Consider the following 142,757-nt stretch of genomic DNA (forward strand, 5'->3'; position numbering starts at 1 on the left):
AATGGTGATATGGTCATAGACAAGTGTGTGATTGTGTATGTGTGTGAATGTGTCTGAGTGTACATGAGTGAAGTGTGCTCCGGGGTCCCTCCCTTCTCTGACCTGCCCATCCCTGGTGGGTGGGGTTGGGGACAGCACCAGCAGAATCTAGTTCCTCGTGCTGCCCCTCGAAGTACAGCCAAGTCTCCCTTGGCGGCTCTCCCTGTGCACCACCAGCCCGAAGCCATCCTCAGCTTGCAAGCACACAGGCGCCTGCATCTCCATCTCTCACACCCAGCGACTAATTAGTGCATCTAATTAAATCCCCGCTGGAGAGAGGGGAGGGCTCGTTTTTTCTGATGCTCTGGAGACCAGGTAGTGCAGTCTTGGAAGGCACCTCCCCTTCTCTATATAGTTAGTGCTCCTGCTCGAAGTCTGGAAGGAAAGAGGGAAGGGGTGCTGAGGGATCCCACGGGCAGGACTCCTGCTCCCCAAATGCAACACACCTACTATGTGTGGCATAACGTGCAGGACTTCCCCAGGGGAGGTGGGGTGAGAATTGAGCAGGATAACAGGCTTCCCAGTCCCATGGTCACTCTGCTTCCAAACCTCCACTCCAACCTTCTCACTGTCCTTCCGGGCTCAGCTCGACTCTGGCTGCTTTGTCCCCTCTCCTGAAGGCACACAGAACCCTTCTCTTTGCCAGGCTGCCTCCTCAGACAGGCAGGCACCAGAAGACTAGGGAGATAGCTCAGCGGTTTAAGAGCACTCAAGGACCAGAGCTCGGCTTCAAGCACCCACATTGGGTGGTTCCAGGGGCTACCTTGGGCACTTGTGGGCACATGCACATACACACTGACACATCACACACACACACACACACACACACACTTAAATCTTTAAAAAGGGGGAAATCTTTTTATGCCAAATACTATGCTTCATGCCTGTGCTGAGCCCAGCACGTGGTCTGCTCAGTATGGGGAGCCACAGGAAGGTGATAGAGTCACCCATGGGAGCCTCAGGGAGGTAGAAGGGACACCCACATCCTGCCTCAGGCTCTCAGCATGTACAGTCCCTAGGTGCTATCTTGACACATTTTCCCTGACAGCAGAGTCAACATGGGAGTAACTGCTTGTTTGGATGGAAACAAAGAGAAGACAGGGTAGTCTCCAGGAAGGCTAGGCATGGCTAAGACTTGACCACAGGAAGCATGATTGGCAAAAGGCACGGGTCCTTGGAGGTCAGGGGACTGGCTTTTTTTTTTCACCCCTCCTTCACAGGAGCCAAGGACGGGGGCATGGGACAAGGTGGCTGAGTTCTCTAGAGCAGAGGCAGCTCAGGGTCCTTGTCATACTAGGTAGAACTTCTGAACCTGCCTAAGAAATGAGGAAAGGCAATGCTAGGGCTGCGAGAGGCCTCGTCTCAATTCTGCATTGAGCGCAGGTTATTCTAATGTGAGCATATTTGCTGTCTTAATCTGTTGAGTTACTAGAACAAAAGCCCTGCCAACACACAGATACACAAGAGAAACATGTCACCCACTGAAGCAGGGAAGGGCAAGAGCAAGCCACCAGCAAATCTAGGGTCTGGTGAGGATAGCTTCATCCTTCCTCCTCTGCCTTCCATGGCTGGATCCCAGGTGTGATCCCATGTCCAGCCATTGTGCCTTTTATTAAGAGCATAGACTCCACTTCTGGGTGAAGCCCTCACGATCCAGTCATAGCCTAAAGGCCTCATCTTGTAATTCCGGTCACACCAGGGACCAGGTTTTATCAGCGGTATCTCAGGGGACTCAGACCCTTAGTCCATAGCAACCTGGTTCAGGGCATGTTTATCCCGTGTGGCCACTGCCTGCCCTCTGTTGCCCTCCCTGGCATCATCCACTCCCAGCATCCGCCCCCACTGGCCTCTGCACTGGAGAAAGAGCTGCCCCCCCCCCCACCTCAGGACAGCACCCAAGCTGCCAGGGACCTGTGGGAATTCTGAGCTTGAACGAAGGGCACAGCAGAGGGCTTGCAGTGTGAGGGCTTTCCCTGAGGCAGCTGTCTGGGCACAAGAGAGAAGTGTGCAGAGGAGGAACCTGGAGGAGGCTGAAGAACAGCCATAGAGGAGGGGCACGGCTGTCCCAGAGGCCCTGAGCCACCTTAGCTGGGTGTCTGGATGCCTGGGGCTTCCTGTTGCAGGCATGGCCAGTCATGTACCTGATGGCAGACCCTCTCTTCCTCGGGCTCTTCTGAGAAAGAGACAGGAGTTGAAGGAAGTGGATAGACTCTCAGGCCCCGGGAAACCAAACATGCCTGGTCTAAGCTAGCCAGAGAAATGCTGTCTATCTTGACTAGAGATCGGTTCACCTAAACTGGTTTGACCCAGTTTAGGCCAAAGAGCTGCAGGGAAACATAGTGATTCCTGGAGAGTACATCCAGGATCGAAGCCTGCTCCTTCTTTCTGCCTGCAATACAGCGGCATGCAGGTGACGCACCCAGAGCTGTGCCGTTATCTTGTGACCAGAAAGCAACTACCCTGAAGGTTAAAAAAACCCATCACCCTGAGGGTAGTCACCAGAGCCACCACATGCCACGGGAACCTCCATTCTTTATAATCTAGTCTCTTACAGCAACAGAAAATGAACCAACACAGTCCCTGCCGACATCTATAGCCAACTTGGCTCCTCACAGATGAGCAAGCCTCACAACAGAAACGGTTTTAGAACGCTGTAGTAGCTGGCCCTCAGGCAAAGCCTGTGGATGATGGCCACAGGGTTGGGAGGGCACCCTTGCTCTTGGAAATTAATCTCATGCCTGCTGGGATTTCCCCCAGATGCTCTGGATTCTACACTTATTGTTGTAAAACACGCAGAACACACACTTGCCAGGCATGGTGGTGGTGTACTCCTGTAATCCTAATGTTTAGGAGGTGAAGCAGCAGAGGGGATCAGAGTTCAAAGCCATCCTCAGCTATGTAGTAAGGTCAGGCCCGTCTGAACTCCATGAAGCCCTGTATTAGTCAGCGTTTGCTATAGTAACAGGACTTACAGACCAAATCTCTCTATATAGAAAGGGATTCATTAGAATGACTTACGGGCTGTGGTCCAGCTCATCCAACAATGGCTGGCTGGGAACGGAAAGTCCAAGAATCCAGTAGTTCAGCCCATGAGGATGGATGTCTCAGCTGGTCTTCCGTATGCATGGGAATTCTGAAGAAGGAGGCTCTAATGCCAGCGACGGAATGGATGTGTTAGCAAGGCAAGGGCAAGCAGGCAAAGAGCAAAAGCTTCCTTCTTCCACGTCCTTATACAGACTTCCAGCAGAAGGCACGGTCCATGTCAGAAGTGGGTTTTCCCAGCTCAAGCGGTCTGGATTAAAGGCTTGTCTTCCAACCTCAAAGAACCAGATTAGAAGTGGATCTGCCCACTTCGAGTTAAGCAAAAGTCCCTCCCAGTGTGCCCCTCAATTGCTTTGGATTTTGGTTACTTCCAGGTGTAGTCAAGCTGACAACCGAGAATTGCCGTCACAGATCCCATGACAAGAAATAAAACCAGGGCCAGCAAGATGATGGCCAGTGTGCAAAGTGCTTGCCCTGATAGCCATACGACCAGAATTTGAACCTCACCCTCATAAAGGGAGAGAACCAACTCCACAGAGTTGTCCTCCGACCTCCTGTTGAGCATGCCTTATCCTTTGAGCCGAGCAACCACCATCTTGGGGAGTTCAGCTGTACCCCCTTGCAAAAGGATCATCCCAGCTGGGCTTTCTGGCCATTTAAACTCCTCATGACAGGGCAGGAGAGTCACGAGACCCTCACCTGAGCTGCTCCAACCATCTGTTATGTAACTGCCTTGATTGCACACGGCCTCTGGGAGTGTACAGGCCGGGAAGACTAGGCTCCATCTCTGCAGCTATTGGGGGGCCTTCATCCCACACCCCTGTGAGTAGCCCCTCCCCTGTGCTCTGTAAGGGAACCCAATAAACTCATTGGCTTATAAACTTTGGTGGGATCTTGTCACTGGGACCTTGGGAGGAGGGGTAGACATGGTTTAGGATCCTCCTGGGAAGGAATTTTAGCAATACCTCCACATGTGAGCTGTGTCAAGCACCCCCCCCCAGCCCCACTGCCACTTCATACACACTAATAATATATACAATTTGTTCTTTTAAAGAGAAAATAAGTCAAACCACATAGAAACACAAAAAGGAAACTATATATACATCCAGAATTGGTGTATGGATTAGAGATAGCAGCTTATAATAATGCCCGTCTAGTGAATAAAAGTTTTCCAGTTATCAATATCTATTTCAATATACCAATGGAAAAGCTTATGGCTTAGTGGGTACAGGTGCTTGCTGCATGGGCCTGAAGACCTGAGTTCAACCCCCAGAACCTAGACATATAAAGCGTAAAATGTCTAGCACTCAGTAAAAAAAAAAAAAGATAATAGAAACAGACCCACCGTGATCTAGATTTTAAGGATTTTAATTAACTATGATTTATATGTTCGAGAAACCAGAAAAAAATGGGTGAAAATACATGAATGCCATCTTCCATCAGAGAATTAGACTTTTTAAAAAGAATCAAATGGAAATTGTAAAACTGAAAATGAAAGTAACAAAATTAAGAATCTAACAAGCCCTGCACTGGGAGATGTAGCTTGATTGGCAGAGCGCTTCCTTTTCTGCAAAAGGCCCTGGCTTCTGTCCCCATCCTGCACACACTGGGCATGGATTCTCACACATGTAATCCCACTAGCACTGCACACACTGGACATGGTGGCACACACATGTAATCCCACATTTAAAGCATACACTGAGCATGGTGGTACACACATGTAATCCACCATTACTGTATACACTGGGCATGGTGGCACACACATGTAATCCCACCATTACTGCAGCATTGGGCATGGTGGCACACATGTAATCCCAGGTGGAGTAAACAGGATTTGGAGTTCCAGGTAATCTTCAACTACTTAGTAGTTGGAAACTAGTTTAGGTTACATGAAATCCCTGTCTCAAAGGTGTGAGGGAGTGGAGTTCAAAAAAGCTAGCCTGGGCTACTAGTTAACTAACTATATGGGTTTAAGAGACTATCAGGCCAACAGAAAAGAGGATCATGCTAAGTACATAGAAAATATCCAGCTTATAAATTTGTATCAATAAACAAGATCCTAATCAATTTTCGGAGGTCCTGTGACGGCTCCACGGGACCTTCGTTAGGAGTTCAAACGGAGAACGTGTTCTAGATGTCTTACTCCTGCTTTCAAGTACTCTGCCTTTTCATCCCCATGTTATTTGCTTCCGTTTTCATTCCCCTGATGTCTGCTGTTTGCAAGGCTAACACAGGAGGAAAATCAAGCCTTAAAAAAGAAAAGAAAAAAAATACCCAGCTTGAAGCAAAGACACAGTGTGTTGTATTGTCTCATCTATAAAAAAGGAAGGGGGACTGGAAAGATGGCTCGGCCATTAAGAGCGTGCACCGCTCTTACGAAGGCTATGAGTTCAGTTCCTAGCACCCACGTCAGGGGATCACAAACGCCTGAAGATCCAGATCCAGAGGAATCTGACTGTTGGGGTCTGCAGACCCCTGCACTCATGCGCACATACCAACACACACACACCAACACACACACAAATACCAACACACACACACATACAAATAATAGAAATAAATCTTTAAAGGGGAGGGTGTAGAAATGTGTTTGCATTTGCCTCTAGAAACTTTGGAAGTACTTAAAAAAAGTGTTCTCTTATGTGGAAATCAGACATGGAGGAGAAGCTTGAGCAGGGGACACAGCCTATCGCCACACACTCTTTTGTATGGTTTTGTATTTAAAGCTGTGGGATGTATCACAAATTCAAAATAAGCAAACAAAACCCAGGGTCTTTCACTTGTTTTTCAATAAACGTTAGCTGGTGTGATTCCTACCCCAGGCGGTCTATTTTGACAGCAGTCCACTCTGGTTCACTTTCCTAGGTGAAGGCTGAGCCCCGCCCCTCCCTTCCACGTGTGTCCTGGCTTGTCCCTGAAGAGCAGAGAACACATCCAGTTAGCCTTCCACGCGACAGCTATAATGGCCTCAGCTACTCGTGTTGTTCTCGTCTGACATAGCGCTCACGCTGTTAACGTTCCTCGCCAATCTCTCCTGAGCGTGGTGTCTTCATGCTGCCGAGAGCAGAACACAGTGAGGGAATCGGTTCTTTACCGATGGGGACTGTCGCCTCCCGTGATGCAGTGGTTTTGCTTTTTAGAAAAGTTTTTTTTTTAATTTTTTTTTAAACGTAGAGGTGTGTGCCAGTGTGTAGGTTTATGCACAAGAGTGCAGTGTTCTTCATGGCCAGCAGAGGGAGTCCAGTTCTCTGGGGTTGGAGTTACAGGTGGTTGCGAGCTACCTGATGTGGGTGCAGGGAACCCAACCTGGGTCTTCTGATGAGCCATCTCAATGGCCTCCTTCTAAAGTAGATACATGTTGATGACTAAGCCAGGTCTTTCTCCGCAAACTTCTCTTCCTTCTCAACCCCCCCCCCCCCCACTATCTTCTGAATGTTTGCAGATGGTAAAGACAAGATTTCTTCCAAGTTTTACCCTGGTTCTATACTTTGACCTGACAGGGTCTTTTCCAAACTGATTTCTGTAAACTGAGTCACCAGCAGGCGGGGCAAGATTAGACAAGACTTTCAAACAAGTGTGCCCATCCTTGCCTTCACGTGTGTTAGGTGAGGATTTGTTTTTTGTTGTTGTTGTTGTTGTTGGTTTTTTGTTTTGTTTTTTCGAGACAGGGTTTCTCTGTAGGTAAGGATTTGGTGTCGGATGATGTGAACTGTCAACTTTACAGAATCCAGGAGATGGGCCTCTGCCCGTGGTGGGGTTGCCTGGATTATGGTAATTGAGGTAGGCGGACTCACCTATTGTGGGTGGGACAGTTCCCTGGGTGGGATCCTGAACTGTGTAAGTGGAGAAAGCCTCCCCTCCCCTCCACTCCATACCCCTCCCCTCTCCTTTGCTCTTCCCCTCCTCCCGAACAGCAGGAACAGCAGGCATTCACCGCTCTTCCTGGTTGTGGATGTGACCAGCAGCCCCCCCCTCCCCCCATTGTCCTGACATAATGAACTGACTATACTTTGGATCTCAAGCTAAAACGAAGCCATCCACTAAGTTGCTCTTGTGAAGGTATTTTATTTCAGTGACAGGAACAGAAACTGAGACAGTATCCCCCGACCCAGCAGAAACAGAAGGTTGTGACTGTCTCCTGTTGTCTCAGAGAAGCCCTGCTGCTGTGGCCTCTCAAAGAATGCAGCGGCTTTGGACTTTACAGACCATAAATGTCACCGTCCTAAAGCACACTGTTGGGACCATTTGGAGTCCTGGCCTCCAGCTGCTCTTCCCTGCTAGAGATCTTTACTTTCCTTCTGATTTGAGTTACTAAAGTCTGTGTCAAAGTTGTTTACCAGCTCTGCTTCACGAGCACGTGTTGCCTTGGCCTTGAGGATCAGAGGATAAGGTTTTCACCTGTGGGCCCACCTGACTGTTGGGTATATAAGCCTCCATGGTGCTATTGAATAAGGGGCTTCTTACCAATGACTAGGGGTCCGTGTCTCTGTCTTTGTCTGTGAGTCTCTGTGTGTTTCAATCTCCAGCCCCTTGCCAGAAGCTCGCGAACTGTGTGGTAGCGCATAGAGCACAGTCGGATGTTGTGTGCTGTAGCACACTATCGGTTACTTTTAAAACTATATTTGGAGCAGTGGCAAACTCCACCACTATTAATTTTTGAACATTTTTATTACTTCCCCGAAGAAATCCTGTACCTATTAGTCTCTATTCCCCAACGCCCACGCCCACCCACTCCTAGGAGCTCTTAATTGATGCTCTGCCCTACAGACCTGCCCTCTTGCCACACTCAGTTGCTAATTTTAGTGGCTAAACTATTGCATCTATGATTGGCTCATGACGCCTGGTGGAAACCTGGGCTGTTTCCACTTTTGGCTGCTGGGAACAGAGCCTGTATGGGCAATCCTGCTACAGCTTGTCATGCGGACACCAATCTTCACTTCTTACCCCAGTCACGCGAGGGGTAGACATCTCAGCACACCTGTGGAGGGTTATCTTGGTTAGCTTAATTGAGATGGGAGACCTGCCCACCGTGGGCGGCACCATTCCCTGGGCTGGACTCCTTGACTGTATAAAAGGACAAAGTGAGCTGGGCATTCATCTCGCTCTGGTTTCTGACTGTGCAGGTGACGTGACTACCAGTGCCACGTGACCACCCATCTCAGGTATCTGCTGTCATGGCTTCTCCACCGTGATACATTGTATCCTAAACTGTGAGCCATGACAAATCCTTTCTCCCTTAAGTTGCTTTTGCTCCCCAAGAGTTTATCACAGCCACAGGAAAAGTAACTGACACAGATAGGTTCTCATGTAGCCCAGGCTGGCCTTGCCATCCTGATCCTGTGTCCACCTTCTGAGGGCTGAGATGCCAAGTGTGTGCTATGCTTGCTGGAGGTTTGTAGCTCTCCCCATCCTCACCCACTCATGTTACACCCGTCTCTTTCACCATGGTGTTTCTTGTAGGTAGAAGTCTGGGTCTGTGGGGTGGCTAGAGCTCTCTTTATCTATCTATCTATCTATCTATCTATCTATCTATCTATCTATCTATCTATCTATCTATCTAGCTCTCTTTAAAGCTTAAAGCGGTCTCCCCCTGCCTCAGCCCTCTGTGCCACTTTCCCCCTCCCTCTTTATATATCCTTGACTTAGTGGAGGGTGCCCTGAGTTCTCAAACCAGCTCAGGAACATTCCTGTGGAAAATTCCAGAAAAATGCAAGCCTACTGGACTTTCACCCCTGCTGAAAGTTAAGAACTCAGTTGGTACCTTGGTTATAATATCTCATGCACTGCTCGTTCATGGCAAGCCACTGAGGGTCCCTTCCTAGTCCCCCAGTTTCCTTTCAGACACACATAGGAGAGAAATAGCTGCAAGGCAGCCCTGTGTGGCTCAGGCTCACTAGCTGGAGCCCTTAGGAGGGCCCAAAGAGTCACGTCTCTCCAGCTAATAACCAAGGTCCCATGGGAGTCTGACAAAGTGGCCTTGCATCCTGGGTGTGACTGTACAATTTATACAAAAGTATAAATTACTGCACAAAGATCAGGAGTTCAAGGTCAACCTCAGCTACAAGTTAGGTGGCAAGTTCAAGGGAATTCTGGGACACATGGGACCCTGCCTCATAAACAAATCAATCAAGCAAAACCCAAACAATATAGAGTAGAATAGAACTGCAGTCCGGACTCTGTGGTTGGCTCTGCCACTAGCCACAGGGGACCCTGAGAGAGTGACAGCCTCTTTGTGCATCTGTGCTCACACTGATAAAGCGACAGGAGCGTTGGATGTCACAAGAGACCCCAATACCCATTCCCTGAGAGAAATGAAGATAAACCTATTCCTTGCTGCCGGGGTGTGGCCGAGTCCCCGTGAGTCCCTAGGCAGATACAGGGTGGAACAGGGGTGTGGACACAGGTGAGCTGAGCTTGGGGAGGGAGGGCGGATGGTCTTTACACCTCTAAGCACCTCCCTGTCCTCTCTTGGAGTTATTGCATCATTCAGTCTTGTAGGTGAGAAGAGGGCGTGGACTCAGGCCTGCCGGGCATCTTCTCCCCTCTTGCCCATCTTGTCTGTTTTCTGGGTTCATGTCTGGGTTCAGGGGAGCACATGCAGGGATTTGGAGAGGAAGGGGTTCCTGCATAAGCGGAGGGGCTCAGTAGGACCAAACCTCATCTAGGAGGTCCTCAGGTTCCCATGCAGCAATCTTCTTGCTGGCAGCCGCATTGGCGCATCTGTGCTTCATCATTTAAACTAGCCCTGTGTATGTGAACCCCGGCTTAGGGGTCAGCTAGTTCCAGTATGGGCTCTGGCCCAACTGCCCTGTGGCTCCATCTTCCAAGCCTTAGCTTTCTCAGCTTTGAATTTTCCTTCTAATTGGAAACAAAATTAGTTATTCTTTGAGAATATATAGATTGGAAATTAGCCCAGGTCAAAACTCTCAGCTAGCTATCAACGGATACAAAATCGGAGATTCAGTAGGGTGAGGTGGCTGAGCAGGTAAAGGCCCTTGCTGCAGAGTCTGAGTAGCTGAGTTCAATCCCTGGGACCCGTAAGAGTGAAAGAGAACAAACTCCCCAAAACTGTCCTCTGACCACCAACTATAGTCCACAGATCGGGCACGCCCCCCCCAAATAAAAAAATGTAACTTTAAACTTTAAAAAATTAAACAGCCTTCACAATCTTTTAAATTGAAAAAAAAAAAGACATGCAAATGAGCTGGGAACAGTAGAACATATTTGAAATTCTATAACTTGGGAGGTGGAGGCAGGAGAATCAGGAATTCAAAGTTATCCTTGCCTACATAGCAAGTTCCAGTCCAGTCTGAGCTACACCAGACTGATCCAAAACCAAACAAAACCAAACAGACAAACAAACAAAAACATAAGCAAACAGAATAGATAAAAGTAGTTGGGCATGGAGGCTCACTCCTGTGATCCTGGACTTCTGGATTCTGAGGCAGGAGGTCTGTGCTGCCAGCCTGAGGCTAGCCTAGGCTACAAAGTGAGACCTGTTTCAAAAAGAAAAGTAGCGGGGGCAGAGTTGGAAAGATGGCTAAGTAGTTAGGAGCACTGGCGGCTCTTGCAGAGGACCTGGGCTCAGTTTCCAGCACCTACATGGATCTGTAACTCCAGTTCCCAAGAATCCAACACTCCCTTCTGACCTCAGTGGGCACTGCATGTACGTGGTGCACAGACATGCAGGCAAGTAAAATATCTGTGCACACAAATTTACATACATACACACACACACGTGTGTGTGTGTGTGTGTGTGTGTGTGTGTGTGTGTGTGTAGAGACAGGGTTTCTATGTGTAGTTTTGGAGCCTGTCCCACAACTCTGCAGCTCTGTAAACCCTGCTGGCTTTGAACTCACAGAGATCCACCTGCCTCTGCCTCCCGAGTGCTGGGATTAAAGGCATTGGCCACCACTGTCTGGCAATAAAATTATTTTTTAAAGAAAGAAAGGAAGGCAAGAAAGGAGAGGGAAGGGAAAAAAGGAGAGGGGGAGGAGATAGAAAGGAGGAGGAAGGCAACACAACCTTGGGAGGAAACAAAACTACAGGCTCCAAAACTCTCCGCTGCCCCAGTGTTCCGGAGACCAGTCCGCAGCTCCTGCCAGAGAGAACGCCTCACACCCTTCAACCTGGCAGGTTGTCACACATTGGGAAATAAATCCCAACGAAATAGCACAAATGGAGAAAAGCAATTCTCACTAATATGGTTACCCGGAACGTGAAATAAATTGGAAAGGGTCCAAACCAGTCATTACAGCACAGAACCTACACGTGAGGAGGCAGCAGAGCCCCGTCAGCCAGCAGCCAGCAGCTGCCTCCCTAGGTCTCTCTCCCCTCCTTGGCAAAGGCACCAGCAGGGCACACGGCTGCCCAGAATATGCATTCTAATTCCCAGCCTTCCTTGCAACTAAGCGTGGCCTTGGGATGAAGTCCTGGCTCCAGGGGACAGTCCGGTTCACACATGACCTATGTCAGTAGCAGAGACAAAGCAGACTGTAATTGCTGATGCCTTCCTCCTCGGAGCTGGCCGGGATGCAGATGTCACGATCTGGGTCTTGGCAGCGATCTTGAGTCACTGGGAGGAAGTCATCTGTTGAAAATGACAGTCACCCACGAGAAGGTGGCTGAGTTCTGGATCATGGGATCACTACATTAGCTCCAGACTGCCTACTTCTGGATACCGGAGCACAAGAAACTGAAGTTACTCGGCTGTTGAAGTCTTTGTGAATTTGGATTATCTGACATTTGCAGCCACACCAAATGCTGACTGGTGCAATCACACAGGGAGACAAAAAATGATACAAGGAAGAGATAACACAAACATGGATATCCTGATTATTTAAGTTATAGCCTGGGAAAGGGATTGTTACTGTCAGTAACTGTCTTTCTCCTCCTCTGCGGGTTAGTTCCGCTGCTGAATCCATCAGACCAGGCTTTGTTGGCAAGGCCCACCCCAAACCCCGGAGACTTCAGGTCACCCAAGTGCGTCTCTTTTTATTTCTTTTTAATATTTATTTTTATTTTCTGTGTCTATGTGTGCAGGAGCTAGCAGAGGGTGATGGAGCCCCTGGAGCTGGAGTTATAGGCAGTTGTGAGACATCCATACAGGGGCTAGGAACTGAATCAGGGTCCTCTGCAAGAGCAGGGCTTGCTCCTAACTGTTGAGTCATCACCCCAGCCCCAGTCACGTGAGTTCTTTCTTACTCTTACCGTTTCTTATGAATGGGAAGGGGGGCCTCGGGACATTGCCTGACAGGCAGCCGTCTCTTCTCTGTCAGACAGGCTGTCTCTTCTGCTCGCAGTTCCAAGGCCAGAACCAGCGCTAAGACCCCGCGATGGAGGAGAGCAGGTGGGTGCCACTGCAGGCCCAGATGGCAAAACCTGGCCTTGGATTGCGCTAATGATGGTCACAGATGTGTGGTGTAATTTATTAGCGTAAGCACTTATGAAAGAATGTTCAGAAATTTCCTTTCCAGAAAGGAAAAGAACATTCTGCATTTCCACAGGCCTTCGCCCTCCTGTCACACTGTACAACTCCTTGGTAGGGGTGGGGTAGGCAGAGACCTTCACGACTTCAGGAATGTCGGTGAGCTTTCCCTAGGGCTGGTCCCAGGGCTGTGCGACCACAGGAATCAGCCATGGCATCCAAAGTGCTCACGTGGGTCAGGATCCCTGCATCCTAACAGAACCCTCCCAAGCACGCAGGGTCCTCCTGGTAGTTTACTAACTCATCTGATCAGCACAAGCAAGCTTCGAGGTCACTGCTCTTCCCAGTTCACAGAGCAAGGGACTGACTTGTGACTTCACGCCAGTTTGTGGAGGTAGCAGTAGGAGAATCCCCCACCCCTCCTCATAGCAGAAACTCCACGACCCCTTGTCTCAGCCATCTCCCTTCTCCCACAACTGTCATGTCTACTTAAGAGAGAGCCTGACAGAGGAAGGACAGGATGGAGAGAACGGTGCCATCCGGGTTATCCTGGGACCTGCAGAGCCGTGTGGCTCTCAGGGCAGGTGTCTTGCCCCAAATGACCCCCATCTACTTTCACTGTCACCTGGTAGAGTCCTTCTTCTGGGCCTGGATGAAGGGCCACTAAGATCTTGACAACGTCTGGGGAGATGGTTCAAGGGGCAAAGTGCCTGCTGCACAAATGTAGGGACTTGAATGTAATTCTTAGCACCTGCTAGCATGGTGGCTCTTCTCTGTCACCCCTGGGGGGGATGGGGCACAGGCGGGAGGATTCTGGGAGCTGACTGGCCAGCCAACCTACCTGAGATGGTGAACTCTGGGTTTTGTGAGAGATCTTGTCTCCAAAAAATGAGAGGGAAACCAATCAAGGTACACTGAATTCCGACTTCCGGCCTTCATGTGTACACGGCATGAGCATGCGAATACATTAAAGAAAATAAAAAGATCTCTTTGACACCCCCTAACTAGTTGCCAGATTTGACTCCCTAAGCTCCCCTCCTGGGCTGGTTACTGCCCCCATTCTAAGGCACACAAGGGGATGGAGACAGATGAGCTAACGAGGGTGGGGCAGGAGACAGATGCCCAGAGAAGCCAGCCTAGAGAAGTGACAAGAGACAGGAGGAAGAGACGAGGGACAGGCAGAGACATGAATGTCACCGGTCCAAAGTCCCTTGTTACAGAGCCCTTCCTGAGGGCCCTTTCCAGAACAGCTTCCCTCCATCCCTTCATGGCACCCTTACCCCCAAAGCAAGCATCCCTGCATTGTGTGTGTACACTGGGGTACCCACCACCATGCCCACAGTCCAGCATTGCCTCTATGCCTGGGAACCGATGCTCTGACTGCAGCAGGGTCTCCAGGTGGTTGAGCTTTTCCTCAGAAGCCCAGAGGCACCCAAAAGCTCCTCCCATGAAGCAGGGGACCCTCTCTGCCTGGACCCCATACCCAGAACCCTGTCCCTGTGGTTTTTTTTTTTTTTCCTGAGATAGAGACTTCCTGTAGCCTAGGCTGACCTCAGACTGGAAATCCTCCTGCCTCAGTGAATCTGGCTGGGAGGCATAGCCACTGCCCATTCTGGAGGCAAAGAGGTACAGGGAGGAGTCCTCTGTTCCTGGCTTGGTCACTGATTTGTTGGTACCTGATCCATCTTGGCCACTAGAGGATAGTTTTGGGGAGTTGGGACCTTATATTTTAAATTAACATACAGTAATCGATCTCATTTTTGTGTGATTTTATGAATTTTAATAGTCATCGATTCATGTCACCACCATGACAGACAAAAATATATTCGTCACCCAGGAAAGCTGCCTCCACCACCCCTTGGCCCAGGGTGGGGGCCTGGAGGGAGCCCTGTGCAAACAGGACCTTCGCAAAGATGTAGTGTTTGTACAGAAGGCTTGTGTGTCCTCCTGAGGGGGCAGTGTCCGCTGGCTGGAGAGGAGGACAGACTCCCTGGCCTCCTCCTCAGCCAGTCTTCTTGGACAGGTTCCAAGCCTGCTTTTTCAAACCGAACTCCCCCCACCCCGATTGTGGGGGGGGGGCGTTCTAAAAGCTTCCCTCTTTCTGTTCCTCGGGATCAATTTCTTTCTCACCTGAGGTGCATAGAGTTTTGCTTATTTTTTTTTTTGTGGGTTTTATCATTTACATTCTGAATGCCTGGACCCTGAGGAATTCGGATGGAGCGGTGCGAGAAATGAGGGAACCCCCAGATCAGAGATAAATGGGAGCTTTCAAGTATATTTTAGAAAAAAACAAAACGAAAGAAAATAAAAACCCAGCCCCAGGGTCGGTCCCTGGCTGAAGTGGCTCTTGTCAATTGTTTGGGGTGGAAGCTGCAGTGGTAACCCGCAGCCTGCCCCCCTTGCTTCTAGCAGCCTCATGCCCCTGGCCTGCTTGGTACGGGTCCCAGGCCAGGCCAAAGCCAAACACACCACCTTTCCCCTTGCTCAGACTGCAGGCCCCTTTGGGGATGCGGGGAGGGGATGATTCGCAACTTGGGCCCCCCGCGGGCTAGAACCAGGCTGCGCAGGCGGAGGGGAGGGGGCGGCTGCCCAACTCCACCTCCGCAAGGTTGGCGGGAAGGTTTCCATGGAAACAGCAGCTCCCAGCATCTCCAGAGATTTGGGGAAAAACTGGCTCTAAAGAAAAAAAAAAATCACCATCTTCGTTTCGGGGTGGGGAGAGACAGCCCAGCTTGAAGGAGAGGGTGAAGGGACGTGGAGGGGACAGCAGGCTAGAGCTTTGTGGCGCACTACGGCTGTCAGGTTCCACAAACCCTCAGGCCTGGAGTGAGGGCAGAGCGGAGGACTAAAGTCCTTTCTCTTCACCCACTCATAGCCGCGGTCCCCCCGCCCGGTGCTCCTCCCCGCTGCAGCGTCCCTGCCCATCCTCCCGCCGTCAGTGCACGGTCCCCGTTTGCTGCCTGGGGGGGGGGGGGAGATGAGAGGGAGACACAGGCGTGGGGACTCTTGCTGGGGAGTTAATCAAAGTGTCTGCAACTTCTCCTGCTCCTGTCCCCTCCCTGGGGAGAGTCGGAAGGGGGGTGGGGACCAATCTGCCTGAGACTGATGGAGGGGCACAGCAGACCTGCTAGCCCCGAGGCATGCGCAGACATGAAATCAACAGGAGCTCTCGCTTTTTAAAATGACTTTTCCAGCAGTTTCCTCTTTGGATGGGAGACCCCTGTTTCTACCAAGAATCCCCCTCAAATTCCCGGCCCTGAGTGAGCCCTGTTCAGGGGGGAAGGATCAGCCCTGATCTTCTCGCATTTGGAAGATTGCACATAAATAGCTCCTCATTCATTCATTCATTCATTCATTCATCCATTCTCTCGTTCATTCATTGATTTGACAATGATTAACTGCGTTTATTTTGCGCCAGGCACAGGTCTTATTGCTGGTGGCACATATGGGGATTGGAGGGAGAAGTGGGTAGTAGCGAGACGCACAGCAATTCCTAAACCTTGTGAACTCTATACTCTGGCAAGAGACACATAATAACAAGAGAGTAAAACACGGTTTTGAATATAACGAACTGTCGTGGAGGGTGGGGTGGGGAGGGACACTAGAAAGAGAAACTGGTGAAGGTTTACAATTTAAAAAAAAGACTCTCCGGAGTACATTCTGGAAAGGCGATGCTGGATCTCTACCTGCAGGGGGCGATGGAGTGACCAGAGTAGGCCGGAGCAGGTACCACACAGAAAGAGACCCTCTAGTGCAAAAGCCCCGAGGCCAAGGAGTGCCCGCATTGCTAAGGGGTAGCCAGAGAACCGGCGAGCTTAGGATAAGCAGAAGAGGGAGCAGATAGGCCTGAGATGAACGGCGGTGGGTGGGTGGGGTGGTGGGGCAGGTGGCCTGAGACACAGTATAGCGTATACTCAGAGATGCATACGTTCAGGAGAATTATGAGGACACCTCTAGCCTCACCCATGGTGTCCTATGACCCCATTTATTTCTCCCCTCCCCTTTCCCTGTTTGTAAATGGACTCTGAAAACCCCCGTATGAGTGTGTCCATGGAGCACGATCCAGAGGGACCAGAGTCAGGGCCACACAGTCAAGTCACAACCTTGCTCCCTCTTCCCACCCTCAGGGGCACGCGATGCCACCCAGCGTGGTGTGTGCGTGCATGAGTGTGTGTGTGGTGTGCGTGCATGCGTGCGTGTAATTAAGGTGCCAACTTAACATCAGGCTGCTTTTCTGTCTCCTATCACCTCCGGGTGCGAAATAAACCGTTCAATAATTAATTGGTAAAGATGAACTAGTCCTGAGCCCTGATGGGGCTAGGGGGTGGGGGTGGGGTGGACACAGCCTCCTGCTGTCCTGGGAGAGGAGGTAGGAGGTGTGGAGATCAGATGGCAAGGCCCCCTTCCAGGAGCCCATGGACTCTGGGTGACAATGTCTGAGATTCATGTGGCTAATAATTCATCAGTAAATGTTCCGGGTTGCTCCAAACTGGGACCGACAAGTGGGAAAATGAACATCCAGGCATCTGCAGGGTGAGTGCCAGGAGAGAGGACATAGCAGCGGGGAGCTCTGGGGACGGAGATGTCCAGGGGAGGCATACAACATAAACTAAAGGGTAAAGAGATATTGAGACAGAAGCCAGTCGCAGAAAGGCTGATACTGGATTTGGGGTCTATGACCTGATCTTCGGTGTGGCTGGGATGGTCCCTTCTTTCCCTGGGCCTCAGTTTGGGCACCCGTGAAGTGGTCTCCAGAATAACTTCAAGAGAAGCCTTAGATTCCAGTATTGAGAGACTGAGGCAGGAGGATCATGATAGGTTCTAGGCCAGCCTAGAACTACGTGGTAAACATCAGGCCAGCCTGGGCTACATAGCGATGCCGTGTCTCAATCAAACAAATGAACAACACTCTGGAATGACTGCTTTGTGTGTGTGTGTGTGTGTGTGTGTGTGTGTGTGTGTGTATTCATGTGCTTAAATGTGCACACGGGCTCCATTGTCACCATCTGTTCCAAGCTACACTGTCCCTTGCCTGAATGATTACATCTGTTTCTCCTCTGTCCCCTTTGTGGTCCCCTCCCCTGCCCATCCTAGACTCACAGCAGCCAGAGGGATCTTTGACAGTAAACCAGTGTGTGCCCCATTCTATGAACTCACTTACGTGGTTCAGTCTAGGAGGCAGAGATTCCAGGCAGGTCCTGAAGTCTCTCCCATGTGTCATCTTGCCCTCTCTGGCTAAATTGGTTCCTTGCTATTGCTGGAGAATGCCTGCCCCTCCTGTCTCAAGACCTTTTACACTCACGATTGTCTTGGCGTGGGAAGTTCTGTCCCCACATGCCCACATCCTTCTCTTTGTTCAGGTGCCCCTCCCAGACAGGCATTCCTGGATCACCTTACTGAACTCACCCACCCTCCTCTCCAGCTACCACGATGCCCATTCACCTGTGGGACAGACTCCTCTGTCTGTGTGTCTGCCTCTCTGTCCTTTCAGGAGCATCAGCTCCTTAGTTTATGACTGAATCCCCAGCATATGGCTCCCCAAATTTCATCCCAGTCCTAGAGGCTTCAAGACGGTAAATTCAGGGTATGATGGAGTGTGGTAAGGTCAGGGGATGGGCACAGTGGGAAAAGTGAGACGGTGGGCAGGGTGTGTAAGGTTGGTGTGTAAGGTCAGCAAGGGCGGGAGGGGGGTAAGGTGGGTGTGTAAGGTCAACAGTGGCAGGATGGGTAAGGTTGGTGTGTAAGGTCAGCGGGGGTAAGGTGGGTGTGTAAGGTCAACAGTGGCAGGATGGGTAAGGTTGGTGTGTAAGGTCAGCGGGGGTAGGGGGGTAAGGTGGGTGTGTAAGGTCAGTGAGGCAGGATGGGTAAGGTTGACCATGCTGGGTTAATATTCAGAAAGAAGCCAGAGCCTCTGCCTTGGAGAAGGATTGGAAGAGGGGAGGTGGGAGGAAGAGCATGGAAGCCAGAGCAGGGCAGGGAAAGTTAGCAGGGCTGGTCTCCAGAGCACTTCATCCGTCCCTGTCCCCTCCACAGCATCAACACAGACAGGCATGCTCATCCTCGGCAGAACAGGAGGGTGAGTGGGGACAGAGTGATGTCTACAGAGCCTCAAACCTGTCTCCGACCCTCCCCCAGCCGTCCAGGTGGTCCTGGTGACGGGGAAAGCCCTGTTTCTGGGGGAAACACCCACCCTGCCCCCGCAGAAGCCCAGGCCTGGCACCTGCTCTTCCCATCATTTAGAGCAACAAGAAGCCTTCCAATCGCTGCACGATGGGGGCCAGTTAAGTCCAATGGAGTCTGTCAATAGAGTGGAAAATGAGGCAGGCATTTAGCAGGCTGAGATGAGGAGTCTGTCGATACAGGAGAGCCGGGGATGAAATGTGGTTATGAGAGCCAAGGAGACTGCGGTGTCACATCCCAGGCACACGTGGGGTCTCTTCCCACGGGCGTTTGTGGAACCCCTGCTGAGGACACACATCCTGAGCTAGAGCCCTGTCAGGAGACAGCCAGGAGCTGGGCCAGGAGACAGCCGTGCACATCTGCCTGGCACTGTAATGGGGTGTCTTTTTCTAGGGGCTGAGCCCGGCCCTGCCTCTTTATGGTTAGGAGCTGGACCAGTCCCTGAGGATGTTGTGAGATTCTTCCTCTCTCTTGATGCTGTGGGGATCATCAGAGTCCAGAACTTGTAGTCGTTCATTCTGTGATACTATTGTTAGTTACTACTGATTATTAGAATATAATTATAAGACTATACAGGCTAGTGGTTAAGAACATGATCTCAGAGGACTGGGATGTGGCTCAGTTGGTAGAGTACTTGCCTAGCGTGCACGAAGCCCTGGGGTCCATCCCAAGCACCATATAACCTGGGCGTGGTCACATACACCTGTAGTTCTACCACCGGGGAGGGAGGTGGAGGCAGGAGGATCCGAAGAAGTTCAAGGGCATCCTCAGCTACAGAGCAAGTTGAAGGGCAACATTGACTACATTTGACCTTGTCTCAGAAAAAAAGAAAGGCGTGTGGGGGAGCGCTCTAGAGCAGTGACTTTTAACTTGTGGGTCTCCACTCCTTGTAAAGCATAGATATTCACATCACTTTTTATAACAGTAGCAAAATTACAGTTATGAAGTAGCAACAGAAATAATTTTATGGTTGGAGGAGGAACTGTATTAAAGGGTCACAGCATTAGGAAGGTTGAGGACCACTGGGCTAGAGGAAGCTTCTGCCCTTGAACCAGCTCTGGGACTCAGTTTCCCCTAGTGTAAATGTGGTAGCATGGAGTTCATGGCATCCTTGTGAGGAGTGATGCCCTAGCCTGCGCAGGTGGATGGCACAATGCTCACAGACGAAACGCCAGACTGGCTTAACGGCAAACCTCCTTCCAGCCCAGGATGGCTCAGGTGGGTGAGGTGAGGGGGTGGCAGGGCGGGACTTCTGTGGACTGTGGCAGGACAGCAGCTGCCGCTTCTCTCCTAGTGTCCGCTTTGCTGCCATCTTGGACATTTGTTTGCACACCAACTTCCCCTGAATGTCCTTCTCTTCCCACAGTCATCCTTTTCAAAGGCCCAGTCCACTCCTGCGTGACCTTTTCCTAAGTTACTGAGCACACAAACATCTTGCTTCCAGGAAGGCTGTTTCCTGAGGTGCAAGAGCTGGGAGGGGTGGTTAGAGAGGCAATGAGAGAATCCAAGGGGACAGAATTCAATCTGTGAGCCCGAGTGTCAGTGGTAGTTACCGAGGCGGGGTGTGGGAGGGTGTGAGGGGGGCGGGGCACAGCTCCGCTGTGAAGAGCTGGAGAGGACACCTAAAGAAGGGGTGCTTTGGTGGAGGATGGAGGGGGAGTGGGGTACTGTCCGTGCAGGGGTACACAGAGCCTCAGAACCCTGACAGGATCTAGCTACCGGGATTCAGATAAACCCGGCTGTTGTTAAAGTTTATTTAGTGCTGTGTAAAAATCCAGCGGACATTTGAGAAGCGTGGTGAGAGCTAGGGCAGTCAGTGCTCACCTATCTGAATTCCCTTCCTGCGGAGCAGAGTCTGCAGAGTCTGGCGGCTAACCGTGACCTTGAGGGCCTCCAGAGTGTCCAGGAGAAAGTCAAAGAGGTCAGAAAGGGTAGCCTGGGGCACGCTTCAGAGATGGGCAACAGGGTGCTGCAAACCCTGTCCACTCTCACACCCGCTCCCCTTCTGCAAGGCCCCTTCTGGGCCTGTGTGAAGCTGCTGTGGTTGCTGGGCCAGAGAAGTGGGGGTCAGCGTGGGTTTGGGGTGAGAGGTGAGGAGAAAGAGGATACGGAGGCTGTCTCTCCTTCCTGAGTAGCACTGAACTTGACCTCTGGGTTGGGGGGGGGCTGGAAAAACTGCCCCTGCCTGCCCTTCCCCTACTCCTTCCTTAATCCCTGACCAGAGAGGATTGTTCATATTCAAGGTGGGGGTCAGGAGACCTGGTGGCACCATGTCTCACCAGCTACTGTGCTGACTGAAGACGGTGAGTGCTCACTTAGTGTCTTGGGTGGCCCATTTACAGAGCCCTTGAACTAGGCAGGAGGGCAGGGCAAGCACGGAGTCCGCACCCCCCATGCCTTCAGTGACATCTTTTTCCTCCTTCCCTCTCCTGCTGGATTTTGGAGACTGGATATGCCTTTGAGGGGGTGGCAGGGTGGGGCTGAGGCAGAGGGAGGGCCTGAAGCTAAGTCTCTCACTTCCACCCATCTCACTAGGGGCTGACTTCCTTCAGCAACCCGTGTACTTCCCCTCCCCTGGAAAAAAAATCCAGGGCCCATGGTTCTGGGGAGGAGACAAACTGTGGCCACTTTCAGGTCCCACCCTTTGTTACAGACTCACACGAAGGAAGCCCCTGGCCTCTAGTCTGTGCACGCTCCCATCCTGGTCCAAGTCTCCCCTTTGTCCGGTGTAAGACTTCAGGGTGGCCCTGCCCCTGTCAGACCCTGTGGCCCATCTTAGAGAGGCAATCCACTCCTCAGCTGGACACATTCCCCCACTCTGACAACACAGGAAGACTGTCCGTCCTGCCCACCGCATGGTGGAATCAGAAAGGCCTGTGGCCTTCTGCAGAAAGCCCTTTCTCTTCTGGATCAGGTGGGACAGATCCCTCCAGCATTTATTGCATGCCTACTGTATGCATGCTCTTCTGTGCTTTTTCTTTTAAATATTTATTTATTTATTATGCATACAATATTCTGTCTGTGTATATGTCTACAGGCCAGAAGAGGGCACCAGACCTCATTTCAGATGGTTGTGAGCCACCATGTGGTTGCCGGGAATTGAACTCAGGACCTCTGGAAGAGCAGGCACTGCTCTTAACCACTGAGCCATCTCTTCAGCCCTTCTGTGCTTTTCTTTGAAAAAGCTGGATATTACCCAAACCTCAGGGCATGGAAGCATGTCCTTAGATTCTGTGAGGATTTTTCTCAGCAGCCGCCTTTCCCATTCTGATCTGTTGTTGTGTATGTTGTGTTGGCCAGATACCCATTGGTTGGGGAAGGATGCCCCACAGTGAAGCCGTGGCACTCCTGTGGATCCCTCTGTCCCAAGGAGGAAGGTGGCTTTGGTTGGGGCCTAATGCAGGCCCATTCCCTGAAGAAGTCTGCAACTGACTCCCCAGTCTACAGGGAGGTTGGCAACCCTCACATCCACTCTCTCACCCCCAGGAGAGAGGACCCATGCCCAAGGATGTTACCAGAGCTCTCTCAAAGGAAAGGTTCAAGCAAGGCAATATTGATTGTCGGGCACCTGGTTGCTGTAAGAGATGATGGCACAGCCGTCATGATGGAGTTCAGTACAGCAGGGACTGTACAAAAGCTCACGGGGGCCACCCTAAGAGAAGCCACAAGGGGCAGAGTAAGGGGGAGTGGCCTGAAGAGCAGGTAGCGTTTGCAATAAAATGGTCCGAGGGTGGTTTGGTGATGGGGCCCAACAGGTAGGGTACATGAAGCCCTGGACTTGAGCCCCCAGCACTGAGTAAACCAGGAGTCAGGGGCCTATAACTCCAAAGCGCTGGAGGCAGGAGCACGCAAGCTCGTCCTCAGCTACACAGAAAATTTGAGGCTAGCCTGGACTACACGAAAGTCTGTGCAAAATTTCAAAAGTGCGGGGCGGAGGTGCTAAGAACATCATGTCTTTTGTGCACGGATTAATTTCTCTTGGTAGGAGTCACGAGTGTTTGGGATCCATGAAGGTTTATCATTTGGGAAATGAGTGTCTGAGGGTTGGAGGAGACCATGCTACATCCTGGTGTCTTCTGAATATTGAAGCCGGCACTCAGGCCACTGAGATGGCTCAACAGGTAGACACTTGTAGACAAGCCTGATGCCCTGAGTCTGATCTCCAGGGCCCACATGGTGGAAGGAGAGAACTGACCGCTGCAAGGTGTCCTCTGACCTACATATGCAGACTGTGGCACAAGTGCCCACTCCATCAGCACATGCACACATAATAATAAATGGAAAAGGAGTTCAAGGCCAGCTTTAGCCATATGGTAGATATGAGGCCAACCTGGGCTACATGAGATTCTACCTCAAATATACATAGATACATATATCTGTCTGTCTGTCTGTCTGTCTATCTATCTATCTATCTATCTATCTATCTATCTATCTATCTATCCAACCAACCATCTATCTTCCATTGCTTTATTCATGATTATAATAATAATAATTATTATTATTATTTTATGGTCAGGGCCTGATAGCCCTGGAATTCTTTGGACATTTGTCTCTGTCATTTATGATCTCTGCTAGCTCTAACCCACTGTGCTCAACTTAAGTGCTTTTTTTTCAACTGCAATTATGAGGGTCTTTTTAAAAAAGATTTATCTTTATTTTAAAATTCTGTGTATGTGTGAAGGTATGATAGTGTGTGCACATGGATACAGCTGCCCAAAGAGATCAGAAGTTGTTGGGTTCCCTGGAGCTGGAGTTACAATTGTGAGCCACCTAACATGGTTCTGAGAACCAAATTGAATCCCTCTGCAAGGGCAGGATGTTCTCGTGACCACTGAGCCATCTCCCCAGCCCCGTGTTCATGGGTTTGTGTTCGAACTGTGCCTGAGAGGCTCCTCGGAGACAACAGTGGAACATTGTCCTCTAAAGAGGGCTTTCTTGGAAGGCAAGGGACACCGGTCATCTGAGTGCTTACAGGAATCTCAGGCGGGTTCTGTTTGCCCTACACAATCCCATTGATGTTAACGTGCTCTTTGGGGCTCTCAAAGAGTTCCCCACCTGCTCCCGAATCCCAGGTCATTAAGCATGGCTGGTTGAGGATTGGGTGTTAAGTAGAGAGAAGGCTCTTTGGAGTGACTGGCCCATCAGGTTCCATCCAGTATCAGCTGGGGCTAAGTGAGAGCTCCAGGCTCTGCTCCGGGGGTCAGAGAAGGGCTGCTGGCCACTAGTCCAGTTTTGTTTCAGTTGCTGTGTTAAAATGCTCTGACAACGTTGGAGAGAACGGGTTCTATTGCTGCTTACTACTGCAAGCTACAGCCCCCATGGGGAAGTCAAGGCAGGAGCTTCAAACGGCCACAGTAAAGAGCAGAGAGAAACCAATGAACGCGCAACCACTCAGTTGCCTGCTTGTGCGCACTTCTCCATTCTTACACAGTCCAAGGCCTAGGGAATGGTGCTGCCCACAGTGGGCCGGGCCTTCCCACATTGACTGATATTAGTAATCAAGACAATCTGCACAGATGCACACAGGCCAAACCAATGTAGACAACCCCACGGGGAATTTCTCTCCCCAGGTTTTGTTAAGTTGACAATGCTAAACATTACAGTTACAAAGGGACCATGTACTACATGAAGGGGAGACTCCTGCGATTGCCACAAAATGTCTCTGGATCATCAGCATCTTACCCCGTTCCCCCACACGCCTCACACACACTGTATGACCCGGTGCTGATGGTTTGAGTTCACGTGAAGAAACTCTGGGTTGCAGCCATCAAAGCCGCCTTCATGGAGGAAGCTGATGGCGATCAGGGTCTCACCAGAGCGTACAGAGGCAGAGACAAGGGTACGATACAGACAGCCCAGTTGATACAGAATGCAGAATCCTGCCAGCGGAGCAAGGCTCGAGAGTAGGGAGGGTCCAGATGGTGAAAGTCCCAGCCCTCTCAGTCTTTAGAACCACTTACAGCTCCCGGGGCAGGCACCGGCTCAGGAAACTGGGTGAGGCAGCGGGGAGCTGGATGAGCTGCGCTCCTGCCGCTTTTCACTTTCTAGGGGGAATAATTAACTCTATCATGCTGCTATTTTAATAGAGTTGTGCGGATTTTTTTTTCTTGAAAGAGGAACAGGGACTATCAAGCACTCAGATTTCTGGGCTGTCAACCCTGGGCCCGGGGGAACGGCGGAGTGAAAGACAGAGTGAAAGACGGACACATCTCCACAGGCCCCACCATCCACCCACTGAGGTTTCCTGCATTTTGTGTGTCTGGGCCCAGAGGGACCCAATGCGTTTTCTAAAGGAGAGCCTTCCACTGTTAAGGGTTGTGCATGTCTTAAAGCCCAAGTTCTTCGTCTAGGAAGATGACTGATTCAGAAAACTGCTTGCTGCCCAAGCAAGAGGACCTGAGTTTGGTCCCCAACACAGGTGTAGCCATGTGTGTCTGCGGACCCAGTACTGGTGGGGGTGGTGCAGCAGAATTCCTAAAGATCCCATAGAGACCCACGTCCTCATCCCCAGAAGCTGTGGCCTGACCCGCTTGGTCTCTCTCCTTTGCTAAGAGTGTATGAGAACCCCACCCCTGGCAACAGGCAACAACCTTCTTGTTGTTGTTCTTATAGAGGGAGGGGCAGAGCCAATGGCAGTCCTTGTTCATCCTAGCCTAGTGCCTGGCTTGGTGACCAAAGCTGTTTATGCGTATGGCACATAAAAAAAAAGCATGGGACCCGGCTATTGCTACTGCCCTTGATTGTCTCCAGAGGTACAAGGAAAGCCTTATCGCAGAGGCACCAAGTACTTCCTACACAAGGCCCAGAAGCCCCTGCACAGGAACCGACCTGATTGCCTTTTTCCTGAGGACTAGCTTTCACGGTACCAGAAGGTGTCATGCAAGCTCCCAAAGAAGGGAGAAACCGACAGTCCTACCCAGGTGGAATGACTGTGAACCGAGCCTCAACAGGGACCAGCATGGCTTGACAAGCCTACGGGCACAGCCGAGGCACACAGACCTCGACAGTAGCCAGCAGTTTTCTAACTGGACTGGACACAAGATCGACCAGAGGGAATTGACGCTTTGTTTATCCCAGCTTGATGCCTGGCTTGCTGGCTATAGCTGTTTGGAGCATGGGGCACACTGAAGGGAAAGAGGACTGGATGGGACCAGGCTACTGCTATTGCCCTGAGTTGGCACCAGCCCTGGAAACCCAACAACCAGCTAGAGCTTGTGAAGTTGTGGATCTTGGAGGAGAACCCACAGCCACCACCTAATAAACCAGTATTATGTATTTAGGGTTATATGTCTACATACATATTAATGAGACAGTAATTAATGAAAAAAAGAGGCCATCAATTTGAAAGAGACCAAGGAGGGGTAAGTAGGAGGTTTTGGAGGAAAGAAGGGGAGAAATTATATAATTATATTAAAATCTCAAAAATAAAAATTTAAAAAGCCCCCCTTTTTTTAAAGAGTGTATGGGACACGCCTGCCCCTTTCTCATTACTTCACAAGGGAAAGCTCACTGGGCCCGAGAGAGTGCCAGGATGCCCGCAGGGACAACACTGCCAGTTTTCTGTAGTTTGTGTATATGGGAAAATCCCCACAACTCATGAGGAAGAGATTTTTAAATTTAATTTATTTCATATTTTAAAAGTTATTTCATTCATCTATCTATCTATCTATCTATCTATCTATCTATCTATCTATCTATCTACCTACCTACCTACCTATCTACTTACCTACCTACCTATCTATTGTGTGTGTTCATGTGCACACACGCATGTGTCCCAAAGAGCTGTATGGAATTCAGAGGCCTTAAACCTGCCGTGGTCTTGTCTATAATCTCAGCACTCCGGGGAGGTGGAGGCTGGGGGATCAGAAGTTCAAAGGTCGTCTTTGGCTACATAGTGAATTGTAGACTAGCCTGGGCTATGCTACATGAGATTTTCACAGTATTTAGTGATCAAATCAGCCATAAAGGTCAGCCCAGGGAAGACAGGAGACACAGAGCCTCCTATCTCGAGTGAGGTCAATGGTTCTAGAATAACTTGTGAGATACTGTCACAATTGTATTTAAAAAAAAAATACAATGTACCCCGACCAGAGCATGAAACACCATGCATTTTTGAAGAGACTGTAGAAATAGGATCAGCTGGTTAATTTTATTATCAAAGAGGCTTTTTAAAACATTTATTGTCAGCCGGGCGATGGTGGCGCACGCCTTTAATCCCAGCACTCGGGAGGCAGAGGCAGGCAGATCTCTGTGAGTTCGAGACCAGCCTGGTCTACAAGAGCTAGTTCCAGGACAGGCTCCAAAGCCACAGAGAAACCCTGTCTCGAAAAACCAAAAAAAAAAAATTATTGTCAAATAAAAACAAATTAGGAGTAACTTAGGAAAAGGGAGATAGTTGAATCTATTTAGAAGAAAGAAACTTCTAGAAGGACCTATTTTTAGATGGCATTAGGTTTCCTCTGTGGTTTTTATCTTCTTGTTATTTTATGTTATCTAACTCCTGAGAAGAAAATGATTATTTTCATTTAATTAAGATTTACTTATAGTTTTAATTACATATATTTATATTTGTATGTGTGTGGGGGGGGCGTGGGTGGATTTGTTCACGAAGGACAGAAGATGGTGTCTGGTCCCTGGACCNGTGTGATGTAGTGCAGTGTAGTGTGGAGTGTGTGATGTGTGTATGTATGTGGTTTAGTGTGATTACATATATTTATATTTGTATGTGTGTGGGGGGGGCGTGGGTGGATTTGTTCACGAAGGACAGAAGATGGTGTCTGGTCCCTGGACCTGGAGTTACAGGTAATTGTAAAGTAGCCTGATGCAGGTGCTGGGAATTGAACTCAGGTCCTCTGCAGGAGCAGTGTGTGCTCTTGAGTTGTCTCTCTAGCTGGGATTACTTTTCTAACTTAAAATAAAAGTCAACTGTTTCTCTGCTGGAAAACAAATAACAGCCCAAAGAGTGCAATTAAGTGGAAAAAATGATACAAAACCAGAGCCCTAAATAGAAGGAAACATTTTCTTCTTTTGAGATAGGGTCTCACTTTGTAGCCAGGCTGACCTGGAACTAACTATGTAGCCCAGGTTAGCCTCTGGAACATAAAGTACTTCTCTTGCGTAGCCTCCTCAGACTGGGATTATAGGTGTGCATTGCCATATTCTCCTCTCTTTGAAAGTAAAGAGGATCACACTTTGTAGCTTAGGCTGGTCTTGAACTCTGGATCCTTCCACTTCCATTTTCTGGGTACTGTAGTCACAAGCATGAGCAACCCGCCCTCAGCTGGAAATGAAAGTCTTAACGACTGAACTTCCTAAAGCCTTGAGTGGAGCCTGAGAATTTGTGAGAGAATTTGGGCATAAATCATCCCCTGCTCTCCTATTGGGTTAAGAAGGAGCACAAATAGTGTGTGTGAGTGTGTGAGTGTGTATGTGTGTGCACGCATGCACATGAGGTGTGTGTAGTGTTGTGCACAAGGTATCTGCTTTCACGTGTCCTTGCTTACACCGTCGAGAACATGCCATGTCATCACGTCCCAGGGCACCCCCAATGCTCAGATATACTCTGGTAACATTGTTCCAGGCAGGAATGCTCTCGAGCTTGCTGAGACAAGGGCATCTTTACTGCAGTGGCCCTTCCCCCACTTCTACCTCTCCTCCATTTTCCTCTCTGTCTTCCCGCTTAATTGCAGCCCCCAGTCCCTCGCTCGTGCCAGAGGCAGGGGTGCCTGCCATCTCGTGCTATAAAGCCTCCTCCTGAAACCTGGCAAGTTGTTGGGATCTGGTGAGAATATGGAGGGAGAAAGGAGCTTAGCAGGTCAGGCAGAAGCTGGGGGGTGGGGTGGGGGAGGACACGAGACCATCAGGGAGGACGGGAGGAGCAAGAATAGCGCCCAAAATCCTTGCACATTTCTTGATGGCGTGAGGGCTCCACTGAGTTCATTTCATACATAGACAGGACCTGTGGGCACCTCACAGTTGTTACTCCTCTCCCTCCGAACCTCTGAAACACGCAAACACACACACCACAACTGTGGCCCCTTCGTGTGGGCCCTGACAGAGAAGTTTTTGAACACAGAAGGACCGGATAGCTCTCTATCTCCCCAGAGAAACTCAGACACCTTCACACCTAGAGACACTCACAGGAAGGTTCCTGCTAAGACTTTGTGATAAATGACAAGTCTGGGGACAAACGAATCTTTCACCATGAAGGATCAATAACCCACCGCAGTGGAGGGCCACACAGAGGTGAGAGTCTTGCAGGACACCGGTGAATCTCAGGACACACTCCTGCTGTTACTGACAAATCACTTGTACCACAGGCTGGCCTCTGTTAGCTACGTAACTAAGGATGACCTTGAACTTCTGACCCTCCTGCCTCCACCTCCCGATCACCTACCTGCCACCATACCCGGTTTTATAGATTAATCTAGGATGGACTAGAGATGTCACTGGAGATGGGCTCGAGGGCTTTGTCCAGGCTATGCCTGCCAACTGAGTTACATTGCCAGCCCGGGTGCAGTACAAACAGGATTGCCTACGGTGTGGATATTAATTATGTATGTTTTAAAAACCTGTAAAGACAGGCTGTAGTGTAGCTCAGAGACAAAATCCTTGCCAGCATGCACAAGCCCCTGGATCCAATCCCCAGCATTTTGAGTAAAAATGTAAATAAACACATAGAATAGCCAGGTATGGTGGCACACACCTTTAATCCCAGCATTTGGGTACCAGAATTAGGAAGACTCTGTGAGTTCATGATGAGATACTGTCTCAGAAAAGAAAGAAAGAGAAAGGGAGGAAGAAAGAACAAACACACACTACATTTGGGCCAGTGATTACCCCTGGGGAGTGTCGAGTGAATAGAGAGAGTGCCCAGGACATCAGCTGTGCTGGGTTCGTAATCCATCGCTGAGTATCAAACTGTCACACGGCCCAGCAGCTTACAGCAACACGTGCTTATTATCTCCGTTTGAGAGGAGAATGTGGGCTGTTAATGTGATGGATTACATTGATTGACTTTTGAATATTGAACCAGCCTGACATTCCCAGGACGAGCCCCACTCGGCGTGGTGTGTAATTCTTTCTGTGTATTGATGCAGTCACCTGCCTAGTGTTTTGCATAATATTTTAGTTGTTAGGCTCCTGAGGAATGGCGGTCTGCAGGTTTCTTCTCCTATTTAAAAATAAAGGCCATCTCAGCTCCTCAGACTGGTGGCAATGTATTCCCATCGCTCCTGTTTTTTAGGAAGAGATTGGAGGATAAGTATAACATATTCTTTTAATGTTCGGTAGGCTTCATCTGAGAAAACATATGGCCTAGGTACTTCAGTTTGTAAAATAATTTTAATTTACTTAAGAGATACAGGATTGGGTTGCTCTTTTTTTTTAATTTTGGCAATTACAGCATTGATTGTTTGATTGATTGATTGACTGAGACAGGGTATCACTATGTAGCCAAAAGAAACTTGGTATGTAGCCTAGGCTAGCCTTGAATTCACAGAGCTTCACCTGTCTCTGCCTCCCAACTGCTCGGATTAAAGGTGTGAGTCACCACGTCTGCCTGTGTTTTTTGTTTTGTTTTGTTTTTTATTTGTTTGGACTGGTTTTTTGAGACAGGATTTCTCTGTGTAACAGCTCTAGCTGTCTTAGAACTAGCTTTATAGACCAGGCTGGCCTCGAACTCACAGAGATCCACCTGCCTCTGCTTCCTGAGTGCTGGGATTAAAGGCGTGCGCCACTGTCCAGCACCTGTGTATTTCTTCTGAGATACATCTTATGTGTTCAAGCTAGTTTAAGCTACTGTACAGCCTGAACTTACAGGTGATAGTTGCCATGTGGGTGCTGGGAATTGAACCCAGGTCCTCTATAAAAGCAACAAGCAAACCTATATAGGGGCCATTCTCATTCAAACCACCATTGCCACCCACCTCCAGGCTTTGCTACTTGAAGAAAACATGTAAAGCTCCCCCTTTGACTTAATATTCCATTGTTTCTAGTAGAAGGCATCTTTCCTTGGAGAAACCCACACACGTATCATAACCACAAGGCCAAAGGCTTGCTGACCCCTCACCCACCTTGGAGTCTGGTGGTGAAGTGGGCAGAACAAGGGAGGTGTGCAAAGAGGATGCGCACAGGCATTTGCTCACCCCAAGGGCTCGTAAAGCTGAAGTCACCGACACTGCCTCTCCCTTACCCCCTCTCTGCAGGGCTGAGATCATTTCAGGTGAGGAAGTATGGCAGGTAAGTGAGAAAGGCCCCCATAGGCTCATGATTTGAATGCATGGCCCCCGTCAGCTGGTGAAACTATGGGAAGGATGGGATTAGGAGGTGTGATCTTGTGAGAGATGGTGTGTCACACTGGGCGTGGGCTCTGAGGTTTCAAAATCCCATGCCATTTCTGGTTAACTTTCTCTGCTTCCCGCTTTTGGACACGGATGTAAATTCTCAGCTACTGTTCCAGCACAGCTCTTACCTGCTGCCTGCCCACTGCTTGCCGGCTGCCGTAGAGACCATGGACTCACCCTCTGAAACTGTAAACCCCCAATAAAGTCTTCCATAAGTTGCCTTTGGCATGGTGTCTTGGTCACAGCAATAGAAGGTGACTCAGGGAGAAGTGGACCCCAGAATGAGACTCTGCACCTCCTCCCTGAGCTTGAGTACATCTCTGGACTGTTGGTTTGAGTTGACAAGCGGGGAGATTAACCCTGCTGTGGTTGGGTGCCAGGGTCCACACAATGAAGGGAAGGTTCCTAACGTCCTTCATCTCAGAGCCTCTTACCCAGGAAGGGGATGTTGTTCATATCTAGTTAAGAAGGACATGGAGACTCTCGGAATCAACTTGCATGTGATTTCATTCAGATCTATCCAACCCAAAAGCTCTGTTTCCCTGGAGAGAGGGGGAAGGGAAGGGTAAGGCAAAAGAGGAGGAGAGCTCAAAGGAACAGACTTTGGAAGCAGAGGAGCAAGTGTCAGAGAACTGGGGTTGATGCAATATTGTGTGTATAAAACAGGACTCTGGGGGCAGTACCCAAGCTTCAGACCCACGCTGCTGAGATACCCCCCACCTCAGCAATTTCTCCTTTGTAAGACTCAGGACCAATCCCTTCACTTCTCTAGGCTCCAGTTCTCTCCTCTGCAAAGCACTTCGTGGGCTTGTGCTCAGGATGAAACGAATCCTGGCTGTAACTGAGTCTGGTCCAAAAGTCTCTTGAGATCATCCAGGATCCAAGTGAGGCCCCTGAACGTCGAGACAGGTATCCCCATACGCGCATGCCCGCCACCATAAAGTTGGCTTTATGAAGCAGGCACAGGAGGGATGCACCATCGTAAATAAAACAATCGTAGCAACACATCACAATAAAAGTCCTGGAGCGCGGCGGCTCCCTCCTAAAAGAGTCCAGGTGAGTATTTTTGGACCACAGTTTGCTGAAACCGCAGGGATTAAAACCAGGCGCAGGACTGGCCCACTGTACTGGTCAGAGGTGGCCAACAACTTTGCTTCTTGGTGTCTCTCCCTGTCACCGTGCAGATTTATTTAGGTATCCCAAAGGTCCAGGTGTCCTTTCGCCTAAAGGGGCCACTGTTCCTAGGCCTTTTTTCAAACTCTCTTCTTCCACCTCCTCCCCTTTTCCTGTGTGTGTGTGTGTGAGCGCGTGCGTGTGTAGGGGGTGAAGAAGATAAGAACCACCAGCTTCAATTAAAACCGAGTCGCTTGAACAATAATGGAAAAGTAATTGAGCTAAATTGAAATGTAATTGGAAAAAAAAAACCACAGTCTTGGCTTACCATGGATTTGGAAATCAGGCTGGGGGCAGGGACCTCTCCACTCTAATGCCCTCGGCTCTCCTTATCGCTTCCCCCATCCCTTTGCTGGCACCATTGAGACTCCTCCCAGCTGCCAGGCTCTCCCAGTCTCCCTGAGGCTCCCCCCTCCCCAGCTAGCCTTCCCCTCCCCACCTGGTACTCAACCAGGGCTTCTCAGTGAGGGCCCCCTATGCATACATGACTCTATCCACAGGCAGCTTTGGCTATTGTGAGTGGGGGTGAAGATGCCAGGATGCCATCCGACAGCGCATGTACCAACGACAGTCCAGATAAGTCCTGCTGAGATTTAGATCCTGCTCTCCCTGGTCTATTTACAGGCTCCAGACCCTCTGTGTGTACCAAGAAGGCATCAGTCCAAGACCACAATGCAGAGGGAAGGGTGTAGGGTTGTGAGGGCTGTGGGCACTGCAGGGGACTGGCTCAGTTGGTAAATTACATAAGGACTTGAGTTCAAGCCCCAGAAGCCACATTAAAAAGCCAGGTATAGTGGTGTTTGGTTGTAACACCAGTGCTGGGGACATGGTGACAGGAGGATCCCTGGGTCCAAGCCCCAGGTTGCAGTAGAGAGATTCTGTCTTAAAACAGGAAGGGGAACCCAGGGAGAGAGAGAGAGAGAGAGCATTCAGCGTTTCAGAGCAACGTTCTGAGTGGTTGTTCTCCGAGCCAAGCAACCAGCGGCTTGAGGAATTCAGCTGTGCCTCATCTCAGCTGGGCTGGGTGGTAGTTTACACTTCTCCCTTCCATCCCCCTCCTCCCGCCCCTGTAAGTACCTAGCTGCTCCTACCACCCAACAAGGGGCCTTGGGCAGAACTAGCTCATATAGAAGCCCCAGGACAGAGTTCCGTTTATGCAGCTACAGGAGACGTCCCTGTTGGGTAGGCTCTGCAGGCACTGCCCATTGGGAGAGACGTGCCCACACCCTCTAAATAACCCTCACCTGGGCTTTGCAAGGAAGCCCGGTCAATTCTTGGTCCTCCAGAGTGAACTCTGGTGGAGTCATGCCTCAGTTTGTCACTGGGACCTTGGGAAAAGCGGGTAAGGCACAGCTTTACCGCTCTAGCAGAGAACCCAAGTTCAGTTCCCAGCACCTGCAAGGTGGCTAACAACAGCCCGTAATTCCTTCTCCAGGGGATTCAATGGCTTCTTCTGAATTCTGTAGTGTATGTAAACTCTCTCTCTCTCTCTCTCTCTCTCTCTCTCTCTCTCTCTCTCTCACACACACACACACACACACACACACAAACACAATCTAAAAACAAGGAGGCTTTGGAAGAACGATACCTGAGATTGCCTGGCACCTCCACAAATCCACGTGTGTACTTATCCGTTTACACATGTGCCTCTGAGCACATAACCACACAGAAGCGTCTGTTCTTGTCCTCTAGCCACATCCTATGCCCCTCAACGAGGTGCTCCCCCCTCCCCCAAGCCTTTCCCCTCCCCCATGCTCTCCCATTGCCCTGCAAAGGCCAGTTGGAGAGAGGAGCTGGCAAAGCTACCTGGCAAGCTCTGTCCACCCATCATGGAGCCTGGTCCTCAGAGGGACCACCTTGAAGCCAGAGCGAGTGCATCCTAGCACACAGCTAGACTGGACATCCTTAGAGGTGGCCCGAAAGTGTGGACAGACCCGGGAAGACACGTGAGGGCTAAGGCCACCTTGCCTTCTGACCTCTGCTGTGGCCACCACACAAGAGACCGAGGAAAGAGGCTCACCTCCACGTCCTCACTTGCTGTCCACACTTGAACTTGACCCCTTTCCGCCGTGCAATTCCCCCATCTCTCCCTTCCTACCCCTTCTCCAGGCTCTAGAGTGTGACTCCAAGCAAGGGGGTGGGGACTTGAGGGGGGAAGTGAGCGGGCGTGCCTGTTTGGGCACCCGATAAACTCTGAGAGTCAGCCGGCGTGAAATGAAGAAATATGGCTCTCGGTAAATATTTATTTTCTATCAGAAATTAGCAAACCAAATGTAATTAAAAACAAGGGTGTAAGACTTCTCCACTCCCACTCCCCAACCCCGAGTCTGCTAAATGACATCTTGGAATACAAAGTCGTAAAGAGCGTGTCCTAATTAGCGGGCTCTCCTCTGCAGTGGGGGCGCCTCTCAGAGACGCCCAGAAACTACTGGTGCCCAGCGTGAACCCGGGTTCCCGAGGCAGCCTCTGCAGGGCCCAGTGCAGAGCTGAAGGGTGTGAACCCTGAACGAGAACCCCCTAAAAGCGACGGGAGAGATGAAATATCTGTCAGCAAGTCTAATGGCAGAGGCACAACCCACCCCCACCCTCTGCCTGGGGGTCTGCCAAGGGGGTTCTGGAGGTTGATGGTTGAAGATACTGTAGAAGTAGAATCAAGTTCTCTAATTTTCTAGCCGTGTGACCTTGGATACATCCCTTTAATTCTCAGGGTGTTGGCTTTTTCTTTTGCATATTTGTTAAAAATATAGAAAGTTATACTATGTACTGATGACCCAGACAATACTGCTTTTTGTTTGTTTTTTTGTTGAGACAGGGTTTCTCTGTAGCTTTGGAGCCTGTCCTGGATCTAGCTTTTGTAGACCAGGCTGTTCTTGAACTCACAGAGATCCACCTGCCTCTGCCTCCCGAGTGCTGGGATTAAAGGCGTGCGCCACCACAGCCCGGCCACAATATTCCTTTTTTATGACAGTGTCTGGCACAGAGTAGGCATTCATCTTCATAACTGTCTTCAAGGGATGGTAAAGGGTCTAGGACGATTTCTCCGATTAAAATGATTGCTGAGCAAGCATGAAGTCCTGAGTTTGAATCTCCAGAATCCACATAAAATTCCTGGTAGCCTTGGAGACAGGGGTGTCCCAGAGCAAGCTGGCTAGCAAGACTACCTATATCCATGAACTCTGGGTTTGATTAAGAGACCCTATCTCGGTGAGTGAGCTACTGGGGAGGATTCTGCCATCAACTTTGGGTGTCCACCAACACCCACACCCAGAGGAGTTCTGGCCACACTAACATAGCTGCACTCAGGCAAATCAAGTGTCCCTCCTTGTTCTGATTTGAACTTGATGTGTCCTCTACAGGCTCCTGATATGTCCTTTGCTGAGCACCCGTGGTGTGCCTACTTCTGTAATTCAAGCCACTTCATTAAGGTAGTGAGCCCTGCTCTGCCCTGGCTGGGGCAGCAGAAAGCCTGACTCTTACTACTCTGCCCCGACTTTTAGTCTGGGCTGTAGACATTTGTGTTCCACCCTCTCTCCTGCCGACACTTCCATTAAAAAAACCACAGTGTGAGTGTGTGAGTGTGTGTGTGTGTGTGGGGGGGGGTGCTGAAGAGATGGCTCAGTCATTACGAGCTCTTGGCTTCTCTTCTGGAGGATCTGAGTTCTGGTCCTAGCATCCACACTAGGCAGTGCACACGGCCCCTAACTTCAGTTCCAGGGGATCCAGCGCCCTCTCCTGGCTTCTGCGGGTACTTTCACTCATGTACACCTTCCAGCTTGGTGCACATGAGTGCGCAGAGGCCAAAATTAAAGGAATAAATCTTTTAAAATCCAGTGCCCTTGGGCCAGCACTCACGCCAGCCCTGCTTATGGTCTCCACGTCCACCTTTCTGGCCCACTTTCCCAACCTCTCCCTGTGGTCACTGGCCAGGATGCTGAGAAAGCCACCCTTCCCTTCCTATTTATTCTTGTAGTCAACAGCCCAACCTCCAGCCACACTTTCTTCAGGGCAGCCAGAACCTGCTGTTTACAGATGGCGCCTCCTCCAGGAAGCCCGCTGGCTGTATTAGTTGTTTTAACCAAAACCTCAAGAAGGAGCAACCTCAAGAAGAATAGGCTTGGGCTAAAGAGTTGGCTCAGTGGTTAAGAGCATTTGCTGTCCTGTCAGTGCAGGTGTGGATGAGATTTTTAAGTTTTCCCCTTTTTAAATTTTAGTTTATTTTCCTTTTTTATTAAATTTTGTTTTATTTGGGGGTATGCAGAGGCAGAGAGAGGATGCAAAGGGATGGGGAAATGAATGGGATCAAGATACATGATGTAAAAGACATGGAATAAATTAACTAATTAAAAAAGAGCATTTGTTCTTTCAAAGGACCCAGGTTCGATTCTCAGCACCCACATGGAGGCTCACCACTACCTTAGACACTGGGCGTGCATGTGGTGCACAGACATGCACGCAAAAAAAGCACTCATGCGCACAAAATAAACCTTAAAAAAGTGGACAGACTTGTTCTGGTCCAAGGTTGGAGAAGGAATACTCCATCAAGGCAGCGGAAATGAGAGGCATCTGATCACACTGTCTGCAGTCAGCAAGAGGAGAGCAAGCAGAAAGTAGAGATCTGTGCCCTGTGCCCCACTTCCTCCAGTGTCTTCCCAAACAGAGCCACCTGCCGAGGACCCAGAGCAGATGGGGGACCACTTGTCTCGAGAGGCCCTGCTCAGCTCCAGCTGCCCTCTGAGTTCTGTGCTCCCAGCTTCAGATCTGGGTGTAGAGTGCCCGGGTTTGGGACCACCCGGCCACCGGGACTTTTTAGTGCCTGCTTCAGTGTGTTGTGTGACAAGATGACAGACACAGTGAGGAAAGGCGGCATCTGTCCCTATGACGAATGGCCACCCTTTAGTCTGTCCTCTTCCTGCACGGGCTCCCCAGGCCAGCTCTGACTCCAGCATCCTTTCTCAGGGATCCCCAATGATCAAGTGCCCAAGGTTGGGTCAGTCGGCATTCTTTCCTGGGAATCTAGCAAAGGCTTAGCTATTTCTTCGTGGAAAGGCTATGAGTGGAGAGGTAGAGAAGAGAGGTGGCTGCCCTGTGTGAGAGAGGGGCCTAGAGATCACACTAATTCAAAAAGTTAGAGGAGCCGAGAAACCCTGTCTCGAAAAAATTAAAAAAAAAAAACCAACAGCAAGAAAGAAGGAAGGAAGGAAGGAAGGAAAGAAAGAAAGAAAGAAAGAAAGAAAGAAAGAAAGAAAGAAAGAAGAAAACAAGCCAGGGAAAGAGTGAGCACCTTCTGGCTTGTGCAGAGCTCTGGGCTCCAGCCCCACCCTTGCTTTGAGCTTTGATTCCTAGAGATCTGAAGTCCTTTCCTTTGTGTTACCTCAGTGGATGTAGTCAGGGTTCGTTCATTTGCTTCCCATTGTACCCTGGCCTGTAAAAATCCAAACCAAGACGGTCCTGTAGCTCCCGTGCCACTACAGGACTGGTCCTTGGGCCGGGAACTAAGCTGAGACTAAAAACACATAGACCAACACAGAGAGAGACAGAGATAGAGACCCGGACACGGGTCATCTTTGATACAAGAATGCCAAATGCCCCCCCTTTATTTGTGTTCAGGAGCAGCCCAATAGGGATCCTTGGCCATGCCCACCCAGCTCTCGGGATCTTTCAGCTGTAGGTCTCATCAGCCTACCATCAGGGTCTCGTGCTCAGGGCAGCTGCGGGCAGGGTCTCGTGCTCAGAGCAGCTGCGGGCAGGGTCTCGTGCTCAGAGCAGCTGCAAGCGAGGTCTCGTGCTCAGAGCAGCTGTGGGCAGGGTCTCGTGCTCAGCAGCTGCGGGCAGGGTCTCGTGCTCAGAGCAGCTGCGGGCAGGGTCTCGTGCTCAGCAGCTGCGGGCAGGGTCTCGTGCCCAGAGCAGCTGTAAGCGAGGTCTCGTGCTCAGAGCAGCTGCAGGCCCGGTCTCGTGCTCAGTTCACTCCAGTAGGCAAAGGGTCAAAGAAAGTCCAGGCCGGGATCTATAGCTCCCAAGCCAGCACCGAGCTTTAGAACAGGGTCATTGTCAACCTCCATCTGGTGATAGCCGGCTTAGATGGAAAAGGATGGGAAAGGAAAGGGGACTTCCTTCTAAGGGCTCATCCCATTTTCCTTTGCCACAAAGAAGTCAATAGAAAGACAGCCCCAAAGAAGGTAATTAGCGATGAAGTTTCCCCACAACAAGGAGCACACCAGGATGAAAGAAGCTGGAGTTAATGGAGAGAGATGGTCAGGGTAACCTCTGGAGAGCAGAGGTCTCCGGAGAACTAGGTCAAAAGGCTCCTCCCCTACCATTGGCCCAAATCCAGTGGCTAGGAGACTCGCAGAGGTGTGAGGGACAGTCAGGGCCACCATTAGGCCTGCAGAGAGGAAAAAGGTTACTGGCTTCCCATCCCACTGGCTAGCATATCAACACATTCTTCAGGCTGCTCAAGGGAAATTGCCTCTCTAATTGGCTCTTCTCTCAAACAAGCTGTAATGAGGCTAAACTTTACTCCCAAGGCGCCTAAACACCCACGGGCATTACGGGATGCCATCTGCAGTCCTTGCCACAGCCAGTGCTCTGGAGATGGGGGTGGGAGGGGTAGAACAAGGCTTACCCAGCATTGTACCGGGAAGCCCAAGAGAGTGTTCTACATCTGAAATATACACAGGAGGTGTTTCGTGCAGGAACCCCAGGCTGAGGGGGATACGGATTGTCCCACGAGGTTCCCAGTCTGAGGATAACATACCTTGTCCTGGTGGGGGGTGGGGGATCCAGGAAGACAGGACTCATTCTGGAGAAGACATGGCCTATCCTCAGGGAACCCCAACTTGGAGAAGACACATCCTCAATCTGAAGGAGATATGGCCTTAGGGAGTCCCAGGCTGAGAGGGTAACATACCAGGGGGACATGGCTAATCCTCAGGGAGCTGCAGTATGAGGGAGACACGGTTTGATCTCAGCACACCCTGGCTAGTGGGAGGAAGATACACCTCTGCAATCTCCCATCCTGGATTTGGAGTCTTCCCTCAGCTATAAAGAGTCCCGAGGATTTTGAAGACGCAAACTACTCCCCTGAATCACTTACCCGTTAGCAAGTGTCTTTTGATCCTTACTCTTCGGCCTGCTGTGTTTCCAAAATTGGATTGGAGATTGATCTCGAGGAAGAACCGTGGTCTCCACTGAGTGAGTCAGAAGCCACAATCTGGGGTTCCTTAGAGTCTGCGGCACACGCAGGGGCAGAGCAGAGCTCCTAGCCATTCTCCTAGAGTCTAGACCCTTGACCCCAGCATCTTCAGGATGCAGGAAGTTGGAGGGCATGTGGCTGGCACAGCGTGGAGGCCGCCTGGCACAGCAGCGAGCATGGCATACGTCACTGGGTCCCAGGACAGACCCTTCCCAGCTCCAACCTATTTCCTTCTCCAGGAACAAGCGTCCAGGGCAAGGTCAATGACCTTTGGGATCCAGGCTCCCTCATACTCGACAGAGGGCCTGCTGCCCCTGGGACTTCATGAAGGCAGCTCTCCCCCGGTTGGAACTCCTGCAGTTCATTTTCACCAAGGCCTACTGTCTCAGACCCCAGCCGAATCTCTGGCTGCTCCTCCTCTCTATTCTGGTGCTGCTGGTATGAGCCGGATGCCCAGCCCTGGGCCCCACAGAGCTCAGCCTGCTTTGTGCAATGCTCCCCCTACGCTGGCTGCTCTGGCCCATACCATCCCCCTACCCCACCCCAGGCCAAGTCAACTGAAGTCCTGTGTCCTGGTCTTACAGCTCCTGCCCTCCTCCCAGTGTGGGTGGGGCCCAATTCAAGGGGTGAGCAAGGGAAGAAGGAGGAGGTCAATTAGATCTCACCTAGGCCTGGATTGTGGGGATCTGCAACAGAGGGTGGAGACAACAGGCTCAGCCATACCAATAGAAACAGACATGCATGTTGGGGTTCTCCTTGACCTTTTGCAGCCGTCCTGTTGTGGAATATTTGTTTAAGATGTATTACATTCATTTGTGCTGTGGAACATTTGTTTAATGATGCAGAGATGTGTTGCATTCTTTTATGTTGCATTTGTTTCACTCTGTGCAACTGTGTTACTTTGCCTGTCTGAAACACCTGATTGGTCTAATAAAGAGCTTGAATGGCCAATAGCAAGGCAGGAGAGGAATAGGCTCCCAGGCAGAGAGAAGAGAGAGAGAGAGAGAGAGAGAGAGAGAGAGAGAGAGAGAGAGAGAGGAGGGAGGAGCAAGGGAAGGAGAGGAGGAGACCACGGAGTAAGAAAGAGAAACAGGATAATTTAAGTTAGAAAAGTTGGCTAGAAACAAGCCAAGCTAAGGCTGGGCATCTATTAGTAAGAACAAGTCTCCATATATATATTTGGGAACTGGGTGACAGGCCCCCAAAGAGTTAAAAAACACACACACAACAACCACAACAAAACCTACAGTGTCTTTTCTCTTTCTCAGCACTCCGTGGGAATGCCCCACTCTCTACTTTCATTGGTCATCTGAACAGGAAGAATCTTTATTCCCTGGGCTCAAACCTCCGCTATCTTTTCCTAATTCACAGGACACTGGGCCTCGAGGGTCCAGCTCAGTCATCTTCACACCAGACAAGTCACTCCCTCGGGGTTCAGTCTTAGTCCTGGCCTCCTCTCTTCTGCCTTCCTTCAGGAAATCCAGATGCCCTCTCTGACCCCTTGTGGTAGAGGCCGTGGTGGCCGGCAACACTCACTGTCCGTGCAGTCACCGAGCCTGCTTTGTATAGGGTGGGCAGGCTGAGAGGCTAGCAGCCTTTCTTCCCCAGCTATGGTGGGAGTTTGACCGAATATAATAGTGGCCGAGCTACATAATGATATGAGATTGATAAAAAAAAAATTAAAAAATAAAAGAACTCCTACCAGGCATAAGACAAAACAAATGTGTGTGGAAACCTGGAACATTCTGGAAATATCTCCACCCCCTCCTAAAACCTGCTGTTGTGTGAGTGTCCCTGGGGAGATGCGGACAGACGTCTGTTCACTCCAGTGAGGACACAGCCCACAGACCAAAGAAACGGTCCCACCCGCATCTAATGCGGTAGACAGAGTTGATTGGAACATGGCTGGCTGACAAACCTCTGAGAAGCTCGCCCCAGCAGGTGACAGCTCACAAGAGCTCCCTGTCCCGCTGGAGAGTCCTCCCTCCCCAGTGCTGCCTGCCTTATGTGCCGCAGATGAGGTCTCATGGGCAGTACCACTTTTTCCCTGAGTTCTTTCAGCTTTTTTGTGAGTCTCAGGAACCCTCCCTCTTCACCTTTCTGTCGCGCACGAATAGATGCCCAGGACCTGCTGTCCCCACCTGCTCCTCCTCCCCGGACTGGAGACAAGTTCCCAAAGAGCTCTCCATCCCTCCTCAGACTTCCCTCCAGACGCCCTCCCCACCCCCACCCTGCACATTCCATCAGCAAGCACTGTGATTTCCATTTCTCTCCCTTCAGGGAGCCCCGGACATGGGCTTCTATTACATTCACAGCCTGTTTCCTTGGGCCTGAAGTTGTCCAGGGAATGATGGGCAGGTGGTGGGACGAGAAGCCTGACCCAGGATCCAAGCCCGGCCCTACAGCCCTGCAACCTCTCTGCAAACCGCCCTGCTAGCTGAGTCCTGTCTGTAGAGTGGGCACAATTCAGCCTCCCAGGGAAAGCACAATGGTGGGGTCTTCCTCCCCAGGCATCTGGTCCAGAGTAGCAGCTGACTGATCCTTACCTCTTATTCCTGCCTTTTGGAGCTAAGGGCTTTGGTACCCTTCAGCCAAAAGAGAGAGAGCACAAGGAGGCTTCAGTGAGGTGCACAGGGCACAGGAGCCCGACCGATCACATTGTCTTCCTCCCCAGGCCCCAGACCTCAGTCTCCCTTCTGGGGCCTCGACTCTGGGAGAGGAGACCAGAGGCTGATGGGGAAGATGAAGAGTAGGGAAAGGGTAGGAGCTGCAACCCACACACCACTCCTTCCCAGACCTCTTCTCCTCTGATGGCAGCCACCACCAACCCAGGGCATTAAATTACTCACTTGCCTTAGAGCAAATTATAGTGGAAAGGGCATGCAATACACTCGCCCGCGTGCATGCATACATGCACATGCACACTTTTGCGGTCCCTCTGTGTCTCATACACACGTGTACGCCACTTTGGACAGAACACTACATGTTAGTATTTCTCCCTGGAATTTGGGAATTTTCTTTGAGGTTTCTCTTACTTGGTTCAAGGGGGTTTATGAGATGGCTCAGAGAGTAAAAGTGCTTGCCACCATGCATGATGTCCTGAGTTCAATCCCCAGGTCCTCCTATATGAGAGGAGAGACTGTCACCCTAGAGGTGTCCTCTGATCTACACATGCGTGTTGTGACCATCTGTATACATACAGACAATTCATTAGCTAATTAATTAAAAACCTGGCTCAATATCCTTACTTCCTGTCCCTGGTCGGCTCCTCCTACTCCTCCTGTCTCCCCTTCCACTTGTATGAGTATTTTTCTTTGAATAAACCAGCAAGGAAAGACCCCCAAGTTCAAAGCCCCTTCCCAAACTCTGAGATGTCTAAGCTATGGAACTCATAGGAAGAACAGAAGGTGACCTTTACTTTTCATCTATAGTCCTTGATGACGTGTGCCTTCTGTTCTCTCAAGAAAATAAGGCTTTCTTCTTGGTTATTAAAAATCATACACATTTATGTAGAGATATTCAAATAGTGCGGAAGGCCTGGGGTGGCTCAGAGTCTCTGAATTTTCACTATTGTAATCACCAATCTTCCCATCCCAGGGGAGAATCTCAGGGGGCACACATGAACTCGCACACACATGCATGCATGCACACACACACACACATGCACACAACACTTCGGGTACATTTTTACAAACATGAGAGAGTAGCTGGGGAGATGGCTGAGTTCTTGTTCTGCAGCCATGCAGACATGGATTCCCTCCCCAGCCTAGGGTGGTGGGGTGAGTCTGTGACCCTCTCCCTGGGGAGGCAGAGACAGAGGACCTCTCAGCTCTCTGGTCATACAGCCTCATTCCTGGGCAGGCTCCAAGCCAGCAAGAGACCCTGTCTTACAACGACAAAAAGGTGATCAGTGCATGAGGAATGACACCCAAGGCTGTCCTCTGGCCTCGCATGTACACCAGCCCATGTGTAAGCACAGATGTGTGCACCTGCACACACATGAACACATTTACACACATGCAAGAAGTAGCAACGGGCACGCTGTTTTCCAGTTGGCCATTCTCTCTCATACATTGTGCACACTTCTGACCAGCATAGGAAGCACCCACTGCACGGATGCTGTACCTCAGCCTGCCCCATTCACGTTCAACTCTGTTCTCCCTGCGTCTCAGGTGAGAGTGAGTAGGTGGATGGCCGTGGGGGATGGGAGCGGATAGGAGAGTGGACCCTGCTCGGTGCAGCTTCGGCAAAGGGTGAGGCTCCTAAGTGCAGAATCCATGCCGGCCGGCCGCCCTCACCCCCGCCCCCGTCTTTAGAGGAGACCTGAACAGCCAGAGTCCATGCCATGATGGACTCAGGGACTTGCATCTGAGGGAGCGGCCAAATTGACCTCAGAGCAGAAAGCCATGCTGGGGGCCGTCAGGCTGCATGCCCAGGAAAGATGGATCTAAGCTGGAGGCGCGCGAGAAGCTGGCTGGAGGGAGGCCTCTGCCTGGGTTTGGGGTGACTTCAAGGAGAAGTGTGTCGGCTTTTTCCTTGGATTTATTTTTACCCAGCCTCTTTCTAAAAAAGGTGTTAGCGGAGCTCTCAACAAAGGACATACGCAAAAAAGGTCAGGCGCTGGAAAAAGAGAAGCAGGAGTAGGGACAGTTCCATCAGCAGCAGAAGCTGGAGCCCAAGCCCCTGGGAAAGGACTCAGCTCCCCCCAACACACCTCCCCTCTCCCCCACTTGCGCCTGGGGAGGAGCTGGTTAGCAAGATATGACAATCCCCGGGAGGGAACGCGCCAGAGCATCAGGCTGAGGAGGAACGCCATACCGAAAGCCAAACTTCTGGGTGTCTCTCCAGACCCTTCCCCTCCGGAATTTTATGAACCTTGGGAACCACCTCACCTTTCTGAACCTGGCAGGCCTTATCTGCAATACAGAACTAAAACAGTTGAGTAGATCATGTGGCACGGTCCTCAGAACTAGAACATTCTTTCCAGGAAGGATGGGGAGACCCACGAGGTTCAGGAGGAAAGGGAGGGCGCGTGTATGGGAAAGCTGAAACTTGGAAGATTCTCCACGGCTGTCCCCAGCTTTAGGGAAACAGCACAACCACAGGGGGAGACTACCCAGCGGCTGCAGGGGGAGATTTTCTTGGACTGTGAAGCTGCCCGCACACTGTGCCGAGAGTTCCCAGGTGGCAACTTTCTTGAGTCATCACCAGTTTCGGGGTGAGCATTTCGGTGATGCAGCTGCTTTTGAGTCATGCCTGCTCCTCTGAGTAACCTCTCACCCACGCTCCTCCTCCCCCCCAAAACAAACAAACAGAAACCCCATTCCTTCACCAAATTGGGTTTTATACCTTTGTTTCTTTGGTCTGTCATGGATTCCCTTTCTGAGGTGAACAGATGTGTGTGTATGTCGCCCTTCCCCAGAAGTCTCTCACTCAACAGTTAGCATGAGCCAACAGGGCTGTGCTTCAAGTGACCTCACCCGCCTGGATCCTGGTATTGAGACTTGCTGGGCCTTGGCCAAGGTCAGCTGGAAGACGTTCACAGTGCACACACCACACAACAGTGACCCTGGAATGGATGGCCACTTTAGGAAGGGTGGACAAGAAAGGATTTATGAGATCCACCTGCCCCCTGCCTTTTTAAGAAGGTCTACCCAAGAGCTCTCTAAAAATGGTAGCCCCCCCCATGTTAGCCATGCTGTACACCCATGACCCCTTTCTTTAGCCTGTTGATTAGATCAGAGGTGGCACATGTCAGCCAGCAGCTAGTCAACAGGTTGCTCAACAGAGCGTGTGTGTGTGGGGGGGCGGATGTAAAACAGCAGGCAGCCAGCAGCCATTTCTCTTGAGAGGTTGAGTCACTGGGTGCTGTTAGATGCCAGGAAGCTCGCTCGTGTGTGAGGGGGAAATGGAGCGGAGGTCCTGGTACCTGGTTGGCTCCAGTCTGAGGGAGCTGACATGAGTCAGGAGAGGAACTGTGTGGGTGGGTTATGCTCAGAGGGGGATGTGATGGAGTACGGATGACGAAACACACAGGCCAGATTAACTCTTGCGCTTGTAACAAGCGAGCGAGCCCCTACCTCAGGAGCATCACGTTCTATTCCATGACGAGCTGGTCAGAAATTCAGGCAGATGTGTCCCTAACTGCATCCTCTGGAGTGATAGTCTTGGAGTCCAAGAAGCCGCCACTCCCGCATCACCTGGTACTTTGGCAGAAATGGTTGGCAGGCCAGTCCCAGCTGGGATGGTTGGGGTGGGAGGCATGGGGACTCCATGCCTCCTGGTAGCCTCAGGAGAGTTGGGTACATGGTGGCTCGGGGACAGGACATTCCAAGATACCCAAGCTGAAGCAGCTTTGAAAGTCACATTCAGTTGTACAAAAGAATTGCTAAGACCAGTGCAGACTGGAGGGGAGGGAGTCAGACCCTGCCTCCACTGGAAGTGTGAGGAGGGATTCTGACCATCTTTACCTCACCACAGGAGCCAGAAGTTTCTATAGCCAATGGCCTCAACTCTCAGTTCTACCTGGGCTTTAGCACAGGACACCTTCTCTGTCACAACCCAACTTATGTGGGCATTTCAGTGTCTGGCACTCTTGATCTGTATGTGTGCTTGTGTGTGTGTGCGCGTCTGTGCGTGTGCGTGTGTGTGTGTGTGTGTGTGTGTGTGAGACTCTCAGGAGAGTTTGCATCGTCTAGCTCCTTGTGAGTCTCCAGCCAGGTGTGTTCACAAGAAGGCATCTATGGTGAGCACTGATACAGCTCCAGAGAGGCGGAGAGTCCTTAGCTTGTTGTCTTGTGAGGCCTCAGTTTCCCTGTGTGAAACATGGGCCTGGCGACTCTACCCACCCCAGCCATTGCAAATAACTAACAAGACAGACTCTTTTCACTGCTTGCCTGGTCTCACTACAGCCCTTATCATGACACCCCTCCAGATGTGGACATTCATGACACCCCTCCAGATGTGGACATTCATGACACCCCTCCAGATGTGGACATTCATGACACCCCTCCAGATGTGGACATTCACTCACGGCAGTATGGGTTTTGCTCGCCACTGCCTGTCCTGTGACCTCAGCAAGCCTCTTCTCCTGAGGAGAACAGAGGGAGAAGCTGACGGGACTGACAGACCTCGCAGCTCTGCTGTCCTAGAACAATAGGAAAAGCTACTGTGATGATCTGGGGCAAGTGTTCTATCGCAGAGCTATATTCCAGCATTAAAAAATTATTTTTAATTACATGCATGTGTGTCTATGTGTGGGTATATGCACATGTGAGTGCAGGTGCCTGCAGAGTCCAGGAGAGGGCACCAGATCCTTTGGAGCTAGAGTTCCAGGTGGTTTATCAGCCACCCCAGGTTTGGGACCTGAACCTGCATCTTTGACAAGAACTATGTGAAGTCTTGCATCTGAACCTTCACTCCACAATCCCCCAACACATGCTATTTTTAAAAACATTTTATTTTAAGACAAGGTCTCACTAAATTGCCAAGGTTGGCCATGAACTCATTCTGATGTAGCCCATACTGGCCTCAAGCTCAGGATCTACTGCTTCAGCTTCCCATGTTCTGGGATCGCAAACTGTTCCACACTTCACAAATACTTCTTTTAAAAAGGTATGTCTTCCCTGAAGCCCCAAACCCAAACTCTTTGACAGCCTTCTGCTTCCATGATACACTTCCTGGTGACGGTCTGAGCTCCGTGTCTGTCTCTCCCACTAGTTGGACGCAGTGTTTGTCTCTGCAGCAAATGACCAGAATAAGGATTCGCTGTGGGCAGACAGCACACGGTGTCCTCTGTCTAGGGAACAGTGACAGGTGGCAAAGAGAGGAAAGACTGCCCCTGCCCATCCAATCCCCCTGCTCTCCCTCCCTGAAGCCCAACACACGCAGGCTGGCCCTGAGTTCTAGAACACTGCGTCTTTATTGATTGAAACAATCGCGGCCGCGACTAGAGGTTACATTTTGGGGTTTGTGGAAGAGAGAAAGATGGGCGACGGGGAACAGAGGCTGAGTGGAGACAGAGCAAGGCAAAGGGGTGAGGCAGGGTCGTGAGACCAAAGACGACCCCAAGGCATGTCACCCGTGAATGGGGGGGTCTCCTGTTGTGCTTTTACCTCAGTGGCAGGATGGGCGGGGCAGACGTGGACCTGGGAATCTGAGGAAGGGCTGACTTTCCTCGCATCTGTGAGGCCCCAGGGCTGGAACAGTCCTCTCTTTCCTGTCCCTTATGGGCTGGGGATAAGGGCTTGATGAGCAGGAAAGGGGTGGTGCTTGGGGATGTCCTAGGGCATTCCACCTCCTGCCCAACTGGGCTGAGATGGGGGGGGGTGAGGTGTTTGGGTAGAGGGTAGGAAGCTGCAAGGAGAGGGAGAGCATTTCTAAGAGGGCCCCTGGGCAATGAAGGCAGGCCACACATGGAAGGGAGAGGGATGGGGATGGGCAGGTGCCTTCTCTCTGAACCTCAGTTTTCTCACCTGTACAATGGGCACACCAGGTGAGATGCCTCTCAGATCCCTTCCAGTGCTAAAGGTCAAGAGATCTCCAGAAAAGAGTGGTCCTTCTGCCCATACACACACAGACACACAGAGATACACACACACACGCACGCACATGTACACACACACACACGCACATGTACACACACACGCACGCACATGTACACACACACACACACACACACACACACACACACACACACACACACACAGCACTGACAGGACAGAAAGCAGCCAAAATCTAAGCTCAGCCAATAGCCCGTAGGAACTCTCTAGTACAGGTTCATGCATCACACTCCTAGGCTGTTCCCTGGAAACCCACCCTTCCTGCCCCATGGAGCTGTCCAAGCAGAGGAAAACCCAAGGATACTGCACATCCTCCGCAGCCTTCCTGGTCTTGGGGAGGACGTCAGGAGGATGAGGACGCTGGCATCTGCCAGCCTTGGCTGCCAGCCCAGCCTCCTGTGCAGACAGCAGCGGGCAGTGGGGAAACAGAGTCTCCTCTGTCTGCAGCCTGTGGGAGGAGCAGTGGCGGAAGCCAATGTTGACAGAGAATGACAGCTTCCATGTGGTACCCATGCTGTCCACGGGCTGGGAGTGACTGTGGCCTGGGAGATGGTTTCTCGCTTCAAAAATCCTCACGACACCTGTCGCATGTGTGACAGGCCCAGCAGCACTGAAGGCACCCAGAGAAGGGTCCGTTCCGCTCAGTCGCCTGTAGCTAGTCAGTCAGGTAAGAGGTTCCCGGGAGCAGAGGCCAGTGGGACGATGCCCCCAGGGCTGTAGCACTAGGCTTCCAAGGCTTGTGCCATCCCTGCCCTCTCTGTTCCAGCTTCTGCATTTGTGCCATGAAAGACCGGCTTGTCTGAGGCTCACCCTGGCTCTGCTAGCCTGAACAGGTACTCTCAGAGAACAGGAGAAAGAGTGAACGAGAAAGGACCGAGGGGAGGAATGTGCCAGGAGCAGGCTTGGTCTTCGGGTGAATGGTGCATCCCCGCACCCCGGGAGCTTGCCTGTGGTGTAGTCCCAGGGGCAGGGTGGTCAAGCTGAGACTCCCCATCGGTTGCTATTCAGTCCCTTATCCCTTTCTCCCCCAGACACTAATCTGCAGGGGCTGGGGTAAAAGGGCCCCAAACCCCTGAGAAATGACTCTGGGATCCTTGTTTTAAGGCCACAACTTTCCTCAGTTCCCTCAACACAGAGGGTGAGGCTGCCACCGAAGAGATAGGCCAGATCCCGTCAGCCAACACAGAGGGTGAGGCTGCCACCGAAGAGATAGGCCAGATCCCGTCAGCCTGGTCTCCTGGGGTGGTCGCAGGCCACCTATCCCAACACTGACCCATAGGACATACAGGAAAGCAGATTCACAGGCACCGCGTGCACAAAGCTCCTACCCTACAGTTACACTGCGGCGCTCAGCCTTGCGCACACCTGAGCACTTCCAACACACACACCTGACACCACAAGCCCTGCACGCCACGGCTCACACAGACGTGCACACCCCAGCCTTACCCACTTGCACAAGAGGGTAGGTTTCTTAGCAGACAGGCTTTGTAATCTCAGGCCACACACCCTCAGACATGGCTGCTCTCACCATAGGGAAGATTCTGGAATATGGGAATGCATACTATGCATTCATGTATCCCGGCTCTGAGATATAGAGCAGTCAGGACAATGGGTAGATGTGGGGGAGCAGGCTTAGGGTGGGGTGGGAACCTCAAGGAGGAAGGAGTGGAGCTGTTTCTCCAGGATGGCCCTGGAGTTGAGAGGATCCGAGCTTCCCGTCTCGGGTTATGCTAAGATACTTCTCAATGTTCCTAATACCAGGCTGCATTCCGACACCATTGAATCACACCCCCACCCCCGGGCTGAGGCCCAAGCACTTGTACTTGTGAAAGACCCTGGAGGTCAGTTCTAAAGCCAGGGCAAGGGACCACTGGATTGTGGGATCCATTCAACCTGGTTTCCACCCTAGTCTCCCTTACACCAGCAAGAATGGAGGAGGGGCTCAGAGAGGGAGGGGCTCACAGTCTAGATAGGGGCAACAGACTCCGCACAGATGGGACAATTAAGGAGCAATACCAGGCAGATGCCATGGAAGCGTGTTCTGGAAGCCAGAGCAACTCACTTCAGACAGAGGCCTCAAAGGGGCCAGGAAGGCAGACACGCTGCTCAGGTACCAGAAGGTACAGCTGTAGCCTGGCCTGGCAACCCAGCAGCCATTATGATGCTGATGACGGGGGCTGGGCAGCAAGGGTCCTGATCCTCAGTGTGCATCCTGGTGCCACGGTGCTGCTGGGAGGCAGGGGCGGGGGTTTCCAGCCTCTTCTCTGCAACTGTTCCCCCAGAATGCACAAGGAAGAGCCCTGTGCCGTGCCTCCAGGAAAGGGGCTAGCCTTCAATAGGGTCGTCTCTAAGTCCTTTGTCACCACAGGAGATGCAAGATTTAGGCTGGAGCAGGCAGTCTGAGATTGCAAATAGGGCCAGCACCCACAAACACACAGCGTCATTAAGATGAAAAATGCACACTGTCAGTCACCCACAGAGACTGGGCTTGAACCCAGCCTCATATTCCTGTACACGCCTGTCCAGAGTTGTGCACAGTGCTACACAGACACGGATGGGCACACACACTCTTACACACGCAGAGACACGCATGCAGACACACTTGGACACAGACACACAGTCACACCACATGCACGGGTACATAGACTCATTGCAGAAAGGGCTAGGATTCCCCTCTCCCATAGAAACTAGGTAAGGGGTAAAGGGAACCCAAGAGGAAAGTCCTAGATCCTATCCCATCAATTTCAAGTTCCAAGGACAAAGTGCTCTTCCCAGCTCACAGGGAACAAGGAGACACAGCCACCACCTCCATCCATCACCCCCTTGCTCCACAGCTGACTGGACAGCGTTCTGTCCTCTCCGCGGCCCCCTCCTTCCAAACCCATCCCCCCCCAGGAGACTATATACCTAAGAAACAGGGGCCCCACTCTGTTTATGAGTTCACTGTTCTCTGTGGGAACATGGAATCACAGAAGCCAAGCCCCACCCGGGAAACTGGCATGGGCACTTTTCGTATCACCAGCTTCCCTGGAAGTCCCAAGCTGGCACCATCTGAACTGGGGAAGGATGGGGGAGCCGTCCTCACGCTGCCCACCCCTAAGTCCTGTGGTGGGGTCCCTTCCAAGTGGGCACAGTGGGGGGGGGCGGAATATGACATCTCAGGGACAGGCAAGGGGATCTGAGTTGACCGGCGCCTCAACCATCCAGCCTGTCGCCACGCTCTGGGGACAGTTGCCTGCAGCAGGTGCTGAACGAGGGACAGAGAGCTCACAGAGTCCCGCCTGGCCTGCCTGTGAGCCCTGGGACCTCCAGACACACAAGCCTGATGGGTCTGCCCACACCTGGCTCCCTCTGCCAAGCCTCTGGGCTGGAGTTCGGCCTTGAATCGGGGGACGGGGCAAGGTCAGAAACAGCGCAGTGCAGCCAGACCGAGGCCAGTGTCACACCGAGGTCCTTGGAGGTGCCGGACATCGTTCGGCTAAGTCTCTTGTCTCCGTAGTAAAGAAGGTGCTGGCAGGTTGGCTAGAAACTTGTGCTTTAATATATCTGTGTGTGTGAGCGTGAGTGTGTGAGTGTGTGCGTGTGTTGAACAACCATCAGAGCCTGGCCCGGCCACTGTCCGTGTTCTCCGCTCATCCTTGTAGCCAATGAAGGCCCCCTCCCTGGCGGGCCAGCCCCGCCCCTGGGCACCCCGGCTGGCAGGGGTCAGTCTTTGGTACGATGTGGACACTTTGGTGTGCCGGGGCGGGGTGGGGTGGGGGCCAGACAGCTCTCATCATCTCTGCAATGCCAAGAGGAAGATAGCCAGAGGTCTCCAAAGCTGCAGGCTGGGCAGGCCGGGGGCTCCGTTGCCTGGCATTACCACCACTGTGACACAAGACAGAGAAGAACCAGGCCAGAGCTCCGGTTAGTTCCAGCAGGGGCAGGGAGGGACAGAGGGCTAGACCATGAGAGGCCTCATGATTCTACTTCTTCCCTTCAGGGGGTGAAGGAAGCCTGAAGGTAGGAGGAGCTCACACAGTTCCCATAGACACATTCGTGGGGGTTAACTCAGTGTGCTTCTGTTCATGCTCACTAACACACAGAGCAAAGGACTTGACCTCAGTGGGTCTCAGTTTTTTACCTACAAAATGGGTCTAATAGTATTTGATATCCCGGGGAGCTGCCAGGAGCAATAAGCGAAGCCTGTTATTGATGCTTTCTGTCCTGCTCAGTCCACGGGAGCTATTGGTATTGGAGACACCTGGGCCATGGGTACAGACTACAGACAAGTCAGCAAGCTTAGGGGAGGCAGGGCCGGCAGCCCCTGTCAGTTCTCCATTTTCCTCACAGCCTGACTCAGTGTGGTGCCCAAGTGGGTACTCATGAACGTTCCTGTCACCCAGGCACCCCTAAATCCCTCCCTAGCAGCCCCCGCCCCACATCCCCATCCCACTTCAAGTCACATACCTTTATTGGGATCCATCTGCCTCCGGGGGCACTCTCCCTTCTTCAGAGTGACATCATCTATGGCAATATCCCCCAGGTAGCCCGAGCCTCGAACCCCCTCAAAAATAATCTGGGGTGGGGTCAGAGAGTGGGGGAAGGGTTGGGGAAGTTGGGCCTGGCAGCAGAGCTTCCCCACCCCTCCACCTCAGGCTACCTGGAAGTCCCCATCCCCTGTCTTAACCCCCCAGGAACCTGCACGGGACCTTCGCCAAGCCACTCACCTGGAAGGGCCCACTGGGGTTGATGGGCACATGGGCCTGCTGCCACACGTTGCCCTTGTTGCCACTGAGGGACCAGGCATGTGTATCTAGAGCGCCTTTGTTCCTGGACCGCACCAGAAGGTTGAGGGAGCCTGTGGCAGGAGAAGAGAGAGCATGGTGAGGTTGGCAATGACATCCTGGCTTCCATGTCTCCCCTAAGCCAGCCTCTCCCTCCCTCACCAATGCCCACAGCGCTACCCTGCATAATGGAGCCCGTTCCTGTGCCCAGACCAGCCTGCAGAGTTCCTTTTCTCCTTTCTCTTCCGTGTAATCAATGAATCAGGCCTGGAGTGTGTATGTGCAGGTGCGCGCGCTCACACACACACACACACACACACACACACACACACACACACACACACGTACACACTGCCATCCCCATCCAGGAGGGAAACCATCCCAGAACAGGCACCCCCCTCACCTCATCTTAGACAAGATTCTCAGAGCACAAGTACACACCTAGACGGAACATGGTTACTGGGGTGAAGAAAGGGACTTACTATTTTTAATTTATTGTAGAGTTTTAAAAATTATATATAGAGATTTATTGTGTGTGTGTTTGTGTGCATGTGTGTGTGTATGCGTGTGCATGTGCATGTGTGTGCAGGCCAGAGGTCAACATTAGGCATCTTCCTAGCATCTTTTTGTACACTGACCCTGGAGCTCACTGATTGACAGCTGGCTTGGTAGCAAGCCTCTGGGATTTGCCCGTCTTGCCCCCCACCTCTCCAGTCCCGTCAGGTTACAGTTGTACACCGCCACTCAGCTTTCTCATGGGTGCCGCGGATTTGAACTCAGGTCCTCATGCTTGAGCAGTGAATACTTTACCCACTGAGCCATCTCCCCAGCTCCTTATTTGGATGTCTTACACACTGGGTAAATGTAGCCTTCTGAGCCACGCTCTCTCTAATACTAATGCTAGGACAAAGTGAAAACACAACACTGCAACACAGAATGAGTTTATTTAGACATAAACGAGGACTGCATGGCTATGGTGAGATTCAGAGCTAGCTGGGGTGCTGACCCATCTGTTGCAGCCTTGGGGATCTGCGATCCCAGGAGTGCTGGGGGCACTCGGACAGCAGTGGGTTGCAGTGTCCTGAAGGCCACACAGGTGCCAACAGTGTCCCCTGGACGTCTCTCTTTCAACCTTTCTCGACCACTCCCATGGCACAAGAGACCTGGCTCTGCAGGAAAGGGAAATCCATCTTCAGAGGCACTTGGTGGCTGGCATTTCCGTGGCATTGCTCACAAAGCTGAACCATCTGTGATGCCAGAGAGACCGACACCTCCCTCCCCACACTGCGGGGAGAGTCACCAAATGTTACCTGCCTTGGATGAAAGGAGTTGGCTGGGACCAAGGAGAGCTGACGAGACACAAAGTTTAGGGACAGCTGGTACCCAAAGCTGCCAGGCACAGTGAGTGTGGGGTGGGGGTGGGGGGCTACATAGCAAAGCTAGACCTGGGGGACATGCTAAAGGCTCTCGAGGCTGACAAGACCTCATCCCTTAGGCATGGGCCCCTAAAGGACAGCTGCTTGTACCAGCAGAACAGGAAATGGCTACCCTGGCTTCAGCAAGGCCCAGACCCAACGTTTTTCAGGGTCCTTACAAGTCATCAACTGCAGAACAATTTTGAGTTTAGCTTGGGCTACATAAAACCCTGTCTCAAAAACAATCTTTTCAAAAGATTGATTCATTTTTATTTTGTGTGTATGAGTGTTGACCTGCATACATGCATGTGCACCACACATGCATCTCCCAACAGAGTCAGAACAGGGTTTCAGATGCCCCCAAACAGGAGTCTCAGGGTGCTCTTCAAGAAGAGCCAATATTTTAACTGTGACATCATCTCTTTAGTGGAATCAGTGAGCTTGAGGGTCAGCGATAGACCCTTTCTCAAAAAAATTAAGGTGGGCAGGGTATTCTGGCACACGCCTTTAACCCCAGTAAACAGAAAACAAAGAAAGGTAGATCGCTGTGAGTTTGAGGCCAGCCTGGTCTATACAGTGAGCTCAAGGCCAGCCAGGGCTACATTAAAAGACTCAACCTCAAAACAAAACAAAAAGCAAAATCAGGTGGAACTTGAGAGAGAAGCAATGCCCAAGGTCGATCTCTGACTCCGCACACAGGTGCACACACACGTGCTTGCAAACAAACAGGCAAAACCAAAAGCAATTCAATGAACGGGAAGGGCAGCTGTGTAGGGCAGGGGAGTGAAGGATTGCCCCAGGAGACCTGAGTAAAGGAGGAAATAACATTCCAGGCCAGGGATGGTTCTGAGCAAAGCCCTCAGAGGCAGGAATGTGCCTGGACGATTCAAGCAAGGGATGGGCGCCAGCGTCAGGCGGCAGCAAATAAGGCCAGAGAGGGGTTAGAGCTGTGCCAGGTGACGGGAGACCTGAAGATGGTGACAGGAAGGGTCAGAGGGTCCTGGGCACAGGAGGAACATGATCTGGGATGGAGTCTCTCACAGTTGGATAGTTCTGTCTGTGGGCTGGATGCGTTCAACCTCTCAAATAGCTCACTCCTGACCCACAGGTCTAAAGATGAGAGTCACCCTTAGCTGGCCTCAAAGCTGCCTGGGGTTTGCTCCACTCCTGGGAAGCCCGGAGCAAGGTCTGTGGTCACAGAGCCTGTCCCCTCAGGCTTCCATCTCTCTAATCCGCCAGGCTTATACTCTCTGTGCCCCGCCCCCGGACACCTGGATGCCTTGGACCACTCCACGCTGACAGTGACCCACCATCTGCATCTGCCTGGGACTGAGGTGGCTCACCACTAAGACTAGGGACGCCAGAATGAATTGACTGCTCTGAAGCTAAATGGAACCAAGGGCGAACAGCCAGGGTCAGCCATCTTCCTCACCCCAGAGGAACCTCTCACAGAGTCCAGACCCTGCCACAGTGCTGGTCTAAGGAGATGGGTGGGGGCAGGGTTCCACGAGTGCAGAATCCTCCATCTCACCCCGTCCTGGAGGGTCCATTTGGCATGACCCTCCTCCCGCTGTGTGGAAACTTCTCCAGGGTGAACCTTCAAGCCACCCCTCTGCCATGCAGGGGGGAGGGGGCATGCAAGGGACCGATAAGGAAGGAGTGCCAGGATGATGGATGGCCCAGAGGGAAGCGGTGAGTGTAAAAACAGAGTATAGAACAGTCGGGAGAGAAGCTCCGTGTACTGCCTACTGCCTTCTGTAGTGGCGGCAGGACCAAGAAGAGCAGGAGGTATTTACTGAACCCTTTACAATTGTCAGTCCCTGTAAAATACATTAGCTCTTCCGTAGGTTTAAAAACAAATAAAGACAGGGTCTTACTATGTAGTCCTGGCTGGCTTGGCTTGGCTGGCTCTGTAGGCCAGGCCTCAAACTGACCCTTGCCTCAACCTCGCAGGGCTGGGATCAAGAGCATGCAGGGCCACACCCAGCACAAACAGCTCATTAAACAGCCTTCACGTTCTCGTCAGTCTCCAAGCCCAGCCTCAACACAGACCCTGTTTTCCTCGTCAATTGCTGTCCTTCCACTACCACAGTGGTCACTAACTCCTATCAGATGCCATTAGCAGTCAGATTTGCCTGTCCCCTGGGCTGAGGAGCAGAGACTTGTCCTTCTCCTGCAACAGAGGGACGGATGCTGGTACCCTGCAGAAGCTATGGCAGCAGCAGCCGTGCTGGTGAGCTCAGGACTGAAAAGTGATGCTTCCCCCAGCCCTATCCCCCCATCTGGTGGTCCTTACATCACACTTAGGAAGCAGCACTTCTCCTCAACAGCTCAGGAGGAAACACCTTTCCAATGTTGTGTTTTAAGATTTCAGGGAAATCAGACCCACGTCACTGAGCAATGTGGTCTTGAGGAAACGCTTAACCTCTCTGAATTATATGGATCCCGGTACTTGGCAAGCAGCCGGTGCACAACCAAAACAGCTAACCTGTATTCTCCATCCTCAGCTCCACTTGCCCACAGTCCCCCGACCCAGACTCCCAGGTTAGCCGACTTGAGAAGCTTAGGCCCCCTTGGGAAGTCCCGAGCCTTGTGTGGCTCCCTCATCTTCCCCAGACAGCTCACACAGTGAATATCACGGTCTCCAACTCACCGATGTGTTTCCCGTACATGTGGTAGAAGAAAGAGACGCAGTAGAACTTGGCGCTGGCATTGTACAGGGGACTCACCAACCTTGCACGATCCCCCAGCTCCCGGGGCCTGGATGTCTCGATGAACATGTAATAGCCTGCAGTGGAAGTGGGGGGTGTACTGGCAACCTCTCCCCAGCCACCCCGCCTCTTACAGCTGATTTCCTCCCTGCTTGGTCTTCAGAGCTACTGCAAGTTGCTGAAGTCCATCCCCACCGAGGCTCCTCACCCAACCTTGCAGGACTCTGCTCAGAGCTCAGCAGTGCCAAGCTCTGCGGACAGTTTCTACCTTTCTGACCTTCAACCAGGCCACAGCTCTGTCTCCCTCGGAGGGTCCCCGAGGATTGTATGTGTCTCCTTCCACTCTTGGGGGTCCATAGGCCTCGACTCCCTCCAGAGACCATGCTCTATTCCATACAACAGACCATGTCCTCACCTTCAGGGGTGCCACTGATGTCAGTAGGGGGACCGGTGTTGGGAGAGCGCTTGGGGTTCTGGGTAAGAGCATTCTGCCGCGTCCAGTCAAAGTTGTCTGTCAGGTCCTGAGTGTAACCACAGATCTTCTCATCCTCAAAGTGGCAGGTGTTGTCTGCATAGGGATGGGACAAAGAGACTCAGCCTTAGCCCCTGTCTATACTGCCCTCCCCTTAACATCCCTAAGCCACCTTTAAATAATCTAAGTAATGGGTCCAGGGCTTCAGGGCCAGAGAGATCAGGCAGTAGGGTCCAGGACAAATTTATTCAGGAACAGGACTTCCTGCCACAGTCTTCTGGTTTAAGACTGCCTTCCAGAATAATGATTCTAGACACATACAATAAAATGCACAGGGACTTCAAAGGAAATCAATTATATTGAAACACAGTTGTCAAAATATTCTTGTAATCCGCTATATAATAACAGGTCCTCTTTATTATATAATTAGATCACAAGATCTAGCTAGGTCTAATAACTACCATGGTTCTGTAATACTAATGACTGAAAGTGACATTTACAGATGTCTGCAACAACTGTAAGGCGACGCAGAAACACTGGGTATCTGCGGATGATAAAGTAACAGGTACTGATTATTCTGCAGGGGTTTGTTGTCTACGCTCATCATTAAGGAGCCTGTTAAATTTCTGTCAGAAGCCGGGAAAATAAAGAAATAACGATGCTCTTCTACAGATTCAGACAACCTGTGAGTTCTGCACAGAGGTCCCTCGCAGGAGCCCGGCATCGCAGACTAGCCCCCTGCTCCCTGTCTTCCCCAAGTTGCTTTTTGTTTAGGGGTTTTTATCGCAGGAACAGATGAAATTAGGACAGCCCGACTTTTCCATCCCTTTGGCAGTCAGTGCCCCTCACCAATGTGCAGTCTTTGAGCCCAGAGTAAACTCTGATTGAGAAGCATCTCCAGGCCCATCCTCTGCTGCTGGCTCTTCTCCATGGAAACACTGGAAGCAGCTATTTTTCTCTCTGAGTATCCTCTCCAGGTCCCTATATCCCAACAGGAGAGCCTCTATGTCCCTAACAGGTAGGGGAAGTTAAGGACTGGGGTCTTACCTGATAGGTTGGGCGAGTTGATGGCTGAAAAAGCAAGCAAGGAAACCAAGTCAGAACTGAGGTGCATGGCTGTGCAAAGTGTGCCTAGGCTGGGGGTCAAGGGGAAGGGTCTTCAGAGCCAGGACCGGGGACCAGTAGGCCTGGTCTGTAATGACACAGTTAGCCTGCACAATGGGGTGACCCAAGTTCAAGGGCGATCCAGGAGGGGTATATTTAAAGGGCCCACCCCTCCTGCTACCGCCAGAGCTGCCGCCGCCACCATCACCTACGCTCTGTGTAGTGGATGATTCGGGAAGCCATGTCACCAGCCCCGAAGGTGGTGTAGGGTGTGAGGCGGATCTCATAGCTGTGGGGCACACGAAGGTCAGTCAGGATGTACTCCAGCAGCTGCCCCTTCTCCACGCGCCGCACAGGGATGGCCTTGACCATGGCATTGTGCTGGTTCAACTGTGGATACAGGAGAGTTCCCAGATGCCCAGCAGGCCATAGTCTCCCCTGGAGGGACAACCCAGACCCTGGAATGCTTCAGGGGAGCAGAAAGAGCAAAAGTCTGGGACATCGGCCCTCCGCTTCCCCATCTTTGAGATGGGGCAATTTGCTGTCCCAGGCCCCCTCCCAGGGCTGTCACCATGTTAACAAGGATATATAATGGTTACTATAGCAACAGGTAAGGGACAATTAGTGTGTCCTGGGCACTATAAAGTGCTTAGGCATCATTAGTCATCTAATACTCAAAACAACAATGCTCTGAGATGAAGCAGTCACACTACCCCACTTCACAGATAAGCAAATGAAGGTCAAAAGAGCTGTAATCTTACTAAACTCTTTTCACGCTCTGCTCCTGTCCCCAGGCCCTGTCCCCTGGAGTACACAGTCTTCCCCTCCCACTACTGCCGCCTGGGCAGGGCAGGACCACATAGACTGGACCAGACAGGCGTGAGAGCAGCCAGGCATAAGGGGCGCTGTCCCCGCAGAGCTCCTGCTCTCAGCATCCCAGAGGAGATGCTCACTCTAGGAGCCATAGTGACTTTGTCCTGCACCCAGCCATCTTGTGTGTGGCTCTCAGCTGTGCCCAGGGACAGTACGGAGGACACAGTGTGCTCAGAGGCTCCCGGCTCTGCCTGCTACATCCAGACTCTTCCTCTGCTTCAGAGAAGTTGCCTAGACAGGAGGGCTGTGTCCAGGAACTCCTCCCATCCCTGTTTCCAGGATCCGCCATAATAACCACACCCCACTGGCCATGCCTCACGCCCCTGGCCCACCTGACGGATGCTGAGTCTGTAGTTGAGCACGGGGTCCACAGCGTCTGGCTCCCTCTGTGTCCACTGTAGCACGTAGGAGTAGTTCTTGGACAGCTTGTGGCTGCGGGTGGGGTTGGGGGTGTCGAAGTAAAACTCCGGGCTGTAGGCTTTGGCTGAGAGGGCAGGGAGGGGGCACGGGGCCGTGGAGGGTGGAGGTGGGAGAGAGATGGGAAGAGGAGCCGTGGGAAGGGGGTGGTCAGAGGTGGAGGCGACAAAGAGAAAGGGGTGTCGTGAGGAGAGTTGGCATTGGGAGGAGAGGGGATGGGGAGGATGCAGGTGAGGTGGGAATGGAAGGGTGATTGTAAATTCCAAGAGGGGTTGTTGGTGAGAATAGCGAGGAAGGGCCAAGGAAGAAACAGAAAGATTGGTAAAGACGAGGGTCAGGCATATAGCGAGGGAAGAAAGAAGAAATGGTGGGTGGAGGTCAAAAGGTCGGGAGACAGGGAAAATGGGGGAACAGGGAAAGGGAAGGAGGTGGGAAATGTCACAGGGGCCTCTGGCTGGCAAAGCTGAGTGCATGGGGAGGGGCCTGGGAGGCGGCCAGTGACCTGCATCTCTAGCTCTGCTATGGAGAGGATTAAGTGGTTCAACAATTAAAGGGGCCACCCGGTGCCTTGGAGGGGCTATTGAGAAATCTGGGGGTGCCAACCAATAGGAAAACAGGTCTCCCAGGCTCACTGCCACCAGATCTGGCAGGAAGGTGGCTCTCAAAATGGAGAGGAGAATGAGAGGCCACTGGTCACCCTGGCAGCCTGTCTATTACCCTAGGCTCTCTCAGCAATCCCCACCATGCTGTTCCCCCATCCTGGCCCATCAGCAGCCCTGTGGGCTCATGGGGGAGAGGCCTGATGCAAAGGAGAGACTGAGAAGGATGTCTGAGCACCCAACAGCCTGCATCTCTAGGGTGGCAACTAGGGGGAGCGAGGGGGAGGAGGGCTGGGGAGGATTGTGTTGGGCCAGCCAAGCCTCACTCCAACATTCCTCAGATTTTTAGGGGCATCTTCTACCCTTCAAGCTACAAGCGGGATACCCAATTGTTTCCCCATCCGCAGCCTCTGAGGTCAAGCAAGGACCATGGGGCCAAGAACCTTAGAGGAAGCAAGAGCTAGAGGCTGAGATGGGACCGGACCCGAGTCTTGAGCGTGAGCGGGGTCGGAGCGACAGAAGCACTGCGATGGATGAGGCTGAAGGGGTCTAAATCTATCATGGTCGTTTGCAGAGACTGGCTTGAAAGGGACGTGGCTGTAGGAAGCCAAAGAAAGGGACCGAACCCTCACCAGCTGGGAACCTCCGGGAAAAAGCACAGGGATGGAGGGGCGTGATCTTGAGGGGGCGGGCCTTCGAGAAGAGGTCAAGGATTGGATCTGGGCTCCGCGGGGCGGGGTCTACACCTGGTATGGGCAGGTCTTGGAAGAAGAATGCCTAAGACGGCAGAAGCTGGACTGAAAGGGAAGCCCAGCTAGGAGTGGCAGGGCCACAGCGGGTGGAGCCTGGCTCCAGGTGGGCGTGGGCAGGAAGGCGGGGGTGGGGCCAACCGGACGCTCACCGGAGACCTGGAAGAGGCAGGTGGCTGAGCCCACGTCGTTGGAGACGCTGCACTCGTAGCTGCCGCTGCTGTCACGGGTCAGGGCGTCCAGGCGCAGCTCGGCGTGATCGGTGGCCTCGGTGGCGGCGGGGACAACAGGTGGAGGGGGCAGCAGCTGTCCTTTGAAGCGCCACACGGCCGAGGCGATGCGTTGGGGGCTGCCACGCAGGAGCGTGCAGCGCAGGAGCACCGGCCGGCCCAGGGCCTGGCGCACGTCCTGGGAACTGGGCTCCACCTCTGGTGGGACTAGGAACCAGGGCTGCGGTCAGTAGGACCGTGGAGGAGGTGGCTTATTTGTCCCCCAGTCCCGTGACCCTGGCCTAGGAGGATCTCGGGGCCGATACACACTCGTAACTCATTCATACAACAGCCAGGCTCAGACTGCCGGCGGTTCCCTCCACCCATGCTTCCCAGACTGGGCATTTCATGCCCTCGACCAACACGTAACGAAAGACCGCACAGCCACGAAACTTAGAGCACTATCGCTAGACCTAGTGCAAATTCAAGGCTTGCTGTACAAACTGAGGCAAATTATAGCTTTTCTGTGCCTCGGTAGAGGAATCGTCAGAGTTTTCAGGTGTGCAAGCAGTAGGTGGAGGGGTGGCGGTGGCCTAGGCTGAGTGTCTGGGGAGGGGACTCACAGTGCACTGTCAGCTGCACCTGAGCCTCCCGGGATCGTACGTTGAAGCCATTGTAGCGAGCCGTCTGGCAGCGGTAGGTGCCGCTCATGTCACGGCTCACGCGCTCCAGTCGCAGCTTCCCATCCGGAGTCTCTTCCAGGGCCAGCCCTGAGGGCAGCAGGACGACCTCTTTGTCCACGCGAGACCACAGCACTGGCGGCCGGGGCTTGCCCCGCACTTCACACTGGAGCTCGGCAGGAGAGCCCTCGCGCACGGTCACCACTGAGCGGCCCTTGGGCACACTGATAGTGGGCGGCACTGGAGGAGGGTGAGAGGGGTGGACGTAGTTAGGGATCCCTGGTCCCTGATGTGGGGCTCTGCTTCCCCCCCTTATCCAGCCCGTGGGTCCCACGGTCCCTAAGAATGCTCGGATCACAACTCAGTGACTGGCCTTCCCCAATCCTCTCCACCTCAGGCATCTCCACCTCAGGCTCTCCCAGCTCAGAAAGAGCCATGAAGTCAGCCTAACTAAGTCTACTTCCCTAACAGTCACACAGGGGTGTCCTATTTTTCTTTTTCTTCTTGCACGTGTTGGTGGGTGAGAAAGGATCTCCTTTAGTCCACCCAAGCTGGCCTTGAACTTGTTATGTAGCTGAAGTTAGCTTTGAATTCACCCTCCTGCTTCAGACTCTCAAGCACCTTTAGCCTCTCCCTTCCCAGCATTACTTCCGGCCCTTCCGCGTTTCTTAGAGATTTATGTTTGTGTGTATTTATGTGTGTAAGCATGTGTATGCACACATGCACACATTGCCTAGGGAGGCCAGAAGAGGGCACTGGATCCCCAGGAACAGGAGTTACAGAGGGTTGTGAGCTACCCTGAATTTCCAAAGCATGCAGAGGCTGGGAGCCAAATTCTTGTCCTCTGCAAGTGCCCTCAACCACTGAACCATCCCTCCAGCTTTTCTTGCCTACCGTATTAGCACACCATCTTAACTCTACCCTCGACTTCCAACATCCTGTAGCCCTCCTTCCAAAGTAATAAGCACACTTGGTTTCAGAAGGGCGCGCAGGCTGGAGCCTTCTACATGCGAAGCCAGTGGCACCGCAGCTGAGCCACAGCCTAGAGCTGAAATCACTATTAGAGTTCTGTCGTTCACAGTCAAACCCACTCCACCCCAACACACTGCCAAATGGGGGGCTCTGAGAAGACCTCCCTGGGTCTTAACCCACATCAAAAGGTTTATCATTAAATGTCAAGTATTGAACATTAAATATAATTAACTATAAAGCAATTATTTGTAAATGACTATACAAACCAGGCGAAGGGCCAGTTGTCTGGTTTATATAAGTTGTGCCGTGCCAACATCTGTACATCTATTGGCTTCCATTTCACAGCTTTCTCTTGGTATTTTGGAGCCAGTTTGTTCATTTCCCATCCCCCTCTAGGTTTAAATTGTTCCCAGAGGCGATTACAAGGCTTCTGTGCTCCAGGCGCACATTGGACCCATGAGCCCAAAGCAGAACCAGCCCTAGTCTGCTTCCCTAGGTCAGACACTTCCAAGCTCCCCCAGGATAAAGAGTCCCCCCTCTCAGTGGGTGCTAGGGCTAAAGCTCTATACTCAGACGACTCTGGCCTCCCATGACCCCCAGCCTCAGCTCCCATCTGTGCCCCAGTGTCCCAGCTGTGTAACTCACTTTATGAGGAATCTGCTCACCTACCCGAGACACAGATTCTTCTACACTGGGCAGCCCTCTGTTCTTTTTTTTTTTTTTTCTGTACCCCTTCTGGGTTTATGTCTTCACCTAGCAGAGCCCACAGCACCTCCAAGAATCTCATGGAACACACCTCCTGCAGAAAGCCTTCTCTGGCTTCCTAGGCAGCCTGGCCTTCCTTTGCTTGTGTCCCCTTTACAGACTCCTCCTTGGCCTCCTAAGCAAGAGTTCCAGCATTTTCCCTGCCCTCTCCCTCCTCCTAACGGATCTAGCTCCCCTGCCCAGACAGCGAGTTCTGAGGAAGGGTCTGGTGGGTTCTTAGTTTGCCACAGCTTTGCACAAAAGACTCTGCAAAATCAATCTGTGGTCCTTGTAGAGTTCCCATCTACGCTGAGGTCCTGCTCGGGCCCATCTCCTTCTAGAAGCCTCTTCTGCACTCTCCAGTCTCATCGGGTTTCCATGTGTGCAGATGTCAGGGCGAGAGGGTCCACTGAGGGTCTAATTGCCCACCAAGAGAAATTGAGGCCAGAGCTTAAGTGTCAAAGGAAGAAATAAATACTCATAACGATCAGAGTTGGCAGTGTACTGGTTGGTCACGTGACTCACCAGCCACGCTCAGCTGGCTTCTCAGTAGAAGGTCCTAGGGCCCTCTCCCAACGACCACCCTCTGGCCTCATGCCATCTTCCTGCAGTGCCAAGCACAGACTCCAAAGGCCTCTGGCCGGGCTCCCCCGCCCCCGCCCAGCTCCACTGCTTGCTAAGTGTCTCAAACTCAGGTTTCTAAGGCTTGCTTCTTCCTCAGTAAAATGGGAAGATAAATTGCTACCCGTGACCAGCTGGCAAGGTAACTCCATGGTAAAGGCACTTGCTGCCAAACCTGACCACCTGGGTTTGATACCTGGCACCCACACGGTAGAAGGAGAGAACTCAGCTCCAGCAAGTTGTGCTCTGGCCTCCACACGTGCCCCACAGTACGTGTCTACACACGTGCACATCCACACGAATAAAGGAGTAAAACGGTGGGGGGGAGAAACCCTGTCACTATAAAATAAGTCACAGAGGCAAAGGAAGAACTCACAGGCTTATAAGAATCCACTCAATTTCCTATTATCAACTCACCGTATTATAATAATTATTATAAGAATAAAGACCTGACTCTTCACCATGGCCTGTCAAGGATGCATTTTGTCCCCTCAAAATCCATATGTGGTCATCCTAATGCCAGTGTATGAAAAAAAATGTGGCTATATTGTCGGCAGGCCTTTCAAGGCTGAAGCCAATGGGATCCCCCTAGTCCAGTCTAGGATATAGACACGAACAGGGAGAAGATGCCACAAGTCAGCCAGGGAGCCCAACTCTACTGGCACCTTGACCTCAGACCTCCAGTCTCCATGGCTGAGAAGTCTTCAGGGTGGCCTCTCTGAGCTTGTACCATTCCACTCTCCTGGTCACCGTTCCTCTCCCACCCCCAGAGGAATAGTGCACTCTCCCTCCTGGCCACCATCTCTCTCTCCCACCCCCAGAGGACCAGTGCACTCTCCCTCCTCCACAGTGATTCTACATACGCTGATTCTGTGACCTCCCTGGCTCTCTTTTCCTTAGCACAATCTTGTTCCTCCCTCAGATCTCATTCAAATTACAGTTTGCAGTGATACATTTATTCATGAACTGTCTGAAATAGGTTCATCTTCCTACCAAGTTCAAGGAACACAGCATCTCCTCTTCCCATCACTCTACCTCAAGACCAGCCATGGGGCCTGGCTGTCACAGAGCCCCAACATGTGTGTATGGCATGAACAAATGGTATCCTCCTCCTGCTAGACACCCATTTGCAAACTGCTGTGTCCCTCTCACCCCCACTCCCCACCACACACACCACTTTGGGCCTCTAGGGCTCCCCCACAGTTCCCAATGCCCCCACCTGTCTCAGAGGAGATGTTGACCTCAATGCTGAGGTCGGGAACCGGTGATCCCGGGAAGGACGCCATGCACAAGTAAGTGCCGTAGTCACTAAAGTGCAGGTCAATGAGCTCCAGGCTGCTGGTGATGGCTGGCAGCTCAGGGTCATTTCGGGTCACCAGCAGTCGCTTGGACATGCGTGCGGGCTTGCCATTTTTGAACCACTGGTAGGTGACCTTCTCCTGCGGCACCGCATCCACGTGGCAAGATAGCTTCAGGTCCTGGCCGAGCTGAATGTTCTCGCTCTCTTTGATCACATCGGGGGTGATCTGGAAGGTGGCATTCTTCAAGGCTGCAAGGAGATGGGGAGAGAAGGGCTGGGGCTGACCCAAGAACAGGTATCCACGTCCCGCGGCAGCTTCTCCTATCAAGTTGGCTGCACCCTACCCCTGAACGTGCGCACGTGCGCGCGCTTGCGTATCCAACCCCCCCCCCCCCAACCTGGAAATGGTTCCAATGGCTCAGAGGTGTTTTAATAGCTTTAAAAGAGCTCAGTGCAGAAACGTGCGATTGGTGCTGACTGCAGGCAGTATTAATGAGCACACTCCACACATGGATCAGCGCTTACAACCTGTCCCACTGTCTCCAGAGGCAACCGGGGCTCCACCAGTCTAACTTGTGACTCAGTCCCTCAAATCCTTCTTGTCCACACACTGCTTTGTTTTCATTTGTGGTTTTTTTTTTTTTTTTTTTTTTTTTTNGTTTTTTCGAGACAGGGTTTCTCTGTGGCTTTGGAGCCTGTCCTGGCACTAGCTCTGTAGACCAGGCTGGTCTCGAACTCACAGAGATCCGCCTACCTCTGCCTCCCGAGTGCTGGGATTAAAGGCGTGCGCCACCATCGCCCGGCCTCATTTGTGTTTTAAACCTTGTGTATTCAAAGTACCGATACAGAAGGAAACATGGGACTCAACAACTGCTCTATCTAGCATGGACCGGAAGGAAACTGAAGAGCAATTAATTGCACTCCCCCAACCTATTTTGTACGGTCTGATTGTTTTACAACAAGGCTGTGTGATTTTTTTTAATGATATAAAGCCAGTATGATGCTCTTGCATGCGATTGCATGACATCACTTGGTTTAGAAAACTAAGGTCGGGATGCTTTTTAGAATGTGGGTCTTGTTTGAAGTCAGTCAAAGCCCTTCCTAGGCGAGGCGCTAACTTGATAGAACACTGGTTGGCTTGGAGATCAGGGCTTGGAGATCAGGACTGGGCTGGATAACACAGGCTGCAGAGCCACCCTGAGAGGTGACCACAACCGTGGATGTCCAGAAAGATCTCACCACCCCAGGTTTTCAAGGTCAAGTGGGGTCAGGTGGAGACAGCTCATCTTTGATGGGGAAGAGAAAGCTGTGGTCAGAGGGCTCCGATCTTGCTAATTTATTTCTCAATCCAAGTCAAATTGAAGAGAATTGGCTTCTTGCTGGGAGGAGACCAGAAGGAGATGAACGCAGAAGCCAGTCCTGAGGCTCCGTTATGTTTGTTGGCACCTGCACTGGACTTTCAAGCCTAAAGGCCTGGGAACAAGCCTGGCTCTTTTCCCCCACTTGTTTGTTGTTTCAAAAATTATTTTAAGTGTGTGTTAGCGTTTGCCTACACGTATATATGTGCACCATGTATGTGTACAGTGCCCATGGAGGCCAGTAAAGGGTCTTCTCCCTTGAAACTGGAATTACAGGTGGGTGTAAGCCACAGTGTGTGTGCTTGGAACTGAATTTGGGTCCCCTGTAGGAGGAGAAAGTGCTCCATCGTTCCAGTCCATGTTTTTGATTTTTTTTTTTTTTGGTTTTTCGAGACAGGGTTTCTCTGTGGCTTTGGAGCCTGTCCTGGAACTAGCTCTGTAGAGCAGGCATGTTTTTGATTTTTGACACTGGGTCTCAGGCATCCCAGGCTAGCCTTGGACTTCCCATGTAGCCTAGGATGACCTTGACTCCTGGTCTTTCTGGTTCTACCTCTCAAGGGCTGAGACGACGTGCCTGCACCACCATGATCTGAAAGTTTGGGTTTTTTTTTTTTTTTTTTTTTTTTTAAAAGTCACCTAACTGCATAAGTGAAAAAGAAGAGGAAGAGGAAGAAGAAGAGGAGGAGGAAGAGGATTTACACATATACAGAACACCTTTAGACCCAGCACTTGGGAGGCAGAAGCAGATGGATCTCTGATAGTTGGAGGAAAAGTCTATATAGTGAATCTCAGGCCAACCAGAGCTACATAGTGAGACAGTGTCTGAAAAAAAAAATGTATATATGCTCCATAGAACTGTGTGTTATTGTCACTTAAATTTGGCCAATCTGCAGTTAGAAAGAAAGCCAGATTTCTCTTGGAGCGTACAGTATCCACATTTAATTTTTTGCAGCCCCCCATTTACCAGTTTAAAAGAAACGCCATCAGTTACCAGTCCTTGTAAATTACAAATTGCAGTTTTCTGCCCCTGGTGGTAGACTGCTGAATTGCAGGGAAAGCAGACTGCCCAGACTGTGGCATCCTGCCACACCCTGGCACCCGGCCACACCCCATCCTCCATGGCAAACAGATGGCTCCCTCTCCCAGTTCACCTGCAGTCCCTGGAGGACAGAGACCCTGTCCACCGCACAACTTCCCACCAGCCCCTCAAGGTCACGTACATCGCACCAGCAGGTTGACCGTCTTCTTGGCTGGGTTGCCTACATTGTTGGTGGCTGTGCAGTTGTAGTAGCCAGAGTCCCGGGCCTGCACTGAAGGGATGCTGAGGGTGCCACCCTGAGCCAGAGCACCCAGGGGCAGTGGGCCAGGTCCGTGGGACCAGTGCAGCTGGGGGAGGGGGTCGCCGCCTGTCAGTAGACACTGCACTGTCACATTGTCCCCAGGGTTCACCACCAGAGTCTCGTTCACAGACAGCTTCAAGGCTGGCGGTGCTAAGGGGGACAAGGAGGTTGGGTCTCAGGAGACTTCCAGGGCTAAATGAGAGGGAGATGAGGGGATAGAGAACCCTGGGGGGGGGGGTCAGGGACGCTCAACCCAGGAACGGATGCTGGAGAGGAAGTTCTGGGCATTAGGGTGGGGAGTGGGTCTGGGTGGGTGTGAGAGGGGATGCGCCTGTACCTGTGGTGTTGGTGAGCTGGAAGGTGATGGCCTTGTCTGGGATGCCACACACATTGCGCACGGACACCTGGCAGGTGTAGCTGGCATAATCCTGGGGCCGCAGGTTCTTCAGCTTCAAGACCTTTGTCTCCCCCTGGATGGCAGTGGACCGCTGGGGTGAGGACCTGCTTGGGTCTCTTGGGGTCCCCCACATTGATTCATCTACATCCACAACACAGTCAGCAGGCAATTCCTATTCTAGCTCTCCTCTCCTCAAGCCCTAGCCATACCATCTTCCCTGGAAGCCTGCACACCCCTGCCAGTGCTTCCGTGGTTTCTCTGGGGCAGAGGTAGTCCTGGCCACACTGCCCTGGATTAGGCCTCAGTGTCCCTATTCTGGACACAATATGGGACTGGCCTGCAGGCCACACAAGGGGCTGGCAGTCCCTTCTGGAAGCCCTCCCTGGCAGAATGGCTTTGTCCCTGTCTCCTGGAACTGCATGCAGGAAGCATGGACTGAGAGAGAGGCCTTTCTACCCCAACCCCATTTGCATCGCTCATGGGCCCCCATCTCAGCCACCGTAACAGGCACAGATGGTTCACTCGTTCTTTAGATGGTTTTTCCTATCCGGCCATGCTGTTTTTGGGACTCCCCTGTCTGGGGCTCACTCTGACCTCTGACCTCTCAGCTCTCTGACTTTTCACCCAGGCTGTGTGAACGCTAGCCCAGGTGCCTCCCACCAAGGCACTGAATTGTTGAGTTCAGGTCAGTCTCCAGGAGTCCGGGCCACCAGGCTTCAGCCCCTTACAGGGTACCCTTGTGGGGTGCAAGAGTGTGGGGCGCCAGCTGCCCATCCTGACCTGAGTGTAGAGAGGCTCGTAGATGTCAACCCCATTGTCCTGGCTGTGGGACAGGGTGTCGGAGCCCCTCTTCCAGATAAAGCGGGCAGGTGGGTTGGAGCTGACAGTGCAGCGTAGGAACACCGTCTTCTCCTGGTAGAAGTTGCCTCTGACGTCGCTCACTGTCTGGTGCACAGTCAGCACAGGCTCATCCAAGTCTGCAAGGACACCAGCACTATGTCAAGATGAGGTGACCCCAGAGCTGGGAGCTCAGGCTCCTTGAAGCCCTTGGGAAGAGCAGACCCACTCTCAGAAGACACAGGATGTTGATGCCTGCCCTCAGTTCCACAAACTGGACCAATCTGTTAGAGGCGGGGTGGGGCGGGGGCAGGGTGTGTGTGTGTGTGACTGGATCTAGTGGCTTCCAGTCGCTTCCTTTTAGCTGTTCTTCCCCAGGGACCTGTACGGGACCTAGTACTGTACCTTTCATAGGACAGAACAGGCAGCCATTGACTGGAAACAAGCTGAAAGCTGAGTTCAATCCCTCCTTGACTAATTTTATAGTGTGACCTCCCTTAAGCTCCTTTTCTTTCTGGATCTCCGTGTTGTTTTGTTTTTCAAGTCTTGAAACTCACTTTGTAGACCAAGCTGGCCTTGAACTCACAGAAAACCACCTGCCTCTGCCTCTCAAGTGCTGGGATTAAAGGTGTGCGCCACCACCGCCCAGCCACCAGCAGTTTTAAAAAGATTCCAGAGGCTAGGAGAGCTGGCTCCGTGGGTAAAAGTACCTCCCGCAGCCTGATGACGGGAGTTCGATCCCCAGGACCCAGGAGGTAGCAGAGAACAAACGCCTGCAAGCTGTTCTGTGGCCCCGCCCCCACAACACAGATTAGATATAACCTTAAACTTTTATCAGAGAGTCTAGTGCACACAGCCAGCACTGTGACCTGGGCAGGGGTTGGGGAGAGTCCTCAGTTGCACAGGGTGGTGGAGAGGGGAAACGCCAGACCTGCCCTTGTGGCCTCCAATCATCCAGGAGGCTTGCTGGTCCCTCGCCTTTCCCTGTCCACTTGAAAGGATTGCATCAAATCCATGGGAGGGGGGTGACATGGGAATGAGAAAAGGTTTAGGGAGATCAGCTGCCCATTCCCAAAGCGAGGACTCCTGCCTCCTCCACCATGATGTCACTTCTCCATCCCACCCCTTCCCCACCCCTGAGACTTCAGGAGCTGTCCCCTGTAGGGGCACGGACTGTCAGGTCCAGGGTCTCATGGGGTCTTGACTCACACTGCACGTCCACGCGGATGGACTTGATGGCCGGCACGCCCACTCCGTTCTCCGCCTTGCAGTAGTAGCGGCCGCCCTGCGTGCGGGCGATGCGCTCGATCCGCAGCGTCTCGTTGAACACCGACGTCTCCTGGAACTTGTCCGACGCGCTACCAGCAGTCTTGGTCCACCGCACCTGGGCAGGTGGTCACCGCACTGAGGTTAGGGTAGCGGGCTAAGGGCCCCGCACAAGAGTCCCCTGCCTGCCCCATGCTCTCCAGGACGCAGGAGAGGAAGGATGCAGGCCCGACCCAAACAGGTGGCAGGAGGGCAAAGATGACCGACCCCCTTAGGACACCACAGGGAGAAGGGTCACCACAGGGAGAAGGGTCACAGGGCAGAGGTCAAAGTCAGAAGGAGGGAGCTCTAAGTTGGGAGCCTGACCAAGTTACCTAGAGTTAACGGAGGATTGGTTGGGTAAGTATATACTCAGCGCTGGGAAGACTGTTAACCCACCCCTTAGCTTAGTGACCTCATAAGTTACTCAAACCCTTGGTCTCCACTGGAAGCCAGTCTCCAAAGGTGGGCTTCACTCTCTTCTGTATGCCCAGCCCATTGTTCTAGGGAGGGTCTGGTCTGTGTGGCTGACAGACTTCAGCAGGAGAGAGACTAGGATAGCGTGTGAAACTATTCCCACCATGGCCGTCATCTGTTGTTCCTCTGCCAGCTCCTCTGCCCTAAGTAGCCGGATGGAGAGGAGCCTAGGAGGAGCCATGAGCTACCCTCTTCCCTCTGCGGAGAGTTCTCCAGCCTTAGTCACGCTCAGATGACTAACACCCATCCGCCGCCCTGAGAGAGACCCTGCGTCAGAATCAACCGCTGCTGGATTCCTGCCACTGGCGCTGGGAGCCAGGAAGCGTTCCAGGACCCAAGTCCCTGCATTTTGAAGTATTTGCCAGTCAACAATAACTAATATAGCATAATGCCTACTTTGCAAGTTATGAGGCTTAGGAAGTGAAGCACTTAGATGTGGTGCCGCGAATACATTAGTCACTCGCGGGTTTCTGTTATTAGCAGTGCTCTCTGTTAATTCCTGATGCTTTACCTTCATTGTCTATGTGGATTTTAACTCAAAACTCAGATTTTGGTTTGGGTAGGTTTTTGTCTTGTTTATTTCTGTGTACAATGTTCATGCCTCCTTTGGGGGCCAGAAGAGGGTGTTGGGCCCACTGGAACTGGAATTATAAATGGTTCTTCTTTTTGTCTTATCTCAGGTTAGGTTCAAATGCTATGTAACCGAAAGATAACTCTGAACGCCTGATTCCTCTGCCTCCACATCCACAGTGGCTGGTGGCTGGTATTACATGAACGTAGCGCCATGTCTGCTAATGCAGTGCTGGGGTCAGGCCCAGGGCTTCACATGTGCTGGGCACGCTATTAATTGAGCTACATCCTCAAACCTCCCTTTCATAATTTTTTTCTTTCATAATTTCTAATGCTTTTCCGGACTTGTGATTAACATCCTCAGATCTAGCACCCAATTTACTAAAGTTCTCTTTGGCTATCTCTGAGGTATTAAGGCCTTTTTTAAAAAAGACTACTTTTATTTCTATGGTTTCCATTTGCCTTTTCCCATATCAAAGCACAGAGGAGTGTGGGAACAGGGACGTGGGAACTAGTTTGAAGGAGTTTGTCACTGCAGGGGCATGCTTGGGAGACTTTGAAACCCTGAGATACAAGTTCACTTTCTCGGGCGTTTTGTCACAGCAACGGGAACACTGCCGTCTGTGTATGTAAACTGTAATACTCGCCCTGTGTGTGTAAACACAGCTCCTCCTGAGGTGTGTGCAGCCCCAGGCTTCTCAGCTTCTGCTCACTGCCTGGGGGAGGGTCCCCTCTCTCCATTCATTTTTTCTTAGCTGACTTAAAATCCACTAATTTGGGAGGTCACACGCTGGGCTATATACAGTGTCTCCCCCTATAGTCGACACCGATCAGCTCTAAAACTGCCCCCTCCCCCAGCAAATGTTCTTCAGCTGCTTTCCTCTGGTTCTCCCATACTCTGGGACAGTGGCTTTTCACTCTCTCCTTGTTCCCAGAGGAGACTTTGCCTCCTAGTAATTAGCCTTCGGGTTCATTATTCCTTGGAAAGCAAGCCAAAAGCCCAAAGAACAGGAGTCTCTGTCAGCCATAACATCTCCTTAGACTTAAAGAACCCAGACTATTCCAGGGGCCCACAGAGAAGAGCACCTGGGCATCGGAAAGGCAAAGCACCCAAAGTCTGTGCCCACCCTGAGGACCCCATCTGCCTGTCCCGTACCTCCCCACAGCTCCCTACCTTAAACCAGGCACCCACCACCTGGAGAAAGCCTCTTTTTTATTTTTGAAGCAAGGTCTCAAGGAGAGCCCAGGGTGGCCTTGAATTCGATATATACCTGACGATGACTGTGAACTCAGATTTTTCAGACTCTATCTCCAGAGTTCTGGGATTAGACATGTGCACCACCACACCTTATTTTATAGTGCTGGAGATGGAACCCAGAGCCCATGCTAGGCGAGCGACCCTACTGCTGAGATACATCCCGAGGCCTCCATCTTTTGCAGCTTGCTAGCTCTCTAAATCACTCCCTTTCCCTGTCCAACAACTTGTCCTTAAGTCACTAGTTGCTTGAGCAGCAACAAAATCTTGTGATTTGCAGCTTCTCCTTTTGTGTAGATTCCCTCTAGGTTGCAGACCCTAGCATGCCCATGCTCTTTCTTCTTTGAACTGATGGTGTGTATCTACTCACGCTTCTTCCCTGACCTTGGTTGGCAAGGACCTTGAGGCTCACTCCTTGCCAGCCTGATGAATAGGTGCCCTGGCTGCTGTTTGGAACAGATGCTCAGTGTCACTGTAAGGAAGCAAGCAGGAGAGGACACCACAGTGGCAGAAGCAGGATAAATAGGGCACACCTGGAGAATGATTGGCAGCCCATGTGGCTGGGACACAGCTGTGTAGGGGCAAGCGGGGTCAGGATACAAAAAGTCTCCAGTTGTACCCCGGAGGCTTGAGCAAGATGGCAAACAGTGGGGGAAAGAAGTAATGGAGCAGATTTTGGGGTGTTCATTCTAATGGAGTGAAGGTAGGGGACAAGCAAAGAGCCTGGAGGATCAATTTCGATCTACTATCGTGGTCCAGGGTCGGGACTGAAGAGCTGAGCTAGAAGGCAGTAAAGAAGAGACTGTGTAAGACACAAAAAGCCAGAGCTGGCCAACCGTTGGGGAAATAGTGCAAAGTCAAATAAGTGAGCTTGCCAGACAGGACAAGCAATGAAGCCATTAATGAAAACAGGAAGACAGAGGGTGCTTGGCTAGCAGGCTCAGCTTACACCCAAAGCCTGGGTTCGACCCCCCAGCATGGCACAAGCTGGGTGTGGTTACTCACATCTCTGATGCCAGCACAACGTAAGTACAAGTGGGAAGGTCAGACGTTCAGTTATCCTTGTCATTGTGGCAAACTGGGCACCTGTCTCGGTCACATGAGCCCCTGTCACCCAGCCATGCCCACCAGTGGTCACATGTGGGACACAGGCAGAGATGGTCAGTGTAGCCTGGCAGTTTCCCCACTGGCCTCACCAGCCACAGCCCCGCTGTAGTCACCACACGTGACACAAAGATCCCCAGAAATGCAGCTGCACGGGTCGTCAATGCCAAGCAAACCTTTGAGTGGGAGCGAGCTGCGACGGTGGCTTTAGACGGAGGAAGTCTTTAGGGGATTCTTGCATATCTGCCTATCTCCACAGCAGCGCTATGAAAGCTGTCTCCGTTCCCCCAAATTATCAGGGAGAAAAAAAAGGGGGGAGTCTGTATTCCAGCGTCCTTCCCAGAATCCAATTGCCACCTTTGTTGCTGCTATTCAAGTATTAAAGGTCACAGCAGCTCGCCAGGCAGCCAGCTCCTCCAGCCCTCCTCCCCACCCGCCTCCTCCATCAGCCTTCCGCAATAGCAGGCTCCCACCTCCTGCCTGAACCTGAGCACTTGATCTATGGCAAAACGCACCTGGCATTTCCAGACACTTGTCTTACGTCCCCTTCTAATTGCTTTGTGTCTTTGAACCTCCAGAGCTTGCTCTGGCCTGCCAAAAGCCTGAAGTGTTGCCCGTATCATCTGTGCAGCTCCTAACCCAAAAGAGGAGGGCAGCGTGCCAAGCCACAGAGGGTACGGCTTCTAGACTCAAATTCTGCTTCTGTTTTCAGAGGTGCTGTGGGACCTTGGGAGTTTGCCCAGCCTCCCGGGGCCTAGCTTTCTCTTAGCTGTAAAATGGGGCCTTTGGAGGAGTCAGAGAGAGAGAGAGAAAAAAACACTGGGCAAGGGGCCTTCTTGGCATATGGTCTGCCCACCAGTATTTCTTGAGGGTGTGTGTAAGGATGTGTCTGCTCCACAGAGGGATGGAGTGGAATGGAGCAACTGGCTTCCATTTTTCCTCTCCGTTGTCAGTGTTTTCCGGTGACAGCGCCCGCGGCACCCAGCACCTCCCTGAAGAGTTCATCTCCAGGCTAGTCATCTGGCCCAGTCTTTCTAGCCTGCCATGTTGCTTGCCCTCTGGAGTGTATGCAGTTTCTCGCCTCTGGCTTCCTCTCCAACTCTGATCCCAGGCAAGAGAGTGTGGGCAGGATAGGCACCCGGCAAGGCCGAGGCCCAGCTTACCTGGGGCCGAGGGTGCCCAGTGACCAGGCATTGCAGGACCAGGGTGTCGCTCTCCCGGATGGTGTAGACTCGCTCGCTGATATTATCCTCCTTCACCACACAGGCCTGCCCTGCGTGCACGATCTGGGCCTGGGCTGGAGCTGTGGAGAGAGGACAGAAAAAGGGGTAGGGGAGACTCACAGAGCTCAGGGCCTAGGGCTGCCTCTTTGTGTCTGGAGAAGAGTCCAGACTTCACCCCCAGTAGGCCAGGATCGATTCTGGGCCTAGGGCAGAATCAGGAGACCTTGGGATTTGGGAAAGAGGTGGTGGGCGCCATGCGTGCTTTTCAGTGAGGAAAAAGTGTAGTGGGGTGGAGATGGGCGGTGTTCTGCACACCAAGCATGGCAGAAGTGAGGAAATTCTAAAGAGACACTGTTTCTTAATCCATCCTTTCAGACTACTGAAACAAAGGACCCCGAAGAATGGGAAATTCCCCAGAGATACTATGGGAGAAGGAAAAGGACCACACAGAAGAAGAACTTGTTTCTGGCAAGAGATTTCACACAGTTGCAACAATGTATCAGATTACCTCATAGGAAGAGACCCAAGCCCAGAGGATGATGGGTCAATGGTAGGCCTGGACACATCTTCACAGGCTGCTTAGATGTGCATGCCATTGACCTCATTCCAGGACCCCAAAAGGTGGACTCTGGGGGTTCACTGGATCTCTGTCCCTCTTCTCAACGTGGCCATGTTGAGTAAGCCCTTTTCTGCATCCTACTATTAATTTGTCTCTTTTAACTGGATTATCAAGGGCAGTGGCCAGACATGACTTGGGTTACAGGTTGTGACCCCCAAGTTCAATAATATGGCAGGCGGGGTAGCCAGTTGCTCTGTTAGCTTGGTTTCACTGTCTTGGCGGATCCCAGACTTGGGTGCTCTTGGTGCTACACCCAGCTTTATAATACGACAGGTGTGCCTATCTCCCTCTGCTAATGATGTTCACAGCTCTCAGGTGACCCATGCAGGCACACCACACACACACACACACACACACACACACACACCACACTCAGAGGGAGGGATGACTGTGGTTTCTCAGACTCTCGGGGGCTCTCCCTAGGCTGAAATGGGGATACAGCCAACTCCTAGAACTTACACGGAAGGGGCATGAGGAATGAAAAATAGAATTGCCAGGCGATCCAAAGCAGTGTCCACCATCAACACGAATGGGACAAACAAGACATAACCAGACCACTGTCCCAAAAAGCAACCAGCCAGCAGCTCAAGAAACTGTTTGAAACAGGCTCACCAAGCCCAGGCTGGCTCCCAGCACCCTCTGTAGCAGGGATGAACTTGAACTCCTGATCCTCCTGCCTCCTGCTAAGTGCTGGGATGACAGGCACATGCCACCAACCCCAGATTGGCTGAAAAAATTGTGGTACAGCCACTCGGCCTGACACTAGCCCTGCCTAACACAGCAAACTTCTACGCTGTCCAGGTGGCCATCCTGACTGCGTGTCTGCCACAGAGGAAGGAGCCTGGGCTGAGCTGTTAAAAGATAAGCTGTGTGTCCTCACACAATGTGAGCCACCACTCTGAGCCTGTTTCCCCATCTGTAGGAGGGAAGTGGACTGATGATCTCCGAGGTCTTTTCAACTTGCTATTGATTTTGTAATCAGCACACAGCGTCTGTATAAAATGCACACCACACTCCAGGGACTGGGCTTGTCACTGTCACCATGCCATAAAAATGCACGAACGTCACCATACGCAGAAGAGATAGGCATCTTTGGCCCAGGTCCCTGGGAAACCTCAACCAAGCAACAAGCTACCAAGAGACGTCATGCATGTTGGTTGCTGATAAGACCAGAAGGCTGTGTGGATGTCTGCAGGAAGCCCGGGGTGCCTCTTGACAAGGAAGACATCGGTTGAACAGGCTTCAATGGAAGATAAGCTATAATCTTGGACGCTGTGGCTTGCCCACAGCAAGGCAGTGTTGTAATGACAGAAGCTTTGGTGACAGATAAGGAATGATGGGAAAGCGCTACAAAGCCTCACACGCTCAGGGCACAGCAAGCCTGGATGGGGGCGGTGAGGGGGGAATGGCAAGCAGACACAGGCAGGGCCTGTAGCTTGCTCAATGGAGGTGGGCAGGGGGCGGCCATCACAGGTGACATCATTAAGATTGCACACCTCTCTCTGCCAATACTAGCTATTAAGACGATCCTACTCTAAGGTAGTAGAGTACACTGGAATAGATCTGAGTCATATCTATGACTCTAAACATGCATGTGCCCCATGGTACCATAGTTCCTCTCTTGGGGACAGATACAACAGAAATGAGCACTTATGACAATCACACAACAGGTCCAAGAATCCTCCAAGGGGGCTAGAGAGATGGCTCAGTGGTTAAGAGCATGGACTTCTCTTGCAGAGGACCTGAGTCCAGTTCCCCGCACCACGTGCATATACCTGCCCCCGTACACACATACACATAATCACAAATAAACCTTTTAAAGAGAGAGAGAGAGAGAGAGAGAATCTTCTGAGTGGTTTTTCTTCTAATAACGAAAACTCCGAAGCAACCCATGTGCCTGTCAGGAGTGGTGAAAGTGAGCCCAGTGTGCTGACACACGCTCACATACGGTGATGGAGAAGCAGAGATGGGCAGAGCCTTGTGAGTTCAAAGCCAGCCTGGTCTACACAGCAAGTCCTATGATGCCAGGGCTACACAAGGAGACTCTGTCTCACGACAAAATGAAAAACAAAACCCAAACGGCAGGATTGCTCGGCTACATGTTATAGGCCATGGAATGGAGCTTCTGGTGGCTCTCCTGTCCCTACTTCCCATCTCTCAGGAAGGGTGTATCGCGATTACAGCTGCTTCCATTACTGTGCCCAAATTCTCCATGGACTCTAAGGATCTAACTGAAGTCGTTGGGCTTTCGCGGCACGTGCTCTAACCCACTGAGCCATCTCCCCAGCCCCCGCTGGTGTCTTTACACAGTGCGATATCAACCTAAGTGAAGGAAATGAAACATAGCCACGCCAACGCTGCCGAACCTCCTAGGCACGATTTGACAGGACCTAGGCTCGCAAGTGTCTATAATGCATGATTTCATATGTTCAAAATTCAGAACTGCAAAAGCTAAGCTTGTAGTGACAGAGGCTTGTCAGTGACTGCCTTGGGTAGACAGGGTATTAATAGCTGGGAAGGGACTGCCAGGATAATGGGAGATGTACTTCGGCATACGTGCTGCTTTTATTGGTTGGTGAATAAAGCTGTTTCGGCCAATGCCTTAGCAGAGTAAAGCTAGGCAGGAAATCTGAACAGAGATATATAGACAGAGAGTAGGTAGAGTCAAGGAAACGCCATGTAATGCTAGAAGATTACCAGTAAACCACAAACCTCACTGTAAAATATAAAAAATAATAAAATCAGGTTATATTTAAGATATAAGAGCTAGAGAGAAATGCACCTAAGCTATTGGCCAAACAGTGTTTTAATTAATATAGTTTCTGTGTGGTTATTTGGGTCTGGGCTGCCGGGAAACGAAAGCAGTCTCAGTTTACACCAGGATGTCCCAGGGAGGCGAGACAGAAGAACCTCCATTGGAGTGTGCCAGTTCAGTTGTGGTGAGGTTCATATGCCCAGGTATCTATCTGCTTGGGCGTTCACCCTGTCTGTTACAGTGTGTATACAACATGCCCCTCCAGCAAAGGCTCATGTGTCCCCAGTTATGTTGAGGTGATTTGATCATGAGGGTGCTAACTTCATCCATCAAAGGCCTTTGATAAAGAGGGCTCAGGCTATAGCCCAATTTGCAGGGTGCTTGCTTAGTGTGCATGGAACCCTGGATTTGATCCCAGTCACAGCATAAAATCAGGCATGAGGGTACACGTCCGTAATCCCAGCATTCATGAAGCTGAAGCAGGAGGACCACTTCAAGGTCATTCGTGGCTGCACAGACTTCGAGGCTAGCCTGGGCTACGTGAGATCCTGTCTCAAAAGGGGCTGGGTAGGGCTGAGAACATACATCAGTCAGTAAAGAAAGAAAGAGAAAGAGAGAGTCAGACATGGCAGGTATGCATTTGTAATAACCATGAGCTAAATCAAACCTTTCTTCAACTCTTAGATTCAGCTTCTCAAGTATTTTGTCAGAGTGACCAACACACTAAGCTATGTTTCAATTTAAGAAACAATAAAAAGAGAAACAAAGCATCCATTTACCTGTTTCTGCTGGCCTTAATCATTGTCATTGTTCTAGAAAACCCAGAACCATCCCCTCAGTCCCCACACTGGAGATGGTTGTGTAGTCATCTCTTCCCTGAGAGAGGGAGGAGAGAGACTCCAGTAGATTGCCAGGCAATTGCGAGGGTCTCAGGGGTCACAGGGCCCCTGGACAGGTCATACAGGCAGGAGCATTGCTGGAGAGAGGACTCTGGAAGAGCTGGGGAGCTCCGGGGACACATGAGCCTTGGAGTCACTGAGTCTGCTGTAAGTGACCACCATAAACCCTGTTTTACTAGGCGCCTTACGTGGGTGAACAGATGTCCACGTACATCTACCCAGGAAAAACCACTTGTTAGGAGTTTACTGAGAGTGGGCAGTAGTGGCACATGCCTTTAATCCAGCACTCGGGAGGCAGAGGCAAGAAGGGATCTCTGTGAGTTCAAGGCCAGCCTGGTCTACAGAGCAAGTTCCAGACAGCCAGGGCTACAGTGTCTCAAGAAACAAAAAAATAATAAAAAGTGTTGATTCGGTTCCAGCCCTCCATTTTCCTCCTGGTATCACATAGCTCGTGCCCCCTGGCCTGGGCATGCCGATTTGCGCACTATCCTCCACAGGCAACAGTCTCCAACTCTGCTCACTCTGCCCTGACTCTACTTCTCAGACCCCAGTTCTGCACATCCTGAGGAGCCTCGAGGAGTGGCGAGCAGCATCTGCTTCAAAAGGCCACCAAGCCAGGGCCTGTCATAATCCTGCCTTCCATCTGACCAACAACAAAGAGTCAAGGTCAGCGGTGCCCTGCTGAGTGCAGGCTCTGAGCAGTTCCCTGATAGGTGCTGGAGAGCCTGTCACCAAAAGTAAACAGGGCTCGCTGCCCTCAAAGAGCATGATCAAACAGGGAAGCAAAGAGGACCAAGGTGGCTTCAGGGATCGCAACGAGAGCTCCAAAGCAGGGGTAGGTGACAAAGAGCAGCAGGGACAGGCTGGAGAAAGGAGTCGACTTCTGAAGTCACCGTGTCTAGGACTGAATGTCGAGGTATGTTACCCACCTGCTAGGGGACACTGTTAAGTTTCTTAACCTTTCTGAGCCTTAGCCTCTTGTAAATGAGAACAGCGATGTCCCTCAGAGCCAGCAGGATCAGTCAAAGCAATGCATGCAAAACCTGGCCTCAATCACACATGCTCTCATGATGAATGACAGCTCCCGGGACTGTGAAACAGAGGAGGGACAGGAGACTGCCTCCTGTGGTCCTCTACCATCCCCAGGTTGAAACACACAAAGCCGACAGGAAACGGGAAGGGATGTCTCATAAACACACCAGGAACTCATGCTGGGGGTCATAGGGACCGAGGACCTGGGGTGCTTTTCTGAGCACCCCCCTCTTACAGTACAGTGCCCCTCAAGCTGTGGGAGCCTAGGTCTTCTTTTTAAAATGCAGTGACTGTGAGCAATGCCTAAGTAAGTTTAAGGCATCTGGGGAGATGGCTCAGAGAAGAAGAGCACTTGGTGTACAAACCTGAGGACCTGAGTTCAAATCCTCAGCACCTCTGTAAAAGCCTAGGGCCTGACCTCGGTGTGTGTTGGGGGGGAGGATTGCTGGGGCTTGCTGGCTGCCGGCCTAGCTCCAAGCTCAGAGAGTCTTTCTGAATGGATAAGGTGGAGAATAACAGGGCACCTCACTCCCCCTCCTCTGACTTCCACAGGAACACACATATGCATGTACAGATGTCTCTCTCTCTCTCTCTCTCTCTCTCTCTCTCTCTCTCTCTCTCTCACACACACACACACACACACACACACGTATGTGAACAGGAATGCACACACTAAATAAATAAAATTGGATGGTGTCTGACACGCAGCAAGCCACCTAGACCATTGGCCAGCACACTGAGGCTAACACAAACACGAGCTCTCAGGCACTGGCCTCTCTATGAGGTGGTACACATTTGAATGAAGACCCCGCCGCCCCAGTCACACGTGCTGAGTAGTGGCATTGTCCTGCTGTGCCCTGTATATGTTCAAGATCCCTATCTCTGTTCCAAGACAGAAAGGGCAAGTCAATATTTAGCCTCCTTCTCAAAGAGGGAAACCGAGGCACAGAGAAGAAAGCACTTTGATTGGATCACTCACCGAGACCATAGTGGAGCCGGGACTCAAATCCAGGCTTGCTACCTTGCAACTCAGCTCACTCTCCTGTGGAATTCCCCACCATTTTGTTTCCCCAGGAGGCCACCATCTGTGACCGAATGTCTGCCTAGAGTCAGAGAGGAACTTTTGTGAGCTGGGGATCTGGGTCACACCTCAGGTCTCCCCACACCCTCACCACCATAGCATACAAAGAAAGCCATTTGTTCTGCAGAGTTCTACAGAGTGTGCCATCTCAGATGGTGACACGTCATGTCAGATCTGATCTTATTTGTTGCCTTAACAAGTCTATCATTGCTCCCATTTTTCAGATAAGAAAGATGAGGCTCAGCAAGGCTACCTAAGCCTCACAAACTAACTGCTCTGGTCTGGAAGCCATTGCATTTGCTGGGTGCCCAGCACAGTGCTAAGGACTGAGCTCAGGACTCCAGCTCCGGTCAGGTCATGTGGGCAGCACCCTTCCCTGACATCCCTCCCTTCCTGAGACCCCTCGTGCCCTCCCATCTCTGGGCACGAGCATGTTTATTGATCCTTTTATGCAGGTAATGTAAACAGACACTTAATAACTTAGAGGGAAATTAACAGTGCTGAGACAGTAACAGGCTTTTCCCCCTTAATTAGCTGCTCAGAGCATGGTGACCGACGGCCTAGGAGGAGGCTTCCTGGGGCAGGTGACAGCCAGCCCTCCCGAACCATCTTTACCAGGATTGACTCGCTGAGCCCCTCCTGCGGCCCATGGGTTATCAGACATGGGCGTCCCAGGAAGTTGGGTCCTGTCCTCCTTGCTCTCTGAAATGAGGCTGGTCTAGCCTTCATATAGCCCAGATCGCCACATGCTGCTGTAACCCTGCCCTCTGGACATTGCTAGCCAGGGGTGACCCAGACTTCCTGGGGACCTGCCTAGACTAGAGGCACCTCCAGTTCCACGCTGGGGAAACCAGTTTGAAACAATTGCACTTCTCCCTGCCTATCTTCTCTCTCCTCACCCCAGTGCAAGCCATCTTCAGAGAAATTCCAGCAGACTTTTGGCCTGTACACCCCTGGTCATCTCTCGCAGGCCAGTCACCCCAAGGCCACGTTCATTGCTCTTCACCCTTCCTCTCTTTCTGTACTCCCAAGCCTTCCTAGGGCATAGACAATCACCTTTGAATTTTCCACTTATGTGTTGATTGGTTCTGTAACATTTCTCGAGCCTCAGAAACGAGTGATCTCTGCCCTCAGAGCCAGGATCCAGAGCCTCGTAGACAGAGAGCTTCTTCTGTGAGGAGCCTCGGGGCTCCTCAGCTCTGACTATGGTAAAATTTGTTCTCCACCCCAAGGCCTTTTGCTGATCAAAACCAAACCCACAGGATGGAAGGAATAGCTCGGTCAGTGAAGCACTTGCCTTGCAAGAACAATGACCTGAGTTCCACCCCCGCCATCCCCCAGAAAAAAAGCCAGAGCGTGGTGGTGAGTGCTGAGAAGGGAGAGGCCGGCAGGTCCCTGGGGCTTGCTGAACAGGCAGCCTGGCCAGATCAGTGAGTCACTGCCCAGTGAGAGAACTGTCTCAGTCTATAGAGGTGGATGTCTCCTGAGGAACAACACCCAAAGTTGACCTCTGGCCTCCATACACACGCGTCTGCCTATACATTATGCAGTCACATGCACGCACTAATAATAAAATAACAAATAATAAGTGAATAGTAAACAGTCAAAGACCAATCCCACACCTAGCTAACCTCCCCCTTCAGCGACAAGGATCCTTGGCCTCTAAGTCAAAGGGCGCTGCCCCTGTACTGAGCAAGGCTCAGGTCCGTAGCTAAGGATGAGAAAGGCTGTGGTCTGCCCACCACCACCAAGCCCTGCTTCTCCATCAGCAGCTGCACAGCGTGTTGGCAGAGCCGGAAGCTTCTGGAAGAGGCTGGTCCTCTTATGAACCCTATCTTTCTGAAAGTGGTGGCCAGTGTGTCTGTCCCCCTCTCACCACACCTGTGCCTCTTTAGGGGTGGGCCAGGCGAGGGTCACATTGCCAGCCAGCGGCCATAGAGGCTGCGTGTGTCTGTTAATGCGGCTCTGGGAAGACCTCTAAGTGAGAACCTGCAGGTTTCTCTGGGTGCAGGGACGCCAGTCCAAATTTGAGGAGGACAATGAACAGTGGTTGTCAGCACAGGGCAGTCACTCAGGGAAGAGAAAGCAGGAGGGCCCCAACCCCAGACAGTGAGTCCTGGGCTGTACAAAATGGGTCTGAGGGACAGAGACAGGACTCCACAGTCATGTGACCTTGGGCAAGTTAACCTCTGAGCCTTAGTTTCTTCATCTGCAGGATGGGGAAATCACTGCTCCCTATACTCCACTGCTCAGCTGCCTCTTGAGCTGATTGGGCATTGGGCACCAAGTGCAGGGATTGGTGCCTGGTAGGCACTCAGTTCTGCTCCTTTTTCGGGTGGTAATAGAGCCCAGGATTCCTGGGAAACAGTCCCAAAGTTCTGCAAGAGGAGTCAAAAAAATTGAATGTGGAACACTTTAGCAGGATACAAAACCCAGAGCAGCAAAGGAGGCTGCGTCTGTCACCAATGAAAGAGCTCCTCCTGCTAGCGGGGAACTGGGGCTTTTGCCTATTGGCCTGGCTCAGGGATTTGGGGCCATGTTCATTGGTTCACTAATTCAATAACCCAACTTGGGTCCTCATCATCTAGCACCAACATGCTCCCCCATTCTCACGATTCCCTTAGCCCTGGCCTCATTCAGTAGCCCAGAGTCAAATTATAATCCAGGCCCCCATCATTATACATATACAGATGTGCCCTCAGGTGGCTCAAGGGACAGGTTTCCTGTCCCAGCTGTGACAATAATTGCTGTGTGACTTGAAGCAAATCATAATACTCTCATTTGAAGCCTCAGTTTTACTGACTATAAAATGGGCTGGCCATCAACAGTAAGTGTTAAACATGTAAGGATGGGGTGTCCTGGACTCAGCACTGGACTCAGGACAGACACTCTAGGACTGGCCAGAGGGAGCAGAACAAACCAGACCCGCACTGCAGGCCTGGCTATTCCAACGTGGATCCTCACATCCCCCTGAATGCTGCTGTACCCATAAGCCTGGGACTCAGGTCCTAGGAGTCGGGCCTTTCCTACAGTACCACATCCAGATTCCCATCCTAGAAGGTGGAGCCTGGGCCAGGCCCTGGCCAGGAACAAAGCAGCACCGTGTTGAAGCCAGGGGGCCCTGAAGGCTTTGACCCCAAAGCCCAGAATTATGAGGGGTTAATGGGTTAATGAGCCCACGGATCCGATACCCAACCCTAAAGCACAGGGCTCCACATGGGCTTCTGTGAATGTCTGAGACCCTGAGCCTCAGACAGAAGGTGACAGTGAAGGCTGGTTGGGAATACTTTCCACCGAATTTGCTGGGAGTGGACGCTGAGGGAAGGCTCCATGCGAGCTCTTGGCTTGACTAAACCCCCCACAAAATAATATCAGGCTCACAGTGTCACGCTAAGCGCAACATCTAACAAAGTGAGGTGTAAACTGCAAAGCCTGTGCAGATCTTCAGGTGCCGAGAGGTCCAGACACAGCCTCGGGGTGTGGGAAGTCAGAGATGAAAAAGCGTGAGACCATACATCTGCAGAACCAGGGCAGACAAACGCAGGAAAGTGATCAGATGGGCGTAGCCGGGCCATGCATGACGAACCCATCCAACTGCCCCTGTGCCAAAAGCTAGACGGTGATCTCACTTCGGGGAAGAGGCTTCTGAAGAACCCATTGCAAAGGGAAAAAGGACCACATGAGGGTATTCACCGTGGCGTCCGTTTTTCAAGAGAAAGCCAAATTGGCACCTGCCCCGGAGCTGGCTCCAAAGAAACGGTAACCCCAGCCCAGCCCATCAATGCAGAGGGTGCTACTGCCCATTAAAGTGGCAGGTCTGAGAGCTCCGTCAATAGGGAGAGACGTGTGTGGGAGATAAAGTCAGCAGAGAGCCTGGGAGGAAGGACTGTTTACCGCTATGTAAAAATGTATCGACAGGTATGGGCAAAGAGCTCGGATGAACGGTTAATGTTTGATGGGCACAGGGGCCGGCTGCTTCCTGTGAAGTTGTTTAAGTGGCTGATAATAACAATAACAACACTGAAAGCAAAATCAATCTTGCAGCCTGGGAGCTGGCAGGGCCCCAACTCCTAGGATGGAAGAAAGAGAGGAGAAGAAGGGAGGATGCAGGTCTGGGGATGCCTTTCCCCTATCCCAGGTTGCTGTTGGTCCCCAGTGGAACTCCCACTCTTGGGATGCTCTGAGCCAGCTGCAGGAAGGAACCACAACCAGGCTTCTGGAGCCTCCCTGAGACTGTCACCGGTGTGTTCCTGCATGCCAGGATGCCCCCCCTGGCCCCATGGGTGGGTTCACACCTAGGTTACACTGACTCACACCAATGCAGCCCCTGGCCTCTGGAGTCAGCACCCCCACACGCAGGACACAGTCTCCCGGTGATCACTGTCCATCAGGAAGCTGGGAGTCATCAGAGACCTCGCCTTCTCCCTCATCCTACACACAACCCGCCCCGCCAGTGAGCCTAGCCAGCTGTCTCCCGGAGCTCGCCTCCTGTCTGCCACCCTGTTCTCGGTCCCTATCACCAGTTCCTGCCTGGATGGTTAAAGCGGCCTCCTGACAGGTCTGCCCAGCCTCATCCTTCGCCCCCTAGCCTGCACCACAGCAGCAGAAGCGATCTTTAACAACACCCTCTTTTCCTCTGCTCACCCATTCCTGACTCAAACCGGACCAATACTTTCAACAACCGGCTGGGGTAGTTGCTTTCCTCCCAGCTGTGACCAAACACCTGATGAGAAACGCTTTATTCTGGCTCACAGTCCATTTCGGCGGGGGCGTCATGGCAGTGGGAGCATGCGGCAGCTGGTCACGTGATGCCCACAGTCAGAGCAGAGAGAGGTGCACACTTTCTCCTTTTCATTCGCTCTGGGTTCCAGCCCCTGTTAGTCCTGCCTGCCTTCAGGGAGGCTCTTCCTTCCTCGGGTAAACCTTTCTGGAAAGATCTTCACTGACACACCCAAGAGGCATGTCTCCTAGGTGACACTGAAGATCAGCCTCCACGCCTGCCCTGTCCTGTTATCTGCCCCCTCTCACCTCACGTTCTACCGCCCTCCTCCTGAGCCCAGCCATACCTCTTACCTCACAACCTCTGCTGGGGTAGGCATCCCCAACTCTCCAGAGCTCTCTCCAGCACCTCCTTCCAAGATGCTTCCCTGGGCACCCCACTTACAGACCTATCCCTGCTCTGACTGTGAGATTTACTTTATAAAGCTCAGCAGGGGTTGGGGCCATGGCTCAGAATCTGAGAGCGCTTGATGATCTTGCAGAGGACCCAAGTTCAATTCCCAGCACCCACATCAGGTGGCTCACAACTGCCTGGACCTCCAGCTCCAAGGCATCTGACACCCTCTCCTGGCTTCCATGGATACCTACATACAACTCACATACACACACACACACACACACACACACGCACACGCACACGCGCACACACACATACACACATACACTCATACATACAATATTTTAAAGAGAAATAAAGTCCACCCAAACCCAGCTGTTTTTTGTTGTTCCCTCTCTGTATCCCTTCAAAGCAAACAATGCTGGGGAAGGAACAGACATTGAATATCTAAAAGGACACGCCATCTTTTTTCAAGAGTCAGTTCAAAAACCTCAGAGCCTGGGAATGTAGTCTCTTCAGCATCCAGTGTATTTGTAGATCAGGAGATGCAATACCTGCTCTTTCTTTAAGCATGTTCTTATTAGTTGTTGTTGGTTTTTTTTTTTTTCTCCTTCCATTACTGGAAAGTTTCTCTTCCCTTTTTTGGCTGTAAATGGCACAAACCGTGGGATCCGATTATAATGCTATGCTCTGAACAACCTGTAAGTGACGGGTGGGCGAGGGGCAAAGGCTTTGCTCCCGAGAGCTGGGGGCTCCACAGGGGAGGCTGCAGATATGACATGGGAGGGGACAGCTCTCAGGAAGGGAAGGTGAAGTGTGGAATTTATGGTGACACAGAGGTGGCCGGTGGGTCTGGGAGAGGCGGAAGAACGGGAATGCCGTGGGTTATGTTTGGATGGGAAGATTGCAGCCCGAAGAACCCTCCCACCTTTCTCCCTTCCGGGGCCACAGCCTCAGCCTCGTCCTCTCCCTCCTTAATACCGTGTCACCTGCACAACAAGCCAGCTATGCCAGTCCTCTGGTGGCATCGTGTGTGACTGTGGCTGCTTCCTGTGCTCTCTCAACCTCTGTCATTAACCTCCCTGGACCAGATACTGGGCTGAGGACACCTTAGCACACATCGATTCTCCTCATGGGTGGGGAAACTGAGGCACAGGGGAACTAAAATCCTACCCAGGTTTTCACACGGCTCAGGCAGGTCTGGAACCCAGGATCCATTCCAGAAGGTTCTGCAGCTTCCCTTCAGCCCACACTGCCCCCTACACTGCCCCCACTCCCAGCCAGAGACATCCTCCACCAGCTGTGGTATATTTAGTTACATGATGCTGAAATTAGACCTGAGCCTGACAAGTCATGTGCAACAGCTGACCTCAGAGCTGCGAGCCACTGACACCTCAGTGTGAAGCGCTTCTCCAGTCATGCCCTCCCCGCCCTCCCCGCCCTCCCAGGGCTCTGAAGGAGGGGAGTAAGTGGCGAAGGGGGGAGGGGGCCTCCATGCCTGTGGGGCCACTTGTTCAACTCTCCTCTTTGGTTGCCATGGCACCACTCCTCAGAGGCCTGGGTCTGATGGGGACGGGCGTGGAGTCCCTGAAGAGGGGCTGCAGTGGCCCCATTCCCGGACAGTCAGTCATCAGGGTCTCCTCACTCAGAGAGGGGCTGTGGGGGCTGTGAAAGGGACCAGGCAGACGGCTGAGGGGATAAGGCGTACACAAGAGGAAAAGGAACGACAGGGAGAAACTGAGGTAGATGGAAAACAGTAGGCAATTAGCAAATATTGGGGGAGGGAGGCCTTTTTCTCTCTTGGGGTCGGTTCTCAGATAGCCCAGCTGGCCTTGAGCTAACTATGGAGCCAAGACAGACTGATCTGAATCTTCTGCAGACCTCCCAAGTGGTGAGGTCACCGGAATGCCCACACACCCAGTTTGTGCTGTCGCGGAGCTAATCAGGAACTCAAGCAGGTTAGGCAAGCACTCCTAACTACCTACATTTTCAGCCCTGGAGGCTTGAGAGAGATTCCCTGACTAGGCCTTCAGCTCTGACCAGGCCCAACATTGGAACCTGAGTCAGGAAGTTAGGTGCAGAGGAACCCTAAGGTGATGGGTCCTCTTCAAGCCATGGCTGTCCCCAGCCAGTTGGCCATGGAGCTTGAGAAGGCAGCCCCCACCTCTCCCTGTCCTCTATTGTCCTACTGCTGGGCCCAGCTGGGGGCACTGTGGTCTTGCACCAGCCCAGCCTCCTTCCTGGCAAGGGTGTCCTGGGTGAGCGCACGCCTGGCACAGGGCCCGGTGCCTGGGAATGAGACTCTGGAGGGTGGCTTTGTGTTTTGTGAAAACCAAACCCACAACCAAGCCCGGCAGCCAAGCAAAGCCTGCCGGGAAGGCTGGCAGGCCTCCCTCCCAGCTCCCGACAGAGCCCCCCCAGGAACTACGGGTGGCACCAGCTGCCACCCTGGCTGGCACAGGAGACCCAGTGGACAAGGCCTGGGTCCAGCTCTGGCCTCCCAGCCTGACCCTCTTCTCCCTGGAATAAATTGGAATAGAGATGAGAGGGAATCGCTCTCCTCTGTTTGAACAAATTGCTATGGATCCCTCCCTGTCTCAGGTCAGGGCTCGCGATGGGGGATATTTTCACTTGCCGACTGCTAATAGACTCAGGAGAAGCTGCCGGATCGATTGTGGCCGGGAAAATTAGCCATGAGCTCCGGGCCAGCCTTGGCCTGCCCCTGCCCCCCCACTCCAGGCCTCTTGGTGGGGAGGAGAGGGGGCCTGCGCCTAGCAGGAACCAAAGCCAGGAATAGACAGATTGAACCTGGGGTGCTGGGGCTGAGCCTGGTGGCTGCCAGGAACCACAGTCTGCTGGAGGGCTCAGAATCCCTGCGGAGGTCCCCAGGGCACACATGCATTCATCTGTGTGCTGCTCCAGTATGCGTGCTTGTGCCTACTCATGCATGCCCGCCAGATTTCCATGTGCCTGAGAGACAGATCAGAGGCGCCCGTGTAAGCAGCAAGGGCTGTCAGGGTCCACGGTGAGAAACACTTGCCAACCTCATGTTCGTCTCCAACAGAATGGGGAAGGGAGATGGCAGCTCCTGTCCTGGCTCCCAGCGAGCTCTCCACCTACTCCCTCAGCTCCCCCAAAGTGAAAGGAAGGAAGTGAGCCACACCCACACGGGGGTGTTCCGATTAGGAGACCCAGGAACCAGAACATCCTGGCCCCACCATGAGGCTAGCACTAGGGACCACATAGTCTGGAGAAGCTAAGGGAAGGGAAGGTGGAGTTTGCTATAGCCTCTGAATGTTCCAGGGGTGAGGTGGTTTGCAAAGTCACTCGCCTGCCAGCTATCCTGCCGTGTCAAGCATGTACACGCACATGCGCTCATACATGCACAAACGCAGTCTAACAAGCACATGCATGCTCACACACACACACACACACACACACACACACCCATCTCAGGCCATGTTAGCCCAGGTTCCTCTGAGGACACAGAGAAAGGCCGCTGACTTACACTGGCCACTAGTTTCTGCTTCTGAGGGATAGAGCTCACCTCTCAGCCGTCAACCCCTAACCTCTGTGCATTCGAGCTGGGTCTAGCCCTTTCTGTCACCCAGCAGGTGATCACTAAATGCTAAATCCATCTATCTCAGGTCCCAGTTGTAAGCACCCCAAAAGTCCAGGGGTATTCCTCTGTGGTCCCTGAAAAGCGGCAGTTGTGCAGGGCTGCAGGGCAGCAAACTCAAGGGCACAGACAGAAAGAATTCCACACACCTCAAAACCCTGCCTGCAGGGCAAGTTGCTGGGCCCACCCACTTCAACCTTGACTTGGAATTCTTCAGAGCAGCGTTGCCCAAAGTACCCTGGAGAACCCTGCTTGTCCTCACTACCCTCCTCCTACCCTGTCCCCTCCAGGGACAAGCCCCGCCCCCACCCTCCAGAAGGGTCCAGGGCAGTAGTTCTCAACTTGTTCAGTTCAACCCCTTTGGGCAATCAGCCCTCTCACAGGAGAGGCCTAAGGCCATCTGCAGATCAGATATTTACATCACGATTCCTAACAGCAGCAAAGGTTCAGTTATGAAGTAGTAATGAAAATAACTTTATGGCTGGGGTCACCACAACACGAGGAACTGTGTTAAAGGGTCGCAGCGTCAGGAAGGTTGAGAACCACTGGCCTAGGGGAAACCCACACACTGCGACTTAGTGAGTAGCTTGTTCTGGAGAGAGGCTTGAGCCTAAGGCCCTGCAGCTCTGCAAAGCAGGCCGGTTCCATCTACAAAGGAAGATGGGGTGGTACCTGCTGTCAGTCCCGTGTCCCTCTAGCCCTCTCAGTGGCCAGTGGCCATCCATCTAGCTCCGAGCTGCTAGCACCTGCCGTCTTGTGGAGTCTGACATCACCCTGGCCACTACAGCCCATGTTCCAATGTGCCTAGTGGGCTCAGAGGGCGGAGTGCTCAGAGTGCTGCCATCCAGGAACAGCTTGTCCAACGGAAACAGGAGTGGGTGTGTCCCCACCCCAGGAGCAGAGAGCCAGAGCTCTCCAGAAGGGCACAGGGCAACTGGTTAAGTCAGGCTCAAGGGGGAGGGAGTCCCTCATTTTCCTAGCTTACTTCTCTGCTTCCCAACCCAGGCCACCTAAGACCACAGGTCCAAGGAAGTTTTGATGATCTATGGTGTATGATCTATGGTATATGTGGGAGGTTCACTCCACCCCCTCCCCTGCCCCATGTCGTGTCCGGGTTGTCGCCCTCCACCCCAAAGCACCATGACCTCTGTCTAAAAACTCCCTCCTTTATCCCAAACAATGTCCTTGGATAGCCCCAAACCTAAACCCACCTACCCATTAGTCCTGAGCCTCAGGGCCTGGGTTGATTGCAGCCTCCGGGCCTTCCCTGCCAGAGGTGGCACTGTCCCCTGCTCTTGTGGGAAGTGTGACAAAACCGAAAGGGACTGAGAACAAGGCCCACACAAGGTCACTGCCTCCCTGATACTTCATGAAGGGCCCTGGCATCCAACCCTCAAGCATCTCCTCCTGTCTGGTGGACACTGAGGCTGTGGGAGACGTGCCTAAGATGACGTGGGACACTGACAGAGTTGACTTTGGAGTCCCTATATGTGCATGGCTTTTGACTTCAGCCTAGGCACATGACGGCTGTGCGGCCTTCACAAACCACTTGCCTTCCCTGGTCTCAAGTCTCTTCCTACGTGGAATCTCAGCGATCCCAATGGGATGGGTCACATGAGACCAGAGTGGGGTGGCCGAGAACTGCCTGCCATACCCTCTGGTGTTTCTGCAGCTGCCTTGTGGGGAGCCAGGCCTCACAAGGGCAGGACACTAACTGGACCTTCCCCCAAGGTCCCCTGCATTTTAATGGAGCATTAAAGCCAGACCCAAGGGACCAGGCCACTGGAATTCAGTTCCTTCCCGTTCTGCCCTCCCGGGATTGCACTCAGAGACACAGAAAGAAGCCTCCAGTGTAGGAGAGAAGAGGCTCAGGGCCAAGGATTGATTCAAGTTCAGCACATCAGACTCAACTCCAAGTCTCTCTGATGTCAGGCTATGCTCCAGTAAGTTGATATAAAGTCAGACAGTGAGAATTTCCCCAGATGAAGAGCCAAAAGAAAGACACAGCAAATTGTAGTGAGGCCTCCTGATCTCACAAGAGAGTGCGCTCCACCAGAAAACCTGGTCACCTCAGAAGAACGTCCCATTCCATAGCCTTCAGTGTCTGAAAGCCAGGAGGCTGCTGCTCCCCAGACCACAGGCTGAAAGGAGACACCTGCTCTTGGAGATAGACTTCCCGGGGAGCCTCCGAGCCAGAGGAGAGGGCTGAGAGGAGAAGGCTGAGAGGAGAGGGCTGAGAGGGATCAAAACCACAGGCAGGCAGGAGACCAGGCAAGACTCTCACAGGAATGTCTGGGTGACTCCAGGCAAGTCACATGCCCACTCTGGTCTCAGTCTTCTCCAAGGCCCCCTCCCCACCTGAGCGAGGTTGGCAGAGTAGGTGGAAGAGGGCCCAGTGTGGTGGCTCACAGCATTCAGCCATCCTCAGTCAGGAAGCCGCAGGTGGGGGAAAGACATGGGACCACAGGGGGATGGTTGAGTCCTGCCCTGCCACACTCTGTTGGGACCCCTGCAGTACTTGAAAAAGGCAGGCTTGGGTGGGAAGAGGGTTCCCTGGTTAGAAGTACCGGCTGCCCTAGCAGAGGACCCAACACCCACACCAGGCAACTCACAACCACCTGTAACTCCAGTTAAGGGACATGTGATACCCCTATTCCAGCTTCCAAAGGCACCTGTACTTGTGTGTATACACATACAGACACATAGTTAGAAAGTTAAATCTTTTTAAAAGAAAAAGATGAAGCTGGACATGGCTGTGGTCACAGTTCTGGGGAAGCAGAGACGTGCAGGTCGTCAGGGCTTGTTGGCCAATCAGTTTAGCCAGTCAGTGTGCCCCCGGTCCAAGTGAGACCCTGTCTCAAAAGTTACAGTGGAGGGCAGCTGAGGACACCTGGAATCAGCCTCTGATCTCCAATGCACACGAACCCCATGATGGGACAGACGGCTGACTAAGAGGAGACTCACGCCTAGCCCGTCACCTGTCCGCCTCCTGTCCTGTTTTGTTTTTAATTTTAGGTTTTATTATATTTGTGTGTGTGTGTGTGCGCGCGTGCGTGTGTGTGTGTACACTTAGCCCAAGGCAAGCTTGTGGAGGCCCAAGGGTAACATTCCAAAGTCCATTCTCTCATTCCATCACCCGGGACCTGCTGACTGAACTCAAGTCCTCAGGCTTGGTGGCAAGTGCCTTTACCTGCTGAACCATCTTGTTGCCCCCATGTGTGTCAGTCTGTGGAACTCCTGTACTTCTGTGGGCAAAAATATGCCCACCTCAGCCTCCTTTACAGCTAAAATGGCCAAGGAGCTTAAGGCTGCCCAGTGTAAACAGAAGCCACCCAAGGGCTTCTGGGAAATCTTACAGGAAGGTGGTGGGAAATCTTACAGGAAGGTGGTGGGAAATCTTACAGGAAGGTGGTGGGAAATCTTACAGGAAGGTGGTTGGGCCAAAATGTCAGGTGTACTGATTTAACTGCTTGATGCAGCGTGGGCACGGGGAACTGTTGAAGTATCCCGGGTTATCTTCTGTGTAGCCAAATCTGAGGACTACTGCTGAAGCCGGGCCCCAGTGTGAGAGGAGCCAGGAGGACCTCTGCACCCGAGGAGCCAGAGAGGGACGCCTCGGTGTGTCACAGACAGATGGGGTCCCTGGAGGACTGGAGGGCTCGTCATGCTGCATTGAATCCCAGCAGAGGCCGAGGCAGGTGGATCTCTGTGAGTTCAAGGTCAGCCTGGTCTACAAGAGGTAGTTCCAGGACAGGGTCCAAAGCTACAGAGAAGGTCTCAAAAACAAACAAACAAACAAAAATCAACCCCCTGACCATAAGAAAAACTAAGAAACAAACCAACCAGGCAGCTCAAATACCCTTGGGGTAGTACAGGTAGACAGGAAGTTCGGCACTGGGTGGCTTTGAGTTCAAATCCCGGATCTACCACCTACCTGCCAACTGTAGGACCCTGGTTTGCCACTCAGCCTGACCCTCAACCTTTGCACTTGGAAAATGAGGGTTTGGGGGGAGATCCTTAGGGGCATCCAGCACCCATCAACCTTTCAGCCCTTGGCTGGTTTGGGAAGAGGAGGCCCTGTGGTTAAAAGGAGGGATAAAGTGCCATCCCGATCCTCTGGCTGAGCCTTCTGTGAGAATCATGCAAGCAGAAAGGCTCCAGCTGGTGGCTTCAGGGATAATAAGTGACCTGCATTGAAGTCCCCAGGCCCCAGCAGAGCTTGGCTGAAACTCAGCTTGGGCGGTGGCCTGGAGCCTAGACGATGCCCTGGAGACAACCCAGGGAGACGCAGCAGTTCAGCCTTGCTTATTCTAACGTGTCTACACCCTCTGTGTTGATCCAGCTAGCCTCTGAGTCAAAGCACCAATTTCAGGGCTTCCAGCCACAGCTTCCATCTGCGGAGCTCCTGCAGCGGAGGGTCCAGGCAGAGCGAGGTCTGCACCATGGATAAGCTCCCGGATGGCTTTAATATGCCACCTCATGGCTTCCAAACCACCAGATAATCCTAGCATCTTGGCTGGCTCTGGGACTGGAAGGGAACCAAAGAGAGCTTGGGATAGCCTCTCCCAAGCCACAAGGTCACCCATTCCAAAGCCCCAACATCTACCAGAAACAGACAAGCGGGGCTCAGGTTAGAGCCACAGCCACTTCAGGCTTCCGAGGTCTTGCAAATTTCTCAAATGTGCAGCCACTGCTTCAACACCGCCCCATGCAGCGCACAGACAGTGACTTCCCTGACTGCTGCCGCAGCTCTGCTCCCGCAAATCCCTGTAGTTCACCTCGGAGCTGGCAAAATACTGACATCACGTTGAGGCTTTCCTGTGACCCCAGCCCCTTCCAGACAGGGAAACCAAGGCTCTCCTTAAAGAGAGCGTATTGTCCTTGCTATGCCAAGAACAACCCATGTCCCATCAGAGTCTCTGTCACTGTCATGTGGGCTCTGCTAGAAACACAGCCTGAATCTGCATTTTCCCCAAGAGCTTTTCTGGAAGAGCTGGGGAGCTCCCATCCCTCAGTGGGCCCTGAAGCACCCCCTCTTCTCCCTTACACATCTGCTTTGTCTCCCCTCTCTCCTCTCTCTAGACATGGGACCCTCACCTCAGCCCAGTGCCCCCACAGACACATACCTTCCTTGGAGAAGTCCACATTGTTTGTGGACATAAACCAAGGCACATTGTAACCTTTGCTGAGTTGCCAGCCTCCTTGCCACACAGCCTATGAATAAAGTCGACCTTAAAACCACACTCAATGGCCGGGCCGTGCGTGGTGGCGCAAGCCTTAATCCCAGCACTCGGGAAGCAGAGGCAGGTGGATCTCTGTGAGTTCGAGGCCAGTCTGGTCTACAAGAGCTAGTTCCAGGACAGGCTCCAAAGCTACAGGAAAACCCTGTCTTGAAAAACAAAACAAACAACAACAAAAGTGCAGCTCAGTTGGTAGAGTCCTTGCCTCGTTTGCACGAAGCCCTGAGGTCAGTCCCCAGCATAAATTCGGCATGGGATACGATTGTAACCCCAATACTCTCAGCCCTGGGAAGGTGAAGGTAAGAAAAGCAAAAGTTCAAGGTCATTCTTGGCTACATAGTCAGCCTGTCTCAAGATAAAACCTCCAGTCATTAAGCTATTTGTTGAAGCCGTTGTTTGCCTGTCTGCCCTGACAGAAGGCTGGCCAGGGACAGCGCCTTCTCAGGCTTCATTCTGGGGCAGGAGCAAGCAGCAGTTCAGAAGCCCAGGCCCTAACCCTCTCCACTCTCCTGCCCCAAATCTGTCTAATCAACAGCATTTTATTCTGCCTCTTCCTACTGTGAGCCCGTTCCCCAACTGCCAACTGCAGGCCATTGTCAGCTCTTGTCCCCAAGGGATCTCTTTCCCAGCCTGGCTCTGGATTTCAGGATGGAGTTCTACAGTCTCTAAACTCACCAGCTTTGCTTCCTTCAAGAGACTCTGTGAGAAAACTGCTCACGGTGCTCCTCATATGCTCAAAACCCAATCCCCTTAGACTCCGAAGTCCTTACAGAGCCCTCAATACGTCTGTCCTCACCCATGGTCAGACCCTGTCTGCACCGTCTCCATTCATTCTCTTCCCCACAACGGACTCTTCTATCAAGCCAGGTCCGTCCTTACGCCAGGGCCATTGCACCACCTAGTCCCCTGCCTGGCTACTTCCCGTAGATATCCATGAGCTCTTGCCTCCGGGGCACCTCCACAGGAAAGCCCCCAACCCCAGCCACCGTGCATGAACTGACCCACAGTCTCTCTCCTCAGTCCCCTCGTCCACACGACCCTCCTGTCAGTGAGAGGCCGTCTCTCCCTCCACAGCCCTGTAAATCTTAGGAGAAACAAGAGCTGACCACCCCCCAATCCTGCTCCACTGTCAGTTCCTCCCGCCCCTTCTCCCAGCAGCTGAGCCAGGCCAAGCCTCATGCCAGCTCTGCACCCTGCAAGAGTTCCAGAAAGTCCCTCCACACCGCCCCCTCAAAACCACTAAACACCACAGCTTCCCCAGCCCATCATTCCGGCATGGCCTCCATCACAGGCTTTGCAGTCCACATCTCTGGGCCCTATCTAGGGGCTGCAACTTCGTCTCTCTCAACCTCTTGGCTTCCTCAAGGGTGAAATGGGCTGCGGAGTCTATCTCTCCAGGAGGCTCGCTGTAAGCCAGAGACAGCAATGCATATTCATGATCTCTGACACTATTATTGTTATTATTCCTTGGTGTTTCCAGTCCTCACAGCCTTGACTTCCTTTCAGCCAATGCCTGACCAACAGGGGTCTTCAGCTCTATGCCCTCTGCCAGGGACAGCCTCGCCGGCCTGGTTGTTGATGACCGCGGCTCGTCCAATCTCTGTCCTCCACAAGCCCTAGGAGGTGACTTTTCCATCCTCCTGCAAGCCTCAAGTTGGCTTTGCCATGAGGGATTTATCGACTCTTTGTGGAACCATTTCCTCATTCCCCTGACTCATGTCAAGCAGCCCCATGATGCCCAGAACCAGTTTTTCCAGAGGAAAGACTCAGTAGGCACCACAGAAAATCACCTCTCATTGTCCTTGCTCTCCACCCAGAAGACTGTGCTACCCACACTGGGCCCCCCTTCTCACCAACAATGCCACACTAAGAAGGTCCTTGGAACCTCGGTTCAATGGCGAAAATAGGCACCCCATGGACTGCCTTCTCAGAATATCACTAGAAATAAAGGCACAGCCAGACCAAAGACTTGGCAGGGCATGGGGTACCCCCATGTTTGTGAGAGACTCTCAACTTCACCAAGGATGCTCCCTGAACGGGGGTCACCCTCCTATATACTAAAAGACATGGAGGGAACCATACCCAATGCATGGACACTGAATCTTACTTGTTTTTTAAAATTTTTATTTTATGGTTTTTATGCACATTGATGCTTTGGCCATGGGTGCTGGGTCCCCTAGAACTGGAGTTACAGACAGGTGTGAGCTGCCATATGGGTGGGAACTGAGTCCGGGTCCTCTGGAAGAGCAGCCAGTGCTCTTAACCACTGAGCCATCTCTCCAGCCCCTGAATCACACTTTCTTATACTTTCATGTATACTTTGGTTATTTTGCATGCATTATCTAGTCTTAGGAAAATGGAAGAATCATTGTAAAGATTGAGAGAGAGAGAGAGAGAGAGAGAGAGAGAGAGAGAGAGAGAGAGAGAGAGAGAGATTCATTCCTCTGAGCTAAGCATGGCTCTTGCCTGTCTCCTGCATCAGCTATTAAATGCGACGTGGGTCTTTAGTTTTGTGACCGTGGAAAAGGCAATGCTGGCCAGGGACCGTACCTAGGTTTGCAAAGAGGCAATTGTGCAGAGGTGTCAGACCCCTCCCCACACACAGCCCCCTCAAGGTCTCAGCTGACCTAGAGAAGAATTGAGTTATTCTGGAAAGGCAGAAAGTGTGACTTTATCCATGGTGGGTGCCCTTGGATTCTGAGGCAGGTATGTGAGAGTTGGGGAGAGAGCCCCCTTCCACCTCAGGCAGGAGAGTCAGAACGAGTCCCCCTTTTCTGAGATAGGGCGCGGAGGCAAGCACTGGGAAGACACGATGTGGTGGCCAAGCCCGCCCCCTGCTGGCAAAGTCTGGAAGAGCGGCACCAGTTTAACACCGCAGGGCCCAAAAGGATTACATGCCCGACCTCTCTGACACACAGGTGGGGTGTCTGGGCAGGGAGAAGGTGAAGGGGAACCCTTGCTAGTCTGAGAAACTCGATTCCATCTCTAGTCTCCCAAACTTTCCTAGGTGGGGTACCTTCTGGTCCAGTCTTCCTGAACCCAGTCACAGGAAGAGTCGTCAAGGTTGCCGTGGGTAACAGGTTGAGAAGGAGGAATCCTCCATATCCTACCTGGGTCTTACTACTCCCAGGTCCCTCCGTGCCTCCCGGGCAACCAGGAGAAGCCAGCCCTGCTACCACGGCCTGATTTCCACTCCCACCCCGGTATTGATCTTCTACATCATTCACTGGCCGGGCCTTGGCGACTGTGATTAGCTCCCTCTGCCTCCCCACGGAGCTCCCCGCCCATCCCTCCATGTTCCAGCGAAGCAAAGCTAATACACGGGGCTCTAAATGAGGCTTTTCCACCCGGCCTCAGCAGCTCAGAGCCAGACCTGGCCAATTGTATGAGGCCCCTCAGACAGTCCCAGCCTGCCCCTCGAGGATGCTTACAACCCTTCCAATCTAGCTTCCGGACCCCAGAGCTGCACCCACGTATACTGCCCGAATGCCCAGCCTGCAGGCCTGGAAGGAACATCTGCCTGAAGCCGGGTAAGGGGCAAACCAGGAAGAGTTCTATAGGATGACTTTGTGGGGAGCCCCCAGGCCCGCTTGGGGGGTTGTCAAAGGCAGCACAGCTAAAATGGCCTGGATTTGTAGACGCAAGACAATCTTTCCCTCGGGCAATGTCTATAACAGAGAAGGGAAAAGGAAGGAAAGTAGGCGTGGGCCTTCTTGGGGACTTAGGGGAGCCTGAGCCTGCTGCTGACTCTGGACGCAGCCTGCTTCTTTCTTCTGCTTCTTCGGGGAAGGCCCTACACAGACAGCCACTTTCTGTGCAGGGGTGTGGACCTCAGAGGGAAAAGTCCCAAGCATTCCCACCCATATCAACACTCGGAAGCCCCACCCTTCCCGAAATCCCTTCCCCACACTCCCCTAGAGGAAAAGGGGGGCTGACTTGGTGATAATTCTGTGAGCGATGTTGCTCTTGTCAAATTATTCAACATCTGTCTTCATGTTCCCACAAAAATTAGCATAGGATAGTAGTTTCTGATGACACCTTTGGTGAAATATTTTGACTTTCCCCAGTACGTGGCAAACAACCTGTCTTAAGGAGAATGTCACTTCCCACTCCTGCATATTAAATAATCCAGGGGTTTGTTGTGTGTGTGTTTTGTAAGGAGCTGAATCCTCCTCGCCGGCTCCTGCCTGGAAGTCTGCCTGCTTTAAGACAGGAGACAAGAAGCCAGGACAGAAGATGGGAAGCCTTCAACTCAGCCTTCATAGAGCGTGCCACCCCTCCTTTACCCACCTAGTCTTTGTCACAGAACTAGACCTCTGGGGCCAGCCTCAGACACACACACACACACACACACACACACACACACACACACACACACACACACTGGCCTGGCAGAAAATAGATTACAGGATCTACTCTGTAAACAACAAACTGGGCTAGAGATTGAGAATCGGGGAAGGAGGAGGCCCCGCTCCAAATGGACCATCTGGTCCCACACACGGCCGCTGTAGCATCTGTGGCCCCAAAGAAGAGCAAAGCCACCTGGTCAGACTGAGAGGGCCTTCCCAGTCCTGCTGCTGATGGCAGGCTTTAGAGCTGGAGGGTGGACCCAGCAGGATGCAGGGCTTAGGGCTCTGAGCAGCTGTCTCCTACTAGGATGGACTGACCCTCGCCCACCCGTAAGGCCACCATCCTGTCCCTCCTTCCTCCCCTGCCTTCACCCTCCTTATGAGACTACCCCTCCATCAGTAGCCTGGGGCAGAATGACAGCCGGCAGCTGAAGTCTATCCCCAGCACATACAGCCTCCCTCCTGGATGCTAGCGAAACCCAGCACTTCAGTCTCTTCTCTATAGGATTGCAAGCCTAGGGCCTCGTGGCTCTCTGAGCAGAAACCTTCAACTAAAGCCCTCTGTCTTGGTGAGTGACAAGCTCTGGAGACACCTGAGAATATCATGAAGTATTTCAACCTGCAGCTCTTCATCCACTCGACAAGCCTCATCAGAGTTCCTACAGGACGCCAGGTAGCATGCTAGGGCTGGATGCTGCGGTGGATGGCCGGGGGGACGTCTCCATCCCTGTATACCACCACACTCCCACTCATCTGCCTCATCTGCCTCATCTGCTTTGGGGTGCAGAGGAATGGGTGGGGCAGAACAAACCCAAGCTCTCCACCCTACTTCTTAGTCCAGTCCCAACCCTGTTGAGGTGTCACCTGTGCTTGTAACATCACAAGGGACAGTGTCCCCCAACTCCTCTTTCCCTCGTTTCCTATCCACCACCAAGAAGATTTTCCACACAGCGATCTCCCTGCAGCCCGGCCTTCCCTGGAGCCAGGCTCTCCAAGAGCAGGTGTAAAAGAATGCCTGCGAAGGGCCAAGGGTGGACCCAGTGGACCTACCCTGCTTTCATTTGTAACAAGAGCAGCTGGGACCTGGGCATGGGAGAGCTGGGAGAAAGTAAAGAAAGGAGAAGGGGACAGAGAAGGGGAGGCACAGAGGGTCTACAGAGACCATGGCTCTTGTCCCCTAACCTCTGTCCTCATTGTCCGGGTTCCTGCGTACTCCCAGAGGGGTTTCCTTACATGCACATTGGGCCGCCCCGGTGAGGGAGAAACCCAAACCACACAGCCATGAGATGGGGTCATCAGAGCAATCCAAGAGCTGGCAGTAGATGGAGATCTCAGGAGGGTGTATGAGCAAGTTGCAACAGCCTCTGTGGGGGTACTCCCTTAAAGGTAGCCACTGGTATCTTTGATGATCCTGGAGAAAGAAGAACTCTAAGGCCTCTGGTACCTTCCTGTCCTAGAGGGAGAACCTATTTCACACCCTACGCCCCATACATACAACCCAGCCTTGCAGCATCCCTCCTCCTGCCTACTTTGTCTGGCCTATGCCAGGGGCCAGACAGTAAGAGACACACAAACTAATTAAGAAAAGGAGTTTGGCTGGAAGCCTGGGCTGGCCTCACCAGGGATTAAGCCCAAGCCAGCTAGCTATTGAAGCTCAGGGGTGCAGACTTTCCAGATACCCGCTTCCCAGGATGCTCCTTTCCCTTGCCAGGCACAGGCAGAGACACGGGACTAAAGCTAGTAGTTGTGGACATGAGCTCTGCAACCCAAACAGTTCAAGTCCAACTCCCTCCACTCTCAAAGAGAATAATTGGATTCTCGACCCCAGAGAAAGAGGGAGAATACTGCCCACCCTGGTCACACATCATTAAAAAGTAACTACAAAGCCCACCCTGCGGTCAGGAGAAGGCAAAGTCAGAACCATAGGCTCTGGGGACTGACTCTCTGTGCTGTGCACGTCGGCAGGACGACCCTGAGTAGTACTGAACCAAGGAGCCTTTGCTGAGAAAACCCCGCGGCATGAAGTGGAGAAAATGTGGCCAGAATACTCCTTGGCGCAACGGAGCGTGGCTTGGGGATGCGGGAGTGAAGCTGCGTAGCGGGAGGCAGAGTTTCGACGCGTAGCTGAATGGGTGCAAGCGGTGTTTGCGTTTCCTGAGGACGGTGGCTGAATGTGTCTGTGTGTGCAAGCTGCCAGAAGGAAGCTGGGGCTGGGGTTCTGAGGTTGGGAACCAGGGACAGGAAGAGCAGACTCGGGAGAGGTCTCTGAAAAGGGATGCCGTGAACCCTAGGTTCCAGGGTTAGGCGATGCCCATCATCCGCTTAGACCGTTACAAAGCTAGAAGAGGCAGCTCAGTCGTGGCTACTGCCGAGAATGTGAGCCAGCGGCCCGGCCGCGGTTCTGGCGAGCATCTCGCCCGCCAGCCGCACACAACTCCGGATCACTTGCATCGCATGCTTCCACTCGGGAGGCTGAGCCAGGGGAGGAAAAAGATTCGGTGGAAATCGCTGCCCCAGTCCAGGGCTTGGGCTCTTCCCGGGTCTCCTGATCCCACTGGATTCTCCCAATACTTCCAGACCACTCCAACCCCTAGCAAGATTTCGGAAAGTCGAGACCTCATCCCGGCACCCCCAGTTTCATGCCATACCCTAGGACCCGCTCCTGGGCTCGGGAGCAGACCACTAGGTCTCCTGGCGCCTGGGCGAGAGCGGGGAAGCGGTCATCCACTCCAGAGTGCAAGCCCAGGGCTCCACCAAGGCCCGCCAGCGCGCACTTTGAGCAAGATCTTGCAAAGTTTCCGCGCGGCTCCGCCAGGGTGGAGCTGGACGCAGGCTCTTACCGTAGACTCCTTGTCCCCGACAGTGGAAGGGGATCAGCGCCAGAAGTAGAAGGCAGGTCACCTCCATCTTCACGGCCAGTGCTTCATCCCCGCGAGGCGGCGCAGCCTGAGAGGCAGCGGGGGGCGCATCCGCCGGGGCACCACGATGCCCTCTGCCTTCCCTCCTTTTCCCTGAGACGCGACAGAGAGCGAGACGACCGAGAGAAGGAGTCCGAGCAGGCGGCGACTGGCTCTGTCTTTTTCCCACAGGGCGGCTGCCCGGGTTGGGTCGCTGGGGGCGCTGGCCCAGACCCTGGTGCTTCTGTGCACCAGGCGCAGCAACCAGCTCCCTGGCCCAGAAAGCTCGGCCACCTAGTAGCCTTGAGTCCCCAGGTCTGTCTGCCGAGGGTGCTGAGCGCAGGGGACCTCTCTGCTGCGGTGGCCGAGCTCCAATCCAACAGGCCACCGATGCCTGACAAACTTATCGTTCCCCGCCCAGGGGACGCCCCACCGTGGAGCCAGGCCGGGAGGTTAATCCGCTGGCTCCAGTTCTGCAGTGGGTGCGGAGGGCTTGGCAGCCCGACCCAAGGGATCGGGGCTAGGCGTCCTTCTCGGAGACGAGGTCTCCCCGGGTCCCGGTCCTGTCGAGCGCGGGAGCAGCGAGAACTGAATTCGGCCGCCGAGCGAGCGCTCCGGGTCCCCGGGTCCACGAAGTTGGCGGAGCCGCCGCCGAGGAATCCGGGGGAGGCGATCGCGTCCCAGAGCCCCCGCGGGATTCCAGAGAACGATTCCAAAGCAAGAGGGACCGCAGCAAGCAGGGGAAGGAGGAAAGTTTGAGTCCTTTGAAAATAATTTGCGCTCTTGCCGAGGCCCGGGCAGCAGCTCGGGAGCCGCCAGCCGCCTCCCGTCTCCGCGGTCCGCTCCCGCCGTCTGGCCGCAGCCGTGGCGCTCCCGGGCTCCGCGATCTCGGGAGAGCGGGGCTGCGCCGCGCCCCAAGTTGGGCGTCCCCGCCCCCCTCCCGGAGGCCTGGGCCCGAGGGGGCCCCAGCGGGCGGGGCCGGGCCGGGCTCCCGGGCACGGCGGCCACTCGGGCTCCGGGGCCGCGGGAGCGCTCCGCTCGCTCGGCAACTTGGGCTTCGCTGTGCTGCTTTCTGGTCCCTCCGAGCTTTTCATTCCGCGCTTCCTCCACCTCCCCACCACCACCACCCCGCCTCCCTCTCTCTCTCTCTCTCCCTCCTCCCTCTCTCCCTCCTCCCATCTCCGCGATCGGTCTCTCGCTCTCCCACCCTTTGTCGCTCGCTCTCCTGTTTGATTCCCCTCCAGTTAAAAAAAGGAGCCAATTAAAGGCAGCCCAGCTCGCCCGGCCCAGCCCCTGTCCAATTCCCTTGCTTCCCCCAGGACCAATTAGAGAAAACAAAACAGGGCTGGGGGAAGCAGTCTCTCTCTCTCTCTCTCTCTCTCTCTCTCTCTCTCTCTCTCTCTCTCTCTCTCTCTCTCCTCTTCTTTCTCCCCCCCCCCCCCCCCCCTCTCTCTCTCTCTATCTCCGCCTCCCCCACTAACAGCCCCCTGGCAGAAAAATGTCAGAAAGCAGCAATGGATCCATCTATCCCGAGGACAGTAGCGGGAACGTGGGTTCGGCGCGGGCTCTGCAGCCGCGCACTCGCACACGCTCTCCGCCCGCCCTTGCACAGCCCAAGCTGGCAAGCCCGGGCTGGGTGCAAACGGTCGCCGCACGCTCGGGGGCCAGGCACTGGCGGCTCGTTGCGGGGACCCAAGCCTGCAGGGCACTGGACACTTAGGAATGTTTTGTACTTTATAGAAGGCGAGACTGGAGTCTAGAATCGGAGAGAAAGGCCGAGATGTCTGCTTCTTCTAGACCAGTGCTGGCGCGAGAGCCGGTTGCCTGCTGTCGCTCTGCAGGGATGTTGGCTCGGTTTGGGAATCCCGCCACCTCCAACCACCACCCGCCCCTGGCAGAGCCCCGGCCCCTTTCCAAGCCGCCTCGGCCTCTCCCCGGGTCGGCGCCGAGCCACTGCCAAAGCCGCTGAGGAGGAGAACGCGCTTCCGGCTCGTGTCCTAGCCCCGGCCCACAGGTTGCCAACAGGTTTGCCAGCAAGACCCCAGTGCGCTCCACGGGGACACCAAGTATCCCCTTCAGTCTGCTTCTCTGGCACCCTGCCTTCCCGTGGGACCTCAGGCGTGACCCAGTGCCCTAGGGGTACACGCCCTTTCCGCTGCCAAGCCGGGGCCTGAGTACAGCACTCGCGGTCTCCCCAACCCGGCCCTCCCCAAAGACGTAGTTCCTTCCAGACGCCCTTGGGGAGGGGCGTGGGCTGTGGAGCGAGGCGCGCGACCGCTCCGGCGCCTCCAATCGCATCCCCCTACCCGGGTCCTGCTAATCTCACCTGCTTCACCTGTCGCCGTTATTTATCTCGGCGTGAGCGCAGGGATTGTCCTAGAGCGGCCCGTGGGAGCGCCGACAGCCGCCGCAGCTAACAAGCTCGGAGTTTGGATCCTGTTCAGGATCTGCAATGGTGGATCCATGACTCCAGGCATCTGTCCAAACTCAAAGACCTGTTCACCCAAAGAGTTGATTCTCTTGCATGTAAATTCACGCATAAATTAAAAATATTAATAATAAACCCCTCCTTCTTCAAATCCATTTCCCACCGGGATCTTTCTCCTCTGGCACTCCTGGGCAGACCTGACCTGCAAAGGAGGAGCCCGAGGTGGTAGGTGGGGAGGGGCGCCATCAGCCTGTCCTTTCTCAACTTCCTTTTGATTCATCTAGGCTATCAACCCTTGTTTCTGCCCTCCTCATTTCTTCCCTTCTTCTGCTGTGAGGGTTCAAGGCTCAGTTAAGGGTGTCCAAGCCCAACTCAGCAACTGGAGATTAACTGAATGAATGAATGATGCCCATCACGATCCAAATCCCGCAGCTCAAGGCAGCCTTCAGCGCACCGTCCTCCCTTCTCATAGCCTCTCGTTAACCCAAAGGAAAAATGCATGATCTGCTCCATAGATATCCAGTGTCTGCCCACCTACCGCTCCCACCCAGCCTGAAAGGGAAGTGGCACCAACTGAGGGGGTGATGATGAGTAGCCATGTTTACTGTGGTGTTGCCATTATTGGAAAGCTTCCAGAACCCCCCAGGAAGCTCCCAGGGAGTCATCCCGATGACTCAGGCTCTCCCTGACTTTGCCTATTCTGGGAAGCTGTTGTCTTCTTTTCCAGTTAGACACCTCAACCCCAAACAGCATCAAATCGCTCCTCTCTGGCATAGCAGAGAGAGGACGGAATATAGTCTGAACACACCCTGGCCTACAGAAGAAAGAGGCCTTGTGAGGGAGGAGGGCTGGGGAGGAGGGGAGCAGAAGTCCAGAGCCTGGCAGGCTGGGATTGAACATTTGCTGTGCTAATCCACTTGTGAATACTCGCTGCGTGTAGTGTAAACACCTCGACAGCCTGTTCATATGTGCCTGTCAACTCAATCGTTTCCTCCCCCAGTGTTCCAGGCCTGCTGCCTGGGACACAGCCCCAGAACTGACAGCCCCAGGCAGACAACCTCAGAGAAGGCAAAATGCTATCAGTCTTATGCTTCAGACCTGATCTCTCTGGTCCTCACTTTCCCCCAGATGTCAGGTAGATGGGATCCCTGCCTAAGAGAGGAGTTGAGAGATGGGTGCCCACTGCAGGTCCAGAGGCTTTGCGTCAGGTACCGTCAGGCATGCATCACAGAGCTGCTGAACGGTCAGGTGCTCCTGACTTAAGAAACCAGGCTAAATGGCCTTGCTTTTTCCTCCAGAGCTACCGGTGCTGCAGGCATGCAAGTCCAGAGGTGAGTAGCCACATTGTTATAAGAATCATCTCCAGAACAACACTCTGAACCCCACGTGGGGCTGCTGAGTATGGGGGCATGACAGCTAGACCCCAAAGCCTTTGGGAACCCCTGAGTGGAACCATGGAACCCTGGGATCAGACTGTGGCAGGCTACTTGGGACCCACCATCACTCCTTACTGAAGAAAGCCCTCCTTCCTTTGTCTCAGAGAAAGCACAGCACTTGGGCCCTAGCAAATGCTCAGAACTAGCTACCGGCTGGTTGAGTGCCCAAGACGGGCCAGGGAAGCAGGGTCCTGGTCAGGGCTCAGCCAGGGCAGCCAGCTGCAGGCTCTAATGACGTCATGGTTACTAGACAACTCTCCATCTCTCCCAGCCGCTTGCTCTCCTCCCACGAGTCAGAGCCTGGAAGGGAAGAAAGGGAGAGTGGAGAGGGATCTGGCCTGGCCCCGATGGTGTCCTCCCCGCCTTGTGAGGCAGATTGCGTCTGAAAATCATACGGTGGCAGGTATTGATCGAATCGCACAGCAGGCTGAGTTCTGGTCAAGGGGAGGAGGCTGGCTGGGAGGGGGTGACGAACGGTGAGAGTTATGACCCCGCTGAAAGACCAGTTTATTAATTCGAGCTCTAACAAATAGCCAATTAATGGTTCCAGCTGCTAATTAGTAAACAGTTAACTTCTGTTATAAATTGTTCAGCTCAAGACTAGGGATAATGCAGTCTTTCCTTGACACTCTTGGCAAGGGGAGCCTCCCAAATTTTGTCGCCAAGGCTGTAGCCCCTGCCACTCCCTCTCTCCTCTACCCTCAGGCAGGCCTTGCTGATAGGAGGCAGACTTCATATGGGCACACTCATCTTTGTGTGCAACATTCACTGGTCACCCTGGGCGCTGTGGACTCAATACAGAGACAGAATCCCTTCTGAGGCCAGTGAGGTTTATCAGGTAAAGGTGTTTGTAACAAGCCTGAAGGCCCAAGTGCCATCCCAAGGACTCAGATGGTAGAAGGAGAGATCTGACTCCCAAAAGCTGCCTTTGGCCTACAGGCATGCTGCGGCACATGCATGCACGCACACACGCATGCATGCACACACACACACACACACACACACCCATAATCTTAGAACTCATGTAAAAGATTTATTATTGTTATTATTTATTTATTTATTTTAGGTTTTCAAGACAGGATTTCTCTGTGTAGCCGTGGCTGACCTGGAACTCGCTCTGTAGATCAAGTGGGGTGGGCCTCAAACTCTCAGATATTCTCCTGCCTTTGCAGTGTTGGGATTAAAGGCATGCACCACCACCACCCAGCTTGTGATTAAGAAAAAATAAAAAGATAAAACACCTTTATGGAGGTGTGAAGAGACACACAATAAGACAAGCATGTAAAGAAAATATCTAGTGTTTAGATACTAAGGGTTATTGTTAAAGCTAGGGAGAGGTTTAGGAAGCACGAGGGTTGAACGATACGGAAAGAATCTAGACTCTGTCTAACCCTGGAGCCATGACACTAAAGAGTAGAGGGATTGAATCACGCGAACACCTGGCGGGTGAGGTAGCAAGGGCAAAGGCCCGGTGGTGGTGCGTTGCTATGGAAGCAACTGAGTAGCCAAGGTAGTGGGATTGCTGAGATCAAAGAGGGTCATAGCAGTTTGAAGGAGAATATCTTCTAGGGGATTATGTGTTTAAAAAATTGGCTCACAGTTGGTGGCACTGTTTGGGAAGGTTCAGGAGGTGTGGCCTCGCTGGAGGGGGGGCAGTGTCAGTGGAGATGGCTTTTGAGATGACCACACCTGCTTCCTGCTGCCTTTGGCCTGCTCCTGGGGCCAGGCACATGCTACCTGCTGCCTGATGCGACACCTCTCTACCATGACAGAATCTTACCCCTCTGGAGTACAAGCCAGTAAGCAGTGCTCCACCAGGGCCTCTGCTTCAGTTCCTGCCTCCAGGTTCCTGCCTTGAGTTCCTGCCCAGCTTCCTTCAATGACGACTATGACGTGGAAGTGGAAGATGAAATAAACCTTTCTTCCCCAAGTTGTTTTTGGTCATGGTGTTTTATCTTGGCGCTAGAAACCCTACTATTTGAACTTGCCAGTGACTCCCACATCGACCATACTATTTTATCCTCACCTTCTTCTTGGGAGGGAAGACAAGTGGTCTACCCATTTTACAGATGTGAGCAAGGAGGCCACGAGTTACCACTGTGCCATGACTGCACCCTGCCTCACTGTGTGAGCTTCCTCTCTCTGGGTTCCAGAATTTTCTGCTCTATATCAATGTGACTGGGCCACCTTTTGAAATTCCTCAGAGCATTAGACTCTGAGGCCTGTGAGCTGTGACTGAAGCCTGGCTTCTTAAACACACCATTTCCCATTGGAGAGTCACCTAGACTGTCCCAGCCTCCCTCTGCTCACACTCTTGTTGGAACTGGGGAGGTTTCATTTAACCTCTTTTGAACCAAAGGCTCAGCAGATCAGAAATAATTTTGCTTTAACACCGACTTTAAAAAATTGAAGGTGCTCTGAACAGTGGGAGACCAGGCTCTGTGTCCCCACTGAACGGGTCAGGGAAGATGACAATAGGTAGAAAAAATGAGCAAATTAGTCAAGTTCCATACCTGTATCATAGTAGACAGCCCATCCTTTGGAAGAAAACCAGCAAGTGGAGACCTGGGAGCCTCATCTGAGGGAACACAGCCTGTCCACAGGGAGCCTGGGTCTGAGGGAAGAGGCACAGCCCTGGGCCCTGCCTCCTGCCTGAGAGAGGACATGGGTTCCAATCCTGATGCAGAAATGGATACAAACACACATTTAAGGATGGACCCTAGCAGTAAAGAGAAAGGCTCTGGGCTGGTGACTCTGCTCTTTTTTTCTTTCCTACTTTTTCTTTTTTTTCTTTCCTTTTTTCTTTTCAGCTTTTTTTTTTTTTTTTTTGACAGGGTTTCTCTGTGAACAGTCCTTGCTGTCCTGAAACTAGCTCTGTAGACCAGGCTGGCAGGCTCAAACTCAGAGATCCGCCCACCTCTGCCTCCTGAGTGCTGGGATTAAAGGCGTGCGCCACCACCGCTGGGTTTACTCTGTGTTCTTAATGCAAGATTGCTTCTTGTCCTCTGCCTGGCCAGCTGCAGCTTACCAGTTTTAGCGCCCCAGGAAAGCGGCCTGCTGTGTTTCTCTCTCAATGCAAACGTCTCTCTAGGCTCCTGGGAACTGGGTCTGTTTGATGGTGAGTCTTTGACGCTGGCAGCTGGCAACACACTCAGGGAAGAGAACCTGCTCTCTCCACAGTGCCAGGCTCTACTCGGGCAAGAAACCTCCAACAGCCTTTCCAGGGAAGCCATTTCCGCCTCTAGGGCTGCCGGGTATCTGCAGATCAGCTCCTCCTGGAACCCCAGCTGCCACGCGGTCTAGGATGTCACCCATGTCCCAGGCCTTGAACAGGCATCAGTGTCTTGTGCTCTATACTTCCATGTGTCCTGCTCCTGTGGGGGCCACTCACAGCACCCAGGGCGGGGTCAAACACACAGCAGTCACCTGTGTGCTAGTGAGCCAAGCTGACCACACTGACCAGCACAAACTGTCTTTGGATGAGGCCTGACTCACCCAATCGATAGTTGGATCAGGGCAAATGCTAATGCTCAGGTTCTCAGAAGAATCACATGCACCTTGGGGGAGTCGATTCTTGGAGAAAGAGAGCTGCCTGGTGAGGGCCAGGTGGCCACAGGAAGTAAGTCCCCCTATAAGCAGGTTGCAGACAATGTCCCCATGGCTTCCCGCTTCTGGGATGTGACTGGGCCAGAGGTCAGGCTAGGTACTCTTCCTCCAAGAGTCTGCTGAGAGGGCCTGTCCTCCGGCGTCTGGGGCCCCAGTGGACGTATCCTGTTCCGCTGAGTTGGCTTTTCTCGTGCTCCCAGCAGCCTCTGCCAGAAGCTGGATCAAATGTTCCCCAGCTTGAAGAGATGGCCTAGGAAGGGGACCAGTGAAGCTGAGGTCATAGCCTGGGGGCTCAAGGTCAGGCCCTGAGTGTTCCTTGCTTCTTTCTGTTCAATCTTCTATCCAACTGTTTTCTTTAATCACCCCCCCACACACACACACGCACACACAACTACACCCTGCGTTCTCACTCACAATGGGCCAGCAGTCTGCTACTGAGCTACACCCAGGCCCTTTTTTCTTTATTTCAAGACAGGATCTTACAAAGTGGCCCAGGCTAGCCTTGAACTATCTCTGTAGGCCAGGCAGGCCATGACTCAAGTTTGTGATCTGAGTATGGGGTTGGGGGACATGGAAATTTGCAACAAATGTGGAGGGGCAGTTTGTATGCATGCACAGATGTGTACGTACATACACACACAGTGATGGGGAAATGCATGGCATTTCCTGCAGGGGGCGCCATTCACACAGATTCCTCTGATCCAGAACTGTCCTTGGCCCACTAAGCACCCAGAGTATGTGGCCACTCCCTCTGCTCCTATGTGACCCCAGGCTGGCATCTCCACACCCAGGTCTTCATTTCCCCTTCCTCTCTCCAACCTACATCAACCCTAGGGCCATGTGGGCCTGTGCCTCCCCCAGCCCCGACCCTGGCCACCCAGGCCTGTCCCCTGTCTCCACAGGATGTGTGGATTGCTCTGAGTGTCCAGGGAGGGTTGGAAATGCCAGCATCCGCCGCCACAGGCCGAGCAGTTCAGAAAGCCCAGAGTCCAGGGGATCCGCTGTCCCTTTGATTAAGTAGTCTCATTGTTTGGCCCTTATGGGACCTCCAGAGACTACCAGCGGGGCATGCAGCATCAGGATCCAAACATGGAGGCAGGGATGGAAGGGACCAACCTCTCAGTCCTTTGAGGATAATCCAGCCTGTTTATCACATGCCCATGCCTTTTCTATCTCCCTACTCCAGGGCCTTCTGGGGAGGAGAGGCTGTGGTTTCAAATTTCACAGCCTAGACTAAAAACCACTTACCTTCACAGACACCCTTCTTCAACTATTTGGGAGATGAGGACACCGAGGAACAGAAAGGTGTAGTCACATCCCTAGTGCCACACAGCAAAGCTGGCATTCACACCAGAGACTATCAAATGCCTTTTCTTTCTTTTGCTTTTTTAAATGTTTATTTATTCTTTTATGTGCATGTTTTGCCTGTGTGTATGTAAGTGTGCTACATGCATGCCTGGCAATGACGGAGCCAAAGAAGACATTTGATCCTCTGGAGCTGGGGTTACAGAATGTTGTGAGCCCCTGGGAACTGAACTGAGGGCTTCCAGAAGAGTAGCCAGGGCTCTCAACAGCCCGAGGCATCTCTCCAGCCTCCAATCTTTAAAAAGAAGAAAGGACAGTGAGAAGCTGGAGGTGGAGGAGGAAAAGGAGAAGCAGCAGAAGGAGCAGCTTTAAAGTCATTGGCAAATTGAATGCCAAAGCCCCGCCGATCGTTCTTCCGCCACCACCAAGGCTGGATGGCACCGTGACAGTTATTAAAGGACACTTCTATATGACACTCCTCAAAACCACTGTGCGGTATAGATTGAGGCACCGAGGGGTGTGAGGTCACGTCTTCAGGGTCACCATACTTTTTGTTGGCTGGGTTGGTACCTGTCACACACCCCCATGCTCCACCTCTCTGTAAATTAAGATCTGAGTATAGACGGGCGAGGGACTGCGTGTGCGGGTTTCTCATTTGTTTACTGTGCAGAGCTCAGGGATCTGCTGTCCTCTATAGGTAGACTATAAATTATATAAATAATATTAATATGGCCTCAATTATGGGAAGAGCCAGGTATGGAATAGAGATGAGAAGGTTGGATAATACTGTTTTAATGACTATCGTGGGTGATAGAATTAGGGGTGATTTGCAACTCTGACTTCATAGATTATGGTTTCTCCCCAATTTTCCACAAGCAGCCTGTGTTATTTTTACAATCAGAAATAAAGAAATGTTGGTTTTTTTTCAAGTACATTAAAAACGAAACAAAACATTCCATTCCTCTGCCCTCTCCCTAGCAGCTTCCGTACCCCCTTCTCTGCCCCCCACTTTCCACTTGGCCAGGGCAAGCCTTTCAACCCAGACCCTTCCGCCTAGAGGCCCCAAGGGCGTCCTGCACTGGAGTGGTCTTGAATTTACACTGCCACATCCTCCTGCAATAAATGTCATCCTGTTTTATTTTTCCAAGTCAAATAAATTCGGATCCCAAGTCTCCAATTGCCGCAATGCTGAGAAACCAGCCTTCGTTATGTTTGATTCTCCAGGGCCCAGGAAAAGAAACCTTGTGTTGCCACGTCGCTGACTCTTGTCCCTGTGGCTGCTGAAGGCTGTGTCCGGCTGCACCACCCTGGACACACCCTGAGAGGCGCCTGCCACTGAATCCTCAGGACCTCAAGTGGCCTGCAGACCTGAGGAGGGTCTGGCTACTTAGTTCCTGTGTCTGCACAAGTCCCTATGCAGCACGGCAGACAAGCCAAGGTGAACCCCCACTTCTCAGATCAGCTTGCCCAACTGCCTCTCCGCTCACCCCAAGACCCTCAGTTGCCCCTCCCCCACCTGTGGGGCATTCTGCTGTTCAGACAACAACATCTAAAGCTCTGGTTACTCCAGCTGAGGCCGGAAAGCACAACACTCCAGCATAGGTCCTGGGAGAACAGCTCATCCCGGAAGGAGCCGTTACAGGCCCCCCATGGGCTAGGCCAAACCAGCATAAGCCAAACTTCAGGATATAGAATGCCTCAGCTCAGGATAGTGATTGGAGGAAAATCTAGTGGGAGGAGTCAGAGAGACTTGTACACAAAGACCTACTTCCTGTATGACTGGGTCTGATCTCAAACTACGCCATTCCCCCTAGGTTTTATCGTGTGTGTGTGTGTGTGTGTGTGTGTGTGTGTGTGTGTGTGTGTGTGTGTTAGGAACACATGCAACAACAATGTACACACGGAGATCAGAGGACACCTTCAGGAGTCAATTCTCTCTTTCCAGCAGGTCACAGGGATCAAACTCGGCTCATCAAGCTTACTGTCATGTTCCTTCACCCCACTGTGTTATCTCAACAGCTCAAGCCATACCATTTTTATCAGGAAAACATTCCTTAGGAACAGCTCCTAACCTTTGACTCGCTGATCCTAGGGCCTACCCAGCTCCCTCGCCACTCAAGGGTGTCTCTGAGAATGTGACCTGTAGTTCCCTGATGATGTGAGCTCCAACCCCCCCCCCCCACGCCACAATGGCAACTTCATTGTTTGTTCCTCCATCACTCCCCTTTTTTAACTATTTCATAGAGCCAACGAATACTGGTTACGTTCAAATTTTCATCTGGGTCTGCTTCTATAAAAATCTAGAAATTTCTATACACTATGAAGCCAAAATTAAAACAGAGTGAGGGCAGGAGGGTGGAAGTGGAGAATGATGTCATGTTAGACAAGATCACCAGGGAGGGTGTCGGGGAGGAGGCGGCCTTCAGTCAAGGTAACGCGAGGGTGTGGCAGGAGTGCGATTTGGGGCAACTGTCAGTGCAAAGGTCCTGAGGTAGCGCCCTAATAGAGACTATCAGACGCCAAGCCATTCAGGCTGCGAGCGATTCCCTCGGTCTGTGTGAGCTGCTGTGCTCCGACAGACAAGCTGTGGGAAGATTTAAATTCCCTTTCCCACTCTTCAGAGACCCCCCTCTGCCTTCTGGCACCACCTCCTCTATGTTTGCCGCGTCTCTGGCCTGGAGCAGGGCTTCGTTTTTCCAATAACTCATTAATACGGCTTTTGTCACGATTGAGGAAACAAGAGGCCCAGTGAGAAACCTGCATTCAACAGCACCCGGGTCATTTATGAAAGAATGCTAAGTCGTGGCCAGAACTGGGGAAGCTGGGGGTGGGGCTGGAGCTGAGACCCCTTGGATCAGCTGGGTCCTGATTTCTGAGGCCTCTATCTCCTTTCCCCGTCCTTCCCAACCTGCCTCTTGACTCAGCTCCCAGCCAGCCAGCTCTTCATTCATTCATTCATATACCTGACCATTCACTTACTCATTTAAACAGATATTGATTGAAGACCTACTATGCACCAGGTGCTAGCTGACCCCAGCTGTCACAGCCTATAGAGTTGCTGCCACAATTGTGTCCTCAAACTAGCATATCCCACTCCCAAACTGGAGGGCTTCTTGATCCGGGGTACCAAGAGGACCCTTCCTCCAGAGAACCTGCTGTTAAACTCACCACAACATTCCCACATAGATCCCAGGGTGCTAGCCCCACCGGAGGAACCCACTCTAGCTCGAGATCACATTCACCGTGTCTTTGACTCTCCCAGAGCCCCAAGAGACTTCTACCAGACGCGTCCAACCCATGGCCCAACACAAAATCATAAATTTACTAAAGATGAGGTGGTGGTGGTGTGTGTGTGTGTGTGTGTGTGTAAAGCTATTGAGTGGTTCTCAAGTATAAACCCTGCGGATGACTACATGATGACGTCCTGTCAAATGGCAAAGTGACTGATGCCCGGTGTGAGTGTCTGCAGCCTAGTACACCATGAATGGGAACTGAGTGACAGTCCCCTAGTCTCCCCGATTTATGTACTCTAGCTCCTCCCCAGGCCGTGTGCAATTAGGCAGAATTGCACACATCAGGTGGCACGGGAGCACCAGATCTGTAGCTAGTGTGAGGGCCTTGTGACCCCCTCCACCCTCCCACACTAACATGTATAAGCACAGTCAACAAGCCCGGCTGGGAGGGGTTGAAACAGGCACAACTGAACTCCCTGAGCTCCTCAGAGGCCAGTCACACACAGCACACACAAATCACCCACCAGGGTCACAGTCACAGCTGCTATAGGAAGCTGGCTTTTGGAGCAAGACATTGCTATGACAAGAGTGGGACCCTGGGGGGGGGGGCGGTTGTTTATCGAGCCAGGGCCGATTGAGACACCACAGTGGTTTTCCCCTTCCTCCCTCCTCCTCCCAGTCCCCCACCTTTCCTTCTCAAAGAAAGTTCTGACCACAGGGGCAGGAAGGGGGGCTGTCACACGCAGAAGGAGCAGCCAAGAGGCCACCATCCAGTCGCTCTCAGTACCACCAGGGTGCACCTTGGTAAACAACCGCCCTTTCCACTGACCCGTGGTTGCTCCGTGGGCGGCTGGCGGCACCAGACACGTGTGCGCATGCTTGGCTTACTCACAGTGCATGGACACCCAAACAAACCAAACGCTGCAAGCGTTCCAATTATCCCCGCTGCTCGGAAGAGGGTTCAGCAGAAAAGTCACCCGTCGGAGAGGCTTGCTTCTCAGAGAAGTCATCCTACCTACACCCCTCTGGGATGTCCTCTTGAGTGTGGATCCAAGCTGGAGGGGGGGGGGCAGTCCTTCGAGTGTGCACACATACACTCGCTCACACTACATGCTTGCACTCAGGCATGCCCGCATCCCCCTGCAGCACTCCTGAGCATGCTCCAGGATAAGCATGGAGGAGGTCACAGCCCATCAGCCTCGACAGCCCCCTCCAGGGTCTGAGGAGCCAGCCCACGCCTGTTCCTCTTCAGTCCAACCACACTGACCTCGCTCCACTCCTCTGCCAAGCCGCCAAGCTGCCCACGAGTCCCAGACAGCTTTCCCACGCTCTTTTCCCAGTCTGTCACCAGCTACCTCCAGAGGTGGAAGTCACAGAATTGTGACAGAGCGCTCTGTTTGTAGACACACAAACGCTCCCTGCAGCCTTCAAAGCAGTCACACATCCTGTCATTTAATCACGGGAACCCTGCGAGTCTGAGATTCGGGGTGGCCAGTCTAATGATGCGGGAACAGGTTCTGAGGGGACTTTTCGGGTTGCGGGGGAGCAGAACCCAAACTGAGGCAGTCTGTTTCGGCCACCCACTCCACAGGAATTTAACAAGGCCTTAACACTGGGTTACCCCCACCCCTGCCTCTCAGCCCGACCCCTACCACCTGCCAGTGTTGTGTCACTGGGTTTTCATTCTAGTGCGGAGCGGGGACCGTGCTGGGGGTGCTGGCCATGTAACTCGGTAGGCACCTGCCTAGAGTTGGAAAGCTCTGGCTTCCATCCCCAGCACTGAGTAAACAGAGCGTCAGAAGTTGAAGGCCACTCTCTGAGTCACTATTTGAGTAGGAGGTCAGCCTGGGATGCAGGAGCCTCCGTCTGGAGAGAAACAAACAAAACAAAACCATGTTTATCCTTACATTTAGTCCTGAGTGCGCAGGCACCTTCCTGTGTCCAAGCTTCCTCCAACTTGGGCCAGGCCCTTGACCCTTCCAGAATGACCGAAGCAGAGGCTCATGGGTAGGAGGTAAGAAGGTCAGTGTACCTTTTAAGGGTTCTCCAGGGATGAGAGGCTCCAGAGAGGCCTAGAGGATGACACACTTTAGCTAAAGAAGGGTTTCTCTTGGCCTCTGTCTTTACCTCTTTCCTGTCCCCTGTGTGACCTACCCACCCTAACCTCTGGTCACCCTCCATACTCGGTTTGCTGCAGGCAGCATGGTGTGGGACCAGGAGTAAGGACTGGGACCCTGAGCGAGCCTGCGTCGGTCCTGTGACCACGTGACCCTGGCCGGCTCCATGAGCCCTCTGCCCCAGTTTCCCGCGCTGTGAAACAAGGCTAACAATAGTCAAATTAATAGCAAATTCTCTTAGCATGCTTGCTTTGTGGAGAGGCACGATTCTCAGCCCACTGTGTGTATTAATTCATTTAATCTTCCCGCATCCCTGGGAGGTCGCCCTTTCTGCTGCCTGCCTTCGTAATTGTCCACCATCATTAGCTGTATCTTCGGCCCAGCTCCCCGGGGCGGCCACCTCGCCGCTTAGAACACGGCCTCATTCTTCCTCCCGTATCTCTCATATCTCAGCGTAGGCTCAGCAGCACCCCCATCTTCCAGGCAGGCTCGGGGGACCTCACCCTGAGTGCTTCCTTTCCTCTTAGTATGCACGATCCAGGCCTGCGGCTCTCTGCCTCCCTCTCTCATCTTCGCCCCTCTGTCCATTTCCTCTTCCCACCAGCGGGGCTTCATCCTGGCCCTGCTCGTTTCTCACCTGAATTACATAAAGGGCCTCGCAATAGCTTCTTCTTCCCAGCCCACACACCCTGCCAAGCTGCAAGAGATTTCCGAATTGTAAATCCACTGAAAATCCCTTCATGGTTCTACAGCCTCCAGGATCAAGTTCGGCTTCTTAGGCTCAGCCGGCCAGAGCTCAGTGCTTGGTGATGGGAACAGGGAGGTCTGGGCTCTGCCTGTCTGCCCTCAGGGTCACAGGCCACTCCAGTCCCATAACCTAGTGCCTCTGGTCCTTTGGGAACACACTTTCCACAGTCAGAAGTGCCCTGCCCTGCCCTGGACCAACCAGTTCCATGGTGCACAGGGGCATCTCCTCAGATGGTTAGGAGCAGGTTCACTGTAGGCAGAGGCCAGTTGTGTGTCTCAGTCAAATTACATATCCGAGCCTCAGTTTCCCTGTCTCCAACATGGGGTCAACGACAGCAATTACCACAAGAAGGACTCGTGAGAACCATAATATTGGGGGGTTGGGGTACACAGCATAATGTCTGTCTCAGTCCGTGTGATCATGGAATGTCAGGCAATGGTTTTCTCTTTTTAAATCTTTTGGCTTTTATTTTTTTTAAAGATTTATTCATTCATTTTATTTTATGTGTATAAGTGTTTTGCCTGCATGTATGTAAGTGCACCGTGTGCACACCTGGTACCTCTGGAAGCCAGAAGAGGGTGCCAAGTCTCCTGGAACTGGAGTTACAGATGGCTGTGAGCCACTATGTAGGCGCTGGGAACTGAACCCAGGTCCTCTGTAAGAGCAACAAGTGCTCTTAACCTCTGAGCTGTCTCTCCAGTCCCAGGGTTATTTATTTACTTTTAATTTTCCTTGTACCTATGGTATGCATGTATGCGCGTTTGCATGCTTGCATAAGTGTGGGGACATGTATGTGCATGTGTGTGTGGAGGCCCAAGGTTCATATCGGCAATCATCTCTGGTCACACTGCCACTTTGTTCATGGAATCAGGCTCTCTCAATCAAGCCCAGAGCTAGCTCACACAGCTAACCTCCTTAGTCAGCACGCTGGAGATCCCTGTCTTCTTCTTCTGAGGCAGGCATCCCAGGTAGGCTCACATGGCATTTGCACAGGTTCTGCGGATCTGGGTCCTCACACTTGTGAGGCAAATTTTTGAACTGCTGAGCCATTTCTCCAGCCCCATCATTTGGTTTTATTTTGTCTTGAAACAGTGTCTTGTGTAGGCCAAGTTGGTCTCAAACTCCCTACATAGCCAAGAAAGACTTGAACTCCTGATCCCCCTACCTCCACTTCCCAAGCTCTGCGATGACAGGCATAGACCACCATACCCAGCAGGGTGAGCTATTGTTATCTAATTATATGGTTCTGTCTCATACATCTTTGTCTCACTGTTGCCTATGAGCCGCCAGCCAGCCAAGGGGCAGGTGCTCGGTGTGCGTGGAACCTGATTCAGACGAGATAACCTGGAGCCAGCTGCATTTGATCAGGCTTTCTAAACTGCAAGCAGCGGAGATCACAGCCGCTGTTTCCTGCAGAAGAGGAATTCACAGGAGCTGGGGAGACGGCTCAGTCGGAAAAGTGCTGGCCTCACAAGCATGAGGACCTGGGTTTGAACCCCCAGCAACAGGGCCTGAAATCCCAGTTCTGTTGAGGCACAGATAGATGCCTGGAACTCACTGGCCAGCCAGTCCAGCCTGGCTCCAGTCTGACATGGTCGTATCTGGTGGGGTTGGCACAAATCATAACTTCAGCACAGCTGTGTGACAAAGACCCAGCAGAGCTGAGCCACGTGAGGGCCGCCACGCCACCTTTGCTTCTCATCTCCACCTGTTGCACACCTGAGAGACTTTTAATATTTGTACAATCTGGGAATATTGGATTGATGGAAAATTTCTTATGAATCATGTATGCCTTCTCCCAGGAGTGCTATTTCCAAGCTTCCCCAGCACAGCCCTGAACATACTATCTTCCCCGCCTTGGGGAGATATCCTAATCTACTTGTAGGCCTTCTTTACGCCTTGGAGGTTGCGACACACACACAAAGAAGCCAGTGGTCTCTTTATGAGGCTATGAGACATTTTTGAAACATCTGTACTTACCCCAGGAACAAGATAACCAAGACAAAGTAATCTAAAAACGTCAACAAGAATCAGTGGGCTGGAGGAGATGGCCATAGTTCAGATTACAAGCCTCTTTCTGCTATACACCCAGAGAATAATGTGGCCGATATAGCAATGAAGTTAGACCAGCTGAAGTTACCTTACCCTGCACGGAGACATAACGATGGGCAAAGAATGATATAAAAAGATGATAAAAGTATTCTACGAAGGTATAAAGTATAAACATTGTATTATGACCGAGTTTGAATAATAACAGCAGCATCTTGGGCCTGCGGATTTTTCTTGGGCCCTCTGAACATTAAGAGTTGATAATACCCTGCCTGGGACACAGCGGTGTGCCCGGGATGGCTTGAAGATTGTTTTGGTCAAATGTCCTGGTAGTCAAAGAAGTAACCAGCCTGAGAAAAAAAATTGTCATATGTCTCTAGATTCCTAAAAATTGGGTTATTGGGTTAATGAGTAAAAGTGATAACTCTGTTTATCAATGATGTCAAAACTTGAGGGGAAACGATGGGAAATGATAACTCTGTCCTGCCATAGTTTATTAACAACGACTAAAAGACGAGCAGAAGGAAGGGAAGCACAGTCCAAAAACAAAAATGATATGATCCATGTTTTAGGACAACATGAATGTGTCCCTACTTACTAAACTTTGTATAAATAAAGAAGCACTCTGGCTGCCGGTCAGTCAGGATGCAAGATTCTGCTGACCTGGCTCCCACAGGCTTTTCAGGGGCGGTGGCTCACGTCTTTAACCCCAGCACTCGGGAGGCAGAGGCAGGTGGATCTCTGAGTTCGAGGTCAGCCTGGTCTACAGAGTAAGTTCCAGGAAAGCCAGGGCTACACAGAGAAACCCTGTCTCAAAAAAACAAGAACAACAGCAACAACAACAAAACCCCCCACAGGTTCATGTGTTGACGCCTTGTTTCTTGGCTTGTGGTACTGTTTTGGAAGGTGCTAGAAACTTTAGGAGGCAGGGTCTAAGCCGAGGAAGTAGGTCACTTGGGAGTGCTGTCTTTGAGGGCTCTGTCTTACCCAGGTTTTTTCCTGTGTTTGTCTCTCGGCTTTCTGCCTGCTAGGAGGTAAACTCCTTTCTTTACCCACACAGTCAGCTTCATCATAGGCCCAGAAACAATGGAACAAGCTGAGCATGGACCGAAACCGTGAGCCAACATGGACCTTTCTTTGATACTTTATCAGTAGGATGTCTTCCCTTGGAAGACAGGCCCAGGAACAAGGTCCATCCCCATCCTGAAAGAGGGTATATGACCAGGGACAGGGAACTTGGTGTTCAACCAGACAAATAAGGCATAAGGGGGTTCTCAATAAGTCCTAGGCAAAGGGGCGGGAGGGATGACTCAGATGTTAAGATCCATAGCTGCTCTTGCAGAGAGGAGCTGGGTTCAGTTCCCAGGTCCCACGTGGTGGCTCACAACTATCTAGGGTACCTGATGCCCTCTTTTGGTCTCTGAGGGCACCAGGCACACACTTGGTACACAGACATACATGCAGACAGAACACTCATATTCATTAAATAAAATTAAATACATTTTTAGAAGTCCTAGGCAGAAGCCAGCCATGGTATCTCATACCTGTAACCTCAATGTTTGAGAAGCAGAGGAACCATGGAGGCCAGAAGAAGGCGTTGTGTTCCTTGGAACTGGAGTGAGCTGCCTTGTGAGTGCTGGAAACTGAACCCAGGTCCTGTGAGAGAGTAGCAAGCGCTTCTAACCACTGAGCCACCTCTCCAGCCCCTATAGTCCATTCTTCAACTTGCCTGTCATGACCATGCATCTGTCACCACCTGCTTCTACCTGACAATACAATTTCCCTTCTAGTGAAAAATTTCCTCCTCCTTTCCCCCAGAGGGAACCAACCAAATCCCTGCAGGTCACTGGGCCAGGCTAACAAAGGAAGTTCATTCTCTCCTTAATCCACCATGATCCTGTCTCTATAATCTATGTAGTAGGTTCTAAATCTCATCCTCAAAAGCAGCCCTTTATGAGTACAATGGCAGTGTGGGCAGGAGAGCAAAGGAAACTTCATCAAATAGATAAATACCCGTAAGAAAGCCAGGAGTGTGATGCAGGTGCCTACAATAGTTCTTGTTTCCGCACTAAGGTTGGTAATTGGCCTTTGTTTATCCTTTCGTCCCCTGATCCATTTATCTTTATAAGTACCCCAGCTAGTCGGTTCTTCCTCTGGCAGGGTAATTTTAACCTTTCATCTGGAAAAGGCTAAGCATTTGCTGGCATTGCCTGTTGAGGGTTGCTAAAGTCTCCCACTAACCTCTGCCGTGCTTGCTAGCACTTTTCTCGTGGCTGTGACAAAACCCTTGGCCAAAGCAACTTAAGGAAGGAAAGGTTTGTTTTGGCTTACAGTTTGAGGGGATACAGTCAACTGTGGCAGCAGAACTGTCGGGCGGCTGGCTTTGCTGCATCTGCCACCAAGAAGCCGGGATTCATGCTGGTGCCTAGCTGGGTTCCTCTTTTCCCCTTTTTATTCAGCTCAGGACCCCAGCCATGCGGGCACCACTGACACTTGGCATGGGTCTTCCCGACTTAGTTTAGCCTCTCTGGAAACACCCTCACAGACATGCCCAAGGTGTGTCTCCTAGATGTCTCTAAAGCCAGTCAGTCTGACAACTGAAACTTGACCTCAGGGTTCTCCAATACAGCGACGCCAAGTTCATGGGTGCCCCAGAGGTCACGGAGATGAAGGTAAACAGGCAAAAACAAGTCCTTGAGAAACAGTGTCATTTTATGTGTGAGCCTATCAGTCGAGGTGCGAATAGGGGCACCGTTGAGGTCAGGGAGTCCTTCTTCCTGAGTCCACCCTTTCCCAGTCCTGGACCACAGCCACCCTTCCTGTGGGAAGATGGCATGCTAAATTCACTCTTCCCAAAGGGAGCCCACACCTTGGAATGCTACAGGCCTAGTAGGACAAGTAGTGCCCTGAACATTCCCTGCCTGCCCCCACGGCTTTCCTAACTACCACCCTAACGATCTCAATGCCGCAGTGCCGCAAGATCTCCCTAGCATTTCTCAGGAAATTATCTTTTCCCAGATCTCAAATCCCCAAAGTTCTGAAAAATGGGGAGAGGTAGTGAAAGTTCTCCTTGAGGACTGGAGCCTCATAATCCACACAGGAATGTTTACAACTCAGAAGAATCCTGTTCTATTAAAAGTTAAAAACAGGAGTCAGAATCCTGGATATGCGGAGTTAAAGATTAATGCAATATTTCCGGAATTAGGGGACAAGTGCCCAAGGGGGGAGGAAGTGACCATCTCATCCCCCTTACCACCCCGTTGTTATACCAGTGCATGATTGTGGCCCTGTCTACTGCCGGTGGCGAGTCAATCTTCCAAATAAAATAAATATTAATAAGTTTATTTGCATAGCATACATTATGCAGATCCTATGGGCGATATTTCAAGAAATAAGTTTTAGAAGCAGAATAAGCCCCTAAATTGGCAATTTTTGTATGCATAGTACTGCTAACCTTGCGGGGAGACCCAAATGTTACCATTCTTCAAATACCATCCTGTCACGGGCGCTGCCTTTTTCCAGTGATTGAATATTAACTATGAACGAAATGCAAAGAGAAAAAAAGGCTAAGGATGTTGTGGGATTCTCGGCTGCAAACTCAAAAGCGGATTCAATATATGAACGAGCAGGAGCAGCATCGATTTTAGTGACAGAAATGAAACCGCGGCTAGCAGACAAAGCGCTTCGTTGTTTGTGAAGAGTCTTGGGTATCGGAATCCCCACGCTGAAGATGTTCATAGACCCAGGCTCGGTCAGTACAGCAATGTCAATGCCAAACCCCCCCCCACACACACACGACCCCCCCCCCACACACACACACGACCCCCCACACACACACACGACCCCCCCCACACACACACACGACCCATCCTCCCACTCCCAAGCCACCACCCAAATCTTTGCTATGTTTCGAATATTTGTTTCAGAACAGAGATCATGACTGCCAGGCTAGCTAATGAGTGCTCTACGGGTTTTAAAGTTTTCATTTTACAATAAAAAATAATCATTAACTTGGCGTGATGGTGCACGCCTTGAATCTCAGCACTCAAGAGGCAGAGGCAGGCGGTAGTATCTTTGTGAGTTCAAGACCAGCTTGGTCTACACAGAGTGGCATGTACCACCACTCCCAACTAGTAGTTGTGGTTTTTATATTTTCTTATTTTGATGGTTTTGCTTGTCCAACATCAACACCAGGTAGAGAACTATTTTGTATTTTATTAAAATATAATCTTGTGAAAATAGAGTGGCTCTTAGCAATAACAGTCCATGCATTTTATATGACGTCTTTTTAGAAAAATGACCTCTGAGATTTCAAACGCGTCTTTGAAACTTGACGGACTGTTTATTATTTGCAGGCACACGTCATTGTTTAAAAACAGCGTGGTGGAATGAAATACAAGACAATGTATGATATTGGAAATTTCCAAGAATTCTCAGGATTTCTACTTTCCCGTTTCCCAAATCTTCCAAATTAGGCTCCGCCAGGAAGTTAGAAACACATCCCTGATGGGTTATGATGCCTGAGGTAGGGGCTTTGGGTTTCTCTAAGCACTGGATTATTGGTTTAGGCTGAGCTGATTGCGCTAAATCAGTCCCAGGAACATTGCCTGGAGGTAACGGCCCAACATCCTGCAATACTGGCATCAACCTGGACCCTAAAGAACTTAGGAAGCTTGAAGCAGAGTTACAAGAGTCTGCCTCACGCTCCCTCTTCCCTGGTCCCCAGGAGAAGAAAAGAATAGCATTTACCTGTCTCCTAATTTAGTCCTTTGCAAATGTCAACAGGGAAGGGAGGGGACTCTGCGCTTGTCTCAGATTCCCAGTGGAAACCCACGTTCCACATCCCTTCACCTTGTATGTCCTGTGGAGGAGGGTGAGCTGGATACCACCTGGGATCTCTGCAAGATAGGCGTGGTTCCAGGGCAAACAACCCTGTCCCATCCACAGGCTCCGCCCTCTGGGCTTCCTGGACCCTCAGGAGCTACAGAAAGGAATGGGAGGCCACATAATGAGGAAGCAAGGTTCTTGTCTTAGGGACACATGGTGGTTGGTTCAGCTGTCTATTGCTGTGATACAGCGTACCCCAAACTTCCTGGTTTGAAACAAGAGTGTTTTATTTGATCATAACCCTGCAGGCTCACAGCAAGGATGCACTGACTCCTGGAGTGGGGGCAGAGTCTATGGCTGCTTCTTTTTTCCAGGTGATGTCTGTCCCAGGTAGGAGGACCATAGGGTTGCAGCCAGCTGGAAAGGCTCAAGTCAGATATATGGATTCCTGGTTGTCACCTGGGGAATCTAAGGGCCTCTGTGCTCTGGGCTCTCCGCAGGGGTGGGGGCAGGGCCATTGCTGAAACCACAGTGAAAGAGGGAAAGAGGCCAGCACAGAACTGCTCAGACATGGGTCAGCCTCACCAGAGCTCAGAGTGGAACTATTAGATAGGGGTAGGCCGGTAATGGGCCCTTCAGGACAAAAAAAGAAGAGGAGGTAGGTGTGGTGACTCACTCCTGTAATGCCAGCTCTTGGGAGGCTGAGAGAGAAAGGTCTCTGTGAATTTGAAGTTGTCATGGGCTATACAGTGTGTTCCAGGTCAGCTGGGGCTGGAGTGGAACTGAGAAGAAAACAAAGAAAATGGAAGGAAAGAAGGAAGAGCCTTTGGTTTAGAGTATTCACCAAATGTGTTGTAAAATCTCAAGTCAAGGCTCATTCCAAAGGCAGAGATTCAGAAGGTCAGGAGTTCAAGGTTAGCCTTGGCCACTTAGTGAACTGGAGGTGAACTTAAGCTACCTGAAACCCTGTCTCAAAAACAACAACAAAAGACTCATTGTGAGCTACCAATTCATTGCCAGTCAGCTCAGAAGATTCCTTCAGATTTACCAATTAGCTCTGGCCGGTTGGTACCAGCCAGCCAGCAGCAGCTCACCAGGCTGCCAGGCCTTCCTACAACCCAGGCAGGAATTGCCACAAGACTCCTGCCCCAGTCTGAGATACGGCAGGACGTAAAAGCTAGCCCAGAGTCGCGTGGGATGGGAGCACCTAGAGCCGCGACTGGGTGTGCTTCCTTAGAAGCCGCCAATGTAGCAGATTTCCACACACAATAGAACCAGTGACAGGCCCTGTGACACACCAGACGCCTTTACCAGGCGTTGCGCAATATTACCCCTTGTCAACCTGATGGGAGAACTTCATTTTAAAAATAATGACCTTGGGGTCAGGCAGGGTGACAGAGCACTTGTGAGCCAGGAGGGAAGGGACACCGTACATATCAGATGGCACTAGGGAACTCGAGGAGAACAGGCACCATCAGGGTTTGTTGAATGAGTGCTTGTCAAGCCCAGGCCGTGGGAGCGATGGCCGCACGCACGCACGCACGCACGCACGCACGCATGCACCGTTCACGCACATACGCGCAGGAGAAGACAAGCGCGGGGATTTGGAACCGACTCACAAACCGAGGATTAGCAATGATAAATGGAACACGACGTTGGTTGAACACTTGCTGTGTGCAAGAGACCGATAAGGATTTTGCACACATTATGCCATCTAATCCTTCCGACCCTATGTAAGACACCAACCCATAAGGCAGAGTTCTCAACCTTCCTAAGGCTGCAACCCTTTAATACCGTGCCTCACGCTATGGTGACCGCCAACCGTACATTAGTTCATGGCTACTTCACGGCAATGCAGTTCTGCGATTGTTTCAGATCATAATGCAAATCTTTGATGTGCAGGATATCTGATAGCTGACCCCACCCCCAGATGGGTCGTGACCCGCAGGTTGAGAACCACTGCTATAGGGGAAAGGGCACAGAGAAGTTACCAGATTCTCAGGGTCACACAGAGTAGAGCCAAGATTTGAACTCCAAGCTGCCTGATGTTGAAGTTCAGGGTTTTTGGTCTGTTTGGTTTTTTGTTTGTTTTGCTTTGCTTTGGGGGGGTTGGGTTGTTTGTTTGTTTGCCTATTCTATTCTTTCTTTTTTTGTGTATTTTTGAGACATCATCTCATGTAGTTCAGGCTGGTCTCAAACTGACTTTGAACTTCTGTTCCTCCTGCCTCCACCTCTCAAGTGCTGGAGTTACAGGCATGCACCGTCTTGCTCAGGGTATGATGTGCTGGGGCTCAGAGCTTTGCCCACGCCAATCAAGGACTCTACCACCTGAAGCTCACTCCAGAGGCCCTGACTGACTGCCAAAGACCCGCGGGACAGAGTAGGTTAAGAATAATATTCAAAGATTTGTAATACAGTTGGGGTGGTGTGCTGTAGGAACCCCTTTAGCCACTCTTTTGTACGCCAACAGTGGGGGTGTATACCTGTAATCCCAATATTGAGGCAAAGAGCATTCAGAGTTCAAGGCCAGCCTCAGCTACACAGCAAGTTTGCGACTAACCTGGGCTACATGAAACCCTGCCTTAAACAAAACAAAAGAAAGGCCTGTAAGGGAGTCCGTATTCTGTCAGCACGTAATACCCAGAGAGCTGGTATTTGCTGGGAGAACCCCAGTGAAATTCGGAGTGACAGATGAGTTCACAGCCACCCACCTAACACGGAAGCTGAGGCCGACACCCTAGTGTCCCCAGCCTTTGCCAGAGACCATGAAGTTTCCCCAGCTCTTGTGAGTGACCTCCTGGTTTCCTGTTGATCTGCAAACTGGAAGTGTCAGATGTAAAGAAGAGACATCCCCTTCGTCCCTCTGTGTGCAGCCATGCACCTCTCACTGACTCCGGCTTCTTCTCTGCCATGTGTGGGCAGGCTGGGCATCGCCGGAGCCAGGTGCCTGCTGCACCGAGAGGCAATTTATGAACTGTGGGTATTTTGTCTGTTTACTTGAAAGCACAAAAATTTGTCACTTGTGTGGGTAATTTGCTACTAATTACGAGCTTACAATCTGCAGATAGGAAAATCAGGGCCAACGTGCGCTTCTTGAGGAACAGGGAAATTACCCCAAGTACCGTGTAATTATACACTTAGCGGGCACCGCACTCCCAACCCTCACCCTTCCCACATGGGCTGACGGTGCAGGGTGAGTTTGCACACACGCCCACGGAGACTCCTTCCCAGGGAGGGGAGAGCTCGCCTGCTGTGAAGCCCCGGGAGTCGCAGCAAAGCCTGGACACACTCTCCACATCCCTTCCAGACAGAGGTACAGTAGGTCTTGGGCACCGCCCTCAGGTGACACAGACTTGAAAGACAAGGAGAAGGTGAAGTCTAGACCTCAAGAAGCCCTCAGTTTAACAGAGATGTGATTCTGGCCTATTGGGACCTCACTGTGATTGGGGGGACAGACACCAGTGTTCCAGGAGCCCCTAATCGGATCATTCCACACTGTTGCGGACTCCCGGCGTTGTAGGCCTAATGGAGGAGTGCCCGAGTCCGGGGCGGAGGGGAGCTCACTGATGAAAAAGGTCCAGATTCAGTGAGGGCAGACACAGTTTCTGGCTACAGGAGACAAACCTGCCCAAGGTGCCTTTGGGTGGAGCTTCCCCACAAGCAGCATCCCTCTGTTGGACAGGGAGCTGGTGCCCGGGTCTCTGATTGTCTCTGGGAGTCTTTCTCTCTGTGTAAACCGGACAACTTGACCATGCCAACTGAAAGCTAACGTGCTATATGCTCAAACCTGCAATGGAAGGGGTGTCCTTTTTTTTAGTAACTTTGCTGACCGCTGTGATTAAATACTGGGCAAGAGGAAGCTGGAGGAAACAGGGTTTCTTTGGTTCAGGGTGAAGGGACATCGTGGCACGGGAGGTGTGCCCTCTCCGGGCAGTGGGACCTTCAGGAGGTGGGGCCTATTTGAAGGCTTCCAGATAGACTGCTCCGCAGTTAAGAGCACTGGTTACTCTTCCAGAAAATGCAGGTTCAGTTCCCAGCACCCACATAACAGCTCACAACTGTCTGTACCTCCAGTTCCAGGGGATTTCACACCCTCACACAGACATACATGCAGGCAAAACACCAATGCCTATGAAATAAAATAATTAAAAAAAATAGAAGGCCTCCAGTTACTGGGGATGCACTGTAGAAGGGGACAGTGGAGCCCCATCCTCTCCTGGCACTTTGTTTCTTGGATGCCATGCAGTGAGCGGCTTTTTCTGCCTCTGGCTGCAGCCCCAAAGCAATAGGGCCAGCCAGCTACAAGCCCCAAAACTGTCAGTCTAAACAAAGAAATCAATTATCCTATTCTTACATTTAGAATTCTTTTAGATTTACTCATTTTGTTATTGGATGTATATGGTGTTTTGCCTGCATGAATGTACGTGTACCACATGGCTGCCTGATAACTGTAGAAACCAGAAAAGGGCATCAGATCCCCTGGAACTGGAGTTACAAAGCCTCCATGTGGATGCTGAGAATCAATCCTGGGTCCTCTGCAAGAGCAGCCAGTGCTCTTAAACACTGAGCCAACTCCCCAGACCTTAAGAGCTGGAATTCAGTATGTAGCTCAGGGTGACCACACTATTGTAGCAATCCTCCTGCCTCAGCCTCTCAAGAGATGGGATTACAAGCCTGTACCATCATATCAGGTTTTTTTTCTTTCTTTTCTTAAAAAAAATTAAAATTTATAAGCCAGGAGACAGTGGTATACACATTTAATCCCAGCACTGGGAGGCAGAGGCAGGCAGATCTCTAAGTTTGAGGCCAACTAGGTCTACAGAGTGAGTTCCAGGACAACACAGAGAAACCCTGTCTCAAAAGCAAAAAATAAAAATTTAAAATTGTTATGGATCTGTGTGTGTGTGTGTGTGCGTGCGCGTGTGCGCACGTGCATGAATGATGTTGAGGGGGGCAAGTGTGTGCCAAAGCACATGTGTAGAAGCCAGAGGACGACTTTGTGGATTCAGTTTTCTCAGGCCATTACATTTGCACAGTGAACACTTTTGCCTCTGAGCCTTCCCACTAACCCTCTTTGTTTATATTTGGTTTGCTATATCCTGTTTGAGACAAGATTTCATGTAGCCCAGGATGGCCCCAAGCCATGTCATAGAGGATGACCCTGAAGCCCCAGGGGCACGTATCACCCATGCAGTTTCTGCAGTGGGGGACATGGAACCCAGGGCTGTATGCTTAGGCAGGCTCTACTAACCGAGCTGTCTCCAGGTCCCCTCTCTCCTCTTCCTACACTGATTTATCTCCAGTGTTTTGTTATGGTGACAGAAGTCTGTCTGACACACCCTGCAGAGATGCCAGGACCCTCTCCGCCCGCACTCCGAGTCTGTCCAGCTGTCCCCCACGGCAGGGCAATGTGTTAGATGATTCTGGAAGCCCCTGTCCTCCCTTCCAGATCCCCTTTATTTGCGGTCCTAAATCATTCATGACTTGCAATAAAGGCCTCCCCGGCCCCCTCCCAGCCCCCCGCAGAAAATATTATTTAACAGAAAGGTGACAGTTATGTAATTTAGTCTCCGTCTCCATTATTGATGAATTTGACCATGAAATATTTAGGCGCCTCTGGGTTCTGCCGCTCAGGGTCTGGCGGGAACAATGTCACATTCCACCTCATCCCCATGGAGGAGGAAGGCTCTCCCTCTCCCTCTCATGACTGCACCCCACCTCTCCTCACAGCCCTTCTACCCCCACATCGGCCTCTACCCAGCACTGGTGTTAAAGGTTTCCTTGGCACCAGCGACCAAATGGCCACAGTCCAAGAAGGAGCCTGTGAACCGAAGGCAGAGTGTGATGCCAACTAACGGATTCTCTCTCCACTCCACAACAGAGACAGGAGGAGAAAGCCTTTGCATTTGAGAAAGCGGAGGCTCAGGGAGATTGAGACAGCTTCTCGGGGTCACCCAGCTACCCGCAGTGGGCCTACACAGGATGGCACTTTTACTTTTTAAATCTCCGTTTTCTCTACTCTGTGTGACACAGGTTTTCAGTGACTCCTAGACCAGAGTTCCTTCTGTCCTGGATCACAGTCCTGAGCTGGGAATTCTGGGAGAGGTGGAGAAAAGAGAGGACATGAGTCTGTCCTCAAAGGGTCCCCAGCCTGATGGGGGAGGGGGTGTCCTGGGCTGCTTTACTAGCAGGAAGAGGCATCCACTTCTGCTGGCCCCGTTGGCGGTTAAGCTACAGTGGAGAAATGATGACTGGACATCTCCTCCCTGCCATGGAGCTAGACGGAAAGGCTTTTGATCCTTTGACTTGGCACAGCCCCCAGGCAGCCCTGTAACTTCTTGGGAGTGGGGAGTCCTCCCTGAAAAGTTGCCAGCAAGACCTTTTTTCTCCCGGCTCTGCAGGCCTACTGTCTGTCTGTCTGTCTCTGCCTGCCTGCCTGGCTGGGGGATGATTGATGAGCAACTCTGATGTGATGTTAAAATATGCATTAGGCTAATTGCATGCTAATTAGACAGACGAGGCCATTAGGGCTGCTTGGGGGCCCATCTGTGCTCTGGTGTGTCCCTGTGTGCTGACAGATATGGGGGTCTGCTGACATTGGAGACCCAGGCTGTCAGGGGGATGGCCAAGGTGACCTTTGAGCTAGCTGCAGGGATGCCAGGCAGAGCAGGGCTGGTGGGTGGAATGAGGAGTCATTTTAAAGCCAGGGACCACTTTCTTTCTTGCCATCTCTTCCCTCCATTTTTTTTTTCAGGGCGAGAAGGATGCTGTCAGGGCCTCTCTAAAGAGCTTAGACTGGTCTTGAACTTACTACAGCTGGCTTCGAACTTGGGATCCTCCATGAGTTGGGATTGCAAGCCTGTGCTACCATGCCTCCTTGCAAGGAAGAGCTTTGGAACTGTACGTTAGTAAATGGTGATAGCAAGGTCCCTGTGGTTGGGGTGTAAGCAAGCAGGCAGATGAGTTTCCCCAAAACACTTGGGGTATGAGGAGGAGTGGATTTGAGGTTCCAGTGATGAATAAGAAGCCCCTGGGTCCCTGTCACTTCATCCCCCCAGATGTCCCCTGCCAATCTGAGGCCAAACTGCTCCAGGCTCCTTATGGGGAGCAAGGAGGAGGCTGAGAGCTAAAGCTATGCCTGCACTTCACACCCAGAGTACGCCCTGGGCGCCCAGAGCTCTGGGCGAGAGAGAAGACTCATGGAGACTGCCCGGCCCACTCTCCCCCCTCAGCACCGTTCTGTCCCCGCAGGAGAGAGGTTTCTGTCAGGGCTGGGGACACACTCGTTCCATCGTCTAGTGCCTTGTGTGTAAATATTTCATATCCCCATTGAATATTTTGGGATGATTATGAATTCTTGATGTGGTAAGAACTTGGTATGTATGAGATGTGGGCAGCCGGCAGGAAGGAGGCACAGGGGAAGCAGATTAGGTTGCCATTCCACACGGGAGCCCCACGCACCTCGCTCTCCACACCACGTTCCTCCAGTGCAGCGGCCACACCCCATCCTCGAGAGGTACCATGCACACCCCCATGCGGTTACTCTCTTTATATAGTTAGCCCTGCCGCCTTCACCATTTCGCCTGGCCAGCCAGCAGGTGGCCATTCCTAGGGGAGGCCCATGTATCTTATGTGCGGTCATAGGGCAGGGGTCATGACCTTGCCTTCACTACAGAACAAAGAGGGGCAAGCACTATCCCAAGTGACCCCTATGGTGGAAGAAGCTCTCTGTTCGCCTGTGAATATCAGTTTGATTATGAAGTGCCTTGTCCACTAGGGGAAAGGAGGAAACATGGGTGCAGAGGAATTAAGGTTGACCCCATGATGAGAACCTGATGTCTGGAGCACGTGACTGTGTTCTGTTGACCTGGACGTCTACGGGAAAGTTTTTAATCCTGTCCCCTCTTTCTGGAATGTCCCTCATTAGTCATATTACTGTGACCAAATATTTATTGGATAGAAGTGACCTAAAGGAGGCTTTCCAGTTGAGAGACTATAGTCACATACAATACACAAACATATACATACAAAATAAAAATAAGAGTATGATTGGCAGGTGTCTATAGACCCTGAGTAGAAGGAATCTGGCCTCACCTTGTTTCTTTCTTTTCTTTTTAAAGTATTTATTATTTTTAATTTTTGTGGGTGCATGTGTACCTTGCCTGTATACCTGTACCTGCTTGCCACAGAGCTCAGAAAAAGGCATTGTATCCCCAGAACTGGGGTTACAGACAGCGGTGAGCTGCCATGTGGCTGCTGAGAACTGAGCCAAGGTTCTCTGCAAGAGAAACGGTGCTCTTAGCTGCTGAGCCGTCTCTCAGCCATCCCACCTTCCTGCCTACCATGAGTTACCCTCGTGGCCTGTTTCAACGGTTAGATTTTTTTTTTCCTGAGGTGTTTTGTTTTGCTTTGCTTTTAAGCAGGATCTCATGCAGGTGGCCTGAATTTGCTGTGTGTTCAAGGATAGCCTTGAACTTCTGCTCCCTTTCCCTCCAGCTCTGAATACTGACCTTGCAGGCAGGCACCACTGTGCCCAGTTAGGCAATGCTGAAGACTGACCCCAGGGCTTTGGGTAAGCCAGGCAAGCACTCCACCAGCCAAGCAACACACCCCATTTCCAGCATCCGGTTAGCGGTACCCTGGAGGATGGCCAAGGTCAGAGGAAGATGTGAGGGGGCTTTTGGATCCTTTGCATGTGGGGCCAAACTCAAAGTGGGGGAGGGACCTGAGGTTATGCTTCCAGGTGACAAAAGGCCTGTCCCCAAAGCTCTGTGCTCTGAGCCTGGTCTCATTACCAGTTGTCTTTTTAATATCCAAGAGCACCCAGGGTGTCCCTATTCCCCTATTCAATGACAAGTTAGCACTTTTCAGAATGATATCCACATGGCCCCAATGATGCCCACATGGCCCTAAGCCAGGTAAAAAGGGTCTAGAAGATGAGACCCCTCTCCTGCCTAGTTTCTGCCCCATAACCAGGTCCTTCACACCTTCTCCAGGGCTGCTGTGATTTCAGTCCCATGTCTGACCTTTGCCCTCCCTTCTCCCTAGAGATGGCCCCCTCAAAGCTGTGTTTATCAGATGTGACCACTAGCTTCCTGCTGGCCTCAACTGTTGTTGTGGTTGTCTTGGGGTATGGAATGGCTTCTTGCTTCTGTCTCTGTAGTTTAAGGGAACAAACCAGCAGTCTCTTCTTCCCACCAGCCTGAGTTATCTCACCACCCCGTGTCTGACCAACTGCCTGCTTGTATTTCTTATAGTTTGAGACATCTGGACTGGTGTCTACTTCCTGCCTGGATGCTCTCTGGCAGCTCAGTAGAGTCCCTGTGCCAGGAGAGGGAAAAGGGGGCTTCTCTCCTCTATATTTTCCATCTCTCTCTGGGCTCTCTTTCCAACACCGTCGCTTCAGCCACTCAGGTGGCTCGAGCCCCTTCCATGTACCCATCAGATTCCCAGTTCCCAAACCGTAAGCAGAGGTACATGCGCTGGGCACCATAGCCTTGTTAGGTATGTTACATGCGCATAGAAACGCATCAACATCTCAGAAGCGTCAGAAGGGAGTCACGCTCATGGTAAATGAGCGTGCTGAATCTTTTTGATAATGTCTGTGAAGACACGTTTCTAAGATTTTAAAAGATCAGAAAAAGTTTGAGTCACAGGCATATGTGTGTGGGAGTTATGTACTCAAGTGAGGGCAGACACCCGCAGAGTTCAGAAGAGGGACTGGATCCCTGGGAGCTAGAGTTAAAGGCACTTGTAAGCTACCCAACCACAGATGCTGCCACATGAACTTGGGTCCTGGACAAGAGCTACATACTCTTAAGAACTGAGCCTTCTTCTAGTGTACAGGCATACATGCAGGCAGATTACTGTATGCATAATACTGTGTACATGATAAATAAATCTTTAAAAGAAAGAAAGGAAGGAAGGAAGGAAGAAAAGAAAAGAAGAGAAAAGAAAAGAAAAGAAAAGAAAAGAAAAGAAAAGAACTGGGTCATATTAAAAATCTCCATGGAATAGAAAGGGAGGGTGAACATGGAGGGGCTGATCTAAGGCTAGGGCTTGAGAAACCATGGCCCTCTTCCCTTATGTGCAATTTCACCTTCTGTGGCATCCAAAGATACAAAGTGTGGGGCTGAAGAGGTGGCTCAGTGGTTAAGAGCTCTGATTGCTCTTGCAGAGGACTGAAGTTTGAATTGCATCGCCTACAGAACTGCTTATAACTCCAGTTCTGGGGCTCTGACGCCCTCTTCTGGTGCCTGTGGATTCCTGCACATGCATGGCACATATAAACTCATGCAGACACACACATACACATAAAGATTTTTAAAAAGATATTATTGGAAAATTCTAAAACCAATTTAATTTTAAGTTATTTTTACTATAGTATTATAACTCATGTTTTTAGTTATTATTAATCACCTACCAGTCCCAATTTATGAATTATACTTTATCATAATTATGTATACAGAGGAAAAACACACAATGCATAGATTCTGGGCACTGTCTTCAGTTTCAGGCACCTGCAGACTGTCTCAGTAGCAGGGTGGCACAGTGGGTAAACGTGTCTGCTACCAAACCTAATAACCTGGGTTTGATGCACTGGACCCGTACGGTAGGGAGGGAGAACCAAATCCTGCACACTGTTCTTTGAACACCTCATGTGTACCAAGGCAGGTATGTGCCCACATTAAATAAATAAATGTCATTTCTTTAAAAAATGAAATAAAACTGTATGTAGTCGTGCATACCTGTAATCCTTGCTCTTGGAAGGTAGATTTAGAAATATCAGGAGTTCAAAGTCACTTGTAGCTACATAGGGACTCTGAGGACAGCCTAGGCTACATGAGACACTGTTTCAAAACAATTTTTAAAAAGAGAAAAAGAATAGCCCCTCCAAACCTCTGAGTCTAAAGGGAAGGGCAGATAAGATGTATTAGCTACACATCGCTGCATAACAAACGACCCTATACTTAGATACTTAAAAACAACCTGCGTTCCTCATGTTCATTTCTGTCATCAGGTTTCTAGTTCCTCTCTTCAGAGCCCCACACAGCCACTCAATCCTGTCAGAATCAGCTTTCTTGCTTAAAGACTTGCTTCCAGGTTAGCTCAAAGAAGGTCTCAGCTCCTCTTTCTTTTCTCTTTTCTCTGAGTCTAAGTCAGGCCTTCCAAAGGATAGGTACATTTATTATTATTATTTTTAAGATAGAGTCTCACTATGTAGCCCTGGCTGTCCCAAAACTCACGATGTAGACCAGACTGGCCACGAAATCAGAGTGATCCACCCTCCCACCTCTGCCCACAGCCGCTACCTTCTGAGTGCTGGGATTGAAGGTGTGAGCCACCATACCCAGCTGTTATCTTTAGTTATGTGCATACACATGAGTATGTGCACGTACACTGATGCAGCTCCTGCGGATGACTGAGGCGACCAGAAGAGGACATCAAATATGCCGCAGCTGGAGCTGCAGGTGGTTCCAGGCATCAGAATGCAGGTGTTGAGAACGGAACTCGCGGCTTCTTTGAGAGCCATCTGAGCTATCTTTTTTAATTAATTCAAAATTGGCTGGCCGTGAGCCTTCATTAGAACCTTCATGTTTAACATAATCGATTGACAGACAGGAGCAGGCCAAAGGTCTCACGTTAACAAGGGGTTCTATGTGGGTCTGACCCACTAGGGGCTTACGCTCCAGAGCATCCACCACAGCCGGAATTGTGCACGCACAGGAAGAATGGCGATTTCACAGAGCAGCGTCCAAGGTTCTGTGGGAGGGCAAGATCCTAATATGGTGTCAGGGACAGCCAAACAAAGAAGCAATGTTTGGACCCAGATGGAGAGGCACTGAGGATCAGGACCTTATGGGGACGCAGAGTGAGCCTGGGAGATGGAATGTCCAGTACCGAGTCCCTGGGGCTGGCGAAAGCTGAGTGACTCAGAGGAAGTTAAGGACGAGTTTGACTAGCACTTAGTAACTTGGGGAAGACTTGGAACCCAGAGAAGGAGGAACTTCCCCGCCCCAACTCCTGCTTTCTTCTCAGCCCCCACGCTGCCATCTGTTTGTGCCAGTTCATGTGAGCGTTGATAAAAAAACCCAGGTGAATGCAGGGAATGAGCAGTGGTTACCTCTGCAGGCCTGTCTCTAGAAAAGGGTACAGTTCTCTCGTGGTCAGAGTGGCTAAGCAGGACATTTATAAAAAAAAAATCCATTGAGCTTAGGCATGATTAGCGAAACGTAAGCTACGTAAGCAGCGCCTGGTGTGCAGAAGCCTTGGGTTCAAGCCCCAGCCCGGCATAAACTGAGATTGGTGGTGAAGATGTAATTCCTGTAGAGAGACGAGGATAAGAAACCCACGGTCACCCTCAGCTATAGAAGGAGACCCTCATCTCTCTCCTCTCTCTCTCCCTTTCTTTGTCTCTCTGTCTCTCTCTCTCTAACACATGCAAAGATTTGTACGTAACAGCTAGGTATAGCAAGAGTTGGGTAGGGGGGCTCACAGATGGAATCCCAACACTTGGGAGACTGAGACAGGAGGATCACCACATGTTCAAGGCAGGACTGCCTAAACTACACAGTAAGTTCAAGGCCAGCTAAGATACCTTGCCTCAAAAAGATGCATGGCTGTGTGTAATGGCATACATCTTTAAGCCTGGCACTGGGGAGGCAGAGGGAGGCGGATCTCTATGAGTTCCAGGCCAGTCTGGTCTACAGAGTGAGACCCTGTCTCAAGAAAAAAAAAAAAGAAAGATATGTTATTAAACCAAACCAAGGAGTCAGACACATAGGGCGGCTCCTTATGTCATAGCAGCCAGGAGCTGCCAAGACTGCAGAGCCCTGGAATCCAAGGAAGAAGGACCTAGGTGGTCAAGGACTGGGCCACTTCCACCAGCATCACGTCTTCTGCCCCACATGTGGTCAGCTACAAGGCAGCTAGGGGTTGTGACACGTGTCTCCCAGGGCCTTAGAGTCCAGGAGAGACCAACTAGCACCGGCTGTGGTTAATTAATACTGCCAGCAAGAACCAGGGAGGAACTGATAGATTCTTGCTGGGGGCCTGAGAAGGCACTTGAAGGAAGAGATGTTTGAGTGGCCCACAGTCAGTCGGCATCAGACACTTCTAGACGGCCCCCCACAAAACCCTCTCGCCTTCTTGAATAATACTACAGGCAGGATTTCCAACCAGTTACAAAGTTCAGAGCAAAGATTAAATGTCACATCCCTTCCCTGCAGCTGGCCAGCAGCATGGGAAGTGGAAACACACCCTGGAACTCCAGACAGATGTCTTCAAGAGGCCGTACATGCCCCGTTGGAGAACACAGAGAAGATGGCTGAACTCAAGCTAGCGTCCTGGGTCGTAAGCATCAGTGGGCAAATGAACAAATTGAAATGATTCTCAGGGTTTTAAGTAAGAGAGTTCCATCTGGACATCGACAGGGATAAGAAACAGCATCTACTTTAAGTTACCATGATGTGGAATCTCTATTATTGAAGCCCAACCTAAAACCACCCAATAAAACCAGGTAGGGGCAGGGTGTGGCTCAGAAGAAAAGCTCCCCCCTCAAAAAAAAAAAGACTGAAAAGGTAAAACATAGGTAGAGATGAGTGTGGCTGAGGACCCTGTTCCCAAGTGCCAAGTAGCAGGTACTTGTTTGTACCCAACCGTCCCTCGCCTTCCCCAGAAATGATTCAGCAGATGGTTCAGGGAGAGAGGAGTAGACAGGAGAGAGGAGGGAGCTGGCTGAAACCCATGATGGAGCGCTGCTGAGTTGTCTGGACTTCAGATCCCCATCAGGATTTCGAGGGTAGACAGGAGGGGAACCCAGCAAGAGGTGGAGATCCTGCCAGGAATGGGGGCTCAGCAGGGTTTGGGTGTGTTCAGGATGTGGGGGAGGCAGAGCCTACCAGGAGATGGAAGTCCTTGGAAGTGCAGAGTGTGGGGGGTGCAGATGTGGTGGCTACATTTCTTGATTGAAGTTCTAAGATAATGGTGGTACCCAGTGAAGGTGTAGAGATCAAAGAAGGATAATTTAATCTGCAGAAGAAGACTGACAAATTGAAAAAGACAAATTGAATTGGAATTTCCCGCAAGGGAACCTTGAGAAAGGTGTCCGGGACCCACAGAGAACTGCAGCCCGGAGTCCTTGGGAGAAGAACAGATGGAGCCAGCATTGGTTTGGAAGCTGATGGTAAAAAGCCTAGAGAGCGAGCCAGGCATGGTGATGCACGCCTGTGTCCCAGCGCTTGAGAGGCAGAGGCGCGTGTTTGGGAGCTCAAGGCCAGCCTCAGTTACAGCGGGAGTTTGGCCTGGGCTACATGAGACTGTCTGAAAACAATAAACCAAGGGGGCGGGGGTGTGGGTGGGTGGTGGGATGAACAAGCAAACAAGAAGCCAAGAGACTGAAGGGGATCACGGGAGAAGTGAACGGTGGGTTCAGTCTCAGGGGTTCCAGCCGCTAAGAGAGAAGACAGAAGCAGCTGGCGAAGAAGATGAAAGAGGAGCCTTGAAGCCAGGAGACGAATCCAGCACCGGAAGCCAGAGCTCCAGGAAGGTAGGAGTTGACTGCCTACAGTGGGAGCAGCCAGACCAGTGCCACGCACGCAAAAGTGACACCTACGCACGGTGGGGGTGGGGTGCCACCATCTACTCCCGGGAAATTGGCCAATGGGAGCAGCAGAACACAAAGAACTTGATTCTTTTAATATAAAGTCCATTTTTAAATTCTTTTGTGGTGTTTAAATGATTTTTTTAATGTCTCTAGTCACACAGTCTCAACTCTTTGACAGAGAAATCTTTCTAAATTAACTTCTCATTATTTCTCGCCCTAACAAAGACTTCTCTATGACAGGTGTTCTTTGACAATGTGCACACAGGACCGCTCATTTGCAAGTCAGGAGCGTGAGGCCGTGTAGTGTGTGTGTGTGTGTGTGTGTGTGTGTGTGTGTGTCTGTGTTTTAGCGCACGGACGCCCACGCACAAGCATGCATCAGCATGCATGCGCCAAGGGTCCAGGCCCTAGCAGGCCAGGTCAGGTCTCTGATATGTTCCAAAGTTCCTGACATGGTTTGTCTTGTTCTTGTTTAATTCCTCCCGTTCCCACCAGGTGGTGAGAACCTTGCCACAAGGCCTCCATCATTTTGTTTTGGTCTTTTTCCTCTCCTCTGGACTCACTCAGCAGCGCCCCCTGCAGCTCTGAGCGGGCAGAAGCCCCAGCACTCCCAGTACAGGCAAGGTACTTGGTGATTTTAGATCTTCCCGACTTAAGGCTGTGAGAGAATAAGAACTCTTTCGGGGTCCCTTGTCACCTGCCTATGTTTTGTCCCAGCTCTTCAAATGGAATAAAGGTTGGTACTCCATGAGCCAAACAGCAACCGTGGAGCCACGGCTCAGCTCCAGGGACATAACCCCCAACACCATCCCTTTAGAACCCACTTGCAGGCCCCCAGGAAATTCACATAGAGGGGAAAGACAGATGCCCAGGGGCCAGGGTTGTGTTCTGAGCATAGCAGCCCTTGTTATCTTAAAAGCACTTTGACTACACACAAGAGACCCTCAAATTCTGGTTTTTTTTGCTTTCCCTCAGAAGAAGGGTGAGGCGGGGAGTATCATCAGGCCCACATCTGAGGTTTTAACTACGTCTTCCTACACCTTGTGCGTGTACCTCCCTCCCAACTGTGATTCTTGCTGCGTGTGGTCTGCAGTCTCTATACAGAGCATGGAAGGTTAATTGAGGTGGGGGCGCATTCCATCTATGCAGCTATGGGGTGGGACTTCCTGATGGTGTAGCTGTTTGGGGGTCCCCTGGGAACTCATTGTCTCATCATGCCGAACTACAGTGCAATTGTCACTTTGGTCTGTTTGGCTTGTTCGCCTCTGTCTGTGGCAAGTAGACATTTGTTCCCCCTTCCCTTGGAAAAGCTAATGCAACGGTCAGCAGCGGTGAATGTGCGAGGCCCTGGGGTCAATCCAAATAAAACTACAAAACAATCACACCAGCCTTGCCGCCCGACTCCTGCAAGACTTAGATGTGTAAGGCTTGCACCAGCAAGATCCTCACACACCTCTGCAGGACAGTGCCCCAAGTGGCCTTAGATCCACCCAGTCTCCGCCCTCACTTTCTCATTGTAGTGCCCAAGAATACATGCATGCGGGACATGCGCCTGTGTCCTCCCGCAACAGCCCGAGTGCACAAAACAGGTCACTTGCAAGTTAGGAGTGAGGCCACGTGTGTGCACACACATACACACGTGTGCATAGACATGTAAGCGCAGAGGGTCAGGCCCCACACTACTTATTGGTAATGCTGACTTGTTACAGTTGGTTCTTTAACCCGCCCAGCTCCAGCAGCTTGTGTGCCCCTGCCGCCTGGGCACAGCTTCTCTCACCTTCCCTCACCTTTCTTACCTCTGCGGTCTCCTGGCACAGTGTGAGTTCTTTTCCAGCCCCTCCCAGGGGCAGATGTTCATCAGAACGTTATCCCTGCAGTCTGTTTCTCAGGGTCCCCTGCTCTGCTGCAGGTCAGCCATGCGTAGAAGAGGCTGTCCCTCCAGGCAGCTTTCCCGAGTCTCGGGGGACCAGCTTCCCATAAAGCCAGGCCTGCTGTCTGTGAGTAATAAACCTACTTGGTAGTGTGTGTGCGTGTGTGTGTGTGCATGTGTGTGTGCGTGTGTGTGTGTGCACGCGCGTGCGTGTGTGTGCGCATGCGTGTATGTGTGTGTGTGTGTGTGTGCGTGCATGCATGTGTGCGTGTTCTGACTTAGCTGACTGGAGCACAGCCCAGTGTACTATAATCCTCCCTCATCCCCCAACTCCGTCTGATGCTTGTCTTCTGGACCCCACAAATTTCAAGCTACTCACCACTCTGACACTATAATGATGCACACCTTCCTCACACCTCCACAAAGGATCTCATTAAACCTCCCAGCCGGCCCGAGAGGCAGAGACATTGCCGCACCTCATCTTACAGGGAGAACACTGCCGTATTAGGAACTGGTTTAAAGACTTGGACACCAGCGCTAACGAGAATGGAGGGCGGATCAGATGGAACCGGATTAGGCAGACATTAGGTGGCAGGAAGAAAGTGGGCGCTGAGCTCATAGGCGCTCGTTATCCCGGTGCCGTCTGCCCACGTGGGAAGTTTTCCTTAATTACAAGTAAAATAATGAGCCGGGCGGTGGTGGCGCACACCTTTAATCCCAGCACTCGGGAGGCAGAAGCAGGTGGGTCTCTGTGAGTTCGAGGCCAGCCTGGTCTATAGGGTGAGTTCCAGGACAGGAAGGCCTGTTACACAGAGAAAACCTGACTCGGAAAACAAAAACAAAACAAAAGTAAAATTACGAAAAATAAAGGGGTCAGATACTGGTCCAGCAGATGAGCTCACTCGGTGGATTAAATGAGATAACGTATGTAAAGAAAGCCAGGGGTTTCTCTACTGGGGATGTGTGGATGGCTTAAGGGTACAGTGCTTGCCTGGATGATGCAAGGCTCTGGGTTTCACCCCCAGAACCACAAGAGCATAAGTAAATAAGATGAATGTGACTGGTTACTATTGACACTGTTATTATTAGTACTACTCCAATGTAAGCATGTCCCTCTGTCCTGCAAGTCCAAGGCCTCTGTCCAGATCCCTATGGGCCAGCCCCATCCCAGAGACAGCTACAGCACCCCAACCTGTCTTCCCTCTCCTGGGGAGCAGCACTAGCACACATATTCCCCTCCCTCCAGCCCTCAACTGTGCCAGTCACCCACTCCGGTTACCCCAGACACTGGGGTGGAGGCGCCCCTGCCAGCCTGGCCTGCCACTCCCAGCCGCCCACAGCAGAGGGCGGCCTCCCCGACTCTAATTTTAACCCTGAGGAAGGTGCCAATCGTTCATTTTTCAAAGCTGTTTCAAAGTGACTCTGATAAGCAAATTGCTGGCAGCCCTGGCGGGTGATTATTCCTGCATT

At 51.9% G+C, this 142,757-nt stretch overlaps 1 protein-coding gene across 1 annotated transcript; it reads right to left on the minus strand.

The window, feature by feature from the left end:
• Nucleotides 1–49,142: 49,142 nt before the first annotated feature.
• On the minus strand, nt 49,143–104,106 carry Mdga1 (MAM domain containing glycosylphosphatidylinositol anchor 1). The gene is made up of 17 exons (XM_050138630.1): nt 103,007–104,106; nt 75,397–75,536; nt 70,732–70,906; nt 69,466–69,662; nt 68,626–68,758; nt 68,169–68,438; nt 65,510–65,839; nt 61,897–62,193; nt 61,217–61,501; nt 59,632–59,783; nt 58,639–58,816; nt 58,370–58,393; nt 57,266–57,418; nt 56,793–56,927; nt 52,668–52,798; nt 52,408–52,516; nt 49,143–51,825 (listed from the first exon to the last, which is right to left on the minus strand). Exons 1-17 carry the CDS (start codon nt 103,071–103,073, stop codon nt 51,734–51,736), a joined length of 2,868 nt encoding a protein of 955 aa, XP_049994587.1. The 5' UTR covers nt 103,074–104,106; the 3' UTR covers nt 49,143–51,733.
• Between the last annotated feature and the right edge of the window lie 38,651 nt (nt 104,107–142,757).

Source organism: Alexandromys fortis, unplaced genomic scaffold, assembly GCF_014885135.2.
Source record: "Alexandromys fortis isolate MF-2015 unplaced genomic scaffold, M_Fortis_MF-2015_v1.1 scaffold_9, whole genome shotgun sequence".
NCBI lineage: Eukaryota > Metazoa > Chordata > Mammalia > Rodentia > Cricetidae > Alexandromys > Alexandromys fortis.

Excerpts from the sequence above, each read along its gene's own strand:
- Mdga1 (XM_050138630.1), bottom strand. The coding sequence starts at position 103,073 with ATGGAGGTGACCTGCCTTCTACTTCTGGCGCTGATCCCCTTCCACTGT. Across the intron at positions 70,907-75,396 it reads CTGGGCACCCTCGGCCCCAG|GTGCGGTGGACCAAGACTGC; the intron begins GTAAGCTGGGCC and ends CCACCTGCCCAG. Across the intron at positions 68,759-69,465 it reads ACGAGCCTCTCTACACTCAG|GGGGAGACAAAGGTCTTGAA; the intron begins GTCAGGATGGGC and ends ACTGCCATCCAG.